The following is a 138,341-nucleotide window of genomic DNA, read 5'->3' as shown; positions in this document are numbered from 1 at the left end:
CTTCTGCCAGAAATATTTGGTTATAGCCTGCATAACCATCCATCAGACTAAGAATTTTATGCCCTGCTGCTGCATCTATCAACATGTCGGCCATAGGCATCACATATTCATCCTTAGGGGTAGCTAGATTCAAATCCCTGAAATCGATGCATATCCTAATCTTACCATTTTTCTTGACTACTGGCACAATGTTAGCCAGCCATTCCGCATAACGGCAAGGCTGAATAAAACCCACTTTGAGAAGTTTTTGGATTTCTTCCTTGATTTGAGGCATTAGATCCGGGCTCATTCGCCTTGGAGGTTGTTTGTAAGGTTTACAACCTTCTTTGATGGGCAATCGATGCTCGATTAGACTTCTTGTCAAACCAGGCATCTCTGAATAATCCCATGCTAAACAATCAATGTTGTTTCTAATAACTTCGAGCATCATTGTTTGTTGCTCTTTAGACAAATAACCACTTAACCTGATCACCTTTGGAACCAATTCGGTTCCTAAATTAAACTCCAATAAATGGGTCTTGTGATGAAGCTGTTGGTTCAGTTTTTTCTAATAAATCGGGCCAACGGAATTGTTCATCTTCTTGGAGGTGAACATCAAGAATCTCTTTACTATTTTCTGCTTTATGTAATAACTGCTTTAAATAGAACTTATTAATAAGAGAACTACATACTTCTAAACTTGTATCATCCATAGCAAACAAATTATATGGGAATGGGTGTGGCTTTATCATGAGCCATACAATAAAGGTGTTCTTTTAATAGAACATCGAGTTCTGGCTAGTGACTTTATAACCCTTGTCTGGGTACTCCCTAGCCATGTATAACTGAGACATCGGAGCCAAATGACTGGAATAAAACACTGACTCTTCAACTTGTTCTGTTACGTCGAATGGGTTGTCATTCGCCTCCATTTTGAAGACCTGATTTCCCTCCCAGAACATTAATTGTTGGTGCAAGGTTGATGGCACACATTGAGAGGCATGAATCCAGTCTCTTCCCAGCAAGAGAGAGTATGTAGTATCTGCGTCCACAATAAAGAAAACAGTGGAGATCTTCTTTGGTCCGACTTCAATTGTGGCAACCATCATGCCTTCAGGCTTGGTCGGCTGCCCTGTAAAACTTGTCATTTCGAATTCCACAGGAGAAAGATCATGTATTCCTTTCCCTAGCTTCTTGAGAGTCTTCAATGGCATAACATTAAAAACTGCTCCATTATCCACGAAAACCTTTGTGATTGGTTTCCCACAAATATGAGCATTAACATACAGAGGCTTCAAATGAGAGATCGCACCCTCTGGAATAGGAGGAAACACAATCGAAGGTGGCTCCGGCTGAGGTTCAGAATCTGAAGTCTTTGCCCACTCTGTTTCCTCTAATTCATCATCTGCCAAGAATGCCCATAAAGGTTCGTCCATAGTATCATCTACCAGACTCGCCCATATCGGTTCATCTCTCATCTGATTAATCTCTGTCATTCGACAAGGGATTCGTGGCCCCAGACGAGATTTAACAGATCTCGAATTCTCCTCTGTAGTTACAACTTCTTCCTTCGTCTTGTTCTGAGATTGAACCGTCAAAGATTCTATACGGAATTCTTCAAGAGATGGATTGATGTTGATCCGTTCACAATGTTGGCATCTAAAACCTTTAATTATTTCATCTGCCACTCCTTTACCTTTCCCCTGTCCCGACGAACTTCTTTTGGTATGGTCGGAAGCGCCTAATCCGTCGTTCGGTTGCTTTCCTGACCAGACCCGACTGAACCGACCAACTGGAGACGGAATGGCTACTCCCTGCTCGTTGGTCGTTTGTTCTGTAAAGACCCGAATGGACTGATCTCCTGCCAAGTGGTCGGCTGTTTTTTGTTCGTCGGTTAGTTGTTTTGCTGAAGGAACTCGTTTCCCATACTTTGCAGCATACCTGCGTTTGGCATTGCGAATCTGTGTACGATTCATACCTGGGAAACGAGGATCTATATCAACTGGTAAAGGCTTTTTATTTCGAGCCCAATTGTTCCCGACTGATCCTGTTTTTCTGGTCGGGTGGTCACGCACTAAAACCTTTTCTTTCACTTCCACATTAAAAGAACCGTCTGGACGGTCCCATTTTTCAGCGACTGGCTTCTCACAAACTTTGAATCGTTCTTCCGGTCGGCTGCTGTTTGGCTGATTTCCTTTCTTTGTTCCGGGGCTTGCTTGAGTTCGTTCCCCTTTTTGTCCGCTATTGGCCGAACTTTTCCCTGTTTCCGAACTTGGTTGGATATCGACCATTGCCGTTGTTACTTTCGGAAACGGTTGCTGGTCTACACCTAAAGTGATGTATTTGAGCCGACCTGTCTTGATGGCCTTTTGAATTTCCTTCCTGAAATGAGTACACTGACTTGTACTGTGTGTGAACGAATTATGCCACTTGCAGTATGGTCTCCCTTTGATTTCTTCTTTAGTGGCCAGTCTTTGCCCCTTTGGAATACGGATCTGCCCATCAGTCAGTAAGATATCAAAGATTTCATCAGCTTTTGAACTATCAAACGTCGGTTGCTCCTTTCCTTCAGATCCTGGTACTGGCTTCAATTTAGGGCATACATAAGGTTTTCCAGAAAGGATTTCGGCTGCCATCTCTTCTGATTGATTAAAATCAAAGTCACATGTTTCTGTTCCCATACTCGCCATATGTTGGCCTCTATTACGCCTGTTATGCTGATCTTCCTCTCTGAACAAAGACTCTAAACGTCCTGCCTTGGATGCAAGACTTGCCAAATCCTCAACATCCAGGGCAGTGAGTGCCTTTCTTAAACGAGTATGCATATTCCGGACCACTAAATTGGTCATCTCTTTCTCGCTGATTACCGTAGGACATCGTCCCTTCATCAATCGCACCCTTTCTATAAACTGCAAAGCAGATTCTTCTGGATACTGTCTCAATTCTAGTAAATCAGTTAAAGAAACAGTTGGTAAAGGATTGAAGAATCTGGCATGAAATGCCGTCTCAAGTCCTTCCCACGTCTGGATTTGTCCATGAGGCAGACTTGCAAACCACGAAAACGCTGTTCTAGTAAGAGATAAACCAAACAGCTGCAACTTATAAAAAGGGTTACTGCCCATTTCTCCTAATTGTGCTGTGAACCGACCAACATGTTCTATAGTGGAAGATCCGTCCTCCCCTGAGAATGCATGAAAATCGGGTGGTCGATAATTCCTTGGGAGAGGGTGTTCATTAATGATTCTTTCTGGGAACGGTCTCTGATACGCAGGGCGGTTAGCCATCTGAGGAGTTAATCCATACTGATCCCTTAATATATGTGCAATCTCATCAGGATCTACATGAAAGCGTTGATGATCAGGAACATAGAACGGATCCTGCACAGGAATATGAATAGGATCATGTATATATCCTTCAGACCTGTCCTCCCTTGTATTGTTCGGCTGCGGATTGGTAACCCTTGGTCCCAGTGGAACAGTGTTGGAAAAAGTCAGAGGAGATTTTCCCCTATCCATTCGGTTGGGATTTGTGGCACTTGGGAATGTACTATCCACGAATGATGGCCCTGCGAAATTTGCCTGTGGTCTGGATGGTGATATTCCTGGTGGAGTTTGAGTGGGTTGAAGACTAACCCTTGACAGTGCTTGATCTATCATATTCTGCATCAGACTCTGTTGCTCACGCAACATGTTCGTTTGTTGCTCACGCAACATTTGTTGAACAAAAGACCACCATTCGGCTGGTGGTTGTGGGATTTCCCCGGCAGTTGGCACAATAGGTGGTGGAACGGATTCTCCCACCGGTGCCGAAGATGATTGAGGTTGTGAACCTGCCATATGGACCCTTCCGATGATACGGCCGGATCTAAGACGTATGAAATTATCGCCGGAATTGGAATGAGCAATTTTGTCTTGCTCCCACTGTGGTCGCCAATTTGTTGATGTAATTTTTCAACAAAAATAAAGTAAAATTCAAAGATATAGAAAATATCCTTAAACTTGATTAATTAGTGCCTGAGATTAGGAATCTCTAAACACTGTATGGTACAGAAAATAAACTGGAAAATAAAAGACTGAAATTTAAAGTGGTGATCCCCAAATCTGACTTTGCTTTGTTGAAGTTGATTGAAGATGCCTTGCCAAATGATGATCCAAATCCTTAAATATTCTTTGAAGAAAACGTTCAGAACCGTCGCACTGTTTCACCAACCGTTCCCACCAGTTACAGAACTCAGAACTGCCTCTTTGATTGACACATGTCTTTAACCGCCTCGCCAACCGCATAACCCAACGACCGACCAACCGACCAATCTAGATACATAATTGGTCGCCAGATCAAAAGACTCACTGGTCGCCCCATCAAACGACCACTATTTGGTCTCTTCAATCGTCTGACCTATCAACAGACCTTTCTTCGCCCGACTTCCTTTTTCGACCGACCCCCATAGCAGCCAACCTTTGTATCAACCGACCCATTTATCCGACTGCGGATAATCCGACCTGCTTGCCCGACCGCGGACCATCTGACTTGCTTATCTGATTGAGAACCAACCGACTGAGAACCCACCGACTGACTCTGGATACCTTATTATTATTATTATTATTATTATTATTATTATTATTATTATTATTATTATTATTTTTTGTGCGTAACAATAATATAATTAAATAAAATGATAATTTTAATTAATTGATTGGTGTGTTAGTTTTGCATTTTTAATTTAGGTGTTTTTTAAGTTATGATAAAAAAAAAAAAAAAAAGAAAAAAAAAAAGGTGTAGGTAATATAAAAAAATAACATTTTACATTGAATTGTTGTATTTTTTTAATTTAGAGATTATATATTATATATTTTGTATGAATTTTTATATATTGTATTATATTTTCTAATATTAATAAAAAATTATATTAAATTTTTTTATTAGAACACACCTCATTTAATAAAAATATAAATAAAGTTTAGAAAAAAAAAATTGTTTTTAAGGGTTCAGTTTATCACACCAAATAAAATTCGTGAGATGACAATTATGTGATTTAAAATATAAAAAATATAAATCTTTTATTTATTCCGCAAAACAAATTAAATTTTGAAATATAAATCCAGAATAGTTTTACCAGCAAATATAAAATAGAACTTTAAATTCCAAATTTTAAATACAATAAATCTTATCGTATATAAATTATATTTTAAATTTCAATCCCGGAGAAAAAATCCGTGAACTAAACAACCCATAAAGGTACTTTTTGAATTTTTATAATAGTTTAATAAATAATACTACTTATTTTTTTATTATTAAAAATAATATGAGATCAAAGATTTTTTTAATTATTGTTAATACGATTTATCTTTATATGTGAGCAATAAAATAAAAATAAAAAATAATTTTTTTTTATGAATTGATTTACTGAGGAAAATAGATAATAGTAGTATTTTATTAGTTAATAAAAATGTATAAATAATTTTAATATTTTAATTTATGCTATATATAACTGTATATTTGTAATTTATATATGTTTCATATTTTATGTCACTTCGGCTCTTTTAAAAAATGATTACACATTTTTATTTTTTATTTTTTAAATTTAATTAAATTAATTAGCTATTTTAATCTTAATATATAATTATTTATATTAAATTATTATTAATTTTATTAATATATTTTTTATTATTTACTAATTATATTCCTAAATTTCATATTTACAGTCATCAAGACATAATATGGGAGATGGAAAGAGTATTATAATAAAAAATAATACTTTTAAATGAGATATACAAAAATGATAAAAATGATATTTTCAATTGTATTTTTCCTAAATTAGGGATGTCAACGGGGCGGGTTCGGAACGGATTCTGCAGGCCCCGAGACCCGTTCCGCTAGAAAATATTAGGCTCCGAGACCCGCCCCGCCCCGCCCCGCCCCGCTTCCACCCGGCCTCAGGACCCGCCCGACCCCGAACCCTGCAAACCTGTTTTTTTAAAAATATATAATAATAAATATTTTTTTAACAATTCAATACTAAAACAAATAGAATTAAAAGCACAAAAAAAATAATTTAAAAACAATCAAATATTGATCCATAAAAATAAATAAATATATTTTTATTATATAAATATACATATATAGGTATAATAATTTTAAAAATTATTTAGAGCAGACGACTAATTGAATTTTATATATTTGAAATTATTTAAGTAAATAAATAATATATTTTTATTATATAAATGTACATATATATTAGTTATAATAATTTTAAAAAATATCCGGATTCGGGTCCGGGTCCAGGTTGAAACGGGTTTTTAGTAAAACCCGTAATCCGCCCCGAATCCGACCGGATTTAAAATTTTAAATCCACAATCCGCCTTAAAACATATTATTTAGACTCGAATCCACCCCATTAAAAGCGGATCCGGGGCTAACCCGCCCCATTTGACATCCCTATCCTAATTACATAAAAATGAATGTATACAAACGGATGTGTTTGGGTACTATAATGTATTTAGTTAGGATGTAAATATAATATTTTATAAGATAAAAATATTTAATTGTAAAAGTAATCAAAATTGTGTAGTAGTTTTTTTTTAAAAAGAAAAAAAAAAAGTAAATCTCAAAAATACAGAGTTAATATATAATTGAACTTCAAGAATGTAATTATTCCCTCCATTTTAAGGTTTTTTTATAATTTTTTAATCTTATTTAAATTAATTAGTTATTTTTTATTATATAATAATTATCTATATTAATATATTTTTAATAATTTATTAATTACTTTTACATAAACTTTCGTAACAAAAAATAAATGAATAAGTAAAATGAGACGAAAAAGTACTTTATTTGTCTCAATACAATAGTCATATTTATCATTTTTGTCTGTTTCAAAACTATAGTTTTATTTTCATAAATAAACATATTAACTACTCATACTTTTTCATTCTTATTACGCAATTGTCACTACTTTTTACACTAATACGTTCACAAGGGCAAAAAATATTTTTATTTATATTTTTTACCAACTACCAATATAATATTAATACTCCTTAAATCTCGTGCTCAATCCAATTAAGACTATAGTTTCGAGAACGAGGGAGTAATATTTTTCAAATCTAATGAAAGGGATTCATCATGTGGCACAACAAAATCAGTGCATGTTTATAGATGTGACATGTTCTTCCATTTAATTTAATTTAATTTAATTTGGATACATTGTTTGGAGCAAGAAAAAACCATTTTGCAATACCTCTTTGTATCTTTTGATGGTTGATACCAAAGACATTATGACATTGTCATGTGGAGTTTTTTGCATTTTGTGGATGCAAAATAATGATGGTTTGGAATCATGTTTTTTTCTTTCCCTTTGTCTTTTAGCTCATCATCACAAACAAAAATGTGTATAAAAAATTATTATACTCCCTCCGTCGTCTCGGTGCAAGGTTGCTGTTTACTTTTTGCACGTATATTTTTAATATTAGTATTATAATGGGTTGTAGTGAAAAAGACAAAAATATCTCTTTTAGTGTTGTGCAATATAAAAGTAATGATATTTGTGTAATATAGTGTAAGTTTGAAGGGTATTTATTATGTTAGGTAGGTAGTACAATTACTAAATTAGGAAATGATAACATTGTTTTGAGACGGACGAAAATTGAAAATGGTAACATTTCAATGGGATGAAGGGAGTATCAAAATTTTGTATATAAATATTATTCCTTCGTCCCGACTATATTTATATTTTACCTTTTATAATAGATTAAAAAATAACGAAATTGTATGAATTAGTAAAAAATATATAAGATGATTTTGATATTGTTATCTTGCAAGTAAAAAAACGAATATTTTTTGTAAAAATTTGAGATATTTTGGTATTGTATATTTTGCTTTTACTATAGTAAAAAATAAATATTTTTAATAAGATGGACAAAATTGATAAAAAAAAAAAAAAAAAAAAAACTATTGAATTGGGACGAAATGAGTAATATTTTACGTATCATATCATTAAATGGTGAATTATATATGATTATAGCTTTATTTACTTTGAGATTTTTTTTTAATTTTTTTATTTATTATAAAAATACATTACTTTTCTTCTAAAACATTAAATTGCTTTGGAAGTACATGTTTATAGAGAAAGTAGAGATTATACAGCACAATACATTATATAATTCACATAACATATATTAATACACAACATTATATAATTTCATATAACACAATATAGACTTATTTTAACACAATATATCACTCACACAATACATATGTTTATATATCATAGAATATATAAATATCTTGTGATGAAATACTAATGGTTTATCAGCATTGTAATAAAACACTATCTCCGTTTCATATCTCTATCAATTTGTTTTTTGCACGAAATTTTAGAAATATTAACACTATATTGGGATATAGTATAAATACAAATAAAATGACTAAACGAACCCTATTAGTATTCTATATAAATGTAATGACATTTGTGTATTATATTGTAAATTGGAAGGGTATCTGTAATCAACACGGATCAGGTGCTGATCATTTTTAATTCAGCACCTTGCTGAAAAGATAATTACACTTAATTAATATAATCAAATAATATAATATCATTTTTTTTATAGCTATTCAACAGGTGCTGAAAATTATATAAATAGAAATGAATACCGAGACGGATGGAGTACTAAATTTTTCAATTTGGTCAAATCAGCAGGGTGTTGATTTCACCCGTGAGTACCCTACTCGAGGCACATCAAATCTACCTCTTTCAATACAAAATAAAAACACAAAATACCTCTTTCAATACAAAATAAAAACACAAAAAGTCTTAAGGTAAATAATACTCCATCCGTCCAGTTAGAAAGTAAATATTTCTATTTTGGGACGTTCAATTACAAAATAAATATATTATTAAGTGCCTCAATTTTTTTCCAAAAAATATCCTTACTTTGCATCATATTATTACATTTACATCAAAAATGTTAGTACACTACTTTTAACTATCTATTATAATTAAAATACTATTATTTCTTAAAACACCGCGCCAAAAATAAATGTTTACATTTCTATGGGATGGAACGAGTCTCTGTTATGCATGTAAAATTAAAATACATCAACCAAAGAAATAATGACTTGTTCTTGAAATTGTAAGTGAAAATTACTTCTTTCACTTCTATTCTACAATTTGATTCTATCATCTTTTGATGATTCTTTTTGCACATTTTGGTATGTTACTTCTTTAGGTCGATCGGGATTATTCTTCCATAGTTGGCACCATGGTCCTCCATCTTCGATATTTCGTTGTAAACAAGGCCCGTCTTCCTTAATAGTCCAAAAACACAATAAATGGCACTTCTCCTCTAACTTTTTATCAAACACGGCGTAGTCTCCATAGCCAAATCTAGTTCGGAAGTCACAGTAGAACTTTGTCGATCGCCAAAAATTGACACGGAATGACCATGTCAAGTCTTCGCCAAATGATAGTGTTCTAATTCCGACATCATCTTCCGAAGAAAAACAATGAATCAAAATGTCACTTCTATCTCGAAGGTTGTTTGATATTGTTACGGTTGTCTTCTCAAGTAATTGAACAGTTACTCGTATCCGAGTAATTAGTAAAAAAATGAGTAGGGCAAATGAGACTTTCCTCTTATTCTCCATATAGCTCACCTGTTTTAAACAAATGAAATTTTTTAGAGATTATTGATTTTATAGTCGCAAAAACTTTCAATTTATTGAAACTAAATCAAAGACAATTTGTATGAAATATGTATAGTGTAAATAAGAATGAAAACATACCTTTTTAATACTTCATGTGGAATGTTGCCCTAATTGAATATAGATGAGTTGTTCTCCATGGATTGAAAGCATTAGGTGTATATCTGCACATATATATATATATATAGATGAGTTAGGTACAAAGTTATAGGTAGTTTGCCATCAAATTTGCACCTTGAGAGAAATAATGTAGTTTTGTACAATTGCATTTAGTGTGACCAAATAGGATTATGTATTTTATTTAGTGTGCAATATAAAAAATATCACATCGAGGATTATGTATTGTTCATCCAACAATTTTTTTGTGTTACGACTCTCAATGAATATTATATATAAAAAAGATGATACAATATACATATATATACATTAATGCATAGCCGCGCGTGGAGATATATGCTGCTAAAGAGATAAATACAAGACAAAAATAAAGATGATACAATATACATATATATACATTAATGCATAGCCGCGCGTGGAGATATATGCTGCTAAAGAGATAAATACAAGACAAAAATAATAATGATATGCGTGAGGAATATTTTCTACAATTTTCTCTTCTATACACTTACAAAAAAAACTAATAATTCAATACAAAATATAATTATTTATATTACTGACACACTTACACATATCTAACATAATACAAATAAAATCAAAACTAAAATAACCATAAATGCCAAAAACATCCCAAAACACAAATAAACAATCATGCTTGTCTAGAGCTGTGGTGCTAAGGAAATTCAATTCACAGAATTTCTACTTCTTAATTCAGAACTTGTTCACAAGTGAATCCATTGAAATATTCCACAAAACTTCCATATATATAACAGATGAAGAAATTTTGTTAAAATAGTGTTTACCATAGGTTCTATTTTTTTCCCTATTTTTTCATGTGTAGATAAAAATATTGGGTAAGATTATAGATCAACATTTCCCTCACATGGTTCTATTCACTGTTAAAAATAGACAAACATGAACAAATAAATACCTTTCAGTGTTTTTCTTCCATCTTTCAAGCAAAGGCAGTGGTCTCCACAACCCATGGCCTTTTCTTCCTGGCCACAATCCGATCTTCATCCCCGACACGCCTCTCATACTCCACACATTTTCTTGAAAAAGAAATGCATCTGTCCATCAATCAACCACAACTTAGTCAGCTAATAAAACAGAATCATTGGTGCCATTGGCAAATTAATAAAAGAGGCCTAGTGACAAACTAAGATATAACATCATAGAACTGACGATCATGACAATTTTCCACTTGTTGCAGCGAAAGGAAGAGCTGTTACAGTGACAAGAACACTGCACCAGAAATATTGTTATAGCTGAGCATCGCAACAAAATTACTATATATATCCCATCAGCAAGTTCCGAGTACTGTGAAAATTGCAGGTTCCAAACATTAAGCATTACAGAAGGGAAATAAATATCGAAGGTTACACGCATATGTTTGGTAATGAAATATCATCTTAGCAACGGAAGTGCGTGCTGTAACTTTATAAAGATTTAAATTTCAAAAATTAAGGGGCGGGTTGCTGAAGTTGCTCCGAGATCACTACTCAACTAATAATTCTGAATTCAATAACTCATGAATACACTGATCGTAGAACTTCTGATATATGATTTTAACTGGATTAATGCTAAAACTTTATAACTAATGATATGAAACACAATGCATGGAAGAGATATACTCTATCAGTCCAGAATCCATTACTTCATCTGAGGAAACAAACAAAGCTGTTTGAACTTCAGATGCCAGGAAATTAAACACAATAAAGATTGAATAGGGGAACACTAACCAGATAATCTTCCTTCACGATTTATATTAGTTCATTTACAATACGATTTTACTCCAACTCCTCATTAGCTTCTCCTTTGTGCCTTGTCCTGGGTGAGAACACTGAACATATGTGAGATGTCACAGCAATCACAAAATTATTACCAGGAAACCATGCATCAGCTGTTCTGTATAAGCAAGAAAACCATTTTGATCTAATACATTGAACAATTATTCAGCTGGAAGAGCAGATCACTCATGTTGACATCTCTCCCTAGAGGCCTCATGTGCTAATTTCTTCATTCAGGCATACAAAATGTTCAAATTTTTGTAAGTTCAGTAAAAAAAAAAGAACAAAGGGAAGCCAAAAGTTCCATAAGAAAGTTACCTTAACAAGCAGAGAAAAAGAATCCCACTCTTGGCAAGATTATAAAAGATGTGAGCAAGAATAAACCAATAAGCATTACCATGAACCATTACTTGATCAAAGTGGTATCCTGCCCTCATGTCCGACATAAAAAAAATTGGAGCAAGGCCTGTTCCATTTGATCTATGATATGTACAATATAATACTAGAGAAATAGGAAGAATCCTCTTATCACCAACGGAATCAAAAGAATAAGAAGAAGTTATACATTTAATACTCTAAACTCAACAACTTGTTCAACATGATACTTGGAACAGCTCAAACCAAGTTAGAATTTGCAACAAGTAAAGCTTATTTATCATAACTAGTAACATATAATCAAATTAGAAAATTAAAAAGATTAAGTGTTAATATGCCATTTCATTCCAATTGGCTGATGCCATCAACTGTAACCAGAATAGCATGAAAGGATGCAAAAATGCAAACAGTAGGATCTTATCAGCTAACAAATTATCTTCGAAAAAGTTGCACACATTCATTCAACACACAACATAATTTAAATGCTCATAATATTATTTCCCTCTAGGCTCCACCACCAAATAATAGTAATCATCCAGAAGAGGAAATACAAGAATCCAAAAAATCTGGCCGTAAATAATTTAGATACCTCCATCAATAAGTGAGCTCCACTGGAGTTGAGGCGTGGAGGACACTCAATCAACCAGGAACTAATGAGACAGGCAAAGTCAGGTGAAGACCTCCAACTCCCAACTCTTGATATCCCCTGTTTTGAGCTTGAAAATAAATGGATGAAACATATAGTATCTAGAATCTGAAGGTCCATAAAGTGAAGTAGGAAATATCTAGGGAATATCACAGCTCAATTATACCAATTAATATCAAATTTTCTTGTTTTGGCACAACTTCGGATTTCAAAGCATTGACCCCTTTGGTTATATAATCACACATGGGATATCTATGAGATTAATTAGACAGACATTACTACATTAGCATGCTGGTGGTAGAGAGCCTCTAAAGATTGACTAATGATGCCAATAAAAAATTCTTGAACAACTAAATTTTTGTGAAAAAACAACTGGCAACCTATGGAGTTCTGTATTTAATAGTTCAACACATACCCGAGATATTAATAGGTGCTTAAATGAACAATCCTCAACAGCAATCGAATTACTTACAGAACTTCTGTACCATATATTGGCCAAGCTTTGTCATATAGGAGCCAGGAATGCAAGCTAATAATGGAATATTACAAAAAGTCATGTCATATATGGAATCACATTCAGAAGAAACACAATTTATGCTGTAAAAGTGATATTAATTATAAAAATAAAAAATAAAAACCCCCAAAACTACAATAAAATATTCAGTAACAGGAGATAAGTTCAGCAATATATATCATTAGAAATCTTACACTAAATTTTTGAAAGTCTCTAATGAAAAAATATTTTGAAGCATAAAAAAAAAAAATGGTTTCCTAGCACTAACCAAGATATTTTCCATGGGACTTCCATTAACTGGGTTCCCACAACCAATTGTCGGCAACAAAATTTGTCGCCCCGGGATAACTTCCAGGGCAAGATATAGGCTCTATAAACTAATTAAAGATCTACGCGCCGCCTAAAAATCAGTCAGATTCCTCACTTGAAGATGATTTAGCTGCTGCTGCATCTTTATTTTCATCATCTGCTGCTGAGGCAACATGACTTTCCCCTTGATCAACTTGGTCTTCCTCTTGCACTTTGATTGGTGATGATGAACTCGGTTGTTCTTCTCCCTTCCCAGGTCCTTCTTCCAATTCTTTGTCAGACTCGGAATCCGACTTCGGCTTTTCTTCCTCTACCTCTCTAGTCTCATTAGTAGATACTGAGTTTTCACTATTATGTGGTTGTGAATCCAATGCAGCAGCTGAAGTGTCATTCTCTTCCACTTTGACTGGTGATGAAGTAACATTTTCATCTTTATCAGATTCGCTGGAGTTGTCTTGAGACAACTTCTCCTGCTTAGCTTCTTGTGCAGACAGTGAAGCTGTAGAATTTTCGCTCACAGGTGGCACTAACTCGGATTGATCATCTACATTAGATAACTCCACTAACTTCTCCATTTCTTGAGACGGATCCTCACCGCCATCACTACTGCTTTTTGAGCTAACACTCTGTCTAGCTGCACTTGGGGACTCTCCAGATTTAGCATCTTTGCTTAGGGACTCTCCGGACTTACCGTCTTTGCTTGGAGACTCTCCAGGCTTGGCCTCTTTGCTTGGAGACTCCCCATCCTTTTCCACTTTGTGTGGTGAGTCGCCATCCGTCTCATCATCACGCTTTTCAGTTGTCTTGACTTTCAAGGGCCCAAGCTTTGCTTCGAGATCCTTGATGGCATAGGTTAGGGATCGAGCATCACGAGCTGCTGCAAGTTGTCCTGGAGAAGATAACTGCAACCACAATTTCAAAAAAATAATAATACTGAAATTCTGATGTTTCACAAACAAATTGGACATCGAAGCTACTGAACAAGAAAAGGAAAATGATAGTGCAAACTGTAAGGATTCATAAAAAATAAGCTGGGGAAACAAAGAAAAGTGTATGGGATGATAAACAAATGGGATGGGATAATAATGTTTGCGTGACATTACTAGTTTAATTTTTTTTAATTATATCATTATGCACATTTCATCTTTAATCTGAATAAATATGATGGCTCAGGGTATTAATTTCCACACCATGGCCAAACTCATCCTGTGAATGTTCACTAAGTGATGAGAACAGGTTAGTGTATTATAACAAAGCATATAAGTGACCGGAAGACATTAATTTAGGACTACGGTGGATAATATTAAGGACAAGATGCATCTTAGAAGACCTTTTTTGACTTAATATTCAAACAATAATAAATATAACATTCCAAATATGTGTACCTTGATTAGCTCTTCCACTCTTTCCTTCAGATCATCTTCTGATGCTTCTTTGTGAACAACTTGCTGTACATAGAGCAAGTGACAGCTAAGATCCTCCAATCGATGCTGACCGACTGTACTTTGAGGAATGGAGGAATGGCAACCTACTGAATAGAATGGACACTTCACAAGCTTCATTGGACAAATAGTGATACAATGTCTGTCCATCTCTCGCCTCATAATGCTCTCCGAGCAATTTTGCTCACACTTAAGGATTTTAAAAGGACAAATCGAATCGTGATGGTCCTGTTGAGCTGCACTAAATATAGAATTGCAACCCTCGCTCGCACACATCATGGTCCTAAAACTGCATTTGGATTTATGCTCCTCTAGCTCTTCCTCAGTCTTGAAGCTCATGATGCAGTGATAAAGGTTTTTGAAATCAACATTTTTCAAGAGAGTTTGTGCAATCGACTCTCTCCTATTCAACAGCCAAAACCCATTTATCTCCATCTCCTGCACAAAATCGTCTATTTTGTCTTCTCTTCTTTCGCTGAGTAGCCAACCTGAAACCCTGCTAAAAAAGTTCCTCTTCGAACTTGCGAAATCATCAATAAAATCGGAGATAATATCATACGGATCCTTAGTAATATCCTCATTCGGTCCAGCTTCCAAGACCACTGATTCAGCCACGAAAGTTTCACTTCGTTGAACAAGATAATCCACCATTTCTCGTCTTATTTCGACCGCCACAGAAGCCGGGCTGCTGAAGAGTCCGCCTGTCGTGTTGTCAATACACGCAGAGCCCAAACCAGGAAGAAATTCCTGAGCTATTTTGTGAACAATATCCATATCATAAAGATCACAGTGGAAAGCTCCTCCCTCCTTCTCCTCCTCCATTTTCTCCGGCTTCAAATCAATATCATCAGTAGGAGAACTCATGCTGCAATAGAAAAACTAAACCAATCAAATCAAAAGGGGTAAAAAACTGAGTGTTTAAGTGCCAGGCAGTTTGTTCAAATCAATTAATGTGATGAGCACGTAATGATCTTACATTAGGCACAAAATCGTTAACAATTAGATGATTAAATTAAAATCATTATCAGGCTGATGCCGCAGCCCTTAAACTCTTCAGCTAATTACTGTTCCCGTTCATCATACCCATTGTTCATCAACTCGGCCGGTACAGATCTGTATCAGAACAGCAAATCACAATACGATGTCAGCAACATAATCAATTCAATAGCTATATCGTGTGTGAATCGGTGTAAGTCGGCCAACATTAACCAATTTACACCCATAATTCGCTGAAATGGCAAAACCTCGGCGATATCTTCCCAATTGAGATCGAAATGCAATTACAAACATAAAGAAAAGCGTAAATAAGATTGATGCAAATCCCCATAGAGATTGAACTTACAAAATTTTCGCGTCGGAGACGAAGCCGGTTGAGGAAGAAAGACGCTGACACAAAATATTGTAAAAATGTTTTCTCAGCCTTAATTATTATACCGCACCACACCACTTATTTTAATTTAATTACTCTAGTTATGTGATTATTATTTCGATAATTCATGCTTCCATATTTAAAAGTATATAAGCAATATATATATATATATATATCAATTTAAGAAAAAAAAACAATGGATTTGTTTATTATTAATTTGAAATGAAATGATATTATTTAAATAACAAAAATTATCATAATTTTTAAATCAGAATAAACAAAAATTAAATATTTAAAAAAAATAAAGTATAAATATTTTTAATTGTCATTTTATATATAAACAGTTAATATTAAACTGTCATTTTACCAAACGTTTTAATACAAACCGTTAATCGAATCAGCTGGTCAAACAAGTTAATCAAATTAGCTAACAACTAACCACTAATCGAATCAGCTAACGGCTAATTGTCAAACACATTCTTCCAAAAATAATAAGATAATTCCTCTGATCAAAGTCTTATTTTATTATTTGTGTACATTCTAAAATAATATTAAAAAATAATAGTCTCATTTTTATGTTTTACTGAAGTATTATTTTTGTACATTATAAAATAATAATTTTTTTTATAAATAATTATAGCATAAAAAATTATTGTTATTTTATTATTATTAGACAAATATTACTATTTTTTACAACAATATAGTATTAATACTCCCTTTTGCCAATGTAAGTATTTGGATTTTCATAATAGGTTAATAAATAATATTAGTATATTATTGATTAGTAAAAATACGTAATATTATAGTAGTTTGTAATTGCTTTTACTACATAAATAATGGAGTATATATTTAATTTATTTGTAATTTAGATAAATTCAAGAGTATTTTTATAATAGTTTATGTTGTTTTTACTATAATAGAAAATTAGTATTTTTTTAGTATATATTTTAATAATACAATATTATATATATTTATCAAATAAATGAAATAAGATTTTACATTAAGAATTTTACATAATTTATTTATATCATATCATATCATGTAATTATTAAATTAAAATATTTTACTATTTAAAATTTAAATCTAAAATTCAAACTTCCCGACCAAATGTACCAAAGAATAAATATTTATTTCATTGTAACATTTGTATTAACTACACCTCATATTGAAACTCAAATGCTTTTTATTATGAAAATAATTAAAGAGATGTATTTTAGATTTTCTTTTAATAAATATTTTGAAATTTTTTTAATTTTAAAAATTATTATTATTATTTTATGACGTAGAATCTCCGCCGCTATCCGAGAGTGTGCACTGAGTAAATTTCGACCGAACTTAATACTCTGCAAACTATTCCCGACAAGATAAGTCACACTAGGCGAAACATGTGTGGCAAGGGGACCTATAGGCGTCGGGGTCAGAACCTATAACCTCACGGTCACAAATTCATTAATAATAATTTTAAAAATTATTGCTAATGAATAATACTCCCTTATACTCCCTCCGTAGTGCAAATATGTGTTCATTTGACCGGACACGAATTTTAATAAAAGTGAGTAATAATTATTTTTTTTATAATAAAAAAAATAAAACAAAAAATATTATACAAAAAAAAATAAAAATAAAAATAAAAATAAAGATAAATTATATAACACTGTATTATTTACTACTTAAAATCGTGTTAATGTAAAGACCCATGCTAGTTAGTTTTATACATAAAATATTTTTATTTTTTTAATAAAATAAATAAATAATTGATCAATTATTTATTTTTATAATTTTTTTCTTTTGTAAAAACCATATATCAATTTATCTAAAAAAAAACGCTATAAAATAAAATATTAATTAATTATTTTATTCAAAAAAAATTATTTAAGATATTTTTTATTTATATAAAATTTTGCTTAATTTATGTTTTTATTTAGAATCAAATATATTAGTTTTTAAATATTATACCCCCTCTTAGGTCACATTTATTGTATTAACATTAAAAATATTTTTATATTTGTGTAAAATAAAATTTTACAAATGCCCTTCTCTAAGATGCTAATGACTAATGAAGTATTTTTGCATTTTTTTGAGACCTAGCAACAGGATGGAGATAGTATAATTTATTCATAAAATAATAACAATAATAATAAAATTATAAATGAATACTATTGTTTATTCTAAGGGTGTGTTTGTCTGGGGGTTTGGGATGTTTTGAATGTAAAATTAATTTTTAGTATAATATAAAAAATAAAAAATAGGTGTTTGATCTGATGTTTTTTAGGGTAAAATTTTGGATGAATAGTAGGATTTTGATAAAATCCTACAAACGAACACACCCTAAATGAAATATGTATAAATTTACTAGACCCCAACCCCGGTCAAATCTAATAAACAAATTATAGGTGACAGACAGACGAGGTTCATAAGCGACCGGTTTGAACCCATAGATCACGAGTGACCCTCACGCCATCAAGTCATCCATTTGCGGTCCTAAACTTAATAGACAATTAGAAAGATGAACTATGACATAAATTAGATTGCCGGAGAGACGGTAGATGAATAAAATTCAAATACATTGACATGAGAAAAGAAAGAAAAAAACATCGATCTCATTCACAATGCCATCGAAGAACCAAGTGTAACAACAGACAAACAGACAGACAGACATGCTGTAGAGTAAAAAGAGGTTAAAAGCAGCATACAATGTAAAAGAATCAGTCGAGCTCCTCCGCTGTCGACATTAATTCCAGTCCACACACAACACGGGGTGCAGGTGTGTTCTCACGACACTTAGAAGCCTCCATCAGCCTCGCGAGGCTGGTGAAAATCATTTGGCCTTTCGATGTTTACGTCTTCGAATTCATCATCATCTGCGCCAAAACAGTAAATGGATATCGATCAATCAACTCCACGTTGCCATACGACTTGAAAAAACAGATTAAAACATATATATAAGTGCTAAACCCGACAGTTCTTTTACAAGGTGTATATACAGGTGAAGTTTTACCGGGATAATCGGAGGAACTTCAATATATGAAACCTAAAATGATAAAAGATGCTACAGGACTGAGAAAAAGAAAAGAGAGTTATCTTGGGGTGTGTTTGTTTGCCATACTTTTCCGTAACTTCTACTATTCACCAAATTCTTTTCTCGAAAAACATCAGATCAAATACCTATTTTTTATTTTTTATATTATACTAAAAATCATTTTTACATTCAAAACAACACATCAAATTCCAACTCAAAATACAAACCTCTAAACAAACACAAAAGTTTTGTTTCTATTATTAATTTCATTCCAAATTAAGAGTGTGTTCTTGCAGCCCAAAAACAGCTACACGATACCTCAAAAATATTACCCAAAAAATATAATATATATACATACTTACAAAACATCATTTCTTATAATACCTTCACAATTATTCGTACCTAACAACAAAATCACCTAAAACTAGTAAATGGACCTTAACTACGTCATCAGTATATGATTCCACGCCAAGCAAATGAAATAGAACAGAGAAACGACAGTGCATACAATACAGCTCCTAAAAGCATTCTAATCACTTTGACGTCGTTATAAGCTTTCAGAAAAGCAAACTAGTCAAAATATCTTAAGAGGATTTGTTTCTAGATGAACATGATGAGAGAGCCATTTTTCCGGCACTACACTTCCTTTGTTTAGATAGTACATTTATTTCAAGTTTTGTCCATTTTCACACGTGACAAGAGAAGGAAACCGACAAAATTTGTAGCTAAATCAAATTAAAGTGTTTGCGGCAAAAGATAGATATAGGACAGAAACTGACAAAATTTGTAGCTAAATCAAATTAAAGTGTTTGCGGCAAAAGATAGATATAGGACATAAACGACAAATTATATAATACTCAAAACATATTTTATATATGAAACAGCTACGGAACCTTTTCTCAGGGTGAGAGCTACAACAGCATCATTTTCAACCTGAAAAAAATCACAGCATGACAATTAAGGATAAGAATTGAAACTGATACAAAAAATATGCCAATGCAATTGCAATTCAAAGGGTAAAACAAATGCCGAAAACCATACTAGTTCGCCAAACTTTATAGTTTGAACAAAAGATGATATGCAGCATGGCTTTTAAATTGGTTTGCAGATTACAATTATAAAATAAAAATAAATGAAAAAGAAGAAGACGACAATGGACCTTTTGCTCTGCAAGTGACTTCAAATTATCTAATACTTCTTGATTTGGCATTAATATCAGGCGTTGATCAGCGGCTGGCTGATCAATGAGTTGTTGCAACTTCTCCTTAATTTGTTGAATCGTCTCGCTTGGTAAACATTGCAGAAAGTAAGTTGACTTGTTTCGCTTTACACGAATATACATCAACTGTGTAATAAATCAATAAAAAGATGAAAAAAGATTAGCCGATTTGCACTGCTGCTGCAGCAAACTGATCAAAGAAAAAGTATACAAAACAAATATTTTGAGACACAGTTTTAAGAACTTTTCTCCAACATATATGAACATAATCGATCCTCGATCAAATGGAAACAGCAGAAATAGTATAGAGAAAAAGACATTTTTGTAAAGAGAATTAAATTTTGATTATATGATATTACACCTGACAAGTTCAAGCAGCTATGAACCCTTTCAGAATCGACACAAAATTCTAACAAATCAATTCACCCCACATCACTATAGGATAAATTTCTGTAAAACATAGAACATATTTTCTATTCAGCCACTTTAAATTTAACCATAAATATCTATATTTATCCAAACAGGAAAAAAAAATACAGATTCAAACAAACAGGTTTTCTTCAGCAAGGTAGAACACTGTCAAATTGAAAATGTACGAAACAGGTATGAATCCGCCATGAATCAAATACCTAATTCGACGACAAGGATTCAAATAGTTTCACATTCACCGCTGCGCTTAATTTTCACTCCTAATTACACAGATTGCACCTACAGATTCCGAATTTCAATTGCGATTGAACATTTGCACAATTTTAAGAACATTACTCCAAAACTACACGGTAACCGCCTAATTAACAAACGAAACAGGGTTTGAAGCAAGATTACATCAAATCAAGCAGATAAGAGTCTCGAATTCCAGAGATAGACGGCAAGATTCCAAATGAACGTAGCTTCCGCAACAAATTTGGCCTACCGATAAAGAACAACAAAAATATGGAGAATCGGGAGCTGCAAAAACGCATACCGTCTGATCATCGGGAGTCTTGGGACGCGATGGCTGCGACATACCTACCGCCGGACAAAGAATTTTCCGATTGAGAGAGAGCTGAAATAGCAACTGAAATTGCACTGTGAATTAGTGCAATTGGATAGACACAGACTTGCGAGATGTCTCTCGATTCATTTTCCAATTCCCATTCCTCGGTCAAAACGAAGGAAGGAAGGGCAGGATAGGTATTTCACAGTGGGCCTTAAAATTTAAGGCAAGTGTTTGGTTGGAAGTTGAAATTTAAAGTTGTGTATTGGTTTGAATTTGAAATTTTATTTAATTTTAATTTAAATAATATTTTATGCGAAATATATATATATATATATATATTTTTTAAAGAGCGGATTTATGTTTATTTTTGTTTAAACCCATTTTAGCCGAATAATTTACTCATATATTGTTTGAATATTAGTTATGTTACTTAGATCAATTTATGCAGTGAGTTGTATAAAAATCGAAGCCCGATCCTCTTTTTTTTTTTTTTTTTTTTTTTATGATGTGGAGATCCGCAGTCGCTATCCGAAAGTGCGCACTGGATAAATTTCGGTCGAACTTAATACCCTACAAACCATAACACATTAGGCGAACCATGTGTGTCCGACCCCTATTTTTGCAGATATGTACAGTGTTACTCCATAATGGAGTAACATTGTACCTCTACTCCATTTTTGGAGTGAATTTTTGTGGTGTTTTTTTTGTATTTTTTTGGTGTGTTGTGTAATTTTGATTTTTTTTAAATTATATGTAATTTTATTTTATTGAAAAATAATATATAATTTTATTTTTTTAATTAATATATAATTTTACTTTTTGGAAAGTGATATCATTTTTATTTTTTAAAAAAATAATGTTTAATTTTATTTTTTAAAAGTGATATGTATTTTATTATTTTATTTGTAATAGTATTAATTATAAATGTTAATTTTTATATATATAATTTCTTAAATAAAATATAAATTATATGTATATGGATCCAATGTAAAAATAAATTAAAGTTTGGATGTAATTTATAAATATAAAAAAGTTATATAAAATAATATTAAAGATGAATATATAGGAAATATATTTTTAGAATGAAAATTAAAAGTTATGGTTGGAGTAAAATTAATATAGATCAAATTAGTGTAAATTACTGTAGTCACTTAGGTTGTGTTTGGTACAGAGAAATGAGGCCAGATAAATTGAAATTGTATCATTTCTCTTATTTGTTTGAGTCAAATAAATGAAACTTAATAAATAAATTATTTCAATTTCTCCGTTTTTATTTGTCTCCCATATGGAGATAAATGAAGAAATAGAGAGAAATGATGGTAAATAATAAAAATTTTTATAAAAATTTAGAAATATATGTAGGTATAATATAAATTGATAATCAAATTAGTACATATTTATATTATTATATTCATTATTATCCAATCTACACGTCAAAACTCTCTAAATCTAACACAAACCTAAACACAAAAGAAACATATAAATTCAAACTCACCTCAAAATTCAAATAAAAATTAAATCCAAACTCGAATTTCCCCAAACCCCTAAAGAAAAACACCCTAATATATTTTTTTCCGTCCCATTTTTATCAACTATTTTTTTCTTTTTTATTTATTCCACTTTAATTGACGTATTTTTATTTTTAATAAATTATTAAATCGATACATTCTTAACATACGTCGAAGTAATTAACTTTATAATACAGTAAAGTGTTTGTTTGGGGATTTGAATTTTAAGTTGGGATTTGAATAGTAAAAATTTTGAATTTGAATAGTTGTATGATGTGATATAAATAGGTGTTGATGTGATATTTTGTATGTAAAATTGATTTTTAGTATAATATAAAAAATAAAAAATAGGTGTTTAATTTGATTTTTTGGGAGAAAAAATGAGATGAACAGTAGATTTAAAATCCAATCCCCAAACAAACACACCCTAACATTATACAATATTTGGACACACTTAAATTTTATTATTTTTTTTAATTTATATCTCTCTTATCAATAAATAAATATTTTTATCTATATTTATTTTTATAAAATTAAATTATCTTAATTATAAATAAATATATATGGAATATATTAATTCTTATTTTAAAACTACCAACAAACTACTCGTATAAAATTACTGTAATAAAGTTTTAACTGTATAATTCATTGTTATTAACTAATTAAATCTATTTAAATATTGTGTCTCCAACTCAAATGAGTCATTATAGCTCTCTTCGTCCTAGCTACGGATATAGTGTCTTTTTACAAGAATTTAAAAGTAATATAATTAGTAAATAATTAAAAATATATTATTAAAATTAATTATTTTATAATAAAAATAACTTAAAATTGAGATAATTAATTAATCTAATTAAAATTTAAAAAAATTATAAATTAAAAAATTTAAAATAAAATTAAAATGTATAATTAGTGACAAAATAAATAGGACACACATAAATGAAAAAGCCAACCATAAAAGTGGGATAGAGAAAGTAAGTAAGTAATTTAATATTACTTCCATCTCACATACCTTGTGTCTGCTACACTGTAGACACCGTATTTTAGGATGAATTTAATTAGTAGATAATTAAGAATGTATTAGTAAAAATAATTATCCTATAATATAAATAATTATAAATTAAGATTAAAATAACTAATTAGTTTAATTAAAATTTAAAAAAAAATTTAAAAATTTAAAATGAGATTAAAGTGTGTAATTATTTTTAAAAAATATAGAAATTATAAAAATTATACCGATAATATAAAAAAATAAATAAATATAATATACTATTAATTTTTTAAAAAATATATTGATTTGAAAGAAAAGAAAAATAAAAAAATAAAAAAATACACACAGCATTAGTGTTATTTTTTAATACGCATATAAAAATAATCCATCTATTATTAACACAAACAAAAACACCATAAATATTTAATGAAACGCATTTAAGGAAAGAAGCTGAACCTCGAAATCTTCGAAGAGTTTGCCTCGAGTGTGTCGTTCGTTTCCCTTACTCCTCCGGCGTACGGTCCAGTCCAGATCCCTCCGCCATGGGCAACACCTCCTCCGTGCTCACTCAATACGACATAGAAGACGTTCAGGAGCACAGCAATCACACCTGTAATTTTCTTCTCTGCACCGCATTTCGCTTATTGTCGCCACCTAATTCGGTGAATTCCAGGGGGAAATTAATAAGTAATTTGGGGTTTTTATTGAAAAATTTAGTTGCTGAATTCCCGTCGATTGTGATGGATTTGTTGTAGTTTCGCAGCAGGAGATCGTGTCGCTGTACCAGCGGTTCTGCCAGTTGGATAGGAATGGAGGAGGCTTCATCGCCGCCGATGAGTTCATGTCCGTACCGGAATTTGCAGTCAATCCTCTCTCTCAGGTTTTGCAATTAGATTAATGGAATTTCGTGATTTTGGTTTTTGTATTAGAATTGGAGCATTAAACCCTAAAATTGAATTAATTCCTCTTATTGATATATTTTTTTTTTCGATTTTTTTTATGTGGCTGACAAAAACTAGTGAAAAATTTGTGTTTTGAATTTGATCAGGGTTTTGAATTTGCTACCATTGATGGTTTGTTTGTCACTTGTTTTATAAATTGTGATCCAACTTCAAAAAAGTTTTATGGTTTTGAATTAAAAAAAGTTGTTAAAAAATCAAATATTTTACATGACACAGTTTTAGAATTAGGTTTTAGAGCTGATCTCTCATTCTGTTTGCCAAAATGTTCTATGTTTGGATTTAGATGTGGCTTTGGACAAAACAAGAATGATGAACTACTCAGAATGTGTTTTCATGCAATGTATGTTAAATAGGAATGCAATGTCTAAGCTGTTCTTAAGTATCAGGAGACCTGAAGATAAATGGATGTGTTTGTTTGGAGGTTTGGGTTTTGAAATAGTACATTTTAAAATTTGAAAGAATTGTTTGATGAGATGTAAATAGAAGTTGATGATATGTTTGAATATAAAATTGATGTTAATATAATATAAAAAAAATAAAAAATAGGTGTTTGATTTGATATTTTTAAAGGAAAATAATTTGTAGAAGAAAATCCCCAAACAAACACACTTATAAAAACCACGGAGCGTCTGGATTGCAGGAAAGTTGTTATCGTGAGATAATATGATTGTTTCGCATAAAGGATGAAGCTAAATTATTTGTTGTTACTCAACTGAAGCCAGTGGCGATGCTGTGTATATATAATTTCTGATTCCAATCATTCTGGTTTGTATGTTTTTGTGCATTACAATTTACCAAATGTATTCTATGCTGATGTTATCCCACTGTTTGTGGTTCACGTGTCGTGAAATGATAAAAATGCATCGAAGCGTATTATTAGTTGGTTGAGTAACTATGCCTGCCTGCTTTTCGATTTTCATGAAGCCAAAAAACAATGTGGTTTTGTTTTTGTATTTCTTAGAGATTGTTGAGGATGCTGGATGGACTAAATTTCAAGGAGTTCGTAGCATTTTTATCTGCATTCAGTTCTCGCGCGAGCCTGCAGCAAAAAGTCGAATGTAAGACATGCTGCAAATGGAATTTTACATTCTTTTAATCCCCCTGTTGAAATTGTTCGTAGGTTTTCTCTTGGCTGATTTGGTAAATCCTTTATACTTAGAGCAGTCATTTTTAAGGTCTATGACTCGGATGGCAATGGGAAGGTTACTTTCACGGAAATGCTGGACATATTGCGGGATTTGACCGGTCAATTTATATCCGAACAACAAAGAGAGGTTATTTGTCTTTCTCGCTCTTACCTTTTATTTTAGGGATGTGCATGCGGTCGGTTCGAATCGAACCGAATTTTTAGTTTTGATCAGTTTTCGACTTGTAAAAATTGAAACCAAAATTGAACCGAAGTTTTTCAAACCCTAAACCCTAATTCGGTTCAATTTGGTTTAAAACCAAACAATGTTTTATTAATATATATTAATATTCAAAATACAGATACTCAAAATTAGAATGTATATTCCCTCCACATTTCATTACCCCTACTTTAACAAATAATAATAAATTTATCACTAGTTTTCTACTTATCTCACTATTTTATTATTAACTCTTTAATAGATTTCTTGTAGTACCCTCACTTTACTTTTAACCTAGACTACTTTTACGTTAAAATACTATTATTTCTTAGTCTTTGTGCCTAGGCATTGTAGCATAATTAATTGGGACGCAGGGAGTATTATTGATTAATATTTAATTTTTATTTTTTATAGTTTGGTTATTTTAGTTAACTGAAATTAAAAATTAGAAACCATAACTAAATTGAAATTGAAAAATATAAGTTTCGGTTTTAGACCGAACCGGACCAATTAATTTGAACAGTCCAAACCGGAAATATATATATATCAAAATTTTGGTTTGGACCAACAATGCTCACCCCTATTTTCTTTACTAAATATACTATTTTATTTTGTTTTGTTTTTTTGTTTTTTTTTTTTTTACTTGCATTTGATTTTTGTATGTCATAAAGTGCAAACTAATATTCTTCTTAAATATTGAAAAAGCAAACAATTGTGTAACTAGACAAAAAGTACATCAGAAGAGTAGGGAGGCGATGCAGAAATGGAACTATGATGTAATATTCCATAAAAAGTTTAAACTTTGAACTTCGGTCCGTAATGGCTCTCTTCAATTTACTGTAATCTAACAGAAAGTTCTTAGCGAAGTTCTCGAGGAAGCTGGCTATACAAAAGATTCTCTGTTGGTTCCGGCTGACTTCATGAAGGTAATGTTCAATCTTTATTCTTAATCCTTCCAAAGCAAAACTTTATGTCGAATCTTTGATGGATTATGAAGAAGATATATTAACTGCAATCTATTCTACCGTTTACTTTATTGAGTTTTAAGATAGGAATTTGAAGGTATTCCATTCATATCTGTGTGTTCTGTCGACTCTTTGATCTCTTCACTTGCTCACAAAATATTTTGTCAATTATTCTATTCCACAACTTTGGAACCATCTAAAATTGCCCAATATTTGTCGAGAAATTCAAAAATATTCAAATTTGAGATCAAAATTACTACACATGTTTTGAAGGCCCGAGAAATAGATTACAATTTCTATTCTTATAAACATTTATTCTTTTTTCAAGGTTTTCGTTTTTCTTTCCCTTTTAAAAAAAGACAATGATGATCAAGGAATTTATGCTTTTATCATTCAACAGTAAGAGATCTTGAATTAGGGGTGGAAACTAGGAATAAATTGCCATATTGAAATGCAATGAATTGGTTATATATAGCTACTTTAGTTTCATAAATTTATTTGGCCATTCGATTTCTTGTATTGTCTAGTTTCGTCTTCTCTTTTCTGGTTGGTTATTCTTACATGTCTCTTGTTTGTTGTCCGAGTGCAGATTCTGGGCAGCCAAGGGTTGAAGATGGAAGTCGAAGTACCTGTAGATTAAAGAATAATCGAGAGAGCGAAGTTAAGGTGCATTTTGATTCGTTATGTGTTTATTGTCTTAAAAGTTATTCACTTTCTTGTTCTTGGAAGATTGCATTGTTTATATGACACATTAGATGTGCTTCGATTGATTGATCGACTTGGATTTTCATGCTTTATGTGTTTTTAAGGTGAAATAGTTGTTGGATGTGGTGTTTTTGAATGTATAATTTTGGGGTTGGATATGATTGTTTTTTTTTAAATTTATTTATTTTTAAATTAAAAATGATATTCGATACTTATTTTTTTATATAAAATATTTAAATTTATTGTTTGATTTAGTTGAAAGTGTGTTTAGTTAGTGATTTTTCATTTATTTTTGATTGAATGGTGGCTTATACTTTATATTTGTAGTATGTTTGTAGTGTGGTTGTTTTGTAAAATGATTTTAAAGAATATATATATATTTCTTATGTTAGATGCAGATAAATAATTGTGTATGTAATATAAAATAATGAATATTTGTAATATATTAATTTTTGGTTTTAATTTATTTATTTATTTATTTTTTTCACAACAAGAACACTCTTGATGTTTTGGTAAAAATGAAATAATGTTTCCTTTATAAGGAAGCAGAGTTTGTTTAATCGATTCTTAATTTCTCCCTCTTATAAGGGTGTGTTTGGTTTTGATTTAAAAATTTGGTGTTTGATTTGAATTTTGATTTAATTGTATTTTGATGTGATATTTAATTAGATGAAATACTCCCTATGTTCACACAAAGATGAAGCTTTTTGTTTGAACACGAAAATTTAGGTAGTATAGATTAATTATTTTTAAATATATACCATATAAATATCATTTTGTAAATAATGAAATTTTATATAATAAAAGTAAATAAAAGTATTTATTTATTTATTTATCATATTATAAATTAGTTTCATAAAAAAAAAAGAGTTTTAAAGATAAATAAAAATATTAATTACTAGTGAGATAGAAATAAAGTTTTTGTGTGAGTGAGATAAGAAGTTATAAATTTAATTAAATTGATTTATATCTGTTTTAAAATTGGTAAATTTAATAGAAAGTGTATTTCTTGTGAGAATAAAACAGGGAAAATGGGTCAGCCGTGGGACAGAGAAAGAGTATTATATTGTTACAGAGAGAGAGTATTATATTGTTATAGTGAATAGTGTTGTGTGTTTAAAAACAAAATCAACCCTATTTTTCGTGCTAAATTATTTTATCTAACATAATTTTTATGCAAGGTTAAAATTGTTGAAGTATGATTTAATGAATTTTTTTAAGTTTGAATACATTAAGCAATTATTAGTGTTGAAATGTGTTTGAAATAAATAAATAAATAAAGCAACCTATAAATTTGGTGCTGAATTATTTGATTTAACAGAAATTTTATGCAAGGTTAAAATTGTTTATATATGATTTAATGTTTTTTTTTTTTTTTTTTTCAACATCACAATTTCAAATAAACTCAAGTTGTGTATAAAATTTTGATAAAGGTAATATATTGGAATAAATTATTTAAAAGTAAACATGACTTTTAATTTAAAGAAAGTAAAAAAATATTGTAAAGGAGTTCTATAATAAAGGACCGCTTGGATAAAGTGAGAAACACTAATGTAAATGTAATGATGATGCATGCATTTGATTATAGTGATAGAGTTATATTATTATTATTAATACACTTCTTAATTATTTTAATATTAATTTATAATTATTTTTACTAATATATTTCTTAATTATTTATTTTAAAAAATTAACAATTCAATATAAAAATATTGTATTTTTATGTTATTAACATAATTTTTCATAACTAACTTAAAAGAAAAAAAAAATAGAATTATCCAAAAATACAGAGTGAACAAACCCAATATAAATATAATTATATAATTTTTATAGGATTTGTCCACTCAACAAATTATCCGAGACTCAAATGTTGATCAATATTATAAAAAATAATAATAATAATAATAATACTCCCTCCGTCCAGCTACAAAGTATACATGTTTCTATTTTGGGACGTCCAATTACAAAGTAAACATTTCATTAAATACCTTACTTTTTTTCACAAATACCCCTATTTTACATCACATCATTACTTTTACACCAAAAAGCAAAGGCAAAAATGTCATTACACTCCTTTTAACTACCCACTATAATTAAAATACTATTATTTCTTAAACACCGCGCCAAAAGTAATTGTATACTTTTTTTGTGGACGGAGGGAGTATAAAAAAACAAAAAAAAACTAAATAGAGACATCCACTTAATATAAGTACTCCTTCCGTCTCATATACCGTGTCTGCTACACTGTAGACACACTATTTTAGAAAGGATGTAATTAGTAGATAATTAAGAATGTATTAATGAAAATAATTATCCTATAATATAAATGATTATAAATTAATATTAATATAACTAATTAGCTTAATTAAAATTTAAAAAAATAAATTAAAAAGTTTAAAATTAGATTAAAATATGTAATTATTTTCCAAAAAAGGAAAGTGACATGGAATGGAATGTGAGAAGGACAGAAACGGCAATGTGAACATAGTATGTGGGACGGAGGGAGTAATATATATAGTTTAGGGTGTGTTTTTTTAATGAGATTTACGATTTCTCAAAAAACACATTTTCCCCCAGAAAATTAATATTATGTACACTTTTATTTTTATACTCCCTCCGTCCGCTTACAAAGTTTATATGTTTCTATTTTGGAAAGTCCAATTACAAAGTTTACATTTCATTAAATACTCTATTTTTTTTCACAAATACCCTTACTTTACATCACATCATTACTTTTACACAAAAAAGTAAATGCAAAAATGTCATTACACTACTTTTAACTATTCACTATAATTAAAATACTATTATTTCTTAAACACCGCGCCAAAAGTAAGTGTAACTCTTATAAATGGCGGAGAGAGTATTATTTATACAATTTTTTTATATCTTATATAACCGAACAATTTCACCTAAACAAACAAACCCTTATTTTTCAAAAAAATTAATAATTAAACACAATATTATTTTTTATATTACCAATATAAAAATTTCACATCTCATATAGAAAAGTAATGAACGAACACATGCTATATTTCAATAAACTCATACATAGTGCAGGATATCGGCTAGAAATAAATTACTAACATGGTTCAATAATAGATAAATATTATAGTGTTCAAAACGATATTATACAAATATAAAATGACAAAAATTTATTACAATGTACTCCCTCCGTTCCAAACAAGGTGCAATATTTGCTTTTGACACGAGTTTTTAGGTGGGTAGTATTTTAAGTAAGATAATTTAAAAATTAGGTGATGTGATGGAGATAAAAATATATATTTTATTTTTTTTATTTGGATTACGTGAGGGGCTAAAGTGTGGGGTAGAGATTAAGTATAATTAATTATTTCATATTTTGGAAATATCGTAGGGAGTTTGGGACATACCAAAAAGAAAATGTTGCAGTGTGTTTTGGACAGAGGGAGTATAATTTAGAAAATTTTAATACTATTAATAAACATTATTTTTTAAAAAATATATATATATAGAATTATATCAAATAAATTTATTTTTTTACAAAAATCATCCTGAATACCTTTAGGCGCTATTTGGTTCATGGATTTTTTTTTGTGGGATTGGAATTTTACAGTAGGATTTATATGTGATATGATTTATTATATTTAGGATTTGGAATCTCATATTATGTTTGGTTGGTAAAATGTGGTGGGATTTATATTTCGTGGATTTTGATTTTTTATATTCTAAATGACATAATTGTCCTCTTATGAATTTTATTCATTTTGACAAATTAAACCTCTAATTTATTATTAATATAAATTGAAAATATATCAATAATTTTATAGGATGACAATAGATTCGCGTAAACTCGAAATCCGACCGAGCCCGACCTATTTATTTGAAGTTGAGTCCAATTATTTGAGTATTAGGCCTGAATCCGGATCATGATCAAGGTAATATAATAATATATCAACCATACATATCAAAAAATAATTTCGAATAATATAATTATATAAAAAATATTTTTTTAGTTTAACGTATTCATTATTTTATTATAATATTTTTTTAATAAAATACATAAATTTTAATATACATTGGATCCCGTACATATGTAATTTTAAATTAAAATTTAAGAATTGTAAAAAAAAAAAAATTTCGGATTCATCAAGTCTTACCGGATATAGTCTCGGTCGGATCGAGTATAATCGGATCCAATTTGAATCTCGGATTTAACAATATATATTTGGGATGAATATCAGTTCCGACTGAACCCGCCTTATGGTCGTCCCTATAATTTTATAATTCAAATAAAATTTATAATAAATAATAATTTAAACAATGAATTTATTAATTTATTTAAAAAATATTGTACAATAAAAAATAATATAAATTTAATTAATTCAAATAATAATTAATGTCAAAATTATTTAATTTTTTATATAAATATAATACTATTATTTTTTTTAAAAGAGGATATAAATGTAAAAATTAAAATTTTAAGAATAAGATTTAAAAGTAACAGGGGTATCCCCATTACAAAAAAATCCCTTATTTGTAGGATTTTAGACACCATTTTCAAATCCCTATCATTTTAAATTCCACCTTCTTCTTCTTTTTCTTAACCAAACATGGATTTCATAGGATTTTAAAATCCAAATCTCATGGAATCCCATCGAATCCTTGAACCAAAAGTTTGTTTGGGGGGTTTATTTTGAATTGAGATTTAATTAATAATAAAAAATTTGAATTGAAATAATGATATATGTTATATAAATAAGTATTAATGTGTGACATTTTACAGTGTAAAATTAATTTTTAGTATAATATAAAAAAATTTAAAAAAAAATTAATTTATTTTTTCTAATGAATAATGAAAATCATTCAAACAAACTCTACAAAAACTTCCAAACTTATTTAAACACAAGTTACAAATTACTACTACTACTAATAATAATAATATAATATAACTCTATCACTATAATCAAATGCATGCATCATCATTACATTTACATTTGCGAAAATAATTAATAATTATATTAATAAAAATAATTATAAATTAAAATTAAGATAATTAAATAATTTAATTAAAATTTAAAAATTATAAATTATGAAACTTAAAATGCTATTAAAATATATTATTATATTTTTTTAAAAAAATAATAAATTATGTGAGATGAACAAAAATAAAAAAAATATGAATAATATTTGTGGAACAGAGAGAGTATATAATAAAATTCATATCAAAATTATTATTTAAATAAAATCAAACTATAAAAATAAAACACAATTTATGTCTATTCTCGAAGGCATAGAAATTTCTATAAGTGAAATCGATACTTAACAATGGCTGCGTCAATGAAAGTGAAAGAAAGCAACAAATACATAAAATATATATATACATTAAGTCAAAAAATTGTTTTTTTTTTTTTTAAAAAAAAGTATTTTTTTTTTTTTTTTTTTTTTACCCTTAATTAATTATTTATTTATTTTACACCACACCTGACCTGACATCTTTTGTCAATTAATGATCTCTCTATTGAAAAAATTGTACATTAATGTAGCAAAGTGAACCAATGGCATTATTAAACGTGGCCCCTTATAAAACCTCAAAACTAATACTCCCTCCGTCTCAGATAATATTTATACAGGATAAAATTATATAACACCTCTTGTATTTTAATAAAAATGCATAAAACACCTTGTGTTTTATTTATTGCGTGAAATTTCCATATGTTAATATAAAATTTGCATGAAACACTCTTCTTGTTTAAAACTGATGTTTGATTTTAAATAAAGACCTAAATTACGTAAGTTTTATACAAATAAAAAATATAAAATATCTTTAATAAATTTTTCGAATAAAATAAATAAATAAATAATTGATTAATCATTCATTTTATAATTTTTTGGAGACAAATTATTGTATAATTTTTACAAATACTATAAAAATAAATGATTGATCAATTATTTATTTATTATTTTATTCAAAAAAAATTATTTAAGATATTTTATGGTTTTTATTTGTATAAAACTTACGTAATTTAAGTCGTTATTTAAAACAAATCTTCAGTTTTTAGACAATGAGGATGTTTCGTGCAAACTTTATATTAAACATAAGAAGTTTCATGTAATAAATAAAATATAGGATATCTTGTGCATTTAACTAAAATACAAGGGGTGTTATATAATTTACTCTGTTATATATAAGAAAAAATTTAGGTAAAGTATAATTGGTAAATAATAAAAAAATGTATTAATAAAATTAATTATGATATAGTAAAAATAATTGTAAATTAAAAATAAAATTAAAATAACTAAATAATTTAATTAAAATAAAAAAATATTAAAATTTAAAATAAAATTAAAATATATAACTATATTTAAAAAAATAAAAATAAATTATGTGCAACGTACAAAAATAAAAAATAGACAAATTATTTGATACCGAGGAGTATAAAAACACAACTAAATAAAAGGGTGCGAGTGCGTGCCTACCTTTATTTAATTTATTTATTTTTATTTTTTAACATAAATATTTAAATATAAATTACCGGCTGCCGTTATTGCGCCGACTGGCTAACGGCTACAAGGCGTGTGGGGCCCAAACCCGTCCGACCAATCAGATTTGGTAGCGTGTCATTCTGTGTTGCGTTTGTAAGAACAGATGGACCAATTCAACCCACTCGTGTTTTATCAGGATGGACAATTTTTTATCAATATAATTTGTTCATTTTTTTTTTATTTTAATTGTCTCATATAATTTATATTTGTTAAAAATATATATAATTATATATTTTAATTATATTTTAAAATCTATAATTTAATTTTTTTTAATTTTAATTTAAGTATTTAATTATTTTAATTTTAATATATAATTATTTTTATTATATCGTAATTATTTTTATTAATATATTTTTTAATTATTTAGTAATAATATAATACTCCCTCCGTCCATGCATAAAGTATACAATTACTTGTAGCGCGGGTGTTTAAGAAATAATAATATTTTAATTATAGTGAGTAGTTAAAAGTAGTATAATGATATTTTTACCTTTATTTTTTGGAGTAAAAGTAATGATGTGAGGTAAAGAATGAGTATTTGTGGAAAATATGAGGTATTTGTGCAAAGTATACATATTTTTATTTCGGGACGTCCAATTACAAAGTACTCGTTTCATTAAATATCCTATTTTTTTCCAAAAATACTCTTATTTTACATCACATTATTACTTTTATACCAAAAAGTAAAGGCAAAAATATCATTACATTACTTTTACATACTCATTATAATTAAAATACTATTATTTTTTAAACTTTGCGTCAAAAATAAATATGTACTTATTATTTGAACGGAGAGAGTACTGTATAAATACTTCATCAATTTAAATCATATGTATCTATTTAATTTTTTCACATGAATTTAAATATAACAATACTAAAATAGTCTTTATAAGCAAATAATACTTCATATGCAATAATTGAATTATTCCCTTTATCATTCAAATTTATATTTATATAATTTTAGAATTGTAAAAAAAAAAAAAAAAAAAAAAAAAAACTATTTTGTTGAACATAAAAGTACCCTCAAAGACAAACAAATTTATTTATTTATTGTTATTATTTTTTATTAAGGTTGTGTTTGTTTGGGGGATTGAATTTAATTTCCACTATTTATCCTATTTTTTCCCCAAAAAATATGAAATCAAACACTTATTTTTCATTTTTTATATTATACTAAAAATCAATTTAAATTCAAATCATCACATCAACACCTATTTATATCACATCATACAACTATTTAAATTCAAAATTTTTACTATTCAAATCTCAACTCAAAATCCAAACCCCCAAAACGAAGACACCCTTTGTTTCCGAATACTTTATAGTATAAAAAAACTAAAATATTAATTATAATTTGAAATAATATATATATAATTAGACCCACCGAATCGTAACATATCAATGTGATTGGTATATAAACCGCATGAATCATTATAATTAACAAATTAATCCATTGAGTTTTAGAGATTGATTATCTATGCGAGTTTGTGTTTTTTTTTTTATAGTTTATTGTGATATGAAAAATAAATAAATAAATAAATAAAAATAAATAATTTATTTAACACGAAATTTAACGAATTTAATATTATATTGATTTGTTATAATATAAAGTAAAAATATTTTGAAAATTATATTTCTTCTGTCTTATGTCTATATATATCCATTTGCTTTTTACACAGAGTTTTAGAAATATTAGTATTATATTAGAATAAAGGAGAAATAAGGTAAAAAAAATTAAATTAACCATATTAGTATTGTATGATAGAAAGGTAATAAGGTTTGTGTAATATATTGTAAATTTGAAGGGTATTTGTAATGTTAGATAGATAATACAATTACTACAAAAGAAATTGATACTTTGTTACGAGACACCAAAATAAAAAAATAGATAGATTTTTAAAGGACGGGAGTATTAAAGAGTCAATGAGGTGGATTTTGTTTTTAAATAAATTAAGAGTATAAATATTGGTGGCATTTACATAAGTAGAATATTAGAAAATATAAATTAAAAAATGTGTAAAATTAAGTGCACAAATTTTGTGAATAAAGAACAAAGAGCGGAGGGAGTAGGCTGCATATTCTGTGCTTATTGGGCAGAGTCGTAATAATATTGATTTGACCGAATCAACATATGGTATAGAGGTGATCAATATATGTTTATACATATTTCAATATATATTGTATTGTAAGATAATGTTTATTATTTTTGTCCGTCCTAAAACAATAATCTTATTTTCATAAATAACAATATCACCATAAAACTACCCATACTTTTTCATTTTTATTACACAATTGCCACTGTTTTTTACACTAATACACTCACAAGGGCAAAAATGTCTTTTACATATACTTTTTACCCACTATCAATATAATATCAATATTCCTTAAATTTCGTGTCCAACCTAATTAAGACTATAATTCTAGAACGGATGAAGTATATAAATATATATGAATCATCCTATAGCATATGCTAATTAAGTTAAATGAGCATCATACTGACTTGATTGGAACAGTTGATCAATGCACGATGGAATATTATATCTTTCTAAAATAATTTAAAAACAATTACCTAAAGAGTAGATATAAAACGATTAAATAATGGGAAATTTTATACAAAAATTTCATTCATCAAAGTCAATTTTTTTTTATAATTTTTCAATCATATTTTTCTTTCAAATAATTTCATATTCATTAGTTTCTATATTCTCATTTATATTAATAATGTGACTAAAATATCCCTCGAAAAATATTATTTATCTTTACTATACCAAAATAAAAAATAAAAAATACACACATATGCTCATACATCATTAGCAAAAGATATAATATAAAATAAATGATATTAATACTCTCTCCGTCCCAGATACCGTGTCTGCTACACTGTAGACACGGTATTTTAAGATGGTGTAATTAGTAGATAATTAAGAATGTATTAGTGAAAATAATTATCCTATAATATAAATAATTATAAATTAAGATTAAAATAACTAATTAGTTTAATTAAAATTTTAAAAATTTAAAATGAGATTAAAGTGTGTAATCATTTTCCAAAAAAGGAAAGTGACATGGTATGTGGGACGGACAGAAACGACAACGTGGACATGGTATCTGGGACGGAGGGAGTATTATATTTTTTTCATTATTTGTAGGCATCAAATTTTTTTTTATACTAAACAATTTTATGTATTTATAATTTTATTTTATCTTATTTTAACAAATAATACCCAATATCTATAAGTTTGAGATGTATTTAAGTATTTATTAACATTTTACAATTATACCAACTTTTAATATCCCTAACTATGAGAACAAAATTAATAGTTAATATAAAATATTATATTTTTATATTATCGACACAATTTTACATATTTTACATAAACAAATTACCTCAAACTAAAATACTACACAAACAAACAAACTCTATGTTTTTGTAATATTATTCTATGGATTTGTTTAGTTTGAAGTTGAGTTTGAATTTTTGTTTTTATGTGTTTTAATTTAAACAATATTTTGTGAGAAAAAATAATATTTAATTCGTCCTATAAAATTAGAGTATTTGAATTTGATATGAGAATTAAAAAAAATCAAATATTTTATTAAAAATTAAAAATAAAAATATATTTTGAAGTATTTTTGAAAATTTAATTAAAAATTTAAAAAAAAAATAAAGAGAGAAAATGTAATCAAAATAGTAATATTTATTGTAAACAAATGTTGAACGAAAAATAATAATTAAATATTAATTTTGTTAAAATTAACAATGAAATAAATTTAAAAAACAGACTAAACAATAGAATAAAAATAAATTTAACGGAGCAATTAAGTATATGTTTATTGAAAACAACACGAATTTATATATATATATTTGAGATTGTAAAGTTCTTTGGATGAAATAATTTTTTTTTTTTGAATAAATTTTATAATTGCCCCTTGTCTTTCAATAAAATTACACAAAATACTTTGTATTTTATTTATTGCGTGAAATCCGTAAAATTTGCACAAAACACTCTTCTTATCCAAAACTGATTTTGATTCTAAACAAAGACATAAATTACAAAATTTTTATACAAATAAAAAATGTAAAACATCTGAAATTTTTTTTTTGAATAAAATAAATAAATAAATAATTGATTAATAATTCAATTTATAATTTTTGGAGATAAAGTGTTATCTTATTTTTACAATAACTATAAAAGTAAATGATTAATCAATAATTTATTTCTTTATTCAAATAAAATACGGTTTTTTATATATATATATATAAAACTTGCGTAATTTAGTAATTTAGGTTTCTATTTAGAACAAAATATCAGTTTTGGACAAAAATGATATTTCATGCAAATTCTACATTAACACAATGGGATTTCAAAGAATAAATAAAATATAAGATGTTTTGTGCATCTTAACTAAAATACAAAGGGATAGTTATATAATTTATCCTTTTATTTAAATATTATATATGAATAAAAAAATACATTTTTATTAAAAATATATAAATAAAATTGTATTTATTGAGAAAAATAAAAACATAAAAATCGCAATTTTTATATCTTTAACTCTTAATATTATTATGGTGCATGTATAGCCACACGCTTCTAATGTTTTCATATATCGCATAATTAATTTTGTAATTAAATCTCATCGATATTTAATTAATGCGATTTATTGAATTGGAAATTATTACAAGTACATTTGGACCATTTTTTTACCTAACATGTTTTTTTTCTTAACTCCTATGATTTTGTCTTTTTTCTTTTAACTATTTATTTTTTAAATCCTTTTATGATAAATATTATACTCCCTCCGTCTCAGATACCATGTCCAAGTTGTCGTTTCTGTCCGTCCCACATACCATATCACTTTCATTTTTTGGAAAATGATTACACACTTTAATCTCATTTTAAATTTTAAATTTTTTTAATTTTAATTAAACTAATTAGTTATCTTAATCTTAATTTATAATTATTTATATTATATAATAATTATTTTCACTAATACATTCTTAATTATCTATTAATTACACCCATCCTAAAATACCGTGTCTACAGTATAGGAGACACGGTATCTGGGACGGAGGGAGTATAATATTTAATAATTATTCTTCATAGTTAACATTACAATTTACTTATCATAAATGTTTCTTTTCAAAATCAACAAAATAAAATACAAAATTTATACTCCTTCCGTCCCTAAATAATTTATCTATTTTTTTATTTTGGTCTGTCCCATATCAAAATATTCATTTCATTTTTTAAAGTAATTTTACTATCTACCTAACATTATAAATACCATTCCAATTTACAATATATTATACAAATATCATTAACTTTATATCATACAATACTAAGGTTAATTTAATCTTTTTACCTTTATTTCTATTTTATTCCAATATAAAAGTACTAATATTTCTAAAACTCCGTATAAAAAATAAATTGACTATATAAATATGAAACGGATAGAGTATATGTTAACTCAAACATGGTCGCTGATATGACATTTTTTTTATTATTGATTAACTCATATTAAATGATAATAATAATAATAATAATAATGTCCGTAAAAGGATGATCTGATATATATAATTTTATAAGTATTTGATTATAATTTCAAACATAAATACTCATTATTTATTTACTACAATTTTCAATAAAAATATATTATTTTATTAATTTTGAAACATTTTATAGAAAACCATATATTGTTATTAAGAAAATTTTAGAAACATGAACAAAAATTTTTAATAAAATATAGGCATAGTATTTTTTTCGAATAAAGAGAATTAATCAATAAGGGATGTGTTTTGTGTCAAGTTTGTAAAGTTTTTCAATGTTAATAATATAAGAAATAATATTTTAGATTAAATAATTATTTTTTTGGGGTAAGAAATAGAATATATTTTCTCTATTATTTTTTCATCTGCTCTATATAATTTGTTTTTTTTAAAAATATGATTATATATTTTAATTATATTTTAAATTTTATAATTTATAATTTTATAATTTTAATTAAACAGTTATCTTAATTTTAATTTATAATTAATTTTATTATATAATAATTATTTTTATTAATACACTTCTTAATTATATTTTACTTAAATTCTTGTATTTATAGTAACATAGACTTTTAATTTGGACGGATCAAGTATTATTTATAAAGAAAATAACAAATATCCAACATAACATGTTAATAATATACTTCCTCCGCCCACATTGCATGTTCGAGTTACTGTAGATACAAGAATTTAAGATAAGTATAATTAGTAGATAATTAAAAATGTATTAGTAAAAATAATTATTCTATAATATATAATTTTAAATTAAAATTAAAATAACTAATTAGTTTAATTTTTTTATAAAAACTTAAATAAGAAATTTTAAACTTAGATTAAGATGTGTAATTATTCTTAAAAAAAAATAAAATAAATAACATGAGATGTGGGACGAACATAAACGGCATGGTAGGTGGGACAGAGATAGTATAACACACATTTTGATAGCACATTATATAATTTTATGTAGCATAATATATTGTATTTCTCGGCACAATAACTAAATTATATAGCACAACATAATATATCACTCAGACAACAAATGTTAATACATATGTAGTATATATTTTGAAAGCACATTATATAATTTCATATAGCACAATACAGTGTGATTTGAGCACAATAAACAAATTATACTGCATAATAGTACAATATATAACCCACATAACATTTTTTTATATATATAACACATCATATGTAATAAAATATTAATTGCTTTAAATTATTGTGCTAATTTAATTAAATCAACAAAATCAATACTTTAATAGTCATTATTATTTATATTATGTGGATTTATATATATATATATATATATGATATATTCCATCCGTTTCAATTAAAATTATCATTTTTATTATTTTTGTCTGTTTCACTTGATATTTCTTTTTTATTTTTTAGTTAAAATAATTATATACTAATATTTCGATCCAAAAAAAAATAATACACTAGTACCAAAATATCCTTAATTTTTACATAAATTACAATTATTTTATTCAAAAATTCTTACGCTGGTAATTAATAAAATATTATCATTTTTTAATTTAATACCAAAATCTAAAACTGAGACAAGTGGAGTATTTCTTTTATTAATATTCATCATAATTGTATTAACAAAAATTTCTGGGGAACAAATCAATATAAAAATAAGGCAGGAAATAAAAGTAAAATGGATATATGTGTTTTTTATAAAATTTTGAGTTAACCAACTTTTTTGTATATTTTCCCTCTTGATTAAATAAAACAAAAAAATTGAAATAATATATATTATAATTAGTAATAATGGCAGTCGTCTTTGTCCTTCTGAACCTTACAAATTTTAAAAGCAAAATCAACTGAGAATTCCGAGCGAAGGTTTGCTGCTGAAAACTGAAAAGGACAATTTAAGGAACCGTTAGAAGGATTTGGAGCTCCATTTCCTCCTCCTTTACAGCTCTCCAATCAATCATATCGGAGTCTCCCACCATCTTCACGCTTTCCTGATTGTGGTGTTCTCATCTTATTCATGATCGGTACCCAAGCTTTCACTCAACAACCGCCGCAGCAGCTTTGAGGAGGAATACTCTTTCTGTTTTTTGCCTTTTTTGTTTTATTCGGTTGAAAAGCGATCAGTTTGGACTGATTCGCATCTCTGCTGCGCTTCCAATTTCGTAAGCCTTTTTGTTGTTATTTTTAATAGTTTTGATGCAGAGTGATCGAATTTTGGATTTATGGTAGTTATTTCTCCCTGTTTTGAGATCGAATTGGTTTTTGCCTAAAATTAGGTTTTAGTTAATGAGTGGTTCATCATTCATATCGAAAATTGGATTCAAATCCTTCATCTGTTATTGAATTTGGTTATTACTGCTGGTGAATGAAATCGAGTAAAATTTAGTTGCTGAAATTTTTTTGAATATTCAAATCCTTACTTTCCGCCTGTTCACTTTCACCATCTGGAAATTTAGATTATGCGCGTGATTGCGTACATAATTTTATCTATATTCACTTTGAATTATCATCAGATACAAATCCAGTGCAATACCTCGATGTTTCGAAACCGAATATGCAATGGCTGAAGATAATATGGTGATGTCAGAATCCGATATCTCTGCTCTGAAGGAGACGCTCTGTGCTCAGCAGCAGCTTCTTCAGAAGCTATACAATGAATTGGACGCAGAAAGAGAATCATCGGCCACAGCTGCTAGCGAAGCTCTGTCGTTAATTCTCCGCCTACAAGGCGAAAAGGCTGCCATAAAACTGGAGGCCGAGCAATACAAGAGGTTATCAGAGGAGAAAATATGGCACGCTGAGGAATCCTTAGCCATAATCGAAGACATAATATATTCGAAAGAAATGGAAGTCGCTGCTCTAGATCACCAAGTCCAAGCGTATCGTTGCAAACTATTGAGCATTGGCTGTCTCGACGAGATAAAAGCTTCTGAAGTTCCTCTGCAAAGATGCGAAAATTTGGTTGAAGAAATCAGTCATCAGAGCCTTGGAAGAAGGAATTCAGCCACAGTTGCTCTTAAGCATATGAAGGTTAGTTCTGACAAAGATGCAGATGCTGATTTTGTTCTTAGGTCAGTGGAGGAGCCAACGGTGCAGGAAGAAACGTCAGACATGGACAGCAAGGTTACCAATTCGTCGGCTGTTGACATCAACTCATACATGGAGCAGATCAGGAGATTAGGCGAACGGGTGAGGGAGATAGCAGGGGCGAATTCATGGAGCGAGACGAGGTCTCTTTCGTCGGCTTCTTCTCAATCCAACAACGTCGGGAATCGAACAAGATCTCCGTCTCCATTCGACTCGAATCCTCTGTCAACTGTGAACGAAACAGAGAAGCCTAATGTTGCGGCAGGCGATCACCCGAGCTCTCCGAGCATCCACGACGTGTTTGAAGTTCCTCGAGTAGTCGAGAGAAACGAACACAAGCTCGGCATCAGAGATGTCATCCACCCTGAAGCTGTCGAAGTACATTGTCCTAAAGAGACATTCGAAATTCCGAGGAAGAAACCGTTGCGATCGTCGGCTCAGCGCAAGAAAAAGCTTCGCCGGCACGAAATTGGTTCCGTCGCTGACGGCTGTTTTTCCGCTCCTCGTCAACAATTATCGAACCGAACATCGGAAATTATCGAAGTCGAGGGGCCAAGTGAGAATAACAACAACAGAGAAGAGCAGGTTAAGTTGTTGAATGAGATTAAGGAAGAAATAAATTGTTTACGAGATGAAGTTAGGAGTTGGAGAGTAAAGAAAAAATCCCCTGCAAGAGAATGTCCATCATCATCATCTTCACTAAGCTCTCTTCAAGAGGTTCTTTAGCTTATAACAATGGCTTCCTCTTCCTCTTCTTCCTTTTCTTCTTTATTCTTTTGATTTATAGCTTCTTCATGACTGTATATTTTTGGATGTATTTTTTTTTTTTTGCAGGCAATGATTTACTTCTGGATTTAACTGGTTACGATGGAGTTGGATGACAGTGTCTCTCTTCTTGCCTTTGGATCTGACAATTTTTTTTCGGGTAAGTGAAAGATTGTGCAAATTCTTCTTCTAAGTGTTTAATTTTCTTTGTTTGTGTTGTTGCTAAGGATTTGATTGTTTCCTTGCTCGTATGATTTGGTGCTGCTACATGAATATGATCTTTGCTTAAAGAATGTTTGTCTTGCACAAAATGAATAATAGTGTGAATTCTATGTACTTTGTCTTGTTACTGATTGTCCCATTTGGGTAAATGTTAGAGCGACCTGCATATCCCTTCTTTAGCACCTTTTCAGAGGTAAATTATACAACACCCTATTTTAGTAAAAATACAAAAAACGTAAAGTTGCATGCATGAAACAAAATTAATATTTTTAATTCTAAATAAAGGGTTAGGTTATCCAAATAATAGATTAATTCTTTATTTTATATTTTTTTTAGAAAAATTATTATTTATTTATTTTATTAAAAAAACACAAATCACCTTATACTCCCCCGTTTTATAAATATAGTATTAATTAGATTGGGTACGAGATTTAAGAAATAAGTGATAGTAGTTGGTAAAAAGTATGAATAAAAAATTTATTTGTCATTGTTGAGTGTATTAGAGTAAAAAATAGTTGCAATTGTGTAATAAAAATAAAAAAGTAGGAATATAATTTACCCACTTTGTAGTTATCAATATAACATATTAATTTCAATATCTGTCTCAAACACTCGATCGTGGTCTTCTTTTTTTAAGTAGTGGAATGTCTGTCCTGTTTTGTGTAGCCATTCGTAGATAATGATATTGCTGAGATTGTAAGTGCGCGTGGGTAAAAAAAGAATGATATTGCTGAGATTTTGTTTTTTTTTTTTTTCCGAAATAAATGAGGATTTGTTCTTATTGTACCTAATTTTGTATTTTATTTTAGTAATTATTCCTTTTCCTTCCTTATGTAAAGATAGTCTATTTGGATTGGCAAAAATTGTAATTAAAGATATTTTTGAAAATTTAATTAGTAATTAATGTAATAATACTTTCAAATTTAATTCACTTTCTTTGCAAAAATAGTTTCTAAAGTTGACTAATTTGAATGGGAAGGGTAGTTTTTATAGTAAATAAAACCTCGAAGGAAATTTAATAATTAAATGTTAAAAATTTATTTTATCAAAATTAATAATAACTAAATTTAATAAAAAGGCAAATTTTGCAAAGAAAGTAATATATTTTCATATAAATCTTATACAGTATAAAGTTTGAAAACTTTAAAAAAATAATATAATAAAGTCTAACATATTTTATTGTTATCTCAAATTATTTTGATTAGTCAAATATATTTTTTTCCTTCTAAAAAATTACATATAAAATGTTGAATATTGTAAAAAAAAAAAATCGTAAACCCCCTGTTATAGAAAGCTCACTACTTTGAGTTCATAAAATTGTTTCTGATCATAAAAAGACCATAATCACTGAAATGTCAGAACATTATTTTCCCAGGTTCCAAATCCAAATTCTGACCATAACTTATGATGAAAATCTCTAAAAACCACCATTATAATCTAAAACACATATCCCTAATACCTTGTTAAAAACAGAGTAAGGTGTCTTTCACCTGCTCACAAACCTTTATAGTAGTCTTTGAACCATCTAAGGAACAGACCATTCTTGATAAAATCTACACATAGCTAACTAGTTTGAGCTCTGGCATCGACTTTCCCGACAGGAAAGACTGTATCAAAGTTAAAGCTTGCTTTGGTTTATGTAGAGGAACTTCATGGCCGGCTCCTCTTACTGTCACCAATGTTAGCCCTTGGTATTCTTGTGTCCATCCTCCTACCTGTTTTGATGTTTCCATGTACTACGAGTAAATTAAGCCATGCCGGTTATTATATAGGATTTGAAAAGTGATGAGCTGACTTACCTGGCCCTCATCGTACCATGCGCGCCACGGGCTAACTGTTGGCAGCTTTAGTGCATCCACGCTGTAGCGCGTGGATGTCACTGGAATTACGGCATCCGTGTCGCCGCTGTCAATAAAAAATATAGAACAATATTTCCTCACATTTTTATTTGAGAAATGAAATTTGAAAAATGAATCATTTCTTATATCCTGTTTTCTTTTCTAAGCCGTATGCAGAGCGAATATAGTAAAATAGGTACTGTCAATAAGGAATAAGACTTTTGAAGTTGATGATGCTATTAGGCGATGAGGTCCTGTGATTTCATTTTAAGGGATCGAGAGAGGAATAATGTAAAACCTGAAGATCCAGATACGGAGCTCCCCCGATTTTAGTAGCTCACGATAGACATCCAAAACGGACAGAGGAGAATCCTTCCAATTTTCAGACACCGTGTCGCTGCAATGAGAATGTAAATCTGTCTATACTCAATCAAACAAGAATATAATGCTAAAAGCATAATTTGAACTAGCAATCACTCGAGGTGGATTTTTTCGACATATTAGAAGTCATTGGTTTGAACTAGCTTCAGTCCTAAATCCAAAACATCGAAACAAGTTTGACACTTGATCCTATAGTGACAATGCTTTTGATTCAAGAATAAAATTGCACCTGCAAGTGTCCCATTTCAATGAGGAGTTATTGGTCTGAACATGAAGAGCATGTTGAACTTCTGGAAGATTGAAGTAGACGACCGAGTGCGCCTCTGTGCAGGGATCATATGCTCTATAAAGACGGCCCACCTTATATTATCAAAAACCATAACAATTAGTAATTCAAATTACAAAAAACAGGTCAGACAAATAATACAACCATGAAAATTTGATCACATACCTTCTTTCTTCTCCACGAATTGTTTTGTTTACTCGTGAACTTAGCCGTGCAGGTGGGCGTGAAAATACTATACATGTCAATGTCTCCGACTTCTTCATAAGCATTGTCAAGAACTTTGTCACATAATTCTGATGGCTTTATGAATGACTCGAAGTCACACGCCCTGTTCAGCAGCTTGAAGGTCTGATCGGAGATCATTCCAGTTGTCCATAGAAATTGGAAAAGTCCCAAGTGGTCATGAAGGTCATCAGTTAGAGCATTTCCGACCTGGTAGAAGAGTTGCCCTCAACAGTTAATCATACATCGACATAAAATATAATTCTTGAACCTAAATCTTACTCAGCAACATTCCGTACCATGAAACCCTTGAGATTGATAAGTTCTTCATTTTTTCTGTTGTGCCTCACAATAGCTTGACTTAGTTGAGGAACATAGTGTCCTATACATCAATAAACAGTAATAATGCTGTAAGGACGAAACACTTGAGAAACTATTAGCTCTACACACACGATACGAACTGTTTAAGCATTAGATTATTGTTTTATATTGTAGTTTAAGGTTGTATAGCATTCTGAAATTGATTTCGATTAGATCACCGCGTTAAAAGTCAGAAATTGCTTGGAGAGAGTTATAGTTAGCAATTTAGCATATGATCACAAACCAGCATAGCTTTCTCCGGTAATGTAGAAGTCCCTTCCTTTATACTGTGGAAAGCGCTCAAACCACCGTAGCAAGAACTCGAGATTTGCAGCAGCTGCAAACAAACAAAGTAAGATATCAAAGCTGCTATACAAGCAGAGATATACAAAACAAAAATGAAGAAATGAAGGGGCAATACCAGTCCTTTTGTCACCATTATTTAATAAGTCGGACGAAGTGTTTGAATATGAAAACCCAACTCCAACAGGGGAGTCCACAAACAGTACATTTGCCACTGCAAAATGGAAAACCTTGAGCAGTGATGCACTCTGAATTACCAAAATAAATAACTAAAACCTAAATTAAAAAAACATGGCGGAAGATGCAAAAAGAAGTCCAAATCACAGTATAGAAATATATTATCAACAAGGTGCTAAAAGAAGAAAAGGAAAGAAGCCAAAGGAACAACTTTTACAATACGGATCCGGCAAAAGAATTCTCAAGTGATTGCTATATAAGACTATCTAACAATGCATCATAAAAGACCAGCTATAGGAACCCGTGAACGTAACAACATTTGTTGATTCAATAGAAGTTGAGATGATCAAGCCTCTCGATGCCAAGATATTCTCATGTAGCTAACTCATTCTTCGTAGATATACATTGGCTCAAAACAATAACGATGAAATCACAAGAATTTATAGGAACCCGTGAACACAACAGCATTTGTTGATTCAATAGAAGTTGAAGATGATCAAGCCTGTCGATGCCAAGATATTCTCATGTAGCTAACTCATTCTTTGTAGATATACATCAACTCATACAATAACGATGAAATCACAAGAATTAGAAGTACACCATACAATCAGAACATATATAGAATAATTGGTAGAATGATCTATTTGATTCACTGCAGTTTGTTAGAAGATTCGGGTAGTGATTATACCTTTGTTCCAAGAATAAGGATTCAAATACAGGGTTTTCCCATCTTTCTCGACATGGAAGGGACCAATTTCCTCAGCAAGTCCATATGCAATTGATGAGCACCCTGGCCCTGAACTTTACAAGCATTTTATAAGAAATCATGCAATAGTTGGAAACTCGAATGAGAGGGCAGTGTAAATATTTCACCATCAAACATCCAACAAAAGGAAGCAAATTCAGAAAGAGGCCTTCAGTTAATAGACACACAAAAACATTTGAGTTGATGCTAATTCTAGGGTTTATATACACATATACTATACTGAAAGGGGAAAATTAGTCAGAAACAATTGTTTATGTATTCATTTCTAAATCATCTCAAGCACCTCCATTGCATCCCTCTCACAAAGTTTACATCAAATTAGAACCACTTACAGACGAAGTATACCTAACAAATTGATACATCATATACATATATATATATAGAGAGAGAGAGAGAGGGGGAGAGAGAGAGAGAGAGAGAGAGAGAGAGATGCGTATCGGAGATTCAGCAAATGGATATACTCTAGGGAAAAGGTAAAAAGTCATTATGATTATGAACCATCCTTTTGGATTCATTTCCAAATCATGAGAACACTTGCTCTCTTAACAAAGTTTGCAAGGTATTAAAACAGAAGAATCACCTCCATTGAGCCAGAGAACAAGGGGCTTGGAATGAGGATCCTCCTCGGCCTCGAAGAACCAATAAAACAGAGCACTTCCAGACTCCTCATTAACAGTAACATAACCTGCATAATGCGCAAACTTCACATTGAAATTCTGGCCTGGTAGCTCCGGAACTCTGTCCGCTAGCTGCTGATCGGGTACGATTAATGACGAAGTAGCGCGGCAGCCGATCAAGTGGAGATTGGCGATGCAGTAAATTAGTAAGACAAAATTGGAAAGCGCGCGGAGGAGCGTCGTCTTCGTCTTCGTCTTCATGTTCCTCCTCCGGCTCCCGGAGGGTTTGAATTTGGGCGAATGGCGTGAGGATGGCCTTTGCGGCTGCCATGTTTGTGTATTATAGGGATCTGCGCCAAGTGATGGGACTTGACTGGCTCAGCTCAGCACACCTCGAGACTGGATATTTTAAGTTTAGAAAGTAAATATAAAATTTCAAATATAATATTCCCTCTTTCCATCCACTTACAAAATTTTTTTTACTTTTTGCAGAGGTATTTAAAAAATAATAATATTTTAATTATAATGAATAATTAAAAATAATATAATAATATTTTTATCTTTACGTTTTTTTTGTATAAAATTATTTATAAAAAAAATAAAATATTTAATAAAATATTAATTTTATAATTAGAAATTCCAAAATAAAATATGTAAGAGGAAATATATATTTATACTTGGAAGTTTGGATTGTGTATCTTTTATAGCACTCCCTCTTCGTTCAAGAAACCTGTAGCATATTGTTCATCTAATGTGATTTGTGTGTCGTGCGGGTATTAAATTCAGTAGGTTTATCTAATGCACACTGCGGGTTCTCACGTTATCAAAAAAAAATGAGCACATTTGGATCGATAAAAATGAATATTTTATTAAAAAATTGATAAATTTTGGGTAGCGATTGCAGGTTTCCACGTCATAAAAAAAATTGATAAAAATAAATAATTTATTGAAAATTTGATAAAAGTATAGTTGAGAGTATTTTAAAAATTTAGTTAAAAATTAAAATAAACGAAGAAAAAGAATATAATAAAATTAGTGGTATATGTCGTAAATAAGTGTTAATTGAGAGCAATTATTAAATGTTATTTGCCAATAGTAATTTTGTAAATTTAGCTAAAAAAAAAAGTATAAATAAATTTGAAGAACATGCGAAGAATTATCTGATATTATAAAATATTAATATAATATTTTAAATATAAAAACAAATTAAATTTTAATAAGACAAAAAATAAATTTAAAATATTTAATTTAATATTTTAAATTGAATGTTTTTTTTCCTTGATAGTTAAAATTCTCAAGAATCTTTCTGAGAAACACATTTACTAGTATTACTTTGTGCAATTTTAATTTTGATTTTACTATTTTAAATTTTTTATTCTGAAAAATATCAAAGTAAATATTTATTTTTTATTTATTATATTTTATAAAAAATTAATTTTATAAAAAACATAGAACATAAGCATCAAACAACTATTTTAATTTAAAATTTTACTATTTAAAATCAAAACTCAAAATCAAAATTTTAAACACATCTATAGATTTTTGTTGAAATTAACATTAGACGCAAGTAGTAATTTTTATATATTGCTTCATAATACTTATCATAAATAATATTTTAAATTAAAATACTAGACAAAAGACAAATTATAATATTATTTCTTTACATAATTTTATTTTTTTTAAATATATAATATATTAATATTTTTTTTAATTTTTATATTATTTTTAATAAAAAATTAAAAAAAAAAATCAAATTTGTTCCTTGGTTGCTTTGCATATCAATTTAGGAGTCACTTCTTTTTGTTATTATTAAATATATACTATTCATTTAAGGTGTATTTGTTTGGGATTGGATTTTAAATTTACTATTCATTCTAATTTTTTTTTTAAAAAAATATCAGATCAAACATTTAGTTTTTATTTTTTATATTATACTAAAAATCATTTTTACATTCGTCCATATCAACACCTATTTATATCAATCATACAACTATTCAAATTCAAAATTTTTACTATTTAAATCCCAGCTTAAAATTTAAACCCCAAATAAACAAGACTAATTACTTTTATTTTTATATATTTTTGTACTATATGAAATTTCATGATACATATATGAATATTTTTTTATTTAAATTTAGTTTTAAACATTTATCTTGATATACATATAAATATTATATATATATATATTTATTGAAACTAAGAAATTAGAATATGATAGTTAAAAGAAAAAAAAGTTATGTAAAAATGAAGTTGAGAGTTTTTTAATACTAGTGGGGTGGCAGAAAGATGAGGCAAAATTGATTAGTATGAGTTATTGACATAAAATTTGATCTCTCAACCCTTATAATTTACTAAAAGTTTACTTAGGGTTTGTTTGAGATTTAGGAAATTTGGGTTTGTATTTGATTTTTATTTGAATTTTAGGATGAGTTTGAATTTTGTTGTTTCTTTTGTGTTTAGATTTGGTTGGGATTTGGAGAGTTTTGATGTATGTTGATTTGATCGATAATGAATAAAATAATATAAATGTAATACACATTTAATTGATAAAATTTATATTGTATGGTTTGATTATAAATTTATATTATACCCAACATATATATATGTAAATTTTCATTTATTTGTATTATAAAAAATTTTATTTTCTACCAAATGACATATATATTGTATATATTTTATTAAATTATACTTCATCCGTCCCAAACACCCTGCAATATTTCTTTTTCGGTATGTCCCAAACAACCTGCAATATTTCCAAAATAGAAAATAATTAATTATACTTAGTCTCCACTCACCTTGTTTAAGACGGAGGGAGTACTTATTAAAATAATTAAAAAAATTAATTTATCATATTTTTGCATAGCTATACACATCATTTTATAATTTAAAAAAAAAAATAAAAAATAACAGAACCACTGACGTTCGTAGACTCTGCACCCTACGACTTACATCTTATAGTCAATGAGCCTATTTGGCGCCCAAACCACCGTGCAATTGCACAGTAGGTTTGGCCAAAGTAGGCTTAAAGAAACACACCTTTAACTTTTATTCAATTGACCTCCTTGTTTACATTTATTATTATTATTATAATAACGCGAGAAAACCCGCAATCGCTATTTGAAAGTGTGTACTGAATAAATTTTCGGTCGAACTTAATACGCTGCAAATTAGGCCCGGCTACATTATTGTTCATGTTATTTGTATTGTTTGTAAAAGAATGTTTGTATTATTTGTGTTATGCACTAGTTGGTTGGTTTATTTATGGTTGTTCTACTATGTTAATTGTTTACTATTGTAGTGGAAATGCAACTTTGTTAATTAATTTGTTTATAATGATACTAGTATTTTGGTTTATGATTATTAAACATATTATTGATTTGCTTGATGATAGTTGTATTTTGGGTTATGATTACTAAAGATATACTCTCTCCATCCTACATATCCTTATTTTCTATTTTCGTTTGTTCCATATAACTTGTCATTTTTTTTTTTTCGGAAATATGATTATTTACTTTAATCATATTTTAAGTTTTATATTTTATAATTTTTTTAATCTTAATTAAACAATTTACTTATCTTAATTTTAATTTTTAGTTATTTTTACTTAATAATAATTATTTATACTAATACACTTTTTAATTACCTGCTAATTATATTTTACCTAAATTTTTGTACCTACAGTAATACACTCAAAATATATGGGACGAAGGGAGTATATTCTATGTAAATAGTTTTGGCTATGACATTATTTGTTTAGGTTGTATTTGTATTATACTCCATTCGTCCCACTTCTCATGTTCAATTTTTTATTTCCGTCAATCTCACTTATTTTGTCACTTTTCTTTTTTTGGAAAAGAATTATACACTTTAATTTTATTTTAAAAAATTTAATTTATATTTTTTTTTTAATTTTAATTATACCAATCACTTATCTTAATCTTATTCTATAAGTATTTTTATTATATAATAATTATTTTTACTAATAGATTTTTAATTATTTACTAATTATACTTCTCGTAAATTTCTGTATCTATAGTAAAACTGACAAAATATCCGAGACGTGGTTTTTTTTATTTTTTAATAATTAAATTGTTTACATTGATAGTGATCCGATCTACTTTCTTTGTCCTACACAAAATGTTAATTTTTCTTTTTTCATTTTGAGTACATAATTTATTTATTTTTCTTTTGGAAATATAATTATACATTTTAATTATACATAATTTATAATTTTATAGTTTAATTAAATTATTTAGTTATTTTAATATTATTTTTACTAATGATTTTTTTTTTAAAAAAAAAAATTGTTTACTAATTATATTTTATCAAAATTATATTATTTACACTAATGTAGAAATTTAACCGGGACGAAATAAATATTTCATTTTAAATTCATGTGGGTAAATATAATTTGTATAAAAATAGTTAGCACAAAAAGAACATTATAAATAATATACTTCCTCAACCCCATTTTAATTATCATTTTCTTAACTTTTGTCTATTTTATTTTACTTGATTAATATAAATCAAATTAATCAAATTTTTAACCTCTTACCATGATTCATTCAATTTTTTTTTTTTTTTTTTATATATCTCCAATAAATAAATATTTTTATCTATATTTAAAATTTCTTATTTTTATAAAATTAATTTTAAGTAAAATTATAAATAAAAAAATTACTTTATTTATTTATATTATATAAAAATATTATGATATGCATAATATATATATTTAAAATACAATACCAAAAAATTACAAAAATACTTATGTTAGTATTTTTGTAATTATACAATATTTTTAATGTTAAGTGCTAAATATGATCCCTGGACAAAGGGAGTATTATAATTTATTAATTTTGCGGACGAAGAGAGTATTATAATCTATTAATTCTTAATCTATTAATTATGCTGACTAAGAAAGTATTATAATTTATTCTTTCCGTCCCAATATAATAGTTTTGTTTACCATTATTTTTTTACATTAGTACTTTTCAGTGACTATCAATATAATATCAATATTTATTAAATTATTGTCCAACCCACCTAATACTATATTTACGGGACGGAGGGACTATTAATTTTGGCAACCTAAAATATCTAATCTTAATTATATCAATTTTCAAATAGAATATATATCACCCCCACCCCAAATCAATTTGAAAAACAACTAAACAAACCCCCTTACATAATCGTTAATTAATTACAATGCATGTTTCGACCGCTGCGACTTCCCGCCCCGGTCGAGTCCTCGCCGCCGATTGCCACTACTCTGCGCCACCCAACCGAACGGCCGCCGCGCCGCCTTTATGCTTCACGAATGCCGCGTAAAATTCTTCAACGTTACTAGTGTGTGTCAGCCCCAATTTCTAGGGTTTATTTGTTTTAACTGGTGCTGTGCCTGCATGAAGGAAGGAATGCTAATTGTCAATCTGTTTTGACAGGAACAACAGTTTTGGAAAGGCAATACTAAGTAAATATTGACACTACTTGCGCCGATTTTGATTCAAGTTCGTTGGTAGGTACCTTTTCCCGTTTCTTTGATTTAGATGAAATTGCTGATGAGTTTACAAATTTGGTGGTCAAATAAAAAATTGTACCTCTACTGTCTGTCTTCAGCTTTGATTTGATCGTCTTCCTTCAACATTTATTTTATTTTTCACTTGCTTTTCAATTAACCAGATAAAGGCGAATAGGCATGGGAATTATTAAAGATGGTTCGATTTCGGGTTTTCTGCCTAGTAGCGGCGGGATGTTTGCAGTTCACTATCCTGGTTATCCCTCTTCCATAGAACGTGCAGTTGAGACTCTTGGAGGTCAGGAAGGCATTCTCAAGGTAGTTGCTTGTTTTGGGTTTGAAATTTGTAAGGTGAATATGGGTGGTGGATGTGATGTTGTGACTCGGTATTGATTTACATTTTCTGTGGGAAGTCATGATCCAATGTTCGATAAATCTTAGGCTTCTAAGGTTTATATTCTTGTTCTATGATGGTTCTTTTGTCTGAAAGCAAAGTACATAATATTAGTGTTATATTTGGTTATAAGCTGCATTTTATAGAAATCAAGTGCTCTGTTTTCCTTCCTACTGTGTGTGAAAATAATAGCATAACTTAATTCAAATTTGGACTAATTGATGCATGTCGAACTTTCCTTCCCGGGGTTCTCTGTCTGTCATTTATTCCCCATTTAATGTCGACTAAAGAGGTTTATTTTTGCTTGATTATCTATTTTTTCAAATGTAAAGGTAGTGACTATGTTGAGAACCATTGTATTTTTATATGATCACAATCACATGATAATTTATATTACTCTATCTTCAGGTTTGTAGTGATAAGTCAAACAAGCTTGAGCTGCATTTTCGCCCTGAAGATCCATATTCTCACCCCGTGTTTGGAGAATCCCGTCCTTGCAATAAATTTCTCTTGAAAATTTCCAGCAAGAAAGTTAAGGGAATTCGAAATGTAGAGGAACCTAATCAACTTTCTGAACCTGCATCAGCAGATTCACTTTGTACTGAGCAGAATAGTCTGATTCCTGAATCTGATGAAATTGCTAAATGCACCAACCCTCCTAAACACGAATCCAGTACAGCATCTGAAGAAGCCAAAGCAGACATAGAAAATGAAGTTCAATTGGACCTTTCTGCAGATATTGTTGCGAGGGTACCCGAGGCATATCACTTTGATGGTGTTTATTTTCCCTTCCATTCCCCATTTCACTATTCATGTGAAAGTTTTACTCTACCAGCATGTATCTTACAGTGTCGTTATTGCGAAATATAGGGATGGTGGATTATCAACATGTGCTTCCTGTTCATGCTGATGTAACTAGGAGAAAGAAACGAAATTGGGCTGAAGTGGATTCAAATTTTGGTCAGCTTTTCCTAATTTCTTTTGAGATTTTAAAATGAATTGGAGTTTCTCTTTCCCCACCTTACTAAATTGTTTGTATTTTTTGCAGAGTCCCGTAGTCTGATTGATGTTGAACAGGAGGATTTGATGATTTTGCTTCCGCCACTCTTTTCATTGAAGGATATTCCAGAGAAAGTTGTGTTAGTTACTTTATCTCTGTCTATTCTTTATTTATCTGCCCATGATTTCAGTTTTGCATGTTACCATTCATGTATCACAGAAATAAAAGTTCCCTCTTATATCTAGGGAAGCTTGCCTTCCCATCTCATGTAGTATAGAAGCTTTATGTAATTTTAAGATGGAAAGTTAGTAAAGTATGGATCAAATGTTTTGTATATTTCCTTTTTCTTGACTTCTATTTTATATTAATGCTAAAAGATTTACAATCATTTTATCTTATCATGAAACGAGAAACAATGACTTTCCCACTCTTGAGGGATATATATGGTAGATATTGTAACCACATTTTGAAATTTGCAGGTTAGTTTTTTAAACATAAAAACTGGCATCCCTCAAACCTTTTGTGCCTACTTTGAAGTTGTCTTCTATTTCACCTTTTCCACTTTCGATTTCTGTTATCCGTATACCTTTTTGTTCCTATTAGAAAGAGTGTACCTTATTCATGTTATGAAGGGTTATGGAGACTAAGATAGCATAAATGTGGCCCTGGAGTGCATTCTTACTCAGGTTTGAAGTGCATTGCTTCTTTGTGTTTTCATTACTTAGGCAAGTGCTTTGAAAGCATGAAATATCTTTTGCTGTAACACGAAGCTCTCAGCTTTGTAATCATTTTGGCTAGTGTAAGCCTTTTATAATCAGATTTAAAATGTGTCCAATATAAATACTATTAGTTTAATAACTGGAGTTTAACAGAAGCCTGTTGAGTGTTAATAATCCTTTTAAAATGCTTCGGTAAGTTATTGTTCGATAATTTTTTGGGTAAATATCTACCTATTTCTTATGCAATACAGTAAGATATGAACAAATTGTTGGAATAGAGTCACTCTTGACATGTATATTTCAGTAGTATTGTTATGACTAGATTGCAAAACATTCACTTCTTTATAATGTTTGCAAAAATATTAAAGCTTGCTCATTTTAATTGAGCAAGTTGAATGTATTGTCTCAGCGCTCTTTTGAAATTAGCATGTAGGAAGCCATTACCCCTAGGGAGCTCATAGATCGATTTGATTGTATAGTTACGATAGATGAACTGCTAATTGAATCTATGTTCTATTTTGTGTTGATTCACCTTGTTCGATACCTTGTCAATATTTTCTTTACATTATGCATTTCGTTACCATGGTTTTAGGTGGCTTTTCAGCTGTAGATAGAATCTAAAGTCTTGAAAGAAGCATTAGTGGCCAAGTACTTGAATGTTTTGCTAGATTATGGAAAAAAATGACTGTCATTCAATCACAATGATTGTGTATCTGCAGTTTAAAACCATCAGGGGATCCTGGTTTGAGAAAGAAACAAGATGAAGCTGTTCAACAGAACAGTGAGGTAAGTTCTTTCATACGAATAAGCAAATATCTGAGTTATGTTAGCATCCACCACAGTTGCATTTAGTTAAAACTTTCTACCATTTCAAATAGAAACCAACTGCTGCACATTTTTATATGATATTTTGGATTACCATTAATAAATCACCTAATCAATTTTACCACCTGCTATAAAGTATATCATAGGTGTAGTAACCTGCTGACAAATTTTGGGCATGATTTTTGTTGAAAATGATTTCAAGATTTTAAGTTCTCTGTAGATCCTATGATGTTGCAAGTGGTTATATATCTCTCTTCAAAGAGTAAATCTAGCTAAATTCTCTTATGCCTTTTCTGTCAAATTTTTTTATGGTCTTAAATTAAATCCCGTGTTTTCTACTTTTCTGCTGGAATCTTACAACATACCTGGAAGAGGTTTTTGCATTCTAACATCTTGATTTATTCTTTCTGATATTCAACTATTTTTTATTTTATTTTGTTTTATTTCTGATATTTAACTATTTGTTTGGTGGTCTAGTGGATGTACCTATATATTTGTAGATAGCTTTTATTAATTGGTTCTCGTTCCTTCATATTTGAAGTTTTTTTTTTTAATAATTTTTTATGCAGATGGAGATAGAGCAATGTCTTGCTATCGACTTCAACATCAAAGATATCCTGATTGCTTCGTATATGTGGCTAAATCTTAGTCATGCATGATTATTTCCTGCTATTTCTCCTAGAGCACATTTGCAATTATATCATATGTAAATTGCTCTGGACCTTGTTTTTAGTAGCCTCATTGTGATATTTGAAGTCATAAAAGGATATTTGTTACAATGTCCTGTGGATTAAATGCTTGATTTTTAGTTTTAGGTGATATATCAAAGCCTCAATGCAAATGTAGGTGAGAAATCATTTTCAATGATCTTATTATTATTGAAGATGTCATAAGATATATGAAGCCTGTTTGTTGTTCTTATGCACAGTATGCAAACCTTCATTATATGCTCAAGACATAAGTACCTTTCTTATCCAAATATATTTTATAGATATGTGTGGTTCTTTGACATGATAATATTTTTACCCTAAGTTGGAGCTCTTGTTTTGCATTCTTGTGTAATTTTTGTTTTGTCTTGATAAATTGAGAGTGTGATAGTGTCAGTTATCATCAATTGAGCGTAAGGATGGCGATGAATGATAAATCATCACTTGCACTGGTAGATTTTTTTGAAAATTGAAAGGATTTTTCAATATCAGAATTCCTTCTTTCTATAGTGCTTGTGCTGCTGTCCTTAACATTCTTACAGATCCCTAAGAAAGTAGATTGGAAAAAATTAATACCTGAGGACTCAGATCTATGGCAGTGGCAAACGATAGTGTGTGAATTGTTTGATGAGCGTCCACTATGGGTTAAGAATTCTTTTTCTGAACATTTGCTTGACCGTGGTCTGAATGTTGGGAGCAAAACACTCAAAAGGTGTGTTATAGTTACTGTCATGTGAATTTTTACATTGTCAGCATAGATTGTGATGAAAATATCTAATGCAAGTCCATTTCCTATATTCAGGCTTCTATTTATAGCAGCATATTACTTCTCCAATGGACCATACAGAAGAGTGTGGATCAGAAAAGGCTATGATCCACGCAAGGATCCTGAATCACGCATGTAAGATTCATATGAGATAAACTCTGATTTTTCTAATCTTGTTTAAGTAATGAAGTTCTTATTTTGTGAGTTATATATGCATTTCACTTTCTGGTCGCATATATGTTTGTTGACGATGATGGCTTAAGCCTAGTCAGGAATGTTTTGAGCATGGGGACTGGTGGGCTAGATGTTTATGTATGACCGAAATTGCAGACTATAACGCAGTCATTTTTCTGAAATTGTTGAGGCTTATAGAAGATGGTGAATAAAAGTGGACACTAGAATATTATACTGCCTCCTTTTGCAAGAAGTAATTTTTTAGATCTATTAGAACTACAGAAGCAATATAATTACCTTAGGACATGTTTTGTTAGATTCATTTGGATTTGAGGGTGTAGTTAAAATGAACGCATTTGAATTACCTCGAATTCATAATAAAAATCCATTGTTTGGTTTTATGGAGTATTTGAAATGACACAATATTAAAGAGTATTTGGTCATTTCAAATCTCCGATGAATGATGAAGTCATTTAAAAACATATAGTCCAAATTCCCCCAAGTAAATGGCACCTTAACTAATTAAAAAAATCTCTGTTATTGCAATATTTTGTCTAGTTTCTCTCTTTTATTTTTGAAATGTCAGAGTTATCAATTTTTTGGGATCTTGCTTTTCAAGAAACATTATTCACATTATGGAATAACTCAATGATTTTAATTTTTATTTGAGTTACACCACAGATATCAAAGAATCGATTTCCGAGTGCCACCATCATTGCGAAGCTACCGTGATGACAGTGATATATATGGGTAAGGTTTAATCTGAAAATTTTATCCGTCATAGAAATTTAAATATTTTATTATTTGATTTTTCAATAGAATAGTAAAACTATTCCTAAAAGATATTTGTCATTATGCACTGATATGTACCACACACACATATATTTGTTAATTCACTTGTATATATGATGAACTTCTGTCATTAGGATTACCATTTATTAATGAATTGAGTAGAGGAATAATACTCTTCCAACTCATATTAAAAGAGAAATATTTCATTAGACATTGTACTACTAATAGTAGAGTGATGTGATGAGATTGCAGATAAATTTTCTTATGCTTCATATATGTAATGCCTACACTTGTACATCTTTCTCCTCTTCATTTACAACTGATTTATTTGTCTTTCTTTTGCAGAGTTAAGATCAGGTGGATGGATCTTTGTGCATTTAAAGTTTTCCCTCGTAAAAGCCAAATTTTACTGCAACTCATTGAACTTGAAGATGACTATATACAAGAAGAAATAAAAAAACCTACAAGTCAAGAAACCTGCAGCGTATGATACTTATATTCTTATTCGATTTTCTTGAGGTGCATTTCAGAAAATATTGTAGGAAAGGAAATTGTGAAACTAGTCTTGATAAATTTGTCAGTTTTTTTCTTTCTGCGTGTTCTAGACTTCTAGTAAAAGAAATGGGAGTTGTTGTTAGTTTTTAGGTATCTACTCTGCTCGCTTTTAAGTATTGGTGTTTCTAAATTAATTGTGATTATCTACTAGTGGCCACTTACTAAAATATTATATGCCCCAAAATTTGAGAATTTTTAGCACCCAAACTTTGTGCCGAACTTTATATATTTTTCAGCCTTGAAATTGCTCCAAATGCTCGTGTTGAAGAAACTGACGTTGCTCCATCACCATCTTTTCAGGGCTTGTTTGTTTCGTTTTAGTTCTTGAATTTTCTGTTCACTCTCTGATTTGCATGATTAGATATATACATTTATCCGAACAATTTGCAATGTTTTTGTGTATACTTTCTGTGTTATATGGAGATGTCTGAGGCTCTTAACCTATTCATCATATGATTTATAAAATGTTGCGCGTTTTGGCAGCTGCAAACAGGATGGTTTTCATCACGTGTACTCGACTGTTTGAGATTGCGTGTTGCGCAGAGGTTTTTGTCTGTATATCCCGGCGCTGGTGCAGAATCTCTATTGAAGGCTGTCACTAGACGCTTTCAGAGGACTAAGAGGCTGCCTTTAGCTGGAAAGAACTCGAAAGTTAATAAAAAGGAGAAACAAGATGTTAAAGGTTGAAAGAAAAATTTACTACTGTAGCAGGAATTCTGTAACTACTGACTTATTAATTTCACTTTCCACACATTTCATCTTCTAATTACTTCTATGGCATATTTCAAAACTTTCAGAAGTTTTAGAGCATGAGGGTACTGAAGCTAACGATGAAGTTGAGCATGGCGAAGAAGTTGAGCATGACGAAGAAGATGAAGATGAAATGGATTATGACAACCTCGGAGAGGATGTGGATGCAGATGAGGCACTCGATCAGGTGAATTTATACTTGCTTGTTCCGATATTTGTCCACATGCCTGAATTTTGTCTATCATTCACACCTGATAGAACTTGGGGTAAAACAATGAAAATTTTCAAGGATTCAATGAATTAACCTACAGAAAAGCCAATTCTCTTCTACTACAAAACCAAAGTCGTTGCCCTACCAAAAACTCCATCATCACTTTAACATAGATGGACTGCTTATATACATATATATATATATATAAATTGGCCATTTATATGGACTTTATTAGATATATTGTACAGAAGACTCAAAAATAAATTATAACCGAATAAAGTGAAAGAACATTCTTGGACTCATTTATATGCGGTCTGTTCACTCAGCATTTTTAGATAAATTGATTTTTTATGTGTAGTTTGAATGGTTGACTTTTTATGAGTGGATAATGTATATATTAGATCAATGTGTGTGTATATTTGTATTTTTTAAATAATATTTATAAGAAATTGTTCCATTGAAAAATGCTGAGTGAACAGACTAATGGACTCTAATATCGTTTGCTCTCTCATATCACCCCCACATTGACTTAACTGATCGTCGGCCTCACATTCAATCTCCTTTTTCACAGGTCGATCAGGACGAGGATTTCCTACTACAACCAGATTCATGTATCCCTCTCTACATTTTATATAATTTTCTCTTTTCGAATAGTTGATGATTTTACGATGTATAAATTGCTTCTGCTAATTAACTTGATTCAGATACAGACAACAATGAGAGTGCATCAAAAGGCTATTTGCAGGAGCTTTTTGGCAGCTTCCCCCTCGGCACTGGAGTTGGCGATGGAATCGGAGACGCTGACGACCCTTATGATGATATATATCAAATATATGAACATTACAGTGATGACAACGACTCTGACGATGACGGCGACGAGAATTATTGAAACATTTATCGAAATAGGACATCAAGCCTGCCTGGGAGTATGGTATGTTCTTTTTTTTCTTTTTTTTTTTTTTGAGTTTTGATTTATATTGTTTTCTAAATTAATTGAATGTGATACTTTTGTACTATAAAAATTTGGTATGTTTTTAAGAAAACTGTGGCCTGTGCAACTTGGGTTGGTATTAGATTTAATCTACTTGTATCATTTTTTTTATTATTATTATTTACAGTAAGGTATTTTATTTTATTTTTTTCAAGAATGGAAATCAATAATGGCAATCTATCGTTTTATTTTGTGTAACATTAAACCCGATCGATTTAGTTTCAACTTTTAAATTTCAAATCATAAAGAAAGAGGAATCTTTATGGAAGTAGTAGGAAGAGAAAAACTACAAAAAAATAAGATGGGGATCAATAAAAAAGAACTCATAAATAAAATAAAATATTGTTTATACATAATTTATAAAAATTTGTCACAAATCTGCCGTTAATGAATTAGCCTCCGGTTTGGGCCCAGCAATCATAATGGGCATGATGCTGGACAGATTTCATTAAGTCGGGCTGGGCCTAGCCTGTTAAGGTCAGGCCCATCTGACCTAAATTTAGAGATTAAATAATTTTAAAATAAATAATTATATATATATTGTAATATTAATATCGGATTTGTCAATAAAAATATTAATTATTTCAATTGAACTATCTTATATTATGTAATATTATATTATATATATATATATGCAGTGAGATAGAGAGAGAGAAGAATTTTATTTACTTTATTGGTTAGTGTGTATATATAGGTAATACAATAATCATGATTTCAACTCATATATATCAAATCAGTGTTGATTTGATTTAATTAATAGATAAATAAATAAAATAACAAAGTATTGATATAATGGGAGGGGATTGCAACTCCTCTTCCATTCAAATCCAAGGATTTTGAGTTGAAATTTGAATAGTAAAAATCTTGAATTAGAGTAATTGTATCACGTAATATAAATATATGCTAATGTAATATTTAGAAAAAAATTTAAATAAATAATAAATTTTTGGTCAAGTCCGTTAAACAAACACACCCTATAGTGTATCACTTGATGTGTATGTATGCATATATGCACATATAATATACATACACTATACTCCCTCCATCACATAATTAGTCCACTATACACCCTATATCACGCAATTTAAGAAATATTGTATAATGTAGTTAATTAATTTGATTAGTTGATATAATAAAATTTATTTTAAATATTTTTATTTGATAAAATATAAAATTAAAAGTTTAAATATCTTTTATTTTAATTTTTAAATATTAAATTTTTTATTTACTAAAATAATTTTAAAATAATAATAATAATAATAATTGTTATACATGGTAAATCAATACATGCAATTAGATAAAAAAGAATAATTTTAATAATTTAAATGTAATTAATACAATAAAAAATTGTAATAATAAAAATTTTATATAAAAAGTACATAAATTTTTTTAAAATTGATTTGTTAGAAATCGTTTGTTATGACACATCAAATTTAGTGCCACATTGTATACGATATCAAAATTTTTTATATGATATTTTAAACCAATGCTATACAAATATTTTAGTATATCGAATTTATGAATAAAAAAATATTGAATTATGGAAAAACATAAATACTCATATAAAAAAAATATTGAAAAAAAATTTAAATTTTCGGTACGATATACATGATATATTCTGTATATATAGATAATAAAAAAAAAACGATATTTATGTATATATCAAATATTCGATACAATATGGATATTTTTTTTTAATAAATTAAAAAATTTGGTATTCGATATTTTCGTTATACTTTTTCAAACCATATCTAACTGAATTATATACACCGTATTAGAATATAATTTTTTACATTGAAATACCAAAATTAAAAATAATTTTATAATTTTGCATGATAAATAAGTTTTTTCTTTATTATTTTTTTGCATAAAGGAAAAAAATTAAAATCAAACTTAATTAATTTTTCGGCCATAAATTTTTAAATCAAATTTTTATCAATTTTTTATATTACATTAAAAATTATTAAAAAAATAAAAATTAGATGAATACTTATTTATATCATATTAAATATATTTTTTTTTATTATTCAAAATTTTTGTCAAACTTCTAAATTTACAATTAAACAAATAGTAAAATTAAATATATTAGTAAGTTAATAAAATATGATTAAGTTTTTTTAATTATAAGTATTAGTACTAAAATAGAAAAAGTAGACTAATTTGGTGGACAACTAAAAAAAAGAAATGATGGACTAATTTGGTGGGACGGAAGAAATATTATATACGAGGGGGGGGGGGGCAGGGTGGGGCTGGATGGAAGGGCGGGTAAATAATTCCCTCCGTCGTATAACTACACATAATAAAATATACTCTATCTGTCTTAGAAGTAAGTATTCATTTGTTTTTTCATATAGTTTTAGAAATATTAGTATTATATTGAAATATAGTATGAATAAAATAGAAATTACTAAAATAACCTTATTAGTATGTGTGATATAAAGGTAATGACATTTGTGTAATATATTGTAAGTTGTAAGGGTATTTGTAATGTTAGGTAAATAGTACAGTAACTTTTAAAAAAAAATGAATACTTTATTATGAGACGGACTTAGATAGAGGGAGTATAATAATTTCAACATATTATGATGTATTATATTTCAGCTTAAGAATAATAATTTAATCTAATAAGTAAATAAATTTAATCATATAATTAAAATAAATTTACTTTAAAATAATTACGTCCAATAATAACTGATTTAATCATTTAAATTTATTCTTAAATACTAATTTTGACAAAAGTTAATAAATTAATAATTATTTATTACTTTTCATTAAATACTTATTATTTACGACAAATATAACTATTATTATATTATCTTTTTATTTATTTTAGTTTTTTATTAAAATTTGAAAATTGTATGGTACAAAAATAATTGGACAAACAAACGAATATAATTGCACAACCGTTAGTTGGCGAAACTATATTGACGTAATATATTTAAGATTCAACCGTACTAGCAAGACCTTCAAACGGCGTCGTTTATGAGGAATATACATACTCGTTCATAACTACAATTACATATGGGAGATGTTCTCCAAATTGAGTTTACCCTAGTCTTCCGACAGAATTTTGAAAAGCTAAGCTTCAAATGGCGGGTCAATCATCACCGCATCGCATTCTCTGCGCTTCCTTCAATCAAGATAACAGGTAGCCATCTGATCAATTGGTTACTAAATAAGTTCTGATGTTTTCTTAGTTGAATTTTGACTGATGAGTATTTTATTTTACTTCAGCTGCTTCGCCGTCGGAACTGGAGATGGATTCAAAATATTTGATTTGAATACCGGACAAATGCTTCATGAGCAAGGTGTTTGTGTTAGATTTGCAAGTTTAATTCGAAATCAAGTTGTTTATTTATTTACTTAGTCTTGCGCGAGTCATTGAATGAATTGGATGAACTTTTGGCAACTGAATTTCCAAATAATGCGCAGTTAAATGAGTGTTTTTAGTATCAGAGCTCTTATCGGTATGCATTGTTTGTTGTTTTCTGAATGCGGGTCAGCTTGTAGGGATAGGATCAATGGTATGTTTCTCACAAATATGTTTTGTTTCTTCGGCATTTTTTGTGAAATAATGGTGAAAGAAATTTTAAGTTGAGACTACAGCAAGAAGATAGCTGAATGATGCTGATTTTGTGTTTTCTGTTTTGTTTCCAAGTTGCTGGGGCGTTCAGTATTGTTGAAATGCTATTCAAATCAAGTCTTGTTTGCATAGTTGGTGCTGGAGAACAGGTTTTCCTTTATTTGATATAATAATCACTTTCATCATCTCCTTAGTTTTTTGATAGCTTTGTTTTTTGGTATCTCATAATTTGTGTGCTTCGAGCAGCCATCTTTATCTCCGAGAAGATTAAGTTTGTTTGATACTAAGAAAGGAACTGCTCTACGTGAAATGAACTTTTTGACTTCTATTCTCGCAGTTCGTGTAAATAAGCAAAGGTTTGTCTCTCAGCTATGATTTCATAAATGATATTATTCTGAGCAAAAGCAAAATTCTTCAAATTTTTAGTAATGTAAATGCTATGGCAGATTGATAATTGTATTGCAAGAAAAAATATACATTTATGACACTAACAATGGGGAAATACTGCACATCTTGAACACAGTGCCTAATGTAAAAGGTCAGTATAAAATGATCATATGCCATGTCCTCATATGCCATGTCCTTATTGTTGCTAAAGTAATTTAATAAGAACTTTCAGTATCCAATCTGCACTCCAACTATCTGATATGAATTTTCTGTACGGGTACGCTGAAGCCTGAAGCTGCTGCTGCTGCTAGAATGATCTATCCTAATCTGGTAGCTGGTACTAGAAATTATAAGGATGTTTTAACCAGAAACATTGTGAAAAGATACCAAAGCTAAATATAGTTTCACTGTGCACTGCTTCTTTTCTTCTTTTTGTTCTTGGTTGTGGAGATACGTGTAGTTTTGAAGCATTATTAAGCTGTGACGTTGAATCTTGTGATCTTCTTTGACTTCATAGTATTCAGTTGTTTTCTTTTCTAGTTCAGGTCTTTGTGCTTTTTCAGCAAATATGGATAATCCCTACCTGGCTCTTCCTGCTAGTACAACTGCAGGGTCTGTACTTGTCTACAATGTTATGGATCTGCAGTCACACTGTGAGGTTGTGGCTCACATTCTTACTAGATTTTGAAAGCAGTATTTTGGCAATTTTTTACTTCCCTTTGTTTAATTTATACCTTGGAATTTGTTTATGTTTTCATCATGGTCTAACATGTTTATAAATTTTAACACGTGCTCAATCTTTGAGTGGTAATTTCTCACCCTCCATAGGTATTGGGCTAAAGCTTATTGCTCACTGGATAGAAAATTTTGTTTGCTTTCCAAAATGATAAGATATGTACCTGAGCATGAATGCATTTGTTTTTCCCTTTGCCTCCTATAAACATTGGCAAAAGTATCTGAATTGTGTTGAAATTAGTTATGTTGAGATCATGTGTAACATGAGCTGTGATTAAGGTGTATCAAAAGAATGATCTAAATTTCTTGTTACCATCCCTAAATTCTGTAGATCGATGCACATCGCTCACCATTGGCTGCCTTAGCTTTTTCTCCAAATGGGATGTATATAGCTACAGCATCTGAACAGGGAACCATTGTTCGAGTTTATCTAGTTTCAGATGCTACTGAGGTACGCTACCAAAAGTTGGTCATTCTTATGTGGAATCACAATTGCTTTTTCTTCTTCCAAAGCACGGCAAACCAAAGCGAACTTTATAGCTCACCAAATTTTAGATTCCTTATATGAGATCTTAGTGATTTATGTTCGTCAGTCCCACAGTTTCCGTAGGGGCACATGTGCATCAACAATATATTCTTTGTCATTCGGGCCGTCAGTTGATCTTCCAGATATTCTTCTTGCAACAAGCTCTTCAGGTTCTGTTCATATTTTCTCCCTGGGTTTTGTTCTGAAAGAGAGGTGCGGTCTATATCCTTGATTCTCCAATTCATTAACCATTAGATTTCTACAACTATTTTAGCTGTCATTATCTTCTGAATTACAGAAACCTATGCTATCTGTTATTTGTTTCTTTAATCCACTGATGTGTCATAGATAAATTGCCTTATGTGTCTTGCGGAGCAGTTCTTTATTGGCGTTGTTAATTTGCTTAGAAGCTGATTGTTCTGTTCAAACTGTCGCTCATTTTTCTTATATTCTGAAGCAGAAAATCGAAGAGTTTCTTTGGATCAATAATGTCTGGCTCTGTTAGTGATACATCAGATCACCTTGTATACCACAATGCTTTTGCAGCTGGAGTAAGAAGGTTACTATTAACCAGCCTTTATGAAATTTTCACCTACTTTCGAGTTCTGTAATGGTTTCCAATTTATACTTATTATTGAATATGTTATGGGAAACATTCAATGAGTATAAATTAAGACAAATTTAGAATGACTAGTTGAAATGACAACCTTGTCATCTCTTCGATCAGTATAAATCTTGAAAAGAAATATAGTGAGCGTCGATCTAATCTACTATCATTAATCCTATAGTTAATTACTTAATAAATTTTTAAACATTTTATTGCAGTGATGCTATAGTTCAAAAGATAGAGAGAATTAGTGATACATCAAGTTCTAATCCGGTGGCATTGAGGTAAGTTGGGACTAGTCAAGATTGGCTTTCAAATTCTCATATGAACGATCATAGTAGAATTTCTAAGGCTCTCGTGTGATTTTGTAGAGCTACTGTATCGATGATCACCTTCAATGGATACTTCCAAGAATATTGTTTCAGTATAAACCATAAGCACGAACCTACATGGACCTTGGAACGCCAGTTCAATCTTTCGACGGCAGTTGTTGGCCAGAGCTCGAGCTAACGTAGCGCCAGAGGTATGTCGGTTCATGACTCGATCTACACTTATGATCATGTTTATTACATAGGATTCACAATGAAGACGACAAAGTTTTCGAATATTTCATGAATCGCCCCATCTATGTTTCACCGCTCGTATAAAGAATAGAATTAGAGAAAGTAATACATCGTAATCTTGCCGCTAAAACGTATGTTCCCCTTCATTCCATTGTTGAGAATTTATATGCCGATCTTATGATTAGGTTAACGGACATTTTATATTGATTGGGCGATATAGGCTATGGAAAGATGTAACGAAATGAATGTGAGAGTCAATGAGGCAAAATAAAGAAAGATCAACAACTTATACACTATGGTAGTTCAATGAAGAAATAACATTTTGAAATGTAAGTTGACATTTTACCGACATAAAATGCATGTTCGCCTAATCATAAGGCCGGCCGGTAGATAAATTCTCAACCATGTTCATCAATTGAAAGAAAGGGAACATAAGTTTCACCGGAAAGATTACAAAGTATAACTTTCCCTAATTAATTATGTTGTTCTTACCGGAGGCGAAACATAGACAAATCAATTCATGAGGTATTTGGAAAGTCTGTCACCTTCGACGTGTGTTTGTTTGGGGGTTTGGATTTTGAGTTGACAGCTATCGTGGATGTGACATTGAGTGCTTTGATATCAAATGTCATGTGTTGTACTCCATACAAATTCACATGGACAAAGAAAGTAAGGGATGACAGGTGGTCTAGGGGTTGGATTTGTGACCATGAGGTAATGGGTTCAAACCTCCGACCCTTCAGGTTATCTGCTACACATGGTTCGCCTAGTGTTACCCTGCAAATTAGGTCCGATCACACATCCAACTCCCAGATTTCCAATCAACCTTAGCCTAATTTTCATCAACTTTGCTGGATTTCACCCTGCCTCACCGCCGTCACCACCATTCTCTTCCTGCAGCAGCCGCCGCCAACTTTCTTCTTGTTGCCCACGATCGATCCTCAACTGCCATCCGAGTTGCCCATGTGTAGAAAGAAGGTGGAGCAACAGAGAAAGAGAGGTATGAATTGTCGATGTCGCCTCTCCTGTACCAAGCCAAACCGAGGCAGCTTTGATTTTGTACCATCGATTTGGAGGGTCACTGTGTTAAAATTTTTTCCGAAGAAAACAAAAAAGGGCGGCGAGATTGGAAGAAAGACTCTGGAATGGAGAGCCAATGTATATGCTCTAAGTGTTGTAGTTATTAAAGTCGTAATCGGTTGAATAACACACTATGACAAGAAAAATATACTATCTCCGTCCGTCCAACCGAATGTATACAATTTTTTTTTTGGTTAATTTTTTAATGTTAATTATTATATTAAAATGTTTTACAAATAAATAAAAAATAACAAAAACATCTGTATTAATCTCTTATATTATAATACAATGATATTTATAAAATACAAATATAAGGATAAATATAACACAAGAATTAATAGGATATATTAAGGGTGCAAGAAGCAAGTCAGTGCACTCAAATAGTATTACACGAGAGTGTTTACGACTTGAAGTGGAGAGTGTTATTAAGGATTGACAATTTTGTCTCAGTTCTCGGTCATAATCTATGTGAAGTCTTCTATCCTTTGGTATATTGATGGCCTATATCTCAATGTAAGTACGTATATATATTTCATATAGTATATCCAAATTTGTTGCGCATAGGGGTATACTATGATAAACAAATTTTAATTAGAATCAAAATGATAATTATGATATTGAATTAGAAAAAATATACTCTATCCGTCTCATAAATAGTTTTAATTGGGTTGAGTACAATATTTAAGAATTATTGATATTATATTGGTAATCGATAAAAAGTATGGATAAAAGATTTTTTTGCCTTTTGTGAGTGTATTAGTATAAAAAGTAGTGACAATTGTGTAATAAAAATGAAAAAAAAGTAACATTACGATGATTATTTATGAAAATTGTTTTGGGGACGAACAAAAATCCTACTATTGTAATAGTATATTTTTTGCTCTTTTTATTTTTACATTTAGTAATATTCTTTTATACGAGCAACACGCCATTTCCTAGGGTTTTAGAAATTGAGAGGGGTTGAAAATGGCGGGAGCCCGGTGAACCCTCGTCATCGTCTTCGTCATCAACATAGACTTCTTCTCCATATATGGTTGATGGAATCGTACTTATTTGTGTGAATCTACACCCCCCGCTCTGTTTTAGCCCTCTGGAAGGTATTTAACAGGATGTACGGTAACAGCCAATTCGATGGAAACGCTGCCTTCTCCGGCGGGGGTTTCATGCCTTCTCAAGCTACACAAACTGCCGATCCAGCATTTACTCCGGCGAAGGTATCGCTACATGATTGAAGCTTTCTAGGAACATTGCTTTATTTTTATTTTTTATTTTGTGAAAATCGTTACTGAAATTCAGGATTGGGCTTATGATATATTTGCGTTCTATAGATTTCTAAGTTGTCCAAGGGAAGAAAGTTTTCTTTCCGTCTGAACAATCGCGTTTTTGCACGGAACTAATTTGAATATGAGGAACAATTGTTTTTTGGCTTTGTGCAGAATCGCGAGGCTCAGGCATTGCTTCCGTTAACCGTGAAACAGATAAGTGAAGCTTTTCAAGCAAGTGACGACAAAGCGAACTTCCTAATTGATGGGGTTGATGTGAATAATGTCAGTATCTAGCTGTTCTTACGATGAATTATGACCGATTTGTTTATCCTCTGATGTTTCCGCGTTTCTGAAATAACTTCCTGTAGGTGAAATTGGTCGGGATTTTGTATGATAAAGTTGAAAGGATAACTGATGTTTCATTTGTGCTTGATGATGGGACTGGTCGCATAGATTGCCATAGATGGTATGTTTTATGGCGTTTCGCCATTTCCCTTTTCTTTTTCTTTGGTTGCAATTCCTTTGCTTGTTGGATAATTTGTTGAAAGAGTTATTGTGCTTCTGTATGCTTACTTGTGTGTTTTCGAATTTCAGGGTAAATGAAGCTATTGATATGAGAGAAATGGAGCTACTCTTGTAATGGTTTTTTTGAAGATAGATTAGATACTATTGTGTGTTATATTCCACTTGGTTCTAACTTGTTTATCGTGTTTGTCTGGATTAGAAATGGCATGTATGTAAAGGTACACGGGCATTTAAAGGGGTTTCAAGGCAAAAAACAATTGATGGTGTACTCTGTCAGGTATAGGTTTGCTATGTTTGCTCATAAGCTTCTTCTTATTTTCTATTCTTTTTTTTAATTCTTTCACGAAACACAGAGATATAATTATATCCACATGGGTTGAGTATGATGTTATATCTTTTCCTTTATTTTTCGAGGTCCTAACAAGCGAAAATATAGCATTTCGTCATCATGAATGAAAAAGACTATGCAGGATGGGGTCCAAATATTTGCGATAGGGAAACAACCATATCTATAGAGAATAGACCACTAACGAATATTCATATCAATCATTTTCAATGGGGCAGGGTGGCAGTGGGAGAGTGAAGATACATAGATGTAGAATGTTTGAGCTGGTCAGGAACTTAAAAGAAGGAATAAACATATAAAAATGGCGCGGTCTTTGTTTACTAGGTTTTTCTGTACTTGTGGTGGTTGGTTCATATTTGGTAGAAGCAACTGGCGGAAACTAGATATATGAATACAATATAGAAAAATCACATTAAAGGTATTTTTGCAGGCTCTTGATGACCTAATTATAATAGGTCTACCTCTAACTCAATTTATTAAGGTTTCACATTCTAACTCGATCAATTATGTCCACACTACTGATAGAGTTACACCTGCTTTGACACTCAAATATTGTTCTTAAGTATTTTCACTGGGGAGTTATTTCTGGTCTTGATAACTGTACTAGAGAACACTTTCCAGCTGCTACCTCCAATATTTGAAAAAACCTTGCTATCACGTTATCTCAAGTCAAAACTTGTGTATGCGTAGATTTTCTGTAATAGGAAGTTTTGTTTGATTCGTATGGTTGATTTCATCCCTGAATAACGAGATTTAACCTGGATGCTGTTACTAACAGGCCTGTCACAGACTATAATGAAATTTCAAACCACTTTGCTGAATGTATATACGTCCACTGCTACAATACCAAGCACCGGGTATGATATGACCAACTAAGCTTTGCATTGGTATTGTTCTGAGAAATTGTTTTCTTCCCCAATTTTTATTTGATGTTCTATTTCTTTATCCTCTTCACAGAAGCAGCAGGATGCTGGCCAAGTTTCTGGCCATTTACCAAATTCAGCTGTTAACACCCCTACAAAAGGATTTCAATCAACCCCGTCAAATCAGGTGACGTGTAAGGATATTATGCTATAACTTTACTTTCTAACGACATTGATGGTTTTGACACTTTTTTCTCTTTAACTTTCAGTTTTCTGTACAATATAACTTGGATGATGTCCAGGGCATTGATAAAATGGTTCTAAACTATTTGCGGCAGCCATCATGCATGTAAGTTCTACAAACAAACACCAATCCATCCACGTAACTTATCTATTGTTTCCACTACACTTATGGCCAATTTAGGAAGGGCAAGCCATGAATTTGGAATATGTTAGTTTGCATTCCTATTTCTTGGTGAAAAATTGTGTGCATCATGCGAAGCATGCGAGCAGAAGAACATGAAGTTAGTGGCACAAGGGGAAAAAGGTGATCTGAAAATCATTTAACAGGTTGGACTGGCATAAGTATGGACACTTCAACCAAATATCTCTGCTCGTAATGCATTAAAGCTATTACAAAAATATCGAGGTGGTCTTTCATTTCCATTTTTGCTGATTTATAAAATTGAGAAAATGCCATTTCTCTGTCATAACCGCTTGGCACTGCGAAGAAATTTTGAGAAATGAATTGGATGAGAATAAAATTGATGCTATAACTTCATATTTATATTTTTCTGTAAAATAATTTTTACGGTAGCTGCTGGTATATTTACTCCTGTTCTCACATAGTAGTAGATTAAGAAAGATGGATTTATGGCTTTAGCTCGCCGTGATTTTATTGAATGGTTTGCCTGTATTCTCTCCTGGTCACATCGCGTCTATGACAGAGAACCTTAGCCATTTATTCCAGGAATTTAGGATCTTTTAACAAGTCTTATTGAATATTGCAGTGCACGAGAAAAAGGCGTCCATCGAAACGAACTTGCCCAACAACTAAATCTTACTGACACAAATATTGCGTGAGTTGCTCTACAATATGAGTTTGTTTTGATGATATACGTATATTCATATAAGTATATATGATATTCTTTGGTCTCCGACAGAGATGCGATTAGGTCTCTGGAAGGAGACGGTCTAATATATTCGACCATTGATGAGCATCACTTCAAGTCCACCACCAATGGTTGAACAACCAACACAAGACTCAAATTGGTGAGATGAACTATTGCTTGTATATTGTTCATGCATGCATACTTTGATTTGCATTTGCATTTGCATTTCTCATTAGATTGTCAATCAAATCTCTTCTATTGCAAGGTATTTTTATTGCAATTGCTGCTAGCACCTGTTGGTGTAATTTGAAAATATTTGATGTCAATTCATATTTGTAGGTTTGTGTAAGAATATATTTCAGATATTGGAATCAATACTAATATGTGTGATATGTATTGTGTTATATTCCAATTATAAAATTTAGCATAGTTATTACTGTAAATATACTATATATTTATATAAATCATTCTCCGATTTCGGCCCAGTTCACTTGTACCCTTTAATTGGGCCAGACCGTACTAGCCCAATCCTGGCTAAGTGAATCTAGGTAAGCCCAGCCCAATATATCGAAGCCCGTTCAAGTTAGACGGGACAAATACTCAATTCTCCTAAGCTCGCCCAGCCCGGACAAATACTGTCAAACACGGCCCAATCTAGCTACCCCAGTGCATAGATATGGGCCATTTCAACTAGGCCCAACTTGGCAACCCAGTACAGTAAGGCCCATCCAACCAAACTAAACTTTGAACTAATTGAAGTAAAATTAGCTTCAAGTTCAAATACTTGGTAAGAAAATTGGTTAGAAGATGCAGCAACTCGTTTAAAGCAAATGATATTTCCTCTACCAACGATGAAAACATAGTATGAGATCAGTGCATAGATAGCAACTAATTTGAGCAGATAGAAAGAAATAACAATTACATAGCACACCAATAAATGACAAAAATACAGCTTAAAACAACAGCACACCAGTAAAGATTCGATTAGAAAATTCATAAGATGCATGAAGGATAATAGCAAGCAGTTTACAGATGAGAGAGGACTTGCAAATATGGAGTTCAAATTTCCCCTACAACAAAAGGGTCTTTCGATAACAAGTTCTCTGATAAAACAAATTTCAGACAAAAACATAGCAGCCCAGCCACAACTAAAGATAGGGGAAGAGAGGATTATAAAATAAAACACACACCTTCGTCGTCGTCATCATCATCATCATCATCATCATATAGTTTGCAACTGCGAGAAAGAGATCCGCATGGTTGATCCTCCGAGCGATGTGGCGTGCTTGCATACAAGGGCTTCTGTAGCCTGCTCCTCGTTTTCAAAATGAACAAGAGCCTGTTTCTTTCCATTCATCTCAAATACTTTTGTATTGACAATAGCCCCGTGCTCTTCAAGATGGGCTATTATTTCCTCTTCGGTCACATCCGGAGGAAGTGTGGAGATGTGGATCATTTTGGTTGGCGAGCAACAGTACCGGTAGTTTTTGGCAGCATTTCTATTGAACCGATTCAGATTTGAGTTGGAGTAGTCGTGGGTATCGGCTCCAGTTGTAATGTTTGGATGCTTCGAAAAATTTACCTCCAATCGTTTTCCAAACAACATTGCACCCTGTATTTAAACAAACACACATCAAATAAAAATAAAATGAAAATTTACTCCCATAAAATGAAAGTGAAACTAAAGCAGCAGCTAGATATGTACTGTCAACATATTTGCATATAAAATTGGCCTTTCATGGAATAGAATTTGCTAACACTCCGTTCCAATCCATTTAGCAGCACTAGTAATATTCCAAAATTTCTGTCACCAAGCACTAGTAATATTCCAAAAATTAAGTAGTTACCGACCTTCAAGAAGTGAACAGCCAATTCAGCCTGAAAACCATCACCCATTTGAACCAATGCATGATCTGGTTTATTTCGCAGAACTTTGATCCTAATAATGTTCCCATATAATGAAAATAAATTAAAAAGCTTATCCTCGTCTATTCTCTGCAAAAGAAGGTAAATTGATGGGGAGCACAGTTCATTATTACTACCATTTAAAGAATAGGAAAGAAATGAAAAGAGACAACCAATCTTGTACCCGTATGTGTGCATGTGTACTAGAGAGAGAGAGAGAGAGAGAGAGAGGGTATGCAGAAACTCACATCAGGGTTCAGATTAGATACAAGAACTGTGCACCTATCATTTGTCCCACTTATACCAGGTGGTAAAACACCTCCGAAGGCAGCAGAAACAGCAGCAGCATTGCTCACCTACAATTCAGGACAATACCAAAATGTGTCCAACACAAGTGCTATAAGCAAAAGAACCAGTGTAATTCCAGGACCTTAATAACCACCACTCAATGTTAGCATAATTGAAAGGAAGATGTAAGCAAAGCATTATTCAGATATATATTAACATATTTATAAATATGCATTATGATGTCATACCTGGGCTATTTTATGATGGCCATTTTATAATAAGTTTTCGAAGAAAAATTAAAAATCTGACTATTACATGGGAGCATATCGGCACCATACTTAGAATCCAGATAAGTTCATGCAATGTTGTTAACCAATCAGAACGCCAGTTTCATCTTAGCAAACAAGTGAGATACCAACCTGCGGAAATCCAACTGGGAAAGAGGATTTTGGGGATGGGATGGGGTGGGGTGGGATTGAGTGTTAGAAATAGGAAAGATAAAAAGAAAATAACATAAACTTCACTTAACAGCAATTTAAGTACCTGCATGCGGATACATCCCTGCATCTCCGTACCCAGACTGATAAAAACAACCAAATTCAATATCTGGTCAAAAAATGTATATGATAAAAAGCTTGATAACATTAAATCTTGTGGTGGAGAACTGATTTACTTGAGAAGATTTGCCTTTCTGTTCTGAAGGTAAGGAAGGGTTGGTGAAGTCCCTATTGTGAGAAATTTAAAACAAGAAAACAAAGGGTCACTAGTGATAAATTTTTCCAAGTAAAAATGTTATTTGATTCGAACACTCACCTAGATCGCTCGTTGTTATAATTCACTTGCAACTCATCAAGGCTGGAGAAAAGAGAAAACATGGTAACTACTGGTTATACAAAATAAAAGTAACAAAAACTCAAAAGCTATGGTACTGCACATATATAGCAAATTCTGAATTAACTCACTTGGAGAATTGAATGTCAAGCTGACAGCAGCCATCATATATATTTCGCCCCTGCAAGCAGGTGGCAAGTTATGCATGTATTACGGTGAATTCTAAACAAATGTAATTAAAATGTTTGTCAGGTAATGTACCTGAAGAGAGTTTCGTGCAGAAATTGCACTCTCATGGAATTGAAATTGAATCAGAGCTTGAAAGCCTACAATATTTGCAAGACTAGACTATCAGAATTACAATTACAACAATGGCAATTATTAATGCATTTCATAAAATGGTGTTAAAATTTAAATTTAATACACAACAAAGAAACAGCACAGATCACACAAACTCCCATAAAAGTAGGTCAGTATGAAGAGGGGCACTGTGTAGCCACATTTCTCATAGACATGCCTAGGCATTATCATACACCTTAACCACAACCAAAATTAAGAAAGAAAAAAAAAGAGGTAATACGAAGGTGCTGACCAGCCGACTTCTGAAATGTGACAATCTTCTCAACATATCCATGGGGAGCAAAAACTTGATGCAGCACTTCCACAGTAATGGGATATAGCATGTGATGTATTGTAACTAAGAGGATTCGGTTAGGCTGTGTATCCAGAGAGAGCCAAGCAGCACAGAGAGAGAATAGAGAAGACCCCAACGCCAAACCAGCACAGAAAAGCAGATAGAAAAGAGAAGGGAATGAATAGAAAAGAAAATACAGAAAGAGAAATGTAATGACCATATAGAACTAGAATAATCAGAGCATCCAGCATTCGGGCACAAGGGTGCAAAAATACATTAAGAACTAGAACTCTACCCTGAGCGAATGAAATAACTGCATATTAACAATATAGGTGCTTTGACAGATGTGGCGCCATAACATCCAACCTTCATTTTAAAGTACTATGAAGCCCGCCAAAACCAGAAAAAACGCACATTGAGCTAGAAATTAGCATTTAAAGATATTCAATAATGTAAGGCTTCTTTCAAGAGTACACAGATATCTCGGAAGAAAATTTCCAGCCAACTAGGAAATGAATGATACAGTTCTTGTGCCACTTATAAGCAATACACACAAAAGAAAACAATACATGGCACCTACTCCAGTATATTTACCAGGAACTATTGTTTAGAATTGTTGATACCATACTTCTAGTTCTTATTTTATAAATGCACGGTTAGAAAAGTGCATCCAAGGCCACCATTTCCTAATAAACTGTATCCTGTTCACCCTCTAGTAGTGAACAAAAGCCACTGGAACAGCAATGTGAGGTAAGTAAACAATATTAAATAGCATGATTTGAAATACTGTTAAAAATCCAGAAAGGCATTCAAGTTTTACTGATGTACTTCATGCATTCTTTTAATAATGTATAATGAAAAGATAAATTTATGTTTCACCAATTGGGTGATATTTAATAAAGTTAGAATAACATGCTCCAGAAACGCATTCAAGTTTTACTGATGTACTTCATGCATTTTTTTAATAATGTATAATGAAAAGATAAATTTATGTTTCACCAATTGGGTGATATTTAATAAAGTTAGAATAACATGCTCCAGAGAATTGATGGATATGAAACCAGCTCTCAAATACTAAAGCCTAATTGGGTTAAGAAACTATCAATAGCTACTCACGGCTCATTGGGAGGTATTCATACAGTAAAATGGATATGATCAATTACAAAAACATTCTTATGAACCCATATTACTTCATCAAGGGCTAGGGTATCAAAATTATAAAAAAATTAAAAAAAAAAAAATTCATCAAGAGAGCACAGTAAAATAGGTTACTTGAACACCCTGGTTATTCCATATTATATTTAATAATATAATGCAGTTATGCCCATATTTGACGGGTCTGCTTGCAGCATTTCATTCATACTTTATTGAATTATTATCTCTATATGTGTGTAGTAAATGGTTGCTGGTATCTCTAATTCTTGCAAACATAATGTGCCTAACCATGAAACACCAATGATGATTTCAACAACACTAGCACAAGTGTTACTGAAGGGGCAAAAAATAGTGGCATGGCACATGATAATCACCTCATCGCCTCGTGATTGAGTAGTCTGATCCATGGTTGTCAGTTCTTGGTGTGATGAAAATTGAACATAAACATTCCTTCCCCTAAAAAGAAATTGATATATATATATATCTAAACCATAACAGAAGTTGGAAGGTTCACAAAATAACAGTAACATTTATCAATGAAGATACCTTATACTTGGTTGGACGTTGGAGTAGAATTGCAATGCATTTACAGCTGAGGGGACATCTTGCAATTGAAGGAGGGCCTGTAATTTTAATTGAGTAAAGATATATAAATATATATATGAATGACAACTTTGTAAGGCAATCCCCACCCCACCCCCCCACCACAAACAGGCATATTATCAAAATGAACCTGATTTTTGGCTCGAAGCATCACAAGCTTGGTGATGACTCCAAATGGCTGGAAGAGCTGGAGCAAGTCATTCTAGAAAGTATAAACTACCATCAAAAGTTGAATCCAGGATAACCAGCCAGTAAATGTTAATGGTTGTGAGAATACTGTAAATAATTTGGTTCCTCAATGCAAAGGAAACATGTATATACACGCAAAGAAATAAAATGCAAGCATAACTCTCTTTTGCACCAAGACATGTATAAATAAATCCAACAACAGTGGATATAAATATCTTCTAGTGATACTTAAACAGCATTCCGCTTATGATCAATGAGCATACTTTGATCAAGATCCCAAGCTCTGCAAGATCAATATATCAATATAAATGTCTTATTCAATGAAGCTACGTCATTAGCTTCACATCTACAACAGAAAAGTCTCTGTCGTATTGTAACCGTTAAACATTTAAGACAACAATAAATGTGCGTTTGGTTGGGGGTTTGGATTTTGAATAGTAAAAATTTTGAATTTTAACAGTTGTTTGATGTGATGTTTTGAATGTAAAATTGATTATTTGTATAATATAAAAAATCCAACCAACACGCCATAAGTGACTACAGCTAGGCTTGATTCCGAGGGCATATTAAATTAAGATAAATGCATGGCTCAAACTCTATTATAAACAAGTTTTTGTGCATTTCTATAATTAAGTATTCACCGGAGACAATGCGCCACTCACCACATCAATCAAGAAATTAGTACTTTTGAAAAGATTTTCTTCTAATGCCTTAAATCAGCGAACATACTCTCATTTTACGCTGGTAATCAAAATATGAGATCAATGCGACTAAGACTGCGTCCATATCATTTACCTATCCACTGGCTTCAACTTTGCAAATGCGAACCAGAATATTGTAACAGTCAGAAAATAATCCGAAAATATGCGACAATAATAGCACGAAATATGAAACAACAGATAATGAATTGCATATGCATCGGAAAATGGATATATCTGACCTCAGAAATCTCATGACCCACATTTCTAACATGGATAACTTTTGATGGCTCTGTCATCGTCAAAAGCCTGAAAAGAAGGATATATACACGTGGCCTGTTACGATGACGTATATCTCAAGAGAATCAACTATTGGATAAATAACTAACGGCAAAAAAAGGAGGGAAAAGAATAAATAACTAATGGCAAAAAAAGGAGGGAAAAGAAAAGGCAGCTTAATAGACGTAAGGTTAAATAGTTAATAGCAAAATGGCTCCTTCAACTCATTAGATTTTTCATGCTGCAGGCACAGGATCGAGCTAACAAGTAACAACTAAGCACAATATCATCATCCATGAACCAAGAAACTTAAAAATAATAATAATAATAAAAAATAAAATAATCCCGTTCAGGTCTGAAAAGTACCACACAGTTTCGTTCCTGGCACTAACCCAAGATCAAGCTATCGAACCAAAGAACGCGCGGAGATCAAAAGGGTTAAAACTACTATTGCAATACAACAACATATTTTTATTACCTTATTAAGAACAGAATCTCAGTCAGTCTTAATCAGTTTATTACAGAAACAAAAGCCGACTCGGTCGCAGAAAACCAGTACAAAAATTCCGAACATCATGTAAATTCTACACCACCGCCTGTTAGTAGCTGCCCATCCACAGGACAAAATTCCGAATAATACACAATCAAATAAGCGGCATGAACCTTTTTCCTATCGAGCTATATGCGAAAGGTATTATTTCCAGGAGCCATAAAGCACGATTACAATAATAAATCGTAGTAAGACAACCATAATCACCTAGAGCGGTACCAAGAGACAGAAATAGAGAGAGACACAGAGCGAGCTTCAAGAACCACAGCGGGGTAGAGAGTGTTGCTTTCGAGAGCGAAAGTGGAGGGACAGAGAGAGAGAGGAATTGATCCTCCTCCTAGGGTTAGGGTTTTGTTGTTCTCAGCAGCATGGACGAGTAAGTATTTTCTTTCCAGTTATACCCCTCAAGCCAAGGATAAGGTTCCACGTCAGCAACCGGTAGTTGGAGGGGTGTTTAAGAGAATTCACTGTGAAGATATTTACGGAAGTACAACATACAAGGGACTCCTATATATAAATGTGATTATAGCAACTAGGTCAATACACTACTTGATCTTATCTGAGCAGGCGGCGGCGCTGCCGGGAATTGGGGGGAGCTGTGGACGGAAATTGGAACGCCGCCCTCCGTCAGGTGCAGGAGGCTTCCATATCTTTCGGTTTTCCCCCTTTGAACCGTCGGACCCTGCTTGTACTGCGATGAAGACTGCCTGCCGCCGGAGCCAGCCTGTCGCGGCGGCGATGACGGATGCGCGGGCTATCCTTTCAAAAGAAAACTGGAATTTTGTTTTGTTTGTGTGAATTTTATGGTTGTTATTTTTAATTTTACTTTTTTGTAGTCACAGGTTTTGAGGAAAGCACAAGCTAAATTTCATCCATGAGTTTGATCTTTATGAGCTATTGTTTATACAATATTTTTCATTATCATTTGCTTAAAATTATTTGTACATTTCTTGTGGCTCTTCATTGTAGGAATTGATCAGAGATCTGACCTATGTTTTGCTTTGTTGCTATTTCCGTTTGATATTGCTTGTGCATGTACTTATCATTTTAGTCATTTGTGCTAACTGGAATCTTATATATTGATTACATGGCAGGATCCTATTTCATCACCATGTCCTCTGTAAGTTTACTAAAGATTGTTCCTGGATGTCTTTCTTGATCACTTATTACCAAAATTGAGCAGGATTTAAACCTTGGCCGTGTATTGTTTACAAAATTTGATGCCCTTCTTTATTCTCAGGCTTTCAAGTTCAGATCTGTAGGGGGGAGCTACTTCTAGTTTGAATTTAATGTGATATTTGGAGCCGTTCGGAGGTAATATATTTTAATTTAACAATATATGATCTAAATAGTAAAAAATATAAAAAAATATATCCGGCGCCATCTTTATAAATGTTTTATGTACATTTCATGTGGTTCTTCATTGTAGGAATTGATCAGAGATCTGACCTATGTTTTGCTTTGATATTGCTTGTGCCAAGTACATTTTCTTGGGCCCAAAGTCTTCATGTGGATGGGTGCAACTGGAATCTGATATATTGATTACATGGTAGGATCCTATTTCATCACCATGTCCTCTGTAAATTTACCAAAGATTGTTCCTGGATGTCTTTCTTGATTACTTACTACCAAGATTGAGCAGGATTTAAACCTTGGCCGTGTATTGTTTTACAAAATTTGATGCCCTTGTTTATTCTCTGACATTCAAGTTCAGATCTGCCGAAGAGAGTTAAGCTGCAGGCTGTAGGGTGAAGCTATACTTCTAGTTTGAATTTCATGTGATCATTCGTGAGATGAATCCAAATGTAATGTTCTAAAAAAAAAATTACTGATGAATATAGTTCCAAAAGTTGGTGTTCAAAGTTGATGAATATATTTTTAACTGATTCCATTTATGTGTAAGTTTATGCAAAAAGGAACCAGCAGCATCCAAAAACTTGTTCTTAAGTACATCCCAGAAACTTGTTTTAGTTTACATATGGCTACAAATCAAGCCCAGGGCCCTGTAGATTCATATGACTAACTCAACTCATCTTCAAGATATCTGTACTCAAAAGTGAACTCAGTCTTGATTCTCTGGCACCTGAAAAGAGAGACAGACAAAAATAAGATAATTTCTGGCAAGGAACAAAATATTGAATGAAGGGTAGTGACTTAAAATAACAAATAAGTAAATAATCTTAAGCAAAAGAAATATGAAAGATCATACCATCCATGCTGTTCTTCATTGGCAAAATGGAAATCAAAGTACACATAAGTCCCTTGCTCGAATTCCTCTGTGGCGATCTTCGGCTCCTCGTGACGCTGGAACCATGTGTTGAATTTTTTGTGGAATCTCCACGACTGTTTTTTCAGTTCCTTAGCCGCCAAATATTGCTGGTAAGTATTCTGCAAATAGGACCTTCCCATTAGCACAAATCAAGAATTTCTAAATCACATTGGGGTACAAAGAAAAGAGTTGCAAGTAACCTGTTGATAGTAGAATGAAAAGAACAGAATATCCGTGCCGTAAGTATCTGATCCGAGCCGCTCCCATAAAGCTGGATTATTGACAATCGGCGCCTGTACTTGAGGATAGCATGTAGGTGTCACCACCGGGTGCCTCTGCATTTGAAAAAATAAAGTTTGAGCAGCAAATACAGAGACGTTGATACGATATCAAAAGCAAAAATATGATAACTGCATACAGGAGTATAAGACTTCGAGCGCTCAGAATCTTTAGGCTGAGGAAGCTTGGAATAAGCAGCCTCGAGCATCTGCAGATTGTATAGCTGGCCGTGCATTCCTCCAGAATTAGCAGTCGATGCACTGATGTTATCTCCAATGGTGCCAAGGTCCAAAACACTTCTTCGACCAATAACACCAATGCTTCCGGAAGATGGAGCGGGTTGCATTGGTTGCCCTAGAGAGAGGTCGGTATCTCTAATCAATTGTGCAGGCTCGGCAGGCGGGCCAGCAACAACTGCAGCCTGCTTAACAATTACATACCAGAAAATTAAATTAAATCAGCGATATTAGTGAATTTGTAGATGATTTCAATAATTGAAACCAAAATCTAGGAATAATCTTGGATGCTGAATATTAATTGACAAGAATTTCAGCATTTTGGGGATAATCATGACAATAATAATAATAGAGGCGAAATTGAATGTTACCGGGATAAATTTCTATAATGAAAAAGAAAAATAAAGATGTAGACATACAGAAGTATCTAAGGTATATGAGGCCTTCAATTCATTCTCTTGCACAAGAGTTTTCCCGAGCCCAGTGTTTGAACCAGAATCTGATAGTGAGTCATCAACAATAGGTTGTTGCTGCTGCAGCTCCTCTACCATTGGAGGGTCAGTTTCTAATTGAGCAAAAGTTAAACTAATAAGGAAGTCACATTAAAACAATTGTTTTCTTAAATCACATAAACTCAATTTCTAAATAATAGTTAATGGTTGAAATTAATAATGAATTGCACAAACTAATCCAGGACCCATGGATAAATAATTATTTAAAGTGGCTAGAGAGACACATTGCCATTGCCTTCTCAGCCATTTTATTTTGTTGCAGAGCATATTAAGAAGCTCAAATTAATCTTAGTATCTTACCAACATCCATAGACGTTGAAGAAATAATTGTCTGCAGATTAGATGGTTGATGGACTGAACTTGTTTGCTGCTGCAGCAAAGTAGGTGTAGTAGCAGCATTAATACCTGAAGTTTGGACTCCAATCCCCAAACCGAGATGTGGTGATATAGATGAGCTTTGCGCATTGAACTGCGAGGGAAGTCAAACAAGATGCAACCTTTATATATTAAAGAATTCTGGACACATAACAGTCCACTGAATTCTCTCATATAGAGACAACAAAAAAAATGGATGATTCTACAGACCAAACTCTACTCAACTTGATTGATAGTCTTTTCCACTCACATTGAAATAGGAGCATATAACTTTACGATCAATTCGAAATATACACAAGTCTATGGGAAATTGCGATATCTGAACTATTAATCAACCCGGTGACTCTAGATATCTTATCTCCTCTATCGTTGTATCATTCTTAGTGCTTATGATATGTGTTTCATCCAAGTGCAATAGTATTCACCGTTGCAATGTCCATGAAAAATTTTCCAACCAGAAATTAAATATGTCACATAATCAAGGCAGCACATCTCATCATTGTGGCTGCATGTGAAAGTCAGCCAGGTTGAATTGAATATGAATTGGGAGCTGGGAGAGGATGAGTTCATTATATAGCCATGAATTTCGAAATAATTTCAAATTTATGTAGAAACAAAAAATAGTATTGTGGATTTTCATAATTGATAGAATATCATAGTTTACAAAGAACTTTGTCCATGCCTAAGTAAGTGTGCCACTACTACTTATTCAGCACGCACTAGCAGATGCTATCTTAGAAGGAAATGTTAAAACAGTGTCTAACTTAGTAGGCGAAAAAAGAGCAACACAGAAGATAAAGTATTGATAATAAAATGAAAAGAATATATATATAGTAATAAAAACCAGAGGAAACAGCACCTGGTGTGCGAGCAAGCTCTGCTGTTGTGCAGAATACTGCTTCCCTCCAGCAAGGGGTATACCATGAAGATTAGTCTGACCTTGCTGCTGCACCTGCTGAAATCGTTGTAGAAACCTCTCCCTTTGATCAGGGGCAATTTCAGTTCTTCCACGAAACTGCTCACAATGATGCAGAAGTATAGTTACAAGAGATGAATAATGTATTTGGAATCAAAGAACAAGTATAGGGCATGAATTACAGGCATAAGGACATTTGGAAAAAAAATGTTAGTCATCAACATATTTAAAGATCATAGAAAATGCTGTGTACGAGCATCTGTAGAGTCCAACTTGCTGGTATCTAATAATCTCATCACTGAAACATGATTGATGATCAGAAGTCGGAACCACTTCATATTTGCAAAATTTACCCATAACTCAGAAAGGAAAACAAGGCCAATAAACGTATGTTATGTTATGTATTAACTAAATTCATTTTACCATCCCATGAAGATATGTCAGGCGGATCCTTCAGACATGTGGCAATTAATAAACAGGAGTTCAGGTCATAGTGAATACCAAACAGCTGAAAACGATATAAACTACAGATGCCAAAAATACAGAAACAGAAGGATGAAACATACAGGTTCATTTTGGTTCTGAAAGGAACCTCCAGGCCTCCATTGCATACCGGGACCAGCAGGTGAATTGAAAACCCTGCTTCCTGTAGTTGTAGAATCACCAACATTTCTAGTATCAACTGATCCAAGTCCTTCAGCAGCCTTGGCAGCTTGTGGCAAGACTACTCTATTACTTAGAGATGATACAAGGGACTGTGGCATACCACTGCTCCCTGATAGATCATTAGAATGCAACATATTCTTTTTCTCCATTTCCGAAGAAAAGGGAATGGTTCCAACAGTTACATTGCTCGAAACTGTGCTTCCAGTACTGGGAAGGATGGTGGATGTCGCTTGACTTGGCAAGCCACCTTTAGACAGAGCCCTAAATCCAGCTTCTGCAAGAACTGGTGAAGATTTACGACTGGAGAAGTTTATAGCATCCTCCTCTTTTGTAGTATTTGGAACAGGTATCGGAGATGAAGCACCAGCACCTGAAGTTTCAAAAGTACATATAGGAAATTAAACTTTGACACCAAAATAGGATTTTTTTTTGTTAAAGAAAAAAGGCTATAGTGGAGCAGCTTGTGCTACCAGGATTTGCATGGCCTGCTGCTGGTGTTTGTGACACAGAAATACTGAGGGCAGCACTTTTAGGCGGTGGAGTTCTTGTAACAACATCATCAAGGAAATCTGATCCATCAACTTGGTCATGAGTAGAAGCAACCTGTTGTGCAGGAGCAGAGGCGGTTGCCTGGATAGGGAAATAGTCAAGTTATATATTGGCATAGGGATATTAGTTAGATGTTATGTATCGATAAGCATAAAAAAATAAAGTAAAATAATCACAGAAATCAAACACAATTTCAAAATCCTAAAACCCACATAAGCAGTGCAACATAAAAGGAGTTTTTTGCAGAAACTTCAGGTTCAGATCATGCAAAAGAATAAAGGTCATTATTAAGGGTAAACATTAACTCTTGACATTTAAAAATATCTTAATTATTAATATTGGTCCTCCACCTCTCCATTAAGCAATTAATGTATAGAGTACGTGGACTTGCATCTTTCATTGAATGAATACGTCCACATCACTACAGAATCAATCTTACTTCTACCCAGCCACCCAGCCAATAGTTTAGGAAAAAATTTTCCATGTGTTCTATGTAATGAAAATAAGCTAAAAACAGATTGAAAAAACTATTTAGAACTTTATTTAAATTGAAACTTATCTCAGCATCTCCATAATAACTAAGAATATATCTAATGATTAACAACAACAACCCGTTTTGAGGGACACTGCTCAAAATATGCAGTTATTTATTCCCAGAGACATCCAAATCATTATAATGTCATTAAAACATTAATCTAGGAAGAATATCATGCTGATCTTTAATTAAATTTGTCTATTGCTATCATAACAATAACTGGAGAACAATTATATTCTGAATGAAAATTGCCAGCAGGGCATCTGAGATTCTACTGCTGGATAGCAGGCACTAAACAAGAAAAAAATAGGACCAATATGGCAAAAAGTTCCTCTACAAAGGCAGCTACCGCAAAAAATGATTGACAACTGAACAATTCAATAGCTACAATTCAAGCAAATACTCAATACCATGAGAAAACAAAAACCTTCCCAGGCAAACATAAATTAAACATGGTATTCAAGAAACTCTGATGTCAACACCACCAGATAGAAATTGCTATCTTATTAGGGATTCCACACAAGTCCTCCCTAGTGCTGACCAAAAGTTTCTTCAACCAAACATAATTGTGAAGTGCAAAAATGCAATTTAGAATGAACTTACTGGAGCCAGGGTGGGTGCAGCTGCTGTAGATTTTGCGCTTAAAACTGCACTGGATGAACTGACACCCTGCCAATAACAGAGAACTTGATAGTTAATTTTTTCCAGGGTCATAACCATGAAAACTGAGGTGAGAAATAGCACACAGCTTCTATCTATCTTGTTCGATGTTGAATCAGAAAGGCAAGTTACAGCCATGTAGATATGAAAGCTTAATTGGACCAGTGCTAACCAGAAACATGGGAAATAGGACAGAACCAAGCATATTGAGAGAATAATGAAATAGAAATGAAGACAACTTCTGAAAGAAAAGAGATAAAAGAAAAGTCATGCACCTTAACAAGACCAGGAGGACCAATAGTCACTAGATCTTCAAGAGACTCCACCTTGTCTAGTGGTAAAGAACTGTAAAGCTCATCAACGTCGCTAAACTCATCGAAGTCTTCCTGCAAGTATGCACAACCAAAATGGATATATTCATCAAGAGGTAAATAGACTTGTGCGTAAGGGTTTCAATCTGGTTTTACAAACAGATTTAATATGCTTAATATTATGGCAAAAAAATAGCCAGCTAATATTTTCAATTCAGTTCAGTAATTTATTACGTCTGTCAAAATATGTTGGTATTTTGGTAAAGAAATAAAGAAAGATTCTTTTTATATTTAATGTTTATACCTTATTGGTAATTATATAAATTAATTTAATAATTATTTTAAAAGTCCATTCTTACGGTTCATAAATTAGATTAAAACCAAAAAAAAAATCACACAGAATGTAACTTCAAACCAAGTAATAAATGAGGAAATTGTTGTATTAGTTACAACTTACAAGATAAAAATATAGTTTGGTATTAGGATAATTCCATGGGAGAAGCCCTCGTTACACCCCACCGCCTTACGGGTTAGACACCCCAACAAGAAAGTTCCAAGTTAAATTTCAAATTGAAAACCACACAAAACTAAAACCCACAAAAATTCCTAACTTCTAAAAGGTTTGTAACACAATAACATATGCTTCATTTGTGCCAGTAACTTACAAAACTAAGGGCACTCCACGCTTCTTGTTTATTACAACAAATCAATGAACAACAAAATATATATTGCCATTTGCCATTTTATTTACGGAAGTAAAGGGTCCAAACAATTGAGGGGACCAAATCAAGTCAATAAATTAGGCTGCCTACTAACACACTGCGTAATAAAATCAGCTTAAAATGAAAGATAACATAGACGTGTATAACTTCATTTCATCAAAACTGACCTGATTTCTTTCCACATAGTCATCCAAGAAATCCTTTACATCATTAACTTGCTCTGGACTCAACTCATCATTGTCCAACAGCCTTAGAATAAACTCTAACTTCATGATATGAGCCTTATGCCGAGCAATAGATGCCTCCAGATGTGTCTACAAAAGAAAGATAACCATAATGAGCATAAAAGCATGCTGCACATCATTATATAGCATTCTTGTCCTTTCAGCATACCAGTCTAGGAGGCCTTGTCTTTCCCTTCTTAACAGAAAGCCCCTCTAGTTCAGCTTCAAAGCTATCAATTTGGTTTTCCAGCTCGCTGACCTACTCCATATATAATGCATCTCATAAAACCAGTGTTATAGCTCAGTCATTGCAACAAGAAAAGAGTGGCCATGTAGCAATATGTTGCATGGTTAGAATGAATAGCAAATGTCCAAGAATAAGGTATGTTCTAATTATATGTAATACAATATAACATCAATTTAGTGAATGAAACTCAATGTTCTAATTCCACATGGCCAATAGGCCAATTTGGTTGGATTGATTTAAATTTGAAAATGGGTTTAAAAGGAACGGAAGTGAAATACATCGAATATGAAATGCAGAGGAACCCAATACATTCTTTGGATTTTCAAAAGTATCTGAAACTAAAAGTATTTGGGGGATGTGGAATTATAAAGATAGTGTATTTCAAACTCCCAACTAACTTTATAACTTTGAAATAATTCGCATCCTCAAATAAAAGTAATGGATTTGCAGGAGTAATTTCAATTTCATATAAATAAAAACAAACAGAACCTTATATCCTAGACACCAGCTCCAAGAAACTAAAGAGATAGAGTAATGTCAATTTCATCAATAACAAACATTCAGCTAAACTACTTCAAGTTTTATCACACAATATGTGGACCTTATTTCAGGAAAAGAAATAAGAGTAAGTAATATAATATAATATGAGGTTTAAAAAGAAATTATATTAATGAAATCAACAGCCGAGCTAAATTAAATAGTTAAGAACAAGGGAAAGTTATGTCAATTTAATAATGATAATTAAATACATAAATGACAGAATTTTTTAGATTTGAATATTAAACATAATGATGATGAGTGGTCTTATGAATATGGGAAAAGATCCTTGAATATTAAAACAGTTAATAAAGTAATTAAATAAGAAAAAAGAAAACACATGCCAAAATGACAGAGGCCTACCACATTATTCAACCAATCTCTTGTCTCTGATTTAGCCTTTTCCTTTGGATCCTACACCACATGATGAAACATGCATACAAACAAGCTTGAAGATGTAAGAACATGCTCGAAGCATCCAAAAAAAGGGGTGGGGGGGCATTTTGCTGTACATTCTAGAAGGTTATCTAAAGGATCAAATAAAAACCACCTCACATGGAAATACTAATTTAATTTTTATTATATTTGAAGCAATTAAAGAGCATTGTTATGGAACAGAATCCAAACAATAAACATGGATGTTTGAACAGTCAAAATCAGGAGCAACACAACAATGCAGTACCCACCGTTTTAGGTTGTTGTCCAAGGCCTTCCTTCGAGAATGCCTTTGTCTTGGTTTCTTTTTCACATATTTTAAACCGTTCCATTTCACGTTCAATTTGCTTTCTAGCATCCATCAAAGCCTGCTCATAAGAGGCACTAACCTATGTCAAAGGAAATAGATATTAAACAAGATGAAGATATCATTCTCTTACTTACAACAGGATGCTTAGGCAAATAGCATGTAGCTATTTGCACACAGAACAAAAAAGGGACAAAGCGGGCCAGAACATAGTGCAACAAGAGCAGGACTATAAGAGAGCCAGTGTGTGTGTCCACTCCACATATACTTCATTTTATGACAGACTAATACCAATTATAAAACACCACTTATCAAGCATTATGGATCATTATCATTCAAATATGAGGGGCTCAAATGGAAAGCCTTCGCTGCTCAGAAACTTCTTTCCTACCATATCTCTCAACCACAACCATCAGACAACAAGCGAGTACCATAATCAGCATTTATAGAATTGTTAAGCACAATGCTCAGGGCGGAAGAAGCTCTCTTTCTGGCTATAGTTCTTTCATTCTATAGAGCTCACTATATTTGTATTTATAGCTTCTTCGTGGTTCTAAGAGGCCCTATCTACCTGATTGTATTATAGTTTCACCACGAGATGAATATATACCTTTCTCTCACAAAATATATATGGATATATAAACATTTATAGAATTGGCTTCTTTTACTAAACAAGGTGTTTCTCTTACATTAGAGTTTACATCAAACCTCCTTTGTAAGTCCGCTGTTGCCTGTTGGCATCATAATAAATTATGCCTAAATCTTTTTTAAATGGAAAAAATAAAAATAAAAATAAAATAAAAAACCCTATGCATCTAATAAATAAAATGTTCAATTTTAATTTTTGTGTCAAGTTTATTGGATGCAAATTTTAGTTTCAAACTTAATACACAGGAACTCAAAAACAAGTAAACAGGGAAATATGTATATACATATACACCACAACGACTTAGCAATATACTCCTGAACCCTAAATACTTCTCATTAATAATGGTCCAATTATCCGTAATCCATCAAAAGCATCACATTTGCCATGAGAATAAATATTATTAGACACTACTTGATTAACAATCTTTTCTGAAAAGTTCATTAAATCCCAAGAGGTGAAAATCACAGACGCAGCATCCATGTAGGCACACAAGCTCATGTTAACCAAGTTATATAGGTGCTGCTTCTTATTACGATTCAAACTATTACAGGCATCCACTTGTTACTGTGAAATATGCCATTATGTCCCAGCCCCAGCACTCAGCAAACATTGCTGGCTTCCAGCAGCAAGAGAACTGGTTGCTGCAGCACCTCCGCGGTGGCCTTTGATAGCGCCAACTCGTGCGCAGCACCAATCCTCTTCTCTGTTGTCCTTTTCAGCAACAACGTCAAAAGCAGTCCCACTGTCACTGTCCTCCCAGTGATGAATGTGGGCACCACCCTCAGCCTCAGCAACATAGTTATCAGTAATGGAAATCGTCTTCTGTAAAAATATAACATTGTTCTGTTCTCCTTATTTGTCATTAGACTCTCTTTTCTGGAGGCTCACGCTTCTCCCATTATGGCCAGACCATTCCAAATGACATACTAGAAATCTCTCTCCCTCTCTCTCTAGATATATATATACATGTGTGTATATTATGTTTCCATGATTATATAAAGACTATTAACCTGCTTGTGGAAAGCGAAAAGTGGGAACGATTTGGAAAGACTCTGGATACCGGTTTCAAATGGATGTTGTCAGCAGCATAACTTAATAACAAAGAGGCACGTGGCAGCGGGGAAAGCAGAAAATAGCAAATATTTGGATAGGCTATGAATAAAGGTCTCAAATGGATGCTGTCAGGAGCATAACTTAATAACAAAGTGACACGTGGCAATGGCAGTGAAGAAAAATAACCTGGCAAAACCCATGAATTGCGTATACCAATAAATTAGAATAAATTGGAGAATACTAAAGCAATAAAATCTGTGAAGAAGATTGAGCGATGTGGGTGATGAAATTGAAATTGATCTGGTAGAACTATTGGTCATGATAGATATATGATGTTCTTCTAATGTGTAACTGAAGAAAAGAGAATAATATACTCTTTGGCGGAGAAAACAAGAAAAGTCTTTTGCATGGACACGAGTGCTTACGTGGATGCCAGATAAGATATCTAGATGGCAGCATCATAAATGCACTTTCCAATCCTGGGCAAACCTGATAGATTGATCTTCCCACATTATATCCTATATATTTTATAATGCTTATGATGGCGATTGATTCAAACTCTTAAGATAGCTTATCTTCTATGTCTTCAACAAGTTTATTAATGCATGTACATAAAAAAACAAAACAAAAGCGAATATGCGGAAAAAACAAGAAAAGCCTTTTGCACAGACATGAGTGCTTACGTGGATGCCGCATGACTTAGACGACGGCATCATCAATGCAATTTCCAATTCTGGGCAATCGGATAGATAGATTTCCCCAGATTATATCCTAAATTTTCCTAATTCTTATGATGTTGATCAATTCAAAACTCTTTAAGATAGCTAATCTTCCATGTCCTCAACAAGTTTAGTAATGCATCTAGCTTCTACCCAAGAGAAAAACCTATGATTAACTGCTTCAATGTCCAGTAATAATTTAGCCATTTTGCAGAGCAGCAGGGCAAAGATAATAGCATAAACTAACACGTAAGGGGCAGACAACATGATAAAAAAGCTTAGATTGAATACCGTAACGCAGAATGCTTAATATGGATAATTGATTTTCGAAAATGAAGTTTGCTTAAGCAGGAGATAAACCTTCTTATCCTTAATCTCGCTGGATTGTATCCATGTCTTGATCTGGTCTCTGTATCTTTGCAGTTTCTTAATCTCCTTCTTCAAGTCCGCCTCGAATTTCTCCTTCTGATTCGCATTGTCTGTGTCGTAAACCTGGAGGAAAAAACGTTGAAATTGAAAAATATAGTTGCCCGAAGACGATCAGAGAAGAAGAAGCGAAATAGAAAATGAGTGAGACGAAAGGAAGACCTTGTTCCAAATGCTGTCGAATACATCGACGCCCTCTTGAACCCTCTTGAGGACGCGGTCGATCTCGCCCTGTAGCTTTCGACTTGCCCCCATTGACGATTCCTTCAAATGTAGGAGAACTCAATGAAAGGGTGATCCAAACCCTCCCTGGTGCTGGTGGCGGTGCTGTGCTGTCGAGAACGGGGAGGTGACGACTGGTGATGAAGAAATGAAGAGGCGCTTGCTTGCTTGTGAGCTCCAAAGGCGCTTTTTATATGTATGAATGTATGTATTTTGGGCCGGGCTGGGAAGGGCCGGGCCTAGGCAATTTGGGCCATGCAAAGCTTTGATGGTAATTGCAAGCCCTTTTACTACATAACTGTTCCTTTTGAATTTGTTCATTATTTTTTATTATTTATTTATTTAGTTAGGATATTATTTGTCTTAGAAATATTTTTGCGAGTTCACTTCACACCATCAACTCACCCTAATTTTTTTTTTTTTTTTTTTACGTGGAACCCGCAACCGCTGATGAAAGTGCGTATTGAGTAAATTTCGGTCGAATCTAATATACTGCAAACTAGGCTTAAATCATCCTAATTTGTTTTTTTTAATGACGTGAAAACCTGCCGCCGCTACCCGAAAATGCTCACCGGGTAAACCCCGGCTGAACCTAAAGTCATCTTAAATTTTTTTTTTGGATAACGTGGGAACCCGCAGCCGCTACCGAAAATGCGCACTGGGTAAACCCCGACCGAACCTACAAAGTCATCCTAAATTTGAATCATGGTTATGTTGTTTGTGTATTATATTATTATTATTTAATGTAAATAAAATATTTAACAAATATTTATTTAAATGTATTTTGGTAGTGAATTTTTACAAAAGATTCTATTATTCATTATAATTTGTTCAAAAAATATATATATCAAATAAAATATATATATATGTTTCTATAGGAAAAATATCATCAACTACATTGTACATTCACTGTTCAACAAATTTGAAGCTAAAAAAATCATACACAGACAAAAAAATAAAAATAAAAATTTGACGGAATAAACGGTTGTAAAATAAATCACAAGCCACAACATATTGGCTTTTTATTTTTATTTTGAGATTGTCAATTGTTTTCACTCTCCTGTGGACGAACAAATCGCCTCCACCAAATAATTGAAATTTGGCAACTATAGATGGAGATCGAGAAATTTACCCATAATACCGAAATACTAACTTATGGTACCGTATCATGTCGAAAATATCGAAAATTTTGATATACGGAAAATTTCGGTACGGTATCGGTATGAATTTTTGGAAAGTTCGGTATTTCGATATGATATCGTACCGATATTATTTTTATTAAATAATTTAATTATTAATATAAATAATAATTATTAATATTTTTAAAAGATCATAACAAAAAAATATCTAAACTATTGAAAATTTATTGATTTTTTCATAATATTTTTGTAGTGGAGAATAGTGATATTTATTAATTTTTTTAATTATGTTAAATTTAATCGGTATATACCAATATCTACCGAAATCAAAATTTTCGTTATAAGCGATATATACCGATATCGTACCGAAATTGAAAATTTTAGTATAAACGGTATATATCGGTACCGTACCGGAAATTTCGGTATATTGAAACTTTCGGTACGGTACCGTTATGTATTTTAGTTATACCGAAAAGTTCGGTACGATATCGGTATCGACCGGTATTTCGGTACGGTACGGTATGTCATCCCTAACTATAGAGATCTTCTCGTCACGCTATTCGAATTCCAACATCAATCGTTTGTTATTTTCACACAATTTTAATTATACGACTTATCAATTTTTTCTTATGTCATTCAAATTTATTTTTATTTATTTTTTTTTTTTTTGCCATTCCATTTTTAGTTAAAAAAATACTACGACTGTGTTTACTTGTAGATTTAGTTTTGGATTTTGATTTTGAATAATAAAATTTTAAATTGAAATGGTTATTTAATATGATATAAATATGTATGTCATGTTTTGAATGAAAAAATAAAATTTAGTAAAATATAATAAATAAAGAATAAATATTTAATTTGATATTTTGTGAGAAAAAAATTGAACATAGTAAAATCAGTTAAAAAAATTTACGAATAAACACACCCTCTATATATATATATATATTTTTACCATAAAAAAAAAATAAATAAATTATATTTTTGTTTATTTTTCTTTAAACTCGTTCCAAATCAAATATACATCATATTAAATATGGAGGGAAGTATTTAATTCCAGTAACATTTGAATACTATCATTTATCATTTTTATAAGTAGTGTTAGTAGGCCCGTTTCAAACACGAAAGTATTTCAACTACTATTTTCTATTACAATTAAATAAGATTGACGACTAGTATTTTAAAATTGAATAAAAGAATGAGTTTATTTATGTTTGGCAAGGACCTTTTTAATAGCTTTTAACTTAATTGAACGACTAATCTAAGTGTTTGGTAAATTAATTTTTTAAAAAATAAAAAAAAAACTAATTTTTAAAAATTTAACTTACCCAGTGTTGGAAATAATTTTTTTAGTTTAATTTTTGTTATTTTTTTATTTGCCCATAAAAATTTATTATACATTTTACACAAATAAATATATTTTGATTAGGTGTGTTTATTTGGGGGTTTGGATTTTGAGTTAGAATTTGAATAGTAAAAATTTTGAAATTGAATAGTTGTATGATGTGATATAAATAGGTGTTGATGTGATGTTTTGAATGTAAAATTGATTTTTAGTATAATATAAAAAATGAAAATAAATGTTTGATTTGATATTTTTGGGAGGAAAAAATTGGATAAATAGTGTAAATCTAATCTAATCCCCGTACAAACACACCCTTGTATTAGAATATTTTATTATATTATAGTTTTATTTTTATAAAATTAAAATAATTAATTTTTATATATAAAATATTTTAATTGTAAAATATATATAAATTTATTAAAATCAATACAAAATAGAAAATATAAATATTAATAATTTGTTTTTATATTAAATTACATTATATAAATTTTATGCTAAAAATATATTAAATAAATTAAATCTATTGAAAATTATAAATATAATTAACTAATCGATAATTAACATAATAAATATATACACTAAAAAATTATTATTTTATATTTTACATCATTTTCAATAGAAAAAATTATTTATATTTTTCAATTAAAAAATATTATTTTTTAAATTTAACTATAATAAAAAAAATAAATACTATTTTATAATACTTTTGCAATTTTTAATAACTAATAACAAAAAATTTCAAATGTTCTATACTCAAAAGAACACAATTGAATAAAATATATTAGAAAAAAATAAAATAAAAATGTCCTCAATCGTTATTTTATGTATAAACAGCTTGCTTTAGCAATCATTTTAATATAAACAGAGCTAATTGAATCATATAACATATAATCGTCCTTAGTATTTTTTATGTTATGCATGGAGAATTGTGCTGTAATATATATATAAAAATATTTTGTATTAAAAAATTAATTTTATAAGTGAATAAAATCTATTAACTAGCTTGAAAGTATTTAAAATATTTCGTTAAATATATTTTTATATTTTGTATTAAACAACAATTTTAATTCAAGTTTTTACTCAAAATTAATTCCCATACCTATATTTTAATGCTCTCTTTGTTCCTACATTTAGGAGGAGTTTTATAGTAAATAAACAAATAATATAATTTTATTGATCAATGTAAATGTATAAAAAAATTTGAAATTTGTTATATATTACTTGATGCATTAATACTTTTGAACGTGGCAAACTAAATTATAGTAAAAATAGTATTTTGAGTTGAGGTAAATGAATTTTATTTAATATATAGTATTCCCTCCGTCCCAAAAGAGTTATCTTATTTTTTTCATTGTTGTCCGTCTCAAAACAATTGTCTTGTTTTCTTATTTAGTAACTATGGTTTAAACTTTATAACAAAATTATTCATATTTTTCTAAACTATCCCTAATTATTACTCTAATTTACTTTTTAAAATTCTTCAAATTTTTTATATTCTACTTTATACTTACTTTCAATTAAATACTATTATTCCTTAATTCTCGTGCCTACTTCCACCGAGACATCTTTTCACTGAGGGAGTATATAATATGATATTTTCAAAGTAAATTATATAAAACCTGTAATGTATTTTAATAAAAATACACACAAAATATTTGTTTATCTTTATTTTTTTATTATTGGTATAAAACTCGCATGAGTTTGAACCAAAAAAAGTGATTTGTCCTATGTACGCTTAAATAGGTGATGCCATTGCCATTGCCATTGCCATTGCCATTGCCATTGCCATGTTCGAGACGTCGAGCTCTCAAGTCTCAATGCTGATTTTGGGCGTCGAAGACTCAGCCGCCGCTAACCTTCTGTACGTATGCACAAATATATATATATATATATAAAGAGAGAGAGAGAGAGAGAGAGAGAGAGAGAGAGAGAGAGAGAGAGACAACATATTATTCACCAAATACAACACAAAACAGAAAATTACAGTTGGGTATATACAGTGGCAGGCAGGAAGGAAGGAAGGAAGGAAGGAAGCATTGCATTTCAATGGCAGCTACTATACCATCTACCTATAATCAAATCCTTTTTCATCTTGAAGTTGATCTCTATCATCATATTCTTTCTTAGGTCAGATCCAGCTGCAGCCTGATTGACATATACAGAAGTGTGAGAAGAGCACCTTGTGGCAATGGAGCATACCTTGCAAGATTCGAACCAATCCAGACTGCAACAACCACCAAAGCAACAACACTGCTGCTCCTTTTCCCGCAAGCCCAGCTTGCAAACGATAGCAGCACTGTAAGCATGATGCCTGCCCTTCCACCCAATATCCATGCGCACAAATAACCCAGCTTATATCCTGCGTCCAATTTGCCGTCGACGAACGCCATGAGGCTGCTGAATGCTAGCGACAGTTGAATTCCCACCGTATGCATCAGGAACACGGAAATGAATGTTGATCTAACCACCTCGATGAAGGTGCTGCCTCTTTCGCCATTGGCTGATTCATCGTCGTCATCGTCAAATGATGAAAATTCGGTGTGATGATCTGCCTGTGTGCTGCGCCTCCTCTGGTAAGCCCATTGGTAGAACCTTAGTCGATTATTGTTGTATTCAGGATCAATGGATGGTTCATTTTTGAAAGGTGTGGAGCTTTTTTGACAGCAGAGGGCTTTGTCGTAATCGGTTCTCGACGTTTCATCAATCAATATCTGCAGTTGGTGAAAATTGTTTCAAAGAAGGCGAATGAAGTTTAATCTGCGAAAATTTAGGGTTGGGGAAACGAAAGGTTTGCTGAAAACTTGATCTAATGGAAATGAAACTGAGGAACAGAAGGAAGGACAAGGCACTCACATCGTAGGCCACTCGGATGCTTTTGAAATTCTCACTAGCTCCTGTTTCCTTGTTGACATCAGGATGATACTGCAGTGAAATATCAGGTGCAGGAAGGAGATCAATCCGAGTGGAACTAGAAGAAGGAAAAAATATTTTCACGAGAAACCTCGATTTTTTGTCAAAATGAAGACGAAACTGACAGCAAAATCGCCCGAGGAAATGATGAAATATTAATCAATTTGCAGGCTTGGCATTCGAGGACAAATTTGAAAAACCTAATTACCAGAGGCGGATGACAATCGAAGCAATGATTTTGATGAAGAAGAAGATACCTTGAGAGCAAGGAGACGGTAGGCTCGCTTAATGTCTGCAGAGGTAGCGTCTTGTGAGATCCCGAGGATGTCGTAGTGATTCCGATGGGCTGCGGACGTTGTGAAAAGACGACGGCGATCCCTAGAGGCGAGCCAGGGCCATCTGGAACAGGCAAAGCCATCGAAAGAGGACACTGGACTCAGCACAAGGAAGCAGTACGCCTGCATATCAAGCCGTGGTGCTGTAATGGCTGCTTCACTGAGCAGGGATGGAGGTATATTGCAGAGGCGGGCCTATTGTTCAATACCCACGCTTTGGGTGGGCATAGCCATAGCCAAATCTCAAGTGGACCGATATCTTGGGTGGGCTGCAAATAACAACAAATTGGACCAAAACAGAACGACATGGATGCTATCTAGGGCTAAGTCAATTTCTTCTTCTTCTCTCTGTGTACGGGAGGAGGAGGATGAAGATGATGAAGTGTGGTGCTGTAGTACAGCAGCTCCTTCCCAATCCTCCTTCCCTCCCAATTCTCGCTCTCCCTTTCAATTCTTCTTCTTCTTCCTCCCGCAGCTTTCTACATCTTCATCGTAATTATAATTACATCCATAACAGCAGCCTCAAATCCCTGTTTTCTCAAAAGCGATTGGCTTCTCTATCATCCTCCAATCAGGTACGCGCATCTTCTCGATTGTTGGTTTATATCGATCTCCATAGCTATATGTGCAGCTGCTGTTGCGGTATTAATTCTTGCTTTGGCGGATTTCTGAACAGAGCACTTCCAATGAGCAAGGGGAAGTTAATGCCTTTCAACTCATCCAAGCTCACCAGGTTCTCATTTATGCGATGCACCATTCCTGCATATAGTTGTCGTTATATTATGCACGCGGGCTACTCATGTTGAATTGGATTTTGGTGTTTGTTTTTCAGGAAAAAGCTGCTAGGCTCTCACCTGTAGAGGAAGTCAAGACACTTCTCTATTACAGTTTGCGGGGATTCTTGTCTACCTTTTCGCAGGTCGACTCCTCTTCTATATTGAAACTAGCTACCTTGGTCTACTTCATGCTATTTTACCTCCAAATGTTGGTTGCTCATTGAGTTGTAAATGGCATTTTGTTAGCTGTACATTTTCTTAATTGGGTTGACACCATTAGCCGAATCCCAATGGCCCTCGTGTAATGCTGACTATAATCTGATACGATTTGTTGGCATTCGAATTTACTAGTTACAACAAAAATTTTATTCTTCTAGAACACATTTGAGGGTGTGACTATGGATGATATTGGGCTCACCAATGCAATGTCTCTTTAGCTCCTATAATTCTGGCATTCTGCTTGAATGCACATCCACATGATCCAAAATTCTGGTTTAGTTTTCAGGTATTCTGCTAAATTTCTAAATGTTGTGCATTTTCCTAATCCATTACAGAGATTTGAGGGGTATCCATCAGGATCCATGGTTGACTTTGCTTGCGACGCTTTTGGATCTCCCTTACTAGCAGTTAGCAGCTTGGCAGTTCATACGAAGGTTTGTACACCAGTTGAAATATTCATTTGTTTCTCCTAATAAAAGGTTGAGCTCTGGACAGGTAGTGTCTAGTTTCATCCATGAGAAGGATAAACTAATTGCAAAGAATCTCTGTAGTTCTCTCTCTCTCCCTTTAAGGATTTAAGTTGATATTTGTATAATTGCTATAGGATCTTTTGGCTAACCAAAAATGCTCATTGCTTGTGGCAAGAGATCCTGAGGATCGAACTGACCTTGTTGTTATTGTTCATGGGGATGCTGTCCCAGTAAGCTTTGCTACTGCTATATCTTTCAGTTTTTTATGCTCTTGCTGGTTTGCCATCTAATGTTAGTTTCTTCTTCCCTATACTTACTTCTGACCGGGAAGTTTTTGTGATCACTCTAGGTTGAAAAAACAGAAAGGGATGTTATCCGTGCAGCATATTTGGCTAGACACCCTGATGCATTTTGGGTAAATGGAGTCTTTCTTTTATAAGTATGTCAATATCTTGCACAAAGCTGGCCCTAATTTTTCTTATCTGAACTACTGGGACTATCTTTCGTGAAGGTTGACTTTGGTGATTTCCAATTTCTGCGAATTGAACCAACTGTTGTAAGATATGTGTCTGGCGTTGCAACAGCTTTATTAGGATCTGGAGGTTGGCCTAATCTTGGATTCCTTATGTATTTCGCTAATGCTCTTTTCCTTTAAGCCAAGACCTTACAATACCTCAGTTATACATGAATTATTTACGAGCACATGGCCTTTGACTCATGCCTTTAAAGAAGATTTGGTGGTAATTTTTTGTTTTATTCATTAATTGTTGCTTCGGGTTCTTTCACTATGTGAATACTTTGCAGAATTCACCAAGGACGAGTTTAAAGCAGCGAAAGTGGATCCTATATACCAATTCTCTAAGCCTGTGACAGTATGACACACCATAATGGCAATGTGCTTAATATTGTTTTTGTGGTTATCCGGCTCTGAATTCTGCATGTGAATAAACTCCCTTGCAGTTGCACATGAACAAAGATCACGCAGACGAAACAAAACTGATAGTGCAGCACGTGACATCTGTCCCGGTATTATGGCAATATTTTTCTTGATTATTTATAGAAACTTTGGGGGTTGTTTCTTTTCTTGTCTAAATTGAACCGGCATGAAATGTTGCTTACTTGGTTGATAGCATGTGGGCTTTTCTATGTATTGTTTGTGAACAATGGAGTGATTAGAGATATGTTGTTGTGATAATTTCCTTTTATTATACGGAAGTGACGGGTTCAACTACTACATTGTTCTTCTTCTTCTTTCCCGAGGCTAGATGCTGATTATAATTGGGAACTAATAACTTTTTCAGGTAGAGTTTGCATACATGGTGGACATAGACAGTCTGGGATTCAATGCGAAGGTTACAGTGACACTTCTCCTATATCTTCTAGTGTTCATCACCATATGCATGTTTTCGTTTCTTTTTTTATTTACCTATCCATTTAGATACAAGTTTTTTGTAGTTTTGGAAAGAAAATCGGAATAGGAAAAAATTGATACTCGATGTTTTTGAGAATAAAATGTAGATATGATATTTTTTTAAAATTACTTGATGAATAGTGTCAAAAGTTTTAAAAGTATTGGTATAAAAAGACAAATTCCATATGTGTGTGTCCATGCATGTTGTTATTATATTTATTTAGAAATGCTAAATTTACGGATTTTTGCTCTTATGAAGGCTGGGTACGAAGGGAACACTTTCAAGATACGGATCCCTTTCACGAGGCGCGCTGGTGATAGAAAGTGAGTAATTATGAAGTATGAGTTGAGGCATTGCATTGTTTACTCAGTTATATATTTGCACTGTTTATTAAATACTATTGTCCTTCTTAAAAGCAGCATCTAATTAAACTTAAATGAGAAATAGTCTTTCTGATGGTAGTTGATGATGATCAAATATGGTGATTGTGTAGGGATGTGAAGACGTTGATAGTGGAGATGCTACAAGCTGCCAAATCACAGCTACTTGTTTAATTGATGCTTTTAGCTTCAAGTTAAGGGGCCATGGCCATGGCCATTGATGTACATTTACATATACATATACACAGTTTGTTTCAAGTTAATGTAAAGCCAAGCTACTTAAAGAGTGTACTGAAATTTAATAACTATAAATTTAACTTTTGAATTTGCATTGCATGAAAGAAGGGAAAGGAAGATACTACTAACACTCCCATCTCCTCCCTCTTTAAGGTGTGTTTGGCATTTACTTTCTGTTGGAAGCAATTGCTAACTTAGAAAATAGTAACTTTATTATTTATTTTTCACCGAAATTTTCTTATTCAATTCATGCCTCATTTTGATCAATTAATCAAAACTCACTTGCTTCATTCATCATTTTTTTTTTTTTTTTACAAAATCAAATCACATTGAAAATTTTCAAGAAAGCACAAAAATAATTCCGTTCGATTAAACCTAAAGCTAACAATATTATACCTTAAAACATAGACAAGGATGCAATATTTTGAAGAAATGATATGTTTGGTTTGAAAGAAATAATAATAGTACCCTCTTCATCTCAACTGAAATGATCCTTCTTTATTATGTTCATCCATCCCACTAAACAATCTCTTTTAACTTTTACATAAATTATAAACATTATATTACACATACAATTAAATTATACAGAACACAAAAAACATAACAAATCAAATTTATCTCTCACATCTCTACTCACTAATAAAATTTATTTTATTAAAAAGTAGAAAGATTAAATGGAAGTAATTTAAATGTGTAGTATTTTTAAAAAGAAAAAGCAGTAGATTGACAAATTTAAAAATAAAGAAACATGGATTTGGCAATATTTCATAAAAACAGGATTTAGAATGCATGAGTGTGTATGAATTTCGCCTACCTCCAAACCTGAGAATGGGATGCATCTAAATAAACTCAACACCACCTTGTAAGCCTCTCTCATCTTATGAATCTATATACCAACAAAACAAAACCAAACCTATATTAATTTATGGTTAAAAACATGCTCTCATATTAAGGCAAAGCAACATCCAGGTTCCCATTTATCTAATTCATAAAACTCCCAACAAAATTAAACAAAAACACTGAGCATCCAGCACTATTCATGCTTTCAGCAACATCCAAAGTCATCAAGGGTAAAACGAGACAAACATAATGTCCGAAATCTTTGAAATCTCAACGGTTGGCCTTGGCAACTCTCTCAATCTCGTCTTTCTTCTTAATAGCATAACTGCAAAATATATTCGATTGTTCGCCTGTTAGTCACACAGAATGTACAATTTAAAGTAACTATTGTGAAAGATTCAGAACACAGTTTCTTACCTGTTAGAGGATCCTTTTGCAGCATTGATAAGCTCGTCAGCAAGGCACTCGGCGATTGTTTTGATATTCCTAAAAGCGCTTTCACGGGCACCGGTGGTGAGCAGATATATCGCCTGATTGACGCGGCGCAGTGGAGATATATCAACAGCTTGTCTTCTAACAACTCCGGCTGAACCAATACGGGTTGCATCCTCCCTTGGACCACTACACAAAATATTCAGTGCTCAAATGAGTAACACAATATCCTCAAAAAGCAAAAACGAAATGCACACAGCAATTTAAAATCAATGTAATTATATTCTTGCACCATGCTTTAAGCTTAAATTGACATATGCAAAAAGTATGATGTTATTATGCAGTAAAGCATTAATTGAGGAGTAAAAACCTGTTGATAACAGCATCAACAATAACTTGAATTGGGTTCTGGTCAGTCAACAAATGAATGATCTCCATGGCATGCTTCACAATGCGGACTGCCATCAGCTTCTTCCCATTGTTTCTTCCATGCATCATGAGGGAGTTGGTTAGCCTCTCGACAATCGGGCACTGAGCCTTCCTGAATCGTTTTGCCTGGTACCTCCCAGCTGTGTGAGGCATATATGTCGGATGCTTGGCAGCAGTTGCAGTAATATAGTCTTCCACAGAGATATCATTAATCTACAACAGAACAAGGTTAAGATGAATCAATAGACAAATAAAAGGGATAAACTGGAAAATCATAACTAAGAGTTTGTGTGCATACTGCATAGTAAATTTGCATCAAGAGGCTTCCAGTGGCACTCATGTAAATACATTAACATTTATGCTCTGTATCCTGTAAGGTCTTTAAGCTATGGTTTTGTTCTCTCACTATTCATCAAAATTCTGCACCACCGCCCACCACCCTCAACTATCAAATTGAACTCGGTTTTTCTTGTCCACTTGTATTAGTATCAAGGATTTTCAAAAAAATTTCCTATTCATCAAAATTTCTGTGCCCAAAAACATTGAAATCAAACAACCATATTTCATTTTTTATATTTTCTACTAAAAATTAACTTTACATTGAAAATAAATACATATTTACATGCGTCTTACAACTATTACAAATCAAAATTTGGACAATTCAAAGTACGAAAAAAATCCAAACCCCTAAACAAACACACCATTTCAATTCAATTTTGCACTCTTTTCAAACAACAATGCAAGTTATCCACTAAACACACCATCTTGCATAAAAAACATGTTAGGAAAAAAAATTAATCTAGATACCAATGCAAGTTTTTTCAATCTATAGGACCCCAATGCGTTATCCACTAAATTTAAATGTTTTTCACTCATGCTACGTGGTGGTAGTCAGCCAAACAAGGTAATCAAATGAGAGAAATAAAGAAAAGATGATGATACAGTAATCAAGCGAAGAATCTAACATGAATTGATCAATGACATCCACTGAAATTTAAATATTATGGTGTACGTGACAAAGCAGAAAGAAGTGGAAACCGAGGCAGAAAAAAGGAGACCTGGACTTCGTCATAGGACCAACGGTTGAATAGCAAAACACCGGTGTGAACCTTATCCGCCTCGTCTCCGGCTGTTAATACCGCTTCTGTGGCCATACCTGACGGAACATTGATAGTATCAATGAATGCTCACCACAAGAGAATAACAGATAGAGAAAGGATAAAAGAAAAGAAACCTGCAGACAGATCTGAACTCCGATCGATTGTTGCCCCGGGAGAGATCGATCAAAGCTGCTGGCCGGCGGCAAGGAGGTGTGACAGCAGATACTAAAACCCTAAAAGTCTCAACTATATAAAAAAGGGCATTACTGGGCTCAGAAATGGGCCCAATGGACTGACTACTAAAGGCCCATAATTATTGAGTGCAAAACTAAGGGTGAAAAAATTGAGTTTGAGTTTAATTTTTATTTCAAATATAAGATAGGTTTAAATTTTTGTATTTCTTTTGTGTATAACTTTGGTTTGGGTTTGGGGATTTTGATATATATTGATTCGATAATTAATAAATATAATAATATAAATGTGTATTAATTTGTATAATTTGATTATAAATTTAAATTACTCCCTCCGTTCGTATCTATTTTTTTATTTTAATCTGTCTCTAACAAAGTATCTATTTGTAACTTAACATTACAAGTAACCTTATAACTTACAATGTATTACACAAATGTTATTACTTTTATATCACACAATACTAAAATTATTTTAGTCATTTCTATTTTATTCATACTACATCTCAATATAATACTAAATATATATTTTTAAATTTTTATTTATTTATATTATAAAAAAATTTATTTTCTACATAATAACATATATATTATACATTTTTTATTAAACTATAATTATTATAAAATTTTCAATTTAATTAAAAAAAAAACAAAAAAAAAAAAACAAACAAACAAGCAAACGCACACGCAAGCTTCCTGTCTGCCAACAAGGGACAACCCAGTTTGGGAATTTTAAATTTCCCAAACTTATCTTGAAAAAACACGGCCTAAAATTCTTGTGTTCACAACAAAATAATTGTGCTGTGTGGTAAGAAAAGATTGTTTTGAAAGTTTTAGATTTTGAAAATAAAAAGTTTAATGGAGTAGTATTAAAAATCTTCAAAATTCACTATTTTAGTATGTTCACAAAAATATGTTTATATGTCAATAATCTTTAAATTTTTTATTTTTTTTTTAATTTTTAATTTTTTCTTTTTATCTATTTACATTATTAATAATAGACTCTAGATATTTCTTACACTCAAATTATTTTAATTTTAAAATACTAGTAATAGTTAAAAACAATATTGAACTACTATTTCTTTTAATCCTTATATGTTTGTATTTATTATATTAATGAGGAATAATTATTAATAATATAAAAAATAATATTTTTAATATGTGGTGAGAATATATAGTAAATAATATGAATAATAATTTTAATTTATTTCACTATTTTAACATATCCATAACATATATATATATTTTTTTTTTATATTACTATAATTCTCTATATAATTTGAAATTAGAAAACAACAATCCCTAAATTTACCATTTAAGGAGTGTGTTTGTTTGGAAGTTAGATTTTAAATGTACATTTAAAACATCACATCAACACCTACTTATATCACATTAAAAAAGTATTTATGAAAAAAATAAAATATTTAATAAAATATTTATTTTTTTATTTTTTTTGTAATTATGCGTTCTAAAATAAAAATATGTATATTTTTCAAAAGAACGAAAGAAAGTATCAAATCTAACACTATTTTACTTTTTTATATTTTACTAAAAGCAATTTTTTATTCAAAACATGTCTATTTACATGTAGGAACTATTTTAATTCAAATATTCTACTAAAAATCCAAAACCCAGACAAACACCAAACTCATGAATAAAATTTATAAAGCTTGCTTACAAGCTACAAATAATGGTGAAGAATTAATTGTCATATAAATAAAATATTGCGAGGACATACAGATAGACAGACACACAAACAGAGTGAGTTCTTACTTCAAAACCTCTTTATAAATTATCAAAATTAAGTTCGGCGGCTGCCGATTCACACGTCATAAAATTAATAAAAATAAAAATAAAATAAAATATTGGCAAACCTTTTTAATTAGGCATATCTATCCAACAAAAAATCCTCAAGCAAGAGTGGTCTCCACGTAATCCATGGCCTTCTTCATCACATCTTTAATACGATCCTCGTCCCCAACACCCTTCTCATACTCAAGATACTTCTTGAATAAGAACTGCATTCATCCAATACAATTCTCAAGTCAATAGACAAACCCTAGTAAACGATAACAACACAAATATACAATACAAACCTTCATCTTCTTCGGGGGAAGGCTCAAACTAATTGCTCTCTCAAACAATGCACGTATCGTATCCATATCGCCAAGCCGGATCTCCTGCAATAATTTCACAACCCAAAACAATAGCATCATCATTGCACATGGGAACAAGAAAGCACAAATTTACGAAGAGGAGGATGAAGTACTTGATCCAGATAAACGCTCCACAGATCTGTCCTCTTGGGATACTCCCTGAGTATCCCCTCGAACATGGACCTCCCCCTGTCCGGAACTCCACACTTGAACTCTAGCAGAGCTGTTTGTGATATAAACTTTATATGCTTGTGTCGGGGAAGGCTTAGAAGAGCGCGGTTTACAACAGACTGAACCCCATCATTGTTTTGCTTCAAAAGGGATTGAATCTTTCTCAACCATATCTGCATGGCCAATGACAGCATAATCGACAACAGCACAAGGATATGAGGTGGGGATATTTAAATGGGAAGTCGTATAATGGAGTACCTTGCACGAATGCTTGAACTTTCTACACATTTTGTCAAGAAGCTCATCTGCCAATTTATGTTGTTCCGTCCTCTCGTACATTCCCAGAAGTGCAAGATAAACCTTTTTGGGATTGCAGTACTGCAATGCTCGTTGAAATATTTTTGTAACCGCTTCCTGAAAATGGAGGTAAATTAAAATTACCTTCAACTAATTATATATATATTTTCTCTTCAAACTAGTGCAAAGAATAACCACATCCAACAAAAAAGCGGGTGTTTCTAAAGGGCATTTTTATACTTACCTCAGAAGGGCTACCGAATTCATTTTCCAAATTGAAATAAGCAACCCAGATATTCAGCTTCTCAGTCTCCTCTCGAATATTTATTGTTCTCAAAGCCCTAACATATCAAAATAGAGTTGAGTGGATCATTGTGATGCAGGGGAACACAAATGCACTAACGGAGATTTCTAATTATCAGTACAAGATATTGATTCTTCTAAAGGCCAATATTATGTACCTTTCAGCAATTGACCGTGCCTTGTCAACATTAGCTAAAGAGAGCATAAACGCCATGTATTTTATCCATAAAAAACTGCTATTTGGGGAGCCTCGAATAAGTTTTTCAAACTCTTCTTCAGTCCTTGGGGTTGCTTTCTCAAGCAGCCTCTCTTCAGCAGCACTTATTTCTAGTTCCCTGTACCAAAATATAGGCAGTACGGAATCAAGTTTAGCTTCTATGCAAAAATGTTGCAATAATATGCAATGCCTTACTTCTCCTCCCTAGCTTTCTTTTTGACCTTCTTTTGGTTCTTCTCCTCATCTGTATCTGCATTCGTATAATTTTGAACAGCCTGACCAACATCACCTTCATTATCTATACTTTCTAAGTCATCAAGCTGAACTTGAAGTGGTGGAACAAGAGCCCTGGATTCCGCTTCCGCCAGTATACTATGATGACTTTCAGATTCATTTTGAGTGCTCTCAACATAAGCAGGGCTATGCAGTAGTGGCATGGTTGGATCAGCTAATATAGCAGAATCATCTGCGCCATTAGCGGAATCATGATTCTGTTGTGAAGGTATTTCCAATGATTCTTCATCTTTGAAATATGATTTTTTCATCCCAAGGGACACTCTATTCCTATTTTTATCAACCTAGAAAGAAAATTATAAACATAAGCCAAGAGTTATTGTTGCTTGAAATACATAATAAAAGCCATGAATTATTGTGCAAAAGGAAGACCAGAGCTATCTCGCTGATTGTACTAGCTACTATGTTTTCGGGATTCTATCCTGTATTTTATTCTCTCTTAAATAAAAATTCCTTTTAACTCTAAAGTAAAAGCCAAAAAAAAAGAAAAAAGTTGCTTCATCCCAATAACCAACTGACCTATAAGACTTGCATAAAATTTTGAACAACTTGGGGCTCAATCATTGAAGAATATAAATTGCTACAATAATTCATGTTTGACAAGATCAATAGGCTCTCAGAAAGACATAAAATTGTCAAAAGGAAGTTTTGAGCATTTCTTAACAATAAAATTTCCTTTCCACTAAAGCATAGAAAATAAAACATAAAAAAATAAACAGCCTAGACACTTTTCATATGTTGACATAAACAATGTTATTTCAGTAATATGTGGACTAACCTTCAAAACTTTTGCTTTCACGCTTTCACCTACTTTGAACTTTGTCATTATATCACCCACATGATCATCAGAAAGCTCTGATATATGGCATAACCCAACCTAGGCATAAGCATCCAAGTTTAGTTTAATCACATGCTGCTCAGTAAGAAACTGAAAAGGCTTCAATTTTAACCTCACATTGTATGGAATAAGTGAACACACAAAAGATATTTACTCAACAAGCTGTTAATGGAGCCACATAACAGTGATTCAAATGGTGGTTAAACCAATTTATAATTAGATCATTTTCACAAGCATCAGTTAGCTGCTCGATATAGCCACAAACAAGAAATGCTAACATAGCAGATGCTCCGGGATTCGTAATGCTAAACAAGATGTATAGGATATTGAGATCAAGTTAGGGAAATTGAGTTGACTCAATTACCACATTTGTGTTGTCTATGGATATAAATAAACCAAAAGACTCGATCCGCTTGACTCGCCCAGCAATAGTATCTCCAAGTGTAATCTGGTTTAACAGAAAGGGGTCTAATTGTTGTCCACTTGCTGCACTTGAAGTCTTAAGAGAAACTTCAACACGCTTTGAGAGGGGCTCAACAGATAAGACCCTACATTCAAAAGAACTGTTAACTGCTGTATACTTGAAACAAAAGGAAATGTTCCATAGATAGACTTGCCTGCCAATCACAAGTTTCCCAACTGGAAACTCACTTTCCAGATTTTCGACAAAGCTATCAGACAGATTACAAAGGAGAACCTTTGCATCTATCTTCCGTGAAAGCATGATAAAACATCCCTTCGAAGTAATGCTTTTAACATAGCCCTGGAGTAATCAATTCATGGGAGTTAATAAAATCATATGCTGAAATAACCAGAAATAGAATGGTTATTTGGTAAAATTATATTTACATTTCTGCATTATTTGCAGATTAGTCATGTAGTGAACAATAGAAAGTAATAAACAACTGGCATTTAATTTTTCATGGAATGATATATGACAATTGACAGGATAACTTGATATCAAACCTGGACAACCATATTCGGATAAAGATCTGCTATATTCTCCATACGCTGGCTAGACGTATCCCTGCAAACAGTTAAATTTAACAATACCATATGAAGGGAACACAGAGAAAAAGATATACACAAACAAGAATAGCTGTATCAAATAAGATAAATTGCTCAAAGTTAAAACAAAATTCAGGGAGCAAAAGCTTCTTTGCTCATATTTCACTTGTGCTTGTGCAGTTTACTGAACAAAATGTTTGCTCAAAATAATAAACAAATTGAACTTGAGCAAGTATTTTTGGCTAGCCAAGCAATCGAAATAACAGTAACATGTTTGTGAAGCTAAACAACTATGTCATTAACATTGTGAAAATTTCAACAAGAATGGGTGGTTTCATTTTGATACCATAAATCTTCATATTAATTACGTGAGCATTAAATAATCAACTTTGTATAATGTACAAAATCAAAAGAAGTTACAATGATATTATTCCCCTTACCACAAAAATGTAAAAGGAACCGCAACAATCCTAACAGGTTTGATGGAACCATAAAATGTCAAAAATAAAGCATGGATTAATCTTATATAAGCATGACTTACGCACTGAAGCCATGTGACGCAGCTGAAGTTAATCTGAGTGATAAGTCAATATGGAGCGTGCCCTTAGAAGCACGCTTGATTTCCAGAACTCTACATTTCACAAACTGTCCTTCCTGATAACCAGAAAGTGGGTTGGAAACCCACGAGTCAGTGAGCTCCGTAAAATGAACCTTACCATAGCGGTGCTGATCAATTTGAATCAGCAATCCACCAACACCAGAAAGAATTTTAGAAATTCTCCCTGCAACTATGCTTCCTTCAACTAAATGGCACGGAAAACCATCATTAGAATCATTTTCTTCGAGGGCTATAGGACTATCAGCTGGAGCATGGGGGACAATACGCACCAACTTCTTTTCCCTACTCATGCTGACTACATAACCCGAAAGAGCTTTTCCAACATAAAACCGCTTCTGAAATCCAGTAAGTTCAGAGGGCTCAGAAGAAGAGTCTAGAATATACAGTCGTGCCTTAACATCTCGAGACAATGTCAGCCAAATCCATTCAGGATCAATCTTGAACACATAGCCACAGACATTTTGTCCATAAGAACAGTTGAACCCTTCAGAGATTAAGCATCCATCCATTTCACTAGACTCTGTAAATAAATGTAAACAAGCATGAATTGTTAGCAGACAAGCAAGAAGACCAAATTAGAAAGTGACAAATATATATATATATATATACATATATCAACATGTCTATGCATGCCTGCATGGTCTAGTAATGGTAAACATCCATGTCAGGAAAATAATTCATACAATGCTTACCTATGAGTAAAGAAGGTTTTATAGATAATTCCCATCCATAAGTTCCTTTACCATCTCCTGCCTTACCACCCTTTGAAACAATCCTTGCAGTCAGTGTTTGCCCTATTCTGTAGTTGGCAAAAGGACTTTCAGCAGAATTACCATCAGTTGCCTGTCAAAAACCATATGAATCACAACTTCACATTCTCCGATACACAATCGAAATAGATGAATAAATAATAATCTAAACAAGGCTCCAATAATCTCAACCTCTGTAATATGTATTCTTCCATGTAGTCTAGAACCAAATTTCACTCTGAGTTCAAGTGGCTTTATTTCAGTAATCTGAAAATTAAAGAAAGTTGTAAGGTATTAGGTATTAAGGAATCACGGAGATATACCAAACTCAGCAAATAATCTACATTCAGAGATACGTGAATCAACTGAGGAAAACAAAATAACACTTCACCTCTGCCTGAATGAGCATACCAACATCATAACTAGAATTCTTCTTCGCCCGCTTAGAACTGGATGTCTCCACACCATCACTTAATGATTTGAGCAGTAACAATAACCTTCCACTTGTCTCAGGGGCAGGGAGTGTCATTACAGTGGCAATAACACTACACCAGAAATACAACCATAACCACCCAAATAATAGAATATGATTACTTCCAGAAGGCTTTCACATAATCAAGTAAAATAAACTGCAAACAAAATGACATTTTAAATAATTGTATATCATCTTAGCAATCAAAGTCATGAAACTTTTACGGGAAAGACATTTTTAATACTTGCATATCATCTTAGCAATCAAAGTGATGAAACCTAAAAGATAAGACATATTTTTAAATATTGGCTCCTGGATCACTTCTCAACCAATGATGCGGAATACAAGAGCTCCTGAATGCACTATATTAAAACCATTTACAACAGTAAAGACTACAAACCACAAAATTTTATACGTTATACTTTTGACTGACACACAGCTGTTCTATTTCAAACACTTGATTAACAAACACCCCATGTCTGCCACAGCAACAAATTTAGGACTATTCTCCTGAACTCTGATACTGTGATAAGTTAAGCTTGATTAGTTGCTTAATATTTAAGTTCTGAACAGACATGGAATTTACACTCAATGTGAATGCTAGTAAAACAAATAACCAATCATTGAATGCCTGATCAATGATTTAAACCTGACTGATGCTGAAATTTTTTAACTGAATATAAGAAACACAACGGCATAGTTGCCATGCACTGTATCAGTTATGAAACCATTGATTAAGAGAGATAACACTGTTATACTGCTTGAACTTGAAGAGACAAACATACAAGCTTTCCTCAAAGCTTTTAGTCATTCATTTAGGAAGCAACCATAGTGTTACCTTTGTCCTGGGGTATACGGTTTAGGTGGTAATTTCTGAGTGTTGTAATCAGTCAAGGATGCATATCCTATCGTAAAATTATACTCAGGAAGAGATAGGACCTGTTTTCAGAAAGAAGTGAAAACTTTAAAAAAATGATGTCTGAACTTCAGATGCCATGAATTAAACACAATCAATTTGAAACAGGAAAACACTTGCCAAATAATTTTCCTTCACAACTTCTACCAATGCATTTACAATTTGATTCACCTCCAGCTCCTCATCAGCATCTCGTTTGCGCTTCTGCATTTAAAAATGAATACAGATCAAGCATAAAAGGAAGGTAAGACATAAATTTTGTTAGTCATATATCTAATATACACAAAAATACACATATATGCAAGATTTTACAAAATCAACTAGTCACAAACTTATTACCAAGAAACCATGCTTCAGCAGTGTAATATAAGGAAATAAAAGGCTTCAAAGGCATTGAACAACTATCCAGATGGCAAAGCAGATCACTCACATTGATAATTGACATATATTGCTAGTAAGGCCTCCTTTGCATATAAAACAAATTGGAAATTAGGAATTATCCACCGCCTCCACATAGGAAAAAAATTCAATACTTACCTTTTTAAGAGTTTTTAAGGCAGAGCCATCCTCATTAGATCTTATCAGAAACTCTGGCTTCAAAGATAGATCAACAAGACGTTCAATCTTGGAAATGTCAAGAACTGCAGCTCGGATAACAGAGTTCGTTTCCAACGAGGTGCCAACCACTGGAACAAAAATATATTATATAATTAATTTCAGACTCTACAAAGAAAATAACACACAGCTCCTTCAATGTTGTATGCTTCCTTACTCTGATAATGTGAGATAAATCCATAGACATCATTGTATTTCTCAAATCTGACAACAGCGCCAAAATCTTTAATTTCATGTATTTTCCCTTCAATGGTACTACGAATACCAAATTCATCAGTCCATCTCAATCCAGGATCTTCTGAGTCAGATATTTGCATATTTGCAATCTAATCAAGAAAAAAGGTGAAGTGTCTCAATATATGAAGAGAAAACTATTAAAAAGTCCAGAAATATAGTTATTAGAGAAAATTAAGAGAAGGAAAATAATAAACAGAACCATAATGGTAGAAAAATTATACTTTATCCAGAATTCAGCCTCAACAAGACAACAAAAAGTGACATTACTATCAATACAATCTCCTTGATAATAGTAAAGTTATTTGACAGAGACGATTACAAAAAACATAGCACAGCTGTGTGTGTGTGTGGGTGGGGGGGAGAAGAAAAATCACAAATTGGAATATCCAATTTAAGCAATGTATTATGAAACTTTAGCAATGTGTAGACTTCAGCAACTACCTTCTCTTCTAAAACAAAGTATTCTTGAATGAAAGATGTGTTAATTGAACAGCACAATGACTGCTTCAGGGATACTGTTATCCTGCCCGTCTCACCACAAACCTTGAAAAGGACCAATGTAAGGACACATTTTAAAAGATAACATTAAGTTTTCTATGTCAAAAAATGGATTCTAGAGTTAAATTTACGTCAACTATACTGCTTCGAACAGACTGCCCAACACAGAAGACCTTCGAAAGATCTGATCTCCGATCATCAGTAGCCTGCATACACCCAGGAGTCCAAACATTATATAAACAGACATATCCTCGTTTATACATAGATTTGTATATAAAAAAGAGAGTAGTTTTGGTGTATACCTTACTCTTGGGAGAAAAACCTGTTAATCGTCCAAGAAAGCGAACAAAGCAGCCATTTTCAATTATATTACAAATATAGCCCTGGGAAAAAGTTACAGACAAATAAAAGATCAGAGTAGGAAGAGGCATGTTTCAGTAATGGAGATTCAGTTTGAAATGAAACAGTTTTCAGCAAAAGACAAGAAAATACATGACCGTCCTTGGGCTAAAAAATTAAATTTAAAAAAAAAAAAATGAAACTAAGAAACAAATCTTACATGCACCACAGAATTCCTTTGGACTTGGGTAACATCTGCAGGGAGCTGATCAATAGAATTAACTAGAGAGTTCTTGGCGGTAAGAACAAGACTGTTACCCTCGAAATCTGTAGGTTTAAACATTGAGAATGAAAATCAAGAATTGGACATTCACACTCAAGTTCATGACTGCTCTTCACATACAATATACCACTGATCTAACCAACAGAGACATTTAAATATAACTGTGTCACTCATTGGATTTCAGATTGTTTTAGGACAACGTCAAAAGACAAATGCTACAGCTTATCTGCAATTATTTCTACTTAGGCATATGCTAAATATTATAATTTTGGTAAACCGGGAAACAAGGGAATAAAAGGAGGCAGTTTCTTGGAAAGTTTACCATAACAGGCACAGCAAAAGAAACCCACTCTTGGCAAGATTATTAATATAAAGTAAAAGCTGAAGATTACCGAGAACCAATAGTTGGTCAAAGCAATATCCGGGTCTCATGACAGATAGAAACAAAGCAGCAAGGCCTGTTGCATTTCAAAATAATATAAAAAATACATACAGTGAAATACTAGAAAATTTAGAAGCAATACACTAAGAATCACTTTCGGACAAGAGAATTAAAAGAATACGAAAATAACATGTGAAAATTCAAAAGACCACAAAACTATACACAAATAATGCCGGAAATAATACCTTGGTGGTCAGCTAAATGCTCCAGAGTGATTGTTCCTTTCATGTGACTTGAGGCATTCACATTCACGACTACTGCATGATGTGTAACATGCTCAACAACTCCAGAGACTAGACTACCAAGTTTCACGGTCTCATCATCTAGTGACCTACCAACATTTATTAGTGAGAAAGACAAACATAACTTTAACAATCTTCAAAATGAATCATCCATCACATATATACAAAAAACAAAGCATACATGCAATCAAAAATTGACTACAGAATGAAATAACCAGATTGATAATCATTTTAGATATAGCTGATATCTAAAAGTAGATACGTGATCTACTGCAGAACAAAAAATTTTAAAATTTAAAACACAGGAAACAAAGAACCAACCAATGAATACTGCTACAGAGACATCTGCGACAACTTCCAAGAGATTACCAAGTGAAACACATGCAAGCCCATTAAAGAGAGAATTTTGTACAAGAGGAGAGAAACCATCTTTACAGTTTTTGATTGACAGATCATCTAAACTCAATTTATTTTTCACACATTGCAGAATTATAAAACATGTGATTAAAGATGTATAAAACACTAGATGGAGTTCATTGAATTGTTTAGTTAGAAACATAATTTTGAGATTTTGTTGCACCCAAACATTACCTACGATGCTTATAAAACACCAAGTAAATTTACACAAGTTGGAAAGAAGCAAACCTTGTAGGTTTAATGTTGAAACTGAGGATTATTCGATGAGAAGCAGGTATGCATTTTACAACTCGACATTTGACTCCTTGTTCAACATGATACACGGAACCTATGTCAGTACCTTGGCTTAAACCAAGTTCAGATCTGCAACAAATAAAGCTTCATTTATATCAAATAATATCATCAAACAAGCCATCAAAAAAATGTGTCACCATCCCATTTCTTGACCAACTCATTTTGTGTTAATAACAACTGACTATCAAAGCTATGGATTTATTAAATCAATGGGTACTTGAGGTATCAATATAGCGCTTGTAAGAAACACAAACTGCCACCACAGCATTAGTATTCCTGTTATGTTAAAAAAAAAGTTTGTACCATATATTGGACAAAGGTTTTCGCATTAGGAACCAGGAATGCTTGCTCATAATGGACAAATTAAAAACAACAAAACAAAACCCCCCTAATACACAAAAATCTTCGTAAAAACAGGTCATAAAAGCAGTAAAATGTATCGTTAAATCTGACACTAAAATTTTAGAAGTCCTAAATTAATGAAAGTTTGCATTGTAAAGAAGCATACTACTAACATAATAATAATAATAATAATAAGAATAATAATAATAAGAAGAAGATAAAAAAAAACAGTTTCCTTTGGAGACTTCCATTAAGGGGACTCTAATGACCAATCACAAGAAATATTGTTTGGCCTTAAAAAATTATAAATGCTCTAGTTGTGACAAGGCATATATCTATCTATAGGCAGTAGGTTGCTCATGTTTTGTTTTGAACTATCAAAGGACACAATCTTTGACTATATATTAGTTTGTATCTTTGTATAACTGATCCATAATCACACGTGATAGTTTAGCTTTCTAATTGGTTTTCAGTTTTGCATAGGTAAGTTGCATCACTGGTGGTTATGGTTTATCTGTCAACGATACTAGAGTTTATTAGAAACTGTGTACAGCTTCATCTTCATTTGAAAAAACAATTCTTTGAGATGATTATCACGAACTATTAGAGAGAACTTTCAGATCTGCTCAGAAAATGATAACATAACATACAGCATCATAGATATTCAATTCAAATGTGTCAAGTAACTGACCTGGGGGCAAATCCCTGAACCCCATTGTAGAACCGAACAAAGCATCCATGCTTTTCAATCTTTGTTATCCAACCGTGAGTCACTAAACCATCAGTTGCATCAGCATAAGAACTAAGAATCTCTTGGTCAGAGTTCACCTATTACCAAAGAAATACATTAAGAAAATCAAACGAACTGCTAAAAAATAGGCAGGGTTCTTCTCTCAAGTCTCAAATGTGCGCATCCTTTTGTCGAGGGGTGTTGTCGTTCATTAAGTTAAACACATTCTTTGCATGCCGATTGGACTAGGTCTTCGTCACAATTAAACAAATCCTAAGACACAATCTTCCTCCTTTCTCACAAACAAAACTATCAATAACTAATTAACTATGAATCAGACCAAGAATTTAATACATATGATTATAAACCAAAACAAAGCATCTTTTACCGTTGATTAAAAACCAAAACAAAAATAGTACTCCCTCCATCCCAAAAGGAAATAATTAATTATACTTAATGTCTACCCCATACTTTATTTCATCACATCACCCAAATGATTTTAAAATGAAATATACACTTCTCTCCCCATCACACCACCTAATTTCTAAATTATTCTACTTAAGACTACCCACCTAAAATCCTGTGCTCAAATCAAATATTGCACCTTGTTTGGGACGGAGGGAATATAAATTAGAATTAGTTCAAATCAAAGGCTGAGTAACATGGCATTGAAGAGGCTACATGATTGGAAAAGTATTAGAATGAGAACTTATGATTATATTAATAAAGCAGGAAGCAGGAGACCATACAAGGGTTCTCTTGTGCGTCACAGTGATTCTCTTGGATTTGCTACCAAGCACACGAAATACTAACTCAATTCCAACCTGTAAAATGTCCATTTATGAGAGAATTATATTTAAAAAGAAAAACTAACCACCATTTGAATCCAGACAAATGAAGAGTATATTATAATAAAACCTGAAATCTTTTACTAGGCTTTGTTCTTTCAAACTCTGACATGTGGCGTAGGGGGCACAGCGCTTTCATTCCACTGGCAAATTGCAAAATAGCACCAAATGTATCAACAGCAATGACCTTGCCTTTTACCACCATTCCAGGTTTCACATCAGCGTGAGTAAAAACTGATCCTTCAAAGGCACTAGCCTGCTTAAAAGAAAAGAAGAATGAATTGCATGGCAAGGGTATCAATACAAATTTCTTTAGAACTTCTTATTTAAAGAAACCATTTGCAATTTGAGTTTCTGTAAAATAAAATTACAAACCCCCCATGAGGTTGTTTTCTGAAGGATATAAATATGTATAAATCTTCCTTTGTTACCATAAATTGCTGCAGGTTTTCACATCTAATTTTCTACCATCACACCACCCTCAAAGTACCATTTTTTACTAATCAAAAAATTTTCATAGCCATCAGATCCCTAGGATTTTATTATTTAAAACCCATCCCAACATTAAGCAAGCCCAGTTATGTACTATATTTATTCAACCAAATTACTATAATCAATATCAACAATTTTGTCCAATAATTGATTAAGCAAACTTTCTTTGCATGAATTATTAGTTGCACAAAATTTTGCATGTCTGTCAAACTATCTTTATGGTAAGCAAGTTTCGTTAGTTCATCTGAGTATCTTACAGCATTGTGCTTAAAAGTCTGTTTGGGGGAAGCTACTGCTCAACAGTTAAAAAAAATTAAAAAAATTAAAGAAGAAGAAGAAAGAAAGAAAAAAAAGAAGTCACAATTGATCAATGTAAAAATAACCTTTAATGTACCAATTGCAAGCCCCTCCAAGCGTCTATATCCAAGTATCCTCACACGAACACAGCTGCCTTCCTTAAACTTCTTGTTCAATTTTCCAATTTCCTTGTCAGCCACATCTGGCATCTGAAATCCGCATTGCAAGATTAATAGAAACTAAGGAAGTTCAAAGATGAAGAACCCAGCATGCTACTAAGAAAAACTCACATTTACATAAGTTGCAGTTGGAACAGGCAAAGTTGGAACTTCCAGAAGGAGACCTGAGTCCTTGTCGATCCTGACTACTTTAGATTGATCAAATATATCACCTATTTTGACGAACTGTTCAATGTATAATATTGGGGAAGGTATTGGTCATATATTCTAACATTTTCAGTTCTTCAAAAAAACTGAAGGGAAATGAGATATAGAAAGGGTCTTTGACAAGCATGTACAAATGGAGCACATGCAAGCAAAACACGCATGCTAACATGATTGCGGATGGGTAAGAGTATACCTTATGAAATATATATAAAATAAAGAGAAAGAACTGACGGTGAAAGAGGTACAATGAACTTACAGATGCTAAAGCTTTATTACTGACGAGGTGGGGATTCAGCGTTAAACCAATAGCCCTTGTTGAAGGATCGATAAACAAGACCCGGGCATTGAACTATATAAAACAACAACATATATGTTTGACCACAGTGAATATCAGAACAGCAAAACTGAAATTTAGTTTGGATAGTAAACTTCAAATGAAGTTTAAAATAACTATGCAATTTGTGCAAAATCAAACTCTTCCACAAAACAGGAGCACATGATTATACAAAGTACTTGGAAGGCAATATAGATATCCAAAATAACCACACACTACGGGGATATATTCTGCCATTATATATAACAGGTTAAGTAGAACTTATAAACACTGGTATGAGTACATGATTTTTTATACAATCCAAACATAAAAAACGATGGTGCTACCTTCATATTTTTGTCATACTCCTGCTCCCAGTTAGGACCAGGAAATATTTTATCTAGGTTAAAAATGTCCACCTGCAATATCAGCAAAGACACATCATAGAAAGACCTGAAAATAACATGTTCATACATTTTTATCACAATAAAAAATGGTGCAACATACTGTTCCGGTGAAATATGTAAGAAAAGATAGCATGATGCCATTTTCAAGTGTTGATTGCACACGCGCATTAACAAGCATCCCTGGAACTAGAAGATCTATTGAAATGCCCTTAAGCTCTTTGGTCTGCAAGGATAAGTAACAACCTATCACCTCCAAACAAGTAAATGAAGTTCTTCATATAGTGCAGAATAAAATGAAACATACCACACATCTTGAGACAACATCAGGGTCTGAACTTATATGAACTACCCTCCGATCTCTGTCCACACTCTTTACGACTCCTTGTGTTAGCTGGCCAACAAATAATTCAACCTTACTGCTCTCTGCAAAGAAAAAGTTAAAATCACATTACATTTAAAAAAATAATAATAAAAAATGCTCTAACATATATAGAAGAAAGCTTCAATTCTCACAAGATCCTCCTTTTTCATGAGTCAAATCAAAACGATTCTCTAGTTGTTACAATTATGCTGATAAAAAAATATATATTATGCAGACAAGTCCCATTTAGTGCACTAGCTCAGAGCAACATTCATGTTAACATAAAGATGGAGAGTAAATGCAATTAGTCACATTATAGCTGACGGAAATGTTAAAAATTGGAAGAAAAACAGAGGTCTAATAATTACCAGGTAGGTTGTGAGTTGGCATAAATCCAGTAAAAGACGGCACCCCAAAGTGAAGTATACAGCCATGGTCTTCAAAGCTCTTCATATAAGCACTTAATACCTGTAAACAAGCATATATATTTATTAATTAAGAATATGTGAAATCATCAATAAAAATGTATGATTTCCTCAATAAAAGAAAAGCAAAATGTATACAGTTGGAGAGAGAGAGAGAGGATCAAATAAACAAATGCTGTATCTACAGCCACATATATTAGTTTGGTACTTTGGTGGCATCATATCATGCACATTAAACATTACATACCATCCCTTCTTGAATAGCATCCAGCATTAAGTTCTTATGCAACAAAGACAACTGCAGAGAAAGCCAAATCTTCCGTTTTCCTTTTTCTTTTCCATCATCCTCTACTTGCATAACAATGCAAGACACAAGTTGGCCTTCATGATATAGTCTTGAAAGGAGGAAGCTAACCATATCCTGGCAATGGTTAGAAAAGCAACATCATTTTGATCATTATAGCCAATCTAGACTAATCTTTCCCCAAGAAGGCATTTGGAACATCAATGGAAATTCCAAAAGAAAATTAGAAATGGTCCAAGGAAAGAGCAATACCCCTTTCACTTCATCATCCAATATAGGATCAAAGGCATCACAAGCACGAACCAGTCCCCGCAAGCCTCCAGGAAGGTTAACTACTATATCTTTTTCATTAACTTCATCAATCACACCCCATAGCTTCATTCCTGGAGATACATTCTAAAAAACAAAAAAAAAGCAAAAAAAAAATTGAAAACAAAATTTAATTTCTTCCTAAATAAAAATCTAACTGCGTGAATGGTATATGCACAATATAAACCTACTGCGGACAAGTGATTCGGATCACGCTTACTTCACATGGAAGGTATCCACACTCATATGGACAAAGAGTTACAAAAACTCTTTAGATTTTGCTATCCAGGACATAGCAATGCATAATAACCACCTAGCATAATTTACTTAAGTTGGCCAAGTAGAAATAGATGCAACAAACATACCTTGAGAGTGATCTTATTGGCAAACTTTGGATGTTTTCCCACAATTCCATCTCCAAAGAGTGAACCTAAATCATCCTTTGCAGATTTGTCTCTATTATGAACTCTCTTTTCCTTCTTCATTTTCTTTAGCGAGAGCTTGTCTTTGTTGAACTCATTGCGTACTATTGCATTGCCCTCATTTCTCTCTTCTCTACTTGTTGAGCTTTCGCCGCCTAGAAAGGTGGAGAAAACGTATTAGATGAGAACGAATTGTTTACTGAAAGATCTAGACAAGGAATTTAGTTACATAGCAATATCACCAAATGCATGGATTTTTAAATTTCTCACTCTTCCAGATTTTGATAAAGAAACAAAGCCCTTCCATTCACTTTTTTCCACATTGTTTAATCCGTGCCTTCAATGAAAGGACAAGGACCGAAAGAAAGGATATAGAAGAGAAATTTACACTTTCCTTTGGTGGAGTTGATTAACAATAGAAAACAAATGAATGTGATGGAATAAACATTCATCGAATGGGCAATCTTTATTTCACAAACTCCCGAAAAATCTAATCCTCAGTAAGCAATCAAGAAGCTAGCACACAAGGGCTACGTAAAACCCACTTCTTTCACACTCCTGCCCTGGTAATTTTCCAGCCAGCACTAACGTCGATCGACATAAAATAAAATAAATCAACAGCTGTGTAATCTTGAAAAAAAAATGCAACTTCCCATCCAAACATCACGATTGGGAAGGTATTATTCTATCCTTGATAAAATTCGAAGCCTGCTAGTGAAAATATAGATATAACAGTTGTACGATTTCCTTCCATTCCATTGAGATACTTAAAGTAAAAAGATAGCAGCACATCATGTAGAAGCATGAAACAGACATAAAGAGAGAGCCTTCCAACAAAATGAACAACCTCGGGGAAAGTCGGGGACGTCGTCTTCAACCTGAAGAGGCAACTGAGCGGCGTGGGATTTACTTCCCTTGGATATAGCAAGCTTGTGGGGTGGCCTTGGAAGCTTTTTCAAATTGGTAGGTTTAGGTTTTTTGGAATGCGGTGCCATTACTAGGGAGCAGAATTATGTCGCGCAGTGCGCGGCGGCCGGTTGTCAGAAGTCCTCCTGGTTTACCGTTGCTCGGCGGCGCTTCTGAAGTAAGCTTGACGGCTCGGGTGGCAAGGAAGAGGGACAGCGGGAAGGCGAGGAACAGGGGAGAGGGTTTTTGAAGGGTTTGTGAGTTGGACTGAGTTTCTGCCTGCAACTACGTTCGTATGTCTATGGCGGAACTTGATTGATTTGGGCTGGGCTCTCAATTAGAATTAGAATATCTAATATCTAATACAAGGGTGTATATTTATTTGTTTGGATTTTTTAGGTAATGTTTTTAAAGTAAAATTAAATTTTAATTTTATTTTTTTGAAAAGACAATAAAGTTATAATAGTAAAATCAATGTTAAAATCTTACAAGGGTTTGTTTGTTTGAAGAATTTTACCAAAATTTTATTATTCATCCAAAATTTTTCCTCCAAAAAAATCAAAACAAACACTTATTTTTTATTTTTTATATTATACTAAAACTCAATTTTACATTTAAAACATTACATCAACACCTATTTATATCACATCATATAACTATTCAAATTCAAAATTTTTACTATTCAAATCTCAACTCAAAATCAAAACCCCAAACAAACACACCCCAAGTAAACAGAGCTCTAGATTTACGTGGATTTAGAGAGTCAGATGATTTTATATATTAATTTAAATAGATTTTTATACATTTTATGAATTTGTATAAATTTGGTAAGATTGTAAAATAATTTTTTATTATTTATAAAAATTTATATGAAGCAATATTCAAATAATTAAATAAAAATACAAAAATGTAATATAGTTTTAGAAAAATATTAAATTATTTATTATTCTTATCTCTATTCTCGTTATTTTTATTTCCATTACCATTATATACTCCATTCGTCCATCCGTCCAGTTGGAAAAATATACATATTTTTATTTTTTTTATGTTAAATTACAATTTAAACATTTCATTAAATACTTTATTTTTTTCCACAAATACCTTACTTTACATTACATCGTTACTTAAAAAAAAAAAAAAAAAAAACAAGGGCAAAAATATCGTTACACTATTTTTAACTACTTAGTATTATTAAATGTTTACTTCGTGTGTAGACGGAGAAAATATTATATATAATTAGTGATATATAATAATTATAGCATAATACTATTTTTATATATTAATCTTTAAAATTTTTATTATATTATTATTCAATATATTGCTTTGTTTTAATAAATTATAATTTTAGCATAATTTTATAATATGTACATGTATTATTACTTTAACAAATTTAATGTGAAATAATAATTTATAAAAATAAATTTGGAGATGAATAATATCTCATTGTGAAGTAACTATGATTCAAATTTTCTCTATATCATTTTCAATTAAATTTATTTGGATATTTTTTATAAAAAAATAAAAGAATTAATTTAAAATTTTAATTAAAAATATATATTCAAAAATGCTGCTATTATATCTTAGTTTTTGAAATTATTATAATAATATTAATAATTATAGTAATAATAATAATATATTTTAAGAATTCATCAAAACTTTTCTTTATACATAACTTTTCTTTAAAATTCAATAAAATTACATACTTTTAAAGTTTATACATTATTGAATATAATCAAATTTTAGAACACTTTTAAAGGTCTCGATTGAATATCATCAAATTTAAAAAAAAAAAAATTAAGTCGAATACTCTAAATTTTAAAAAAATTCTAAAAAGTCCAATAGAATTTTTTGTTTGTCTTTTTTTTTTGAACATATAAATATTTTTTTTATTAAATTGATTGTTTAAAACTTTTTTAATACTATCTTCGTCTTAATACAATAGTCTTGTGTACCATTTTTGTCCGTCTCAAAACAATAGTCTCATTTCTGTAAATAATCATATCACTATAAAATTACCCTTATTTTTTCTTTTTATACTAATACACTCACAATGGCAAAAAGTCTTTTGCCCATATTTTTATACCCATTATCAAAATAATATCGTCAATATTTCTTAAATTTTATGTCAAGTGCAACTCAAACTATAGTTTTGGGACAGAAGAAGTATAATATTTGATTTTTTTTACTGTAGGAATATTTTCATTTTCATTTTAAAAATTTTTTTATTGTGTGGCCTTAGTTTTTACTTTTAATTATGTTATGTGCTTCTTTATTAAAAAATTTTACATATGGATCTCATTTCAAATGATAATTTATCTTAATCAATTTATTGCATTTCAACTTAATACGGTTGGAGTTTCAAGATAAAGATAAAGTGGTTCACAAAAGAAAAATAAATAAATAAATATTGGTAATATCACTAATTATATATATTATATTGTTTTCGTCCAACAAAGTAATGTAAATTTGTTGGACATTGAAATTTTAAAAATAGTAATAATATTTTTATATTAAAATTATATATTATTTTCGTCTCATTGAAAGGTTACCAATTTTTTTATTTTCCTCCGTTCCATAACAAGGTTATCATTTTTTAATTTAGTAATTGTACTATCTACTTAACATAATAAATACCCTTTCAACTTACAATATATTATACAAATATCATTACTTTTATATTACATCATACTAATAAGAGTATTTTTGTCATTTTTATTATAATCCATTATAATACTAATATAATTTTGACATTTGTTATCTATATATATCACTTAATTAGAAATTTAGATAAATAAAAGTGAAAAAACATTATTATCGATTTTTATTTTATCTTATTGTAAATATAAATATAAAATAAATTAAGATTTATATAATTTAAATAGATTACATATAAGTTAGAAAATATAAAATATAAAGATAAAATAGTATTAAAATCTTTCTTATGCATGCACATTTATTTATTAATAAAATACTATTATTTTTAATATATTAAAATAATGAAATAGTACATACAGTAGGATGGTGGAAATAATATTAAGATTATTATTTTTCATAAAATATCAAATCAAAATCACGTTTAAACAAAACTTTAAAAATTGATTGTTTGCTTGGAGAAAAATCTTTAACTTATTTTTCAAAAAAATTAATATACTACACACTTATTATTTTTATATTATATAAACAATTCTCGATATCTAGAACATTAAACAATTATTTTTTTTAATAATTATTTTTTTTTCTTATCAATTTATATTTATAATAATTACAAAAAAATTAATTTAACAACAATTATAATGTATAAAAATGTGATCTTATTTATGTATTATTTTTTAAAAAATATATACTACTGATATTAGAAAGATAGATTTATTAAGAAAATGATGAATCAAATATTTGATAATAATATTTAAATTAGTTGATATAAATATATATTGTTCAATATAGGATAAACAAATAAACTATGCATTTTTTTTACTCAATTCGTCCGGACTTTTTATATCATATTATTCGGACATAAAGATTAATAAATAAAAGTATTTTAATAAAAAATTGGGTAGCTGCAAAATAAATAAGGATATTATAGTGAGATAAGTAAAAAAAAAATAATGACAAATTTGATAAGTATTTGTTAAAATAAAGACAATACAATTGTGGATGAATAAAATTTTTATTATAAACAAATTATGCATAAATTTAACGAATAAAAAATATGGCATAATTATCATGAACGAAGAAAGTATTTTTTAGTTTAAGTATATTAAAATGACAGTGATAAATTAGTGAAATTTGATTTTGACTTATTCAGATATTTTAAAATTTTTAATGACTGATTTTTCATTTAAACTATATTTTTAAAAATTGTTCATAAAAATATAAGTGAATGCCACTAATATTATATATAGACATCATTTTTATAATATATATTTAATCAATAAAATATATCAATATTCGATATTTATAATATTTTATCCGTTCCTTAACAATCTATCAATTTTTTTATTTTTGTCCGTCATACAATAAATTATTCGTTTTATTTTTTAATAATTGTACTATATATTTAACATTATACTCTTTCAAGTTACTATATATAACACAAATGACATTACATTTATATCATATAATACTAATACTAATAAGGGTGGTTTAATATTTTTATATTTATTTATACTACACTCCAATATAATACCAATTATTTTAAAACTCCGTACAAAAAACAGACGTATAGATAAATATGAGCCGAAAAAAATATTAAAAATTGTTCATGTGAAATATTTTAAATATTCAAATAATTATCATATGAAAACATTATATATTTAATAATAATAATTAATTTTAATAATTCAATAAAATTTATAATTACCACCTCTAAGTACAAATATATTTGATTAGCTATTCAAAAGTAGAACGTAAGTTGAAAGTCGATTGAGTTAGATAAATTATTGTGTTTCTTTTATAAAAATTGTTTATTTTAATTATAGAAAAATATATAAATTTTAGTTGTATTATACAAAATTTAATTCTTTATAAAATTATATTCAATATTTTTGTATTTTATGAAGATATTGTTTTTAAAATGTTTAAATAAATATTCTATTTTTTTAATTGTATATTAAATTTTATTTTAAAATTATTGATAATATCTATGGACATAAAAAATTAAAAAATAATATCATAATTCATCATTATTAATTAATTAAATTTTATTATCTTAAATGTTTCAAATAAAAAACAGTCATTTATTCCAAATGGATGAAATATATGATATAAATATTATTTTATGAAGAATATTTATAATTACTATAATTATTTTATAAAAAAGAATATTGAATATATATAATAATATATTTATTTATTAAAAAAAAAGATAAAATAAAATATTTTGAATAATTTTCATACAGTTAAAATTCTATTTTTATTTGTACTTTTAAAATTTTGACATTTTTTTTGAAGTTATGAACATAAATAATACTCTTCGGTATCAAACACCTTAAACATTTTCTTGGTTATTTTCATCCATCATGTAATATATTTAAAATTGAAAATAATTAAATATATTTAATATATACTTACATTTTATTTATCACATTGTCCATATAAAAAATATATATACACTTCTCTCATTCACTACATTACGGAAAAAATATTGGCAAAAATTGTCCATAATTTTCTTATACTTTTCAAACTCAGCTTAAATCTCATTCATTATAAAAATTGAATGGAACTCCTCGTACTTTTAAAAACTTTGCATGAAACTGGTTTCGAAACTCAGTGTAAATATCTACTTTACTTTAAAAAATTGCATGACGCTCCCTTATATTTTAAAGAATATTGCATGAAACTCCAGCCATGCAAACAAATATGGATAAAAAATCATTATTCCATCACACAACGGATGTTTTTTAAATATATGAAAGTGTCGTACAATTTATAAAGTACAACAAAATTTTAAGCAAAATTTCAAAACTATATAAAAATTATGAACAATTTTACCAAAAATACTTAAATAAAATCATATCAAATACCTATTCTATATTTACTAACTTTTTATTATTTTCAACCTTTTCTAAAATTTATAATATTTATATCTATACATGACCTTTTATTTGAGAATATATATAGCAAAATATAGTACGTGTTTATTTGGGAAATTTTCCCCTATTCTACTATTCCTCAAATTTGTTTTCACCCAAAAAATATTAAATCAAATATTTATTTTATATTTTTTATATTATATTAAAAATAAATTTTATATTAAAAATATTATATAAATCATTATTTATGTCATCACATCACATCAGTTCAAATTCAAATTTTTTAATATTAAAATTCCATTCAAAATTCAAATTGCACACACCCACTGCACAATTGAATTTTCAACCTAACATAGATGGCACAAATGATAAGGCATATGTCTCTCCCACACTATATACACATACAACCAGTCGAACATACATACAACCTCTTTCTCAGACATACACCATAGGTCAACTCATAGACTCAATTTTTCTACTGCCACCAAAAAGCAAGAAAATTTTTGCAAATCACAAGCCCAGGTGAGAGAACAGAGAAGGAATAAGATCAACAACAGACCAGGCAAGGCCAGCATACTGGAAGAGCCTTATGCCCGTGTCCACATCGAACGACGTCTGCTTGGAGAAAAACAACAATTTCAGGACATGGCCCGATTGCCTTGGGTCATCCGACTTCTTGTCGGAAGCCACCATGCCATTCAAGGTGGGCAGATAGTTCGTCGATCTTACTGGGATTCCCAAAGTGTTAGCAACGATAGGAAGAATCCACTTTGCCAGAGCCTTGCTACAAAACTTAACAACGAGTATGCCCGGGATTCCTACCAGCATTCTACCCACAAATGGCAGAAACGAGAGGTGATGAGAAAAGATTCGTGGAACGTTTTCATGGTGAAACTGATGAAATGTCTGGTGGATGCCAATCACCTGGATAGCATAAGATTGCCGTGAATGATTAATATAATTTCAAGCTCATGAAATAACTAGAATTGAAGCCAACCGGGTGAAATACGCATGCTGATTATATATCTGAAATCAATCGATAAAAAATGCAATGCAGCAGAAATTTGGAGGAGCTGCACTTACAATTCCTAAGGCAACACCATTGAAGGCTGTGTGATACTCAAAACTTGGTGTTGGATGCTCGGGACTTGGGTATGCAAAAACCAACAAGAAACTAAGGGCGGACCAGAATGATATAACTGCAGGGAACAAAAATACAGATTGTTCAAAGGTTAACTATGAACTAATATCAAAGAACAAATTTTAACTAAAGATGCATCATTTACAGTGGCCATTAATCAGCACAGTTGTATTACATATAAATTGTGTTCTTTTGTGGATTTTATTACAGATTTTTACTATTCAAATTCTTTTTTTCCCTCCAAAAATTTCAAATCAAACAATTGCTTTTCTTTTTTATATTATACTACAAATTTATTTTACATTCAAAACATCACATCAACCTCTATTTATATCACGTCAAACAACTATTCAAATTAAATTTTTTACTATTAAAAAAATCTAAATCCAAAAACTAAAACCCACAAAGAAACACACCCTAATGTCATGAAGTGTTAATCAGTACTATCAACAATCCAATATAAGCCATGTCGAGTCCAGTTTTAAATTAGAAACCAAAATTTTGCCTGGCCCTCAACACATAAGAATAGGCTTTCAAATTATTTCTTCAAATCGAGTGGTACAATGCTGGCGGAATAAGTATCCTTACCATTTTGACCCGCAACTACGAAATTATCTACGTATTCAGAAACAGAGAGCCAGAATGCGAGGATTCCTAATCCCAAAGCTAGGCCTCCAACAATATCAATCACACTGTGCATTCCAAGGTATATCCTTCCTAAAAATTCGACAGCATCAATTAACATCAGATCAAGACAAGAAGCCAATAGAAATGTGAGCAATAAATGAAAGCTTACCGAATCCAATAAGACCAACAACCAAACAGACCAGAGCGAACCCCACCACCTTCAGATAGGCATCACCGATTTCGGCATAGTCCAGAATGTAGTGTAGCAGATATCTGATTCGTAAGCGAATAAATTTAGACAGCACGAAAACTAATGAATGGTACAGGGAAGAAGGGTTTCAAGCTAACTTAAGCAAAGTTTAGCTGAAGAATGTTACCCTGCCAAGCAAACAGTGTTAAGAGTGTGGGAAGAAGGTAACCCATATTCCATTGCATTTTCTTCCTCATCTTTAGTGGCAATTACTCTCCTAACAGGAGGGGAACTTGGTCTCGGTACTGATACCACATCCTAAGAACCATAATCAGACCAAATCAAGATCAGAGAACAACAAAAATCAACTATACTGAAAGAATCACATGAGCTGAGCCGCTGGATGAAAGAGAAGCCTACTTTTATGCAGTTTCCGGTATAATCACAAAAGGCAATCAAGAGAGTCATCTGCCGAGCCAATTTACAATGCCCTGTCTGAACACACGAATCAGAAGAATTAATTTGAAGTTTCACAAGCAGAAGTTGCATAGGAAGAGGTCTGAGAGAGCATACCCAGAAAAGCAAAGGAAGGAAAGCAGTATAGAAAGGCACAGAAACGACGCATGACAACCCAGAAAAGAAAGCATCCAAATGTCTGTGTTGGTATTTCTGCAATCCCCACAGATAACAGCTCAAGATCATAACCGAAACCTAAAAAATGATTCAATCTTATTTCTAGATGTGTGTGTTTGAAAGAGAACGAACCTGGATCTTGAGAATAATAGGTACGTCAGCGATGACGCGGCGAGATACCCATGGTTGGGCGAAGGATCTGATCTTTTGAGTGAGATTTAAGATTGTAGAGATGACAATCCACAATGCTATACCGCCTAGAGAAAACACTTGCCAGCCAAGGATGCTTTCCATCTGAATGCTTTGTAACTTCACAGTCTGCTCCTTGTCTTCGTTCCTTGAATGGAATTACTGATTCCCTTCCACCTCCCTCCCTATGGAAGGATTCAGAATAGGGGTTGTTATTCAGGAGTAGATCTGAAGAAATTTCAAATACCACCAGCTCGGCAAGTGTTGAAAAATCTCTAGGGTTGACTTGTAACGAAGCAATCTTCGGCGGGGCGGAGCGGGGCGCCGGCGATTTCAATATATATGCATATTTATACAAGCAATTGGCCTTACTGGAGTTTGTTCCTTTCAATTAATCCAGGGGAGCGGCGATGCAATCGAGGAGCGTGATGGTGGCGGCGGTGGCGGTGGCGGTGGCGGTAGGGTAGGCGTGGAATCAAGGCAAGGCCAGGGCAGAGAACACCGCTAGGGTAGGATTCGATACGTACGATGCGATTCAGCCATTGAATTGATTCTCAGCATAGCATAAGATGAATCGATGGTGATAATCAGCCGTCGGCTTTTGACCGTTGAACTAAAAACACGGTTAATTCCTTCATGTAACTACCCACCCACGCATTTTATGTGATTTTTATCGACTTTGTACGCTCCAAAAATTTAAAAAGAAAAAATTTATAGCGTTTTTTAATTAATAATATAAAATATATAATTTATTAAAAATAATTATTTTTATATTAAATTAATAAATTTTGTATTTTAATAATAATTTTAGTATGTCAAAATTATTTTAGTAAAGCTGATATTAAAATATCTATGTAAATAAATTAAATATGATATTATTTATAATATGCGTAAAGTTCATACGAAATATATAATTTTGTATTTGAATAACAAAAAATATAGCAAAATACATACTTACCAAGTACACAAAGGAAATATAAATATTGTCTATGTACTGCTCCAGGGTCTTATTTATTTTTTGCCGTGTTAATTTTTTAATATTAATTATTATATATAGTATAAATTAAAAAAAAAATTGCAAAAATACTTCTAAAAATAACTTATAATACTAAGGATATTTGTACAAACAAAATTATACAAATATAAGAATATTTTTAATGTTAAATACAATGACACAGAAAAGTAAATGTCACCTTAGAGATGAATGGAGAGAGTAGTATATTTTTTTTTATATATATTACTAAGTGTTTTTTATATCTACCATAAACAATACTTCAAATTTATATAACACACAACAAACATAACTTTTATTGTTATTAAAGAAGTTTTTAATATTTGTCTCAATATAATCAAAATTTATTAATTTTAATTTAAATATAAAAGAGTTATTAAGAAAAATTATCAATTTTAATCTTATTATAAATAATTTTAATCAATTTTTGTCTCATTACTGAAAAATCAACAAATATTGCTGACGTAAACGTAACAGAATCCAAAGTAGTAGCTTATTTGAACTTAATATGATAGTGTTTGATGAACAAGAATGTGTATAAATAGTTAACAATATGTAGAATTAGCAACCAAGGTCATGTTAATGTACATGCTCTTATTGCAGATAATATCCATATATCAACTCATATTTGAACACGATTGTATTCTATTGTAAACACGGTCATGTGTTGAGTATACACGCGACGATATTTTGTAATATATATATATTTTTTTTGTAAAATCTCTTTTCCTCCGACTTACTCATGGTTTTTTTTTCCCTTGCACTACTCTTATTTTAGTATGACGAAGGCTATATATTTTGTCTCTCTGCATTGGAAAAAATAAAAAAATAAAAAAATGTAGAATATATATTTTATCCTCTAACATAGGATGCCTTATATATACATAACAGCGTTTGAGGTTATTTTATTTATCTGTTACACTACAAGGAAAGTTCAATCTTTTAAATTTTACATCCTATATTTGTATATTGTATTTTATATACTCCATCCGTCTATTAAAAATAGTTTATTTGGGTTCGGTACGGAGTTTAAAAAAAAAATATTTTATTGAAAAAGTAATAGATAGTTGAGGGTATTTTTTTAAATTTAGTTAGAAATAAAACTAAATGAAGAGATAATATAATAAAATTAGTAATATTTGTTGTAAATAAGTGTTGAACGAAATGTAATAATTAAATATTAATTTCTTGACTTTGGCAAAATTAGTAATATGATCAATTTAGCGGATGACTAAAAATGAAAATAGAATAAATTTTGCGGACGGATGAAATATTTGATTATTTTACTTCTCTTGAAAATGTGTTATGTATATATATATGGCATGTATAAATTGTAAAAAATATATTATTGTTATTGTTATTGGTTTTGTTTTTTCTTTGTTATATAATGTTATTTTTTGTAGGTAAACAAAATATATTGTGAGTAAAAATGAGCAGTGCAAACGATTAAGCGATTGATAAGGAAAAAATATAGAATAAACTATGAAAGTATGGGTGAAGAAGAACCATACAATGAAATTCATAATGAGTCCCATTTTTTGAAAATTATGACAATAAGATGGAAGAAGGCAATGTGAAGGATTGTTTAATTGATCAATCATTGTACCATAATATGATATATATTGTTTAAAGTAATGAAGATCATAGTGTTGTGGTATGTTAAAAAAATTTGTATGACTCACAAGAGAAAAAATCTCATAAATATTGTCAAATCATATACAAAACATATGAATTTGCACACAATTTTTGATCCATCTACAAAATACAATCCTTATTTTACCCGTGGAATGATCTTTAGTTCGAAAAAATGAGTTTAAAGATGTCATTTAGATCAAATCACGCCATCATGACCATGAGAACTCTGGAGTTTGTGAAATATAAAAGATACTCCTTCCATCCCTTAACAACCTATCCATTTTTCCATTTTGGTTCGACCCATAACAAAGTATCCATTTTCTTTTTTAGTAATTGTACATCTACCTAACATTACAAATACCATTCCAATTTACACTTTATTACACAAATGTCATTACCTTTATATCATACAATACTAATAGGGTTAATTTAGTCTTTTTACCTTTATTTCTACTTTATCCCAATATAATACTAATATTTCTAAAACTCCGTGCAAAAAACAAATGGATATATAGATATGGGATAGAGGGAGTAATATTTTATGTTCGATGTGCAGTTAAAAGTTATAATTGAATAATCAATGCATTAATTAAAGGTAACCAATCGATCAATATTTCAAATCAAAATATGAGTGTATGTGTGATATGAATGTAAAAAATATGAAGTCATCATGACTCGCGAAGAAATACAAATCGTTATTTTGATCAAATCCTTCAAGACGTGTACAAAAATTTAGAATAGATGTCTCCGAATACATTAGATGTAATATATCTCATCAGCAAGCATATAAGGCAAAATTGAGACTACTTAAACCGATTGATGGATATGCAAATGTGCAATATGAGATGTTATGGAATTATGTTGAAACATTGGATCAATTGAATCCTGAATCAGGTATTTTGATGAAGTTGGAAGGTAAGTTTATCAAAAGACAATGACGATTTAGAAAATATTATATATGTTTGAAATTTTTCATTTATGAATTTAACACTGGTTGTCGACCTATGATTAGGGTCAATGAATGTTATTTAAATGATCAATATCAAATTATACTACTAGTTGTCATTGCAATTGATAATAATAATGAACCGTTTTCCTTTAACCTATGTTATTGTTGATAGCGAGACACGTAAAACATGAGAATAATTTTTTATATTGTTGAAAAATGATTTAATATAGAGCGCAATAAGGCGTATACCTTCCAATTTAAAATAGATATTAAAATTAAAATAACAATATTTTAATATAAAAATATAATAAATTTAAATGTTATGAATTTTATTAAGAAATTGTTTAAAACGTACGAACGAATGAGTAGTAATGATAAATAAGGGTTAGTTTGTGTCTTCCGATTGTGTTTGTATTGGTTAAGTTTTGGGTATAATAAACTTTTCATAAACTCGATTGAACATGATTTTAATTTACTTTTCAACCTAAAATTATAAATTTGGACATAATACAAATGTTTGTAGAGTTTGTTTTTGAAAGCCAAAACATTTTATATTACCCAATATCACCGTTCAAAAACAATAACAGACAGACTCCAAACTAAACTGCATTTTTCCTCAAACTTCATTGCACCTAAAACCCAAGATTTAATTATATACCATTAATACATTCCTCTGTCATTATGAAACCTCTAATTACTACATTAACAACGACAGATTTCCTGACCTGCTCTAACCCAAATAAAATGCCTATACATTCCACAACATACCAACCTCTGTTTGCCACTATAGTAAAATCAACATAGCCAACAATATTTCGTACCAATATCTCCCTTCACCAATCTCCATATCATATACTAACATTTCCTTATTATCCTCAACAAACTTTATCACATTGCCTCTTGAATAAAACGAAACTCTCTTCCCCCACAATAAGTGGCCTGAAAACCTTTCCCCACCAATGCATAGAAGACATTCGCATACAATAGGGATTAAACATCAAAATAAAAGTGCATGCTGACCATAATTAACGATCTCAGTCATAACCAAACAACCATGTCCGGTCCCCCCCTTGCCCCTCACTTCGCCAACCCATCAACCAAAAAATTATGTTATCTGAAAATATGAATAACATCTGCAGAATTGCAGTGCGCAAGGAAACCCTCCACAGATATTGTGATTTCATTTGAAGCCACAACACAATCATTGACGAATCGCTTTCTAAGATCAATTTGGGAACCGGAAACCCCACCGAGTTCCGAATTTCTTATAGCACACTCCACACTACCTCAAACTCCGCAAATATCAACTCAGCTACACCAATATATTTTGACATCATCAAGATGATCACTTATGTATCATCTCGGACCACTACCCCAGCCCATGCCGCCCTAAGACACCCCAAAGCCGATCCATCTACATTAATTTTCCACCACCCCTTACGCGGGAGGAGCCAGTTTAGATTGACTCTAAATACGAACCTCATTTCTTTTGAAATTATCTGCAATTGATCTATATTCCCATTGAACATTATTGCCGGACTAACCTCTCGACCAAACCAATCTCCGATACCAATTTACCTTGAAAAACTAGTTCATTCATTGACACCCAAATGCACCAAATCACTGCAAAGCAGAGAATCTCTCATATATATTCATATAATTTACATATCTGTAAATACTTCCAACTCGAAATCAACCCCTGGACGTCCTTTGGGGTAGACCATGAAATCCCAAACCACCATACGGTTGTCCACCACAATATAGATGCAAAATTATAGTGAATAAAAAGATGATTAGAATCATCTTCTTCTGAGACGCACAACGGGCATTCCACCCCTCCATTGATTGACATGCCCCTCCGATTAATTCCATTCGGACGGGAACCCCTTTATTTAATATTCTATACATCAGAACTTGTGCTTTAGGCGGAGCTGAACTTTTCCAAATAAATTCTTCCATCAGATCATTGGGCAAGCTTCCAAACATTGCTCGACATCCAGCCCTCGTCGTAAAAATACTATTTGATGTCCCTGTCCATACCACTCTATCGTCCAAATCTTTCTTTGGGCATAAAGAATTAATTAGATCTAAAAAGGACTCCCATCAATCCACCTCCCAATCCAATACTTATCTACGTAATTGGATAGACCATTTTCATTGACTTTCTGACCATTCTCTAAAAGAGGAACCCATCCCTCATTTTGCGTTGCTCAAGCAAAAATGCGAGGAAAAACATCTTTCAAATTGGCATTCCCCACCCTTACATCCTGCCAAAATTTGGTTCTGCTCCCATA

General features: G+C 31.4%; 15 protein-coding genes and 2 long non-coding RNA genes across 34 annotated transcripts; 7 read left to right on the top strand and 10 right to left on the bottom strand.

Moving 5' to 3' along the window:
* Positions 1 to 9,751: 9,751 nt before the first annotated feature.
* On the bottom strand, positions 9,752 to 12,145 carry LOC127263923 (uncharacterized). Its single transcript, XR_007841567.1, has 3 exons — positions 11,535 to 12,145; positions 10,724 to 10,862; positions 9,752 to 9,839 (listed from the first exon to the last, which is right to left on the bottom strand). It is a non-coding gene; the product is annotated as an uncharacterized LOC127263923 (long non-coding RNA).
* A 1,059-nt stretch (positions 12,146 to 13,204) lies between these two features.
* LOC127264218 (uncharacterized) lies at positions 13,205 to 16,307 on the bottom strand. 2 transcript variants are annotated; one of them, XM_051293676.1, is made up of 4 exons: positions 16,211 to 16,307; positions 15,845 to 15,981; positions 14,812 to 15,747; positions 13,205 to 14,328 (listed from the first exon to the last, which is right to left on the bottom strand). In XM_051293676.1, exons 3-4 carry the CDS (start codon positions 15,730 to 15,732, stop codon positions 13,525 to 13,527), a joined length of 1,725 nt encoding a protein of 574 aa, XP_051149633.1. In that variant the 5' UTR covers positions 15,733 to 15,747; positions 15,845 to 15,981; positions 16,211 to 16,307; the 3' UTR covers positions 13,205 to 13,524. The 2 variants fall into 2 exon arrangements, with proteins under 2 accessions (XP_051149633.1, XP_051149632.1); XM_051293675.1 differs by having other exon boundaries at positions 14,812 to 15,733.
* A 2,477-nt stretch (positions 16,308 to 18,784) lies between these two features.
* Positions 18,785 to 21,608, bottom strand: LOC127263328 (uncharacterized). Its single transcript, XM_051292304.1, has 4 exons — positions 21,440 to 21,608; positions 20,416 to 20,601; positions 20,150 to 20,189; positions 18,785 to 19,098 (listed from the first exon to the last, which is right to left on the bottom strand). Exons 1-4 carry the CDS (start codon positions 21,479 to 21,481, stop codon positions 19,019 to 19,021), a joined length of 348 nt encoding a protein of 115 aa, XP_051148261.1. The 5' UTR covers positions 21,482 to 21,608; the 3' UTR covers positions 18,785 to 19,018.
* A 2,775-nt stretch (positions 21,609 to 24,383) lies between these two features.
* On the top strand, positions 24,384 to 28,089 carry LOC127263368 (uncharacterized). Its single transcript, XM_051292356.1, has 6 exons — positions 24,384 to 24,565; positions 24,709 to 24,833; positions 25,877 to 25,973; positions 26,080 to 26,189; positions 27,113 to 27,187; positions 27,816 to 28,089. Exons 1-6 carry the CDS (start codon positions 24,496 to 24,498, stop codon positions 27,864 to 27,866), a joined length of 528 nt encoding a protein of 175 aa, XP_051148313.1. The 5' UTR covers positions 24,384 to 24,495; the 3' UTR covers positions 27,867 to 28,089.
* Positions 28,090 to 41,816: 13,727 nt separating this feature from the next.
* Positions 41,817 to 44,242, top strand: LOC127263391 (probable myosin-binding protein 6). Its single transcript, XM_051292386.1, has 3 exons — positions 41,817 to 42,148; positions 42,500 to 43,790; positions 43,908 to 44,242. Exons 2-3 carry the CDS (start codon positions 42,546 to 42,548, stop codon positions 43,929 to 43,931), a joined length of 1,269 nt encoding a protein of 422 aa, XP_051148343.1. The 5' UTR covers positions 41,817 to 42,148; positions 42,500 to 42,545; the 3' UTR covers positions 43,932 to 44,242.
* A 1,102-nt stretch (positions 44,243 to 45,344) lies between these two features.
* Positions 45,345 to 49,336, bottom strand: LOC127263811 (serine carboxypeptidase II-2). Its single transcript, XM_051293044.1, has 10 exons — positions 48,974 to 49,336; positions 48,316 to 48,423; positions 47,569 to 47,664; positions 47,392 to 47,484; positions 47,087 to 47,169; positions 46,731 to 46,997; positions 46,509 to 46,639; positions 46,197 to 46,295; positions 45,860 to 45,965; positions 45,345 to 45,775 (listed from the first exon to the last, which is right to left on the bottom strand). The coding sequence occupies exons 1-10, from the start codon at positions 49,269 to 49,271 to the stop codon at positions 45,614 to 45,616; spliced, it is 1,443 nt and encodes a 480-aa protein (XP_051149001.1). The 5' UTR covers positions 49,272 to 49,336; the 3' UTR covers positions 45,345 to 45,613.
* A 4,844-nt stretch (positions 49,337 to 54,180) lies between these two features.
* Positions 54,181 to 62,491, top strand: LOC127264081 (uncharacterized). 3 transcript variants are annotated; one of them, XM_051293458.1, is made up of 16 exons: positions 54,181 to 54,334; positions 54,461 to 54,525; positions 54,690 to 54,843; positions 55,328 to 55,694; positions 55,790 to 55,879; positions 55,968 to 56,058; positions 57,358 to 57,424; positions 58,033 to 58,076; positions 58,712 to 58,882; positions 58,973 to 59,071; positions 59,792 to 59,860; positions 60,248 to 60,386; positions 60,941 to 61,139; positions 61,255 to 61,394; positions 61,990 to 62,029; positions 62,123 to 62,491. In XM_051293458.1, exons 3-16 carry the CDS (start codon positions 54,706 to 54,708, stop codon positions 62,305 to 62,307), a joined length of 1,839 nt encoding a protein of 612 aa, XP_051149415.1. In that variant the 5' UTR covers positions 54,181 to 54,334; positions 54,461 to 54,525; positions 54,690 to 54,705; the 3' UTR covers positions 62,308 to 62,491. The 3 variants fall into 3 exon arrangements, with proteins under 3 accessions (XP_051149415.1, XP_051149414.1, XP_051149413.1); XM_051293457.1 differs by having other exon boundaries at positions 54,452 to 54,525; XM_051293456.1 differs by having other exon boundaries at positions 54,181 to 54,356; positions 54,452 to 54,525.
* A 2,908-nt stretch (positions 62,492 to 65,399) lies between these two features.
* Positions 65,400 to 70,977, top strand: LOC127263553 (autophagy-related protein 18b). Of its 7 annotated transcripts, none has more exons than XR_007841507.1 (12): positions 65,400 to 65,557; positions 65,644 to 65,717; positions 66,068 to 66,141; positions 66,239 to 66,348; positions 66,439 to 66,530; positions 66,925 to 67,037; positions 67,446 to 67,565; positions 67,708 to 67,853; positions 68,101 to 68,199; positions 68,466 to 68,531; positions 68,619 to 69,598; positions 69,714 to 70,094. XR_007841507.1 is itself a non-coding variant. In XM_051292649.1 (12 exons), the coding sequence occupies exons 1-11, from the start codon at positions 65,499 to 65,501 to the stop codon at positions 68,755 to 68,757; spliced, it is 1,092 nt and encodes a 363-aa protein (XP_051148606.1). In that variant the 5' UTR covers positions 65,400 to 65,498; the 3' UTR covers positions 68,758 to 68,770; positions 70,830 to 70,977. The 7 variants fall into 7 exon arrangements, 5 of the variants coding, with proteins under 5 accessions (XP_051148606.1, XP_051148605.1, XP_051148604.1 ...); XR_007841506.1 differs by having other exon boundaries at positions 69,711 to 70,094; XM_051292649.1 differs by lacking the exon at positions 69,714 to 70,094 and adding an exon at positions 70,830 to 70,977 and having other exon boundaries at positions 68,619 to 68,770.
* On the top strand, positions 70,969 to 74,405 carry LOC127263556 (replication protein A 32 kDa subunit B-like). 2 transcript variants are annotated; one of them, XM_051292651.1, is made up of 10 exons: positions 70,969 to 71,104; positions 71,327 to 71,437; positions 71,524 to 71,621; positions 71,750 to 71,791; positions 71,880 to 71,957; positions 72,805 to 72,883; positions 72,984 to 73,076; positions 73,159 to 73,238; positions 73,900 to 73,968; positions 74,053 to 74,405. In XM_051292651.1, exons 1-10 carry the CDS (start codon positions 71,000 to 71,002, stop codon positions 74,135 to 74,137), a joined length of 840 nt encoding a protein of 279 aa, XP_051148608.1. In that variant the 5' UTR covers positions 70,969 to 70,999; the 3' UTR covers positions 74,138 to 74,405. The 2 variants fall into 2 exon arrangements, with proteins under 2 accessions (XP_051148608.1, XP_051148609.1); XM_051292652.1 differs by lacking the exons at positions 73,900 to 73,968; positions 74,053 to 74,405 and having other exon boundaries at positions 73,159 to 73,242.
* Positions 74,406 to 74,980: 575 nt separating this feature from the next.
* Positions 74,981 to 81,506, bottom strand: LOC127264018 (polypyrimidine tract-binding protein homolog 3). Of its 3 annotated transcripts, none has more exons than XM_051293347.1 (15): positions 81,341 to 81,506; positions 80,547 to 80,613; positions 79,548 to 79,619; positions 79,361 to 79,437; positions 79,189 to 79,270; positions 77,618 to 77,741; positions 77,287 to 77,351; positions 77,157 to 77,206; positions 77,008 to 77,049; positions 76,868 to 76,919; positions 76,738 to 76,774; positions 76,614 to 76,627; positions 76,155 to 76,262; positions 75,853 to 75,996; positions 74,981 to 75,613 (listed from the first exon to the last, which is right to left on the bottom strand). In XM_051293347.1, the coding sequence occupies exons 2-15, from the start codon at positions 80,601 to 80,603 to the stop codon at positions 75,224 to 75,226; spliced, it is 1,314 nt and encodes a 437-aa protein (XP_051149304.1). In that variant the 5' UTR covers positions 80,604 to 80,613; positions 81,341 to 81,506; the 3' UTR covers positions 74,981 to 75,223. The 3 variants fall into 3 exon arrangements, with proteins under 3 accessions (XP_051149304.1, XP_051149305.1, XP_051149306.1); XM_051293348.1 differs by having other exon boundaries at positions 81,353 to 81,497; XM_051293349.1 differs by lacking the exon at positions 81,341 to 81,506 and adding an exon at positions 81,062 to 81,305.
* Positions 81,507 to 81,659: 153 nt separating this feature from the next.
* On the top strand, positions 81,660 to 82,995 carry LOC127264019 (uncharacterized). 3 transcript variants are annotated; one of them, XR_007841588.1, is made up of 4 exons: positions 81,660 to 82,253; positions 82,374 to 82,447; positions 82,563 to 82,682; positions 82,848 to 82,995. It is a non-coding gene; the product is annotated as an uncharacterized LOC127264019 (long non-coding RNA). The 3 variants fall into 3 exon arrangements; XR_007841589.1 differs by having other exon boundaries at positions 82,843 to 82,995; XR_007841587.1 differs by having other exon boundaries at positions 82,563 to 82,995.
* LOC127264017 (general negative regulator of transcription subunit 3-like) lies at positions 82,663 to 94,203 on the bottom strand. 4 transcript variants are annotated; one of them, XM_051293346.1, is made up of 18 exons: positions 93,923 to 94,202; positions 93,695 to 93,826; positions 90,858 to 90,995; positions 90,535 to 90,585; positions 89,557 to 89,646; positions 89,331 to 89,477; positions 88,406 to 88,516; positions 88,074 to 88,139; positions 86,857 to 87,016; positions 86,487 to 86,756; positions 86,287 to 86,366; positions 85,664 to 85,819; positions 84,730 to 84,898; positions 84,337 to 84,482; positions 83,821 to 84,105; positions 83,603 to 83,737; positions 83,343 to 83,521; positions 82,663 to 83,216 (listed from the first exon to the last, which is right to left on the bottom strand). In XM_051293346.1, exons 1-18 carry the CDS (start codon positions 94,013 to 94,015, stop codon positions 83,153 to 83,155), a joined length of 2,472 nt encoding a protein of 823 aa, XP_051149303.1. In that variant the 5' UTR covers positions 94,016 to 94,202; the 3' UTR covers positions 82,663 to 83,152. The 4 variants fall into 4 exon arrangements, with proteins under 4 accessions (XP_051149303.1, XP_051149300.1, XP_051149302.1 ...); XM_051293343.1 differs by having other exon boundaries at positions 86,287 to 86,756; positions 93,923 to 94,203; XM_051293345.1 differs by having other exon boundaries at positions 86,287 to 86,756; positions 90,858 to 90,974.
* A 4,198-nt stretch (positions 94,204 to 98,401) lies between these two features.
* On the bottom strand, positions 98,402 to 99,837 carry LOC127263754 (uncharacterized). Its single transcript, XM_051292956.1, has 3 exons — positions 99,631 to 99,837; positions 99,317 to 99,385; positions 98,402 to 99,174 (listed from the first exon to the last, which is right to left on the bottom strand). The coding sequence occupies exons 1-3, from the start codon at positions 99,835 to 99,837 to the stop codon at positions 98,587 to 98,589; spliced, it is 864 nt and encodes a 287-aa protein (XP_051148913.1). The 3' UTR covers positions 98,402 to 98,586.
* Positions 99,838 to 100,076: 239 nt separating this feature from the next.
* On the top strand, positions 100,077 to 103,296 carry LOC127263753 (uncharacterized). Its single transcript, XM_051292954.1, has 12 exons — positions 100,077 to 100,283; positions 100,385 to 100,441; positions 100,541 to 100,627; positions 101,039 to 101,137; positions 101,308 to 101,403; positions 101,523 to 101,588; positions 101,685 to 101,775; positions 101,978 to 102,045; positions 102,134 to 102,199; positions 102,475 to 102,525; positions 102,844 to 102,908; positions 103,079 to 103,296. Exons 1-12 carry the CDS (start codon positions 100,077 to 100,079, stop codon positions 103,137 to 103,139), a joined length of 1,014 nt encoding a protein of 337 aa, XP_051148911.1. The 3' UTR covers positions 103,140 to 103,296.
* An 828-nt stretch (positions 103,297 to 104,124) lies between these two features.
* On the bottom strand, positions 104,125 to 106,247 carry LOC127264126 (40S ribosomal protein S5). The gene is made up of 5 exons (XM_051293527.1): positions 106,138 to 106,247; positions 105,962 to 106,059; positions 104,845 to 105,116; positions 104,460 to 104,663; positions 104,125 to 104,367 (listed from the first exon to the last, which is right to left on the bottom strand). The coding sequence occupies exons 2-5, from the start codon at positions 106,055 to 106,057 to the stop codon at positions 104,313 to 104,315; spliced, it is 627 nt and encodes a 208-aa protein (XP_051149484.1). The 5' UTR covers positions 106,058 to 106,059; positions 106,138 to 106,247; the 3' UTR covers positions 104,125 to 104,312.
* A 1,590-nt stretch (positions 106,248 to 107,837) lies between these two features.
* On the bottom strand, positions 107,838 to 124,422 carry LOC127263588 (rRNA biogenesis protein RRP5). The gene is made up of 40 exons (XM_051292690.1): positions 124,082 to 124,422; positions 123,178 to 123,389; positions 122,756 to 122,899; positions 122,447 to 122,620; positions 122,143 to 122,242; positions 121,718 to 121,836; positions 121,514 to 121,636; positions 121,354 to 121,425; positions 120,950 to 121,042; positions 120,598 to 120,711; positions 120,394 to 120,516; positions 119,589 to 119,774; positions 119,420 to 119,494; positions 118,632 to 118,768; positions 117,533 to 117,667; positions 116,831 to 116,976; positions 116,596 to 116,661; positions 116,141 to 116,247; positions 115,884 to 115,964; positions 115,713 to 115,787; positions 115,525 to 115,626; positions 115,004 to 115,172; positions 114,769 to 114,917; positions 114,352 to 114,435; positions 114,154 to 114,254; positions 113,235 to 113,388; positions 113,036 to 113,110; positions 112,787 to 112,937; positions 112,017 to 112,614; positions 111,434 to 111,494; positions 111,085 to 111,230; positions 110,832 to 111,015; positions 110,408 to 110,506; positions 109,531 to 109,913; positions 109,277 to 109,453; positions 109,060 to 109,156; positions 108,777 to 108,932; positions 108,461 to 108,691; positions 108,288 to 108,371; positions 107,838 to 108,209 (listed from the first exon to the last, which is right to left on the bottom strand). Exons 1-40 carry the CDS (start codon positions 124,227 to 124,229, stop codon positions 108,102 to 108,104), a joined length of 5,739 nt encoding a protein of 1,912 aa, XP_051148647.1. The 5' UTR covers positions 124,230 to 124,422; the 3' UTR covers positions 107,838 to 108,101.
* A 5,512-nt stretch (positions 124,423 to 129,934) lies between these two features.
* LOC127264071 (lipid phosphate phosphatase delta) lies at positions 129,935 to 133,061 on the bottom strand. The gene is made up of 8 exons (XM_051293432.1): positions 132,395 to 133,061; positions 132,203 to 132,298; positions 132,050 to 132,124; positions 131,817 to 131,947; positions 131,609 to 131,712; positions 131,401 to 131,529; positions 130,755 to 130,870; positions 129,935 to 130,595 (listed from the first exon to the last, which is right to left on the bottom strand). Exons 1-8 carry the CDS (start codon positions 132,554 to 132,556, stop codon positions 130,182 to 130,184), a joined length of 1,227 nt encoding a protein of 408 aa, XP_051149389.1. The 5' UTR covers positions 132,557 to 133,061; the 3' UTR covers positions 129,935 to 130,181.
* Between the last annotated feature and the right edge of the window lie 5,280 nt (positions 133,062 to 138,341).

Source organism: Andrographis paniculata, unplaced genomic scaffold, assembly GCF_009805555.1.
Source record: "Andrographis paniculata isolate CXL003 unplaced genomic scaffold, ASM980555v1 Contig69END, whole genome shotgun sequence".
In the NCBI taxonomy this organism is placed as follows: domain Eukaryota; kingdom Viridiplantae; phylum Streptophyta; class Magnoliopsida; order Lamiales; family Acanthaceae; genus Andrographis; species Andrographis paniculata.
This window is presented reverse-complemented; position numbering and strand designations above follow the sequence as displayed.

Bases quoted from the DNA above. Each gene is read 5' to 3' on its own strand.
- LOC127264218 (XM_051293676.1), bottom strand. From the start codon at position 15,732: ATGAGTTCTCCTACTGATGATATTGATTTGAAGCCGGAGAAAATGGAG. The intron at 14,329-14,811 runs GTACACATATTT...TTGTGGTTGCAG, and splicing joins GAGTGGAAGAGCTAATCAAG to TTATCTTCTCCAGGACAACT.
- LOC127263328 (XM_051292304.1), bottom strand. From the start codon at position 21,481: ATGTCGCAGCCATCGCGTCCCAAGACTCCCGATGATCAGACG. The intron at 20,602-21,439 runs GTATGCGTTTTT...TTTATTACACAG, and splicing joins AGACTCCCGATGATCAGACG to TTGATGTATATTCGTGTAAA. The intron at 20,190-20,415 runs GTCCATTGTCGT...GATTTTTTTCAG, and splicing joins AGTCACTTGCAGAGCAAAAG to GTTGAAAATGATGCTGTTGT.
- LOC127263368 (XM_051292356.1), top strand. From the start codon at position 24,496: ATGGGCAACACCTCCTCCGTGCTCACTCAATACGACATAGAAGACGTT. The intron at 24,834-25,876 runs GTTTTGCAATTA...TGTATTTCTTAG, and splicing joins CAGTCAATCCTCTCTCTCAG to AGATTGTTGAGGATGCTGGA. The intron at 26,190-27,112 runs GTTATTTGTCTT...GTAATCTAACAG, and splicing joins TATCCGAACAACAAAGAGAG to AAAGTTCTTAGCGAAGTTCT.
- LOC127263391 (XM_051292386.1), top strand. From the start codon at position 42,546: ATGGCTGAAGATAATATGGTGATGTCAGAATCCGATATCTCTGCTCTG. The intron at 43,791-43,907 runs GTTCTTTAGCTT...TTTTTTTTGCAG, and splicing joins CACTAAGCTCTCTTCAAGAG to GCAATGATTTACTTCTGGAT.
- LOC127263811 (XM_051293044.1), bottom strand. From the start codon at position 49,271: ATGAAGACGAAGACGAAGACGACGCTCCTCCGCGCGCTTTCCAATTTT. The intron at 47,665-48,315 runs GTATAATCACTA...TCCATTTTGCAG, and splicing joins TCCTTATTCTTGGAACAAAG to TGGCAAATGTACTGTTTGTG. The intron at 46,296-46,508 runs GTGCAATTTTAT...TTCTCATTGCAG, and splicing joins TTGAAATGGGACACTTGCAG to CGACACGGTGTCTGAAAATT.
- LOC127264081 (XM_051293458.1), top strand. From the start codon at position 54,706: ATGGGAATTATTAAAGATGGTTCGATTTCGGGTTTTCTGCCTAGTAGC. The intron at 55,695-55,789 runs GTGTTTATTTTC...TGCGAAATATAG, and splicing joins CGAGGCATATCACTTTGATG to GGATGGTGGATTATCAACAT. The intron at 58,883-58,972 runs GTGTGTTATAGT...TCCTATATTCAG, and splicing joins GGGAGCAAAACACTCAAAAG to GCTTCTATTTATAGCAGCAT.
- LOC127263553 (XM_051292649.1), top strand. From the start codon at position 65,499: ATGGCGGGTCAATCATCACCGCATCGCATTCTCTGCGCTTCCTTCAAT. The intron at 65,718-66,067 runs GTGTTTGTGTTA...TTTGTTTCCAAG, and splicing joins ACAAATGCTTCATGAGCAAG to TTGCTGGGGCGTTCAGTATT. The intron at 66,349-66,438 runs GTTTGTCTCTCA...ATGCTATGGCAG, and splicing joins GTTCGTGTAAATAAGCAAAG to ATTGATAATTGTATTGCAAG.
- LOC127263556 (XM_051292651.1), top strand. From the start codon at position 71,000: ATGTACGGTAACAGCCAATTCGATGGAAACGCTGCCTTCTCCGGCGGG. The intron at 72,884-72,983 runs GTATGATATGAC...TCCTCTTCACAG, and splicing joins GCTACAATACCAAGCACCGG to AAGCAGCAGGATGCTGGCCA. The intron at 73,239-73,899 runs GTAAGTTCTACA...TGAATATTGCAG, and splicing joins TTGCGGCAGCCATCATGCAT to TGCACGAGAAAAAGGCGTCC.
- LOC127264018 (XM_051293347.1), bottom strand. From the start codon at position 80,603: ATGACAGAGCCATCAAAAGTTATCCATGTTAGAAATGTGGGTCATGAG. The intron at 79,438-79,547 runs GTTCATTTTGAT...TTAAAATTACAG, and splicing joins TGCTTCGAGCCAAAAATCAG to GCCCTCCTTCAATTGCAAGA. The intron at 77,742-79,188 runs GTGATTATCATG...CTGGATACACAG, and splicing joins CTCAATCACGAGGCGATGAG to CCTAACCGAATCCTCTTAGT.
- LOC127264017 (XM_051293343.1), bottom strand. From the start codon at position 94,015: ATGGGGGCAAGTCGAAAGCTACAGGGCGAGATCGACCGCGTCCTCAAG. The intron at 88,517-89,330 runs GTCAGTTTTGAT...GCATACTTGCAG, and splicing joins ACTATGTGGAAAGAAATCAG to GAAGACTTCGATGAGTTTAG. The intron at 88,140-88,405 runs GTGCATGACTTT...TGTTATTGGCAG, and splicing joins GTCCTCCTGGTCTTGTTAAG to GGTGTCAGTTCATCCAGTGC.
- LOC127263754 (XM_051292956.1), bottom strand. From the start codon at position 99,837: ATGCAGGCGTACTGCTTCCTTGTGCTGAGTCCAGTGTCCTCTTTCGAT. The intron at 99,386-99,630 runs GTATCTTCTTCT...ATTTCACTGCAG, and splicing joins ACCGTCTCCTTGCTCTCAAG to TATCATCCTGATGTCAACAA. The intron at 99,175-99,316 runs GTGAGTGCCTTG...CACCAACTGCAG, and splicing joins GCATCCGAGTGGCCTACGAT to ATATTGATTGATGAAACGTC.
- LOC127263753 (XM_051292954.1), top strand. From the start codon at position 100,077: ATGAAGATGATGAAGTGTGGTGCTGTAGTACAGCAGCTCCTTCCCAAT. The intron at 100,284-100,384 runs GTACGCGCATCT...ATTTCTGAACAG, and splicing joins CTCTATCATCCTCCAATCAG to AGCACTTCCAATGAGCAAGG. The intron at 102,200-102,474 runs GTATTATGGCAA...TAACTTTTTCAG, and splicing joins AGCACGTGACATCTGTCCCG to GTAGAGTTTGCATACATGGT.
- LOC127264126 (XM_051293527.1), bottom strand. From the start codon at position 106,057: ATGGCCACAGAAGCGGTATTAACAGCCGGAGACGAGGCGGATAAGGTT. The intron at 105,117-105,961 runs GTCTCCTTTTTT...GTTCTGTTGTAG, and splicing joins GGTCCTATGACGAAGTCCAG to ATTAATGATATCTCTGTGGA. The intron at 104,664-104,844 runs GTTTTTACTCCT...TATTTTGTGTAG, and splicing joins GTTGATGCTGTTATCAACAG to TGGTCCAAGGGAGGATGCAA.
- LOC127263588 (XM_051292690.1), bottom strand. From the start codon at position 124,229: ATGGCACCGCATTCCAAAAAACCTAAACCTACCAATTTGAAAAAGCTT. The intron at 121,637-121,717 runs GTATGTTTCATT...TTATCCTTGCAG, and splicing joins ATGTTGTCTCAAGATGTGTG to ACCAAAGAGCTTAAGGGCAT. The intron at 114,918-115,003 runs GTAAGGAAGCAT...TTTTTGTTCCAG, and splicing joins ATTTATCTCACATTATCAGA to TGGTTGGCACCTCGTTGGAA.
- LOC127264071 (XM_051293432.1), bottom strand. From the start codon at position 132,556: ATGGAAAGCATCCTTGGCTGGCAAGTGTTTTCTCTAGGCGGTATAGCA. The intron at 131,713-131,816 runs GTAACATTCTTC...CTTACGAATCAG, and splicing joins AACACTGTTTGCTTGGCAGG to ATATCTGCTACACTACATTC. The intron at 131,530-131,608 runs GTAAGCTTTCAT...TCGAATTTTTAG, and splicing joins TGTTGGTCTTATTGGATTCG to GAAGGATATACCTTGGAATG.